This window comes from Amblyraja radiata, chromosome 12, assembly GCF_010909765.2.
Source record: "Amblyraja radiata isolate CabotCenter1 chromosome 12, sAmbRad1.1.pri, whole genome shotgun sequence".
Lineage (NCBI taxonomy): Eukaryota > Metazoa > Chordata > Chondrichthyes > Rajiformes > Rajidae > Amblyraja > Amblyraja radiata.
The window spans coordinates 55,562,600-55,671,856 of NC_045967.1; the positions used below are offsets into that span (position 1 = coordinate 55,562,600).

The 109,257-nt window shown below is 44.7% G+C and overlaps 1 protein-coding gene across 1 annotated transcript; it reads right to left on the bottom strand.

Moving 5' to 3' along the window:
* Positions 1–24,715: 24,715 nt before the first annotated feature.
* On the bottom strand, positions 24,716–107,961 carry LOC116979236 (ribosomal protein S6 kinase alpha-6). The gene is made up of 22 exons (XM_033030820.1): positions 107,787–107,961; positions 74,434–74,493; positions 61,950–62,066; positions 58,546–58,627; positions 57,261–57,341; positions 56,413–56,492; positions 54,977–55,083; positions 54,613–54,650; positions 50,910–51,052; positions 49,229–49,299; positions 44,926–45,014; positions 42,692–42,756; positions 42,159–42,261; positions 39,889–40,013; positions 39,009–39,131; positions 36,112–36,201; positions 34,233–34,391; positions 33,181–33,342; positions 32,349–32,425; positions 29,304–29,421; positions 26,748–26,888; positions 24,716–25,359 (listed from the first exon to the last, which is right to left on the bottom strand). The coding sequence occupies exons 1-22, from the start codon at positions 107,844–107,846 to the stop codon at positions 25,234–25,236; spliced, it is 2,217 nt and encodes a 738-aa protein (XP_032886711.1). The 5' UTR covers positions 107,847–107,961; the 3' UTR covers positions 24,716–25,233.
* Positions 107,962–109,257: the final 1,296 nt, after the last annotated feature.

Sequence of the window (109,257 nt, forward strand, 5' to 3'; positions counted from 1 at the left end):
ACTGCAGATACTGGCTTATACCAAACATAAACACAAAGTGCTGGAGTATCTCAGCGGGTCAGGCAGCATCTCTGGAGAAATTCCTGGAGAATGGGTGACATTTCAGGTCAGATCCTTCTTCAGAAGAAGGGTCCCAACCCAAAACGTCACCCATCCTTTTTCTCCAGAGATGCTGCCAGACCGGCTGAGTTACTCCAGCACTTTGTATCTATCTCTGAAGGTGGTATTTTGGAGACAGTATCTTCCCAGCTGTCATCAGGCAACTGGATCATCCTACCATAACCAGAGAGCAGTCCTGAACAACTACCTACCTCATTTGCTGGCTTTACCTTGCACTAAACGTTATTCCCTTATCATGTATCTGTACACTGTGAATGGATCGATTGTAATCATGTATTGTCTTTCTGCTGACTGGTTAGCACGCAACAAAAAAGCTTTTCACTGTACCTTGGTACACGTGACAATAAACTAAACTGTAACCTAAACTTTAGAATAGAATAGAATAGAGTAGAATAGAATATGTTTGTCATTGCACAAAACTGAGCAACGAAATTCCATTTGCTTCTCCTCCGTTAAAAGAAATACAACACAACAACCAATACACATATGTACAGTTAATAGTAAAATAATAGAAACATTTTTTAAAAAGTTTAAAAGAATTTAGCGGTATTCCTCGAAGTTACTTCTTGCTTCCCAGTGTTCACTGTTGGAGTTAAGCTCTTTTACCGCACATGGGTAGAAACTATTTTATAGTCTACCGGTGCGAGCCTGCAGAGACCTGAGTCGCCTCCCCGAGAGTAGCAGAGTAAAAAGGTGGTTGGCAGGGTGGGATGTGTCCTTCTTGATATTTATGGCCCTGCGCAAGCATCGGGCCTTGTATATGTCATCCAAGGTGGGCAGGTTAGCGTTTGTAATGCGCTGCGCAGTTTTTATAATTCCCTGCAGCGCCCTCCTCTCAGCCACAGTACAGCTGGCAAACCACACCAGGATTCCATAGGTGAGGATACTTTCCACGGCGCATCGATAGAAGGACAGCAGCAGCGGCTGTGAGACGTTAGCTCTCCGTAGAGACCTCAGGAAATACAGCCGCTGATAAGACTTCTTCACGAGAGTGACGGTGTTCATTTGCCACTTGAGGTCCTGGGAGATGTTTATTCCCAGGAACCTAAAGTCGTTGACTCTCTCCACCATGTCTCCTTTGATGTATAAGGGAGCAGGTTCCTCTCTCCTCTTCCTCCTGAAGTCAACGACAAGTTCTTTTGTCTTTGATGGGTTTAGTACCAGGTTGTTTTTGGTACACCATTCATTATTATAACGTGTACTGAGGTAAAGTGAAAAACTTTGTTTCTGCGTGCCATCCAAACAGATCAGTCAACACTATTGATAAATACAAGCAAATCAAACTCAAGTACTATAGGTGGAGCAAAGGGGAAGATACAGAGTGCAGACTATAGTTCTCAGCATTGTAGCGCATCAGTTCGGACAGAGGTGAATCGGACAGTACCCTAGCTCATGGAATGACCGTTCCGAAGCCTGATAACAGAGGGGAAGAAGCTGTTCCTGAGTCTGGTGGTGTGCACTTTCAAGCTTCTGTACCTCCTGCCGGACGGGAGCGGGAAGATGAAGGAATGGCCGGGGTGGGACATCTCTGATTATGTCGGTTGCTATTCCAAGGATGTGTAGTCTGCTCCATGTGATGGGCTGTAGATGTGACGAAGGGTCCTGACACGAAACTTCGCCTATCCATGTCCTCTAGAGATGCTGCCGGGCCCGCTGAGTCACTCCAGCACTCTCTGTTCTACACAAGATTCCAGCACCTGCAGTTCATCGTGGCCCATCTACAATTAGAGGGGACACTCTACCTGCCTCACCCCCCACATTCCTTGATAGCCAATTGTTTTAAGGGAAGATAGACACAAAATGCCGGAGTGACTCAGCGGGACAGGCAGCATCTCTGGAGGACATGGTCATCAGAGACGAAACGTCACCCATTCCTTTTCTCCAGAGATGTTGCCTGTCCCACTGAATTACTCCAGCATTTTGTGTCTATCTTTGGTGTAAACCAGCATCTGCAGTTCCTTCCTACACATTATGTTTTAAGGATCCTGATTCAAATCAGTCAGTGATTGGCCCAGGAAGGAACACAGTCGGGTTCGTGGGGGAACCAACTCATTTACAATGTGCTGAGTGACTTTCGCTCAAAGACAACAGTGAAAGTAACGTTCCACACAAACAGCAAGCATTCCTGTCTGCGCATCGTTTCGCTGGACACCTCCGCTCAGTCCGCCTGGGCCTACCTGACCTCCCGGTTGCCAAACACTTTGAAGAAGGGTTTCGGCCCGAAACGTTGCCTATTTCCTTCGCTCCATAGATGCTGCTGCACCCGCTGAGTTTCTCCAGCACTTTTGTCTAACTTTAATTCTCCTTCCCATTCCCACACCGACCTTTCTGTCCTGGGCCTCTTCCATTGTCAGAGTGAGGCCCAGCGCAAATTGGAGGAACAGCACCTCATATTTCGCTCGGGCAACTTACACCCCATCTACCAATGTCCTCGTTACTTTTTTGCGTACTGTACCTTTCATTCATTTGCTCAGTATATCTCTCTACATCACCATCTAGATCTCTCGTTTCCCTCTCCCCTGACTCTCAGTCTGAAGAAAGGTCTCGACCAGAAACGTCACCCATTCCTTCTCTCCAGAAATGCTGCCCGTCCCGCTGAGTTACTCCAGCACTTTGTGTCTATCTTCGGTGTAAACCAGCATCTGCAGTTCCTTCTTTCCTCCAGCTTTTTTGTGCCTATCTTGTGCATCACAAGGTGCACTGATTGAAGAGAAAAGCTTCATCAATTCTGTAAATTATGCTAGACTGTTTAAACAGAAATCCTGGCAATGATGAAGCCAGTCTGCAACTTTGTCACTCTGGAACAGAGATAGATAATACAATTTAATTAACAAAGGTATCACAATTTCTTCTCATTTAATTTAGTTTTCATATTAAACCCGTTGATAAGGATACAATTTAGGTAGCACCGTAAATGCTAAATGCCAAGCACATTCCTCTCACCTCATTCTGTCCTCTTCCTTAACCTGGTAATTAAAGTCACGGAGGGAGGCACTGGATGGAATATAATTGAGAATGTGATTGTACTTGCCAACTATAGTTGTTTGTGGTAAATAAAGTCAGAAAGTGATACAGCCCAACTTGCCCACCCCAGCCATCATGCCCCATCCACGCTAGCCCCACCTGCACGCATTTACATAGAAACATAGAAAATAGGTGCAGGAGGAGGCCATTCAGTCCTTGCACCGCCATTCATTGTGATCATGGCTGATCGTCCCCTATCAATAACCCATAGAAACATAGAAAATAGGTGCAGGAGGAGGCTATTCGGCCCTTCGAGCCAGCACCGCCATTCATTGTGATAATTGCTGATTTGGTCCATATCCCTCTAAACCCGTCCTATCCATGTACCTGTCCAATGTCTCTTAAATGCTGCAATAGTTTTTTTTAGTTTTATAGACACATCACGGAAACAGGCCCCTTTGCTTCCCCCTCCCCCCCCCCCCCCCCTCCCCCCTCCCCGAGTCCGCGCTGACCAGCGATCCCCGCACACCAAACTCCGTACAGACAGCACCCGTAGTCAGGATCGAACTCGGGTCTCCGGCGCTGCAAGCGCTGTAAGGAAGCAACTCTACCACTGCGCATCCATGCCTCCCCTAGTACAGCCTCAGCTACCTCCTCCAGCCACCTGTTCCATACACCCACCACCGGGCCGAAACGTTGCCTATTTCCTTCGCTCCATAGATGCTGCTGCACCCGCTGAGTTTCTCCAGCATTTTTGTCCACCTTCGATTTTCCAGCATCTGCAGTTCCTTCTTAAACAGTGTGTATACTCAATACTTGGACTGATGAAAGCAAATGGGCCAAAAGCCGTTTTGGCCACCCTATCTACCCATGACGTGACTTTCCATGAAACATGTCCCTGCACTCCTGTATTCCCTGGAGCCCCACTGTTCAACTTGTAGGTTCTGTCCTTGTTAGATGTTCCAAAATGCAACACCTCACATTTCTCTGCATTAAATTCCATCAACCATTCCTCAGCCCACCAGTCAAGATCCAGCTACAATTTTTGACAACCATCACTATCTGCAAAACCACCCACTTTTGTGTCATCTGCAAACCTCCTAATCATGGTCTATAGACAATAGACAATAGGCAATAGGTGCAGCAGTAGGCCATTCGACCCTTCGAACCAGCACCGCCATTCAATGTGATCATGGTCTATAATTTCTAACGATTGTACAGCTGCGGTCAGATCAGAAAATCAACGCCTCAAAATTCACCCCTGATTAGTAGAGTTGCTGCCTCACAGCGCCAGAGACCCGGGTTCGATCCTGACCACGGGTGCTGTCTGTACGGAGTTTGTACCCTTCTCCCTGTGACCGCGTGGGTTTTCTCCGGGTGACAACAGACAATAGACAATAGGTGCAGGAGTAGGCCATTCGGCCCTTCGAGCCAGTACCGCCATTCAATGTGATCATGGCTAATCATCCCCAATCAGTACCCCGTTCCTACCTTCTCCCCATATCCCCTGACTCCGCTATCTTTAAGAGCTCTATCTAGCTCTCTCTTGAAAGCATCCAGAGAACCCGGTGCTCCGGTTTCCTCCCACATCCCAAAGACGGCAGGTTTGTCGGTTGATTGTAAATTGTCCCTAGTGTGTGTGTAGGGTAGTGTTAGAGTGCGGGGATCGCTGGTCGGCACGGACTCAGTGGGCCGAATGGCCTGTTTCGGTGCTGTATCTCTAAATAAACTAAACTAAACACTGAGGGCAAAGCATGTCTAAAGTAAATCAATGAAACGTATTTAAAAGCAATATTGAAAGTCAAATTATTGAAAAGGCAATGGCATATTATCAGTGATATTTGGATATGCTGTAGATGTCTGTGTTGGTGAAAGAGCAGCACATGTTCTGAATAAATCTTCTTGTATCTCCTGGAGTTTATTTAACAGAAAACTCACCAGTTCTGCACTACACTCCCCACAGGCTACTTCCCAAACACACTGCAGATGGTGTTGGAAGTGATTATATTCGGAGTGGTGAAGAAACTGCAAGTTCGTAAAAGCGCTTTTCACCTGAAATATGAGTAAATCAGGCGTTAAGTTACCAGACATAGACACAGAGTGCAGGAGAAATCGTGGACGCATTGGTGATCATTCTCCAATGTTCTGTAGATTCAGGATCAGTTCCTGTGGATTGGAGGGGAGCGAATCCCACTTTTTAAAGAAAGGCGGGAGAGAGAAAACAGGGAATTATAGACCAGTTAGCCTGACATCGGTGGTGGGGAAGATGCTGGAGTCAATTATAAAAGATGAAATAGCCGCACATTTGGATAGCAGTAACAGGATCGGTCCGAGTCAGCATGGGTTTAGGAAGGGGAAATCATGCTTGACTAATCTTCTGGAATTTTTTGAGGATGTAACTAGGAAAATGGACAAGGGAGAGCCAGTGGATGTAGTGTACCTGGACTGTCAGAAAGCATTTGATAAGGTCCCACATAGGAGATTAGTGGGCAAAATTAGGGCACACAGTATTGAGGGTAGTGCTGACATGGATAGAAAATTAGTTGGCAGACAGGAAACAACGAGTAGGGATTAACGGGTCCCTTTCAGAATGGCAGGCAGTGACTAGTGGGGTACCGCAAGGCTCAGTGCTGGGACCGCAGCTATTTACAATATACATCAATGATTTAGATGAAAGGATTCAAAGTAACATTAGCAAATTTGCAGATGACACAAAGCTGGGTGGCAGTGTGAACTGTGAGGAGGATGCTATGAGAATGCAGGGTGACTTGGACAGGTTAGGGGAGATGGCAGATGCAGTTTAAGGTGGATAAATGTGAGGTTATCCACTTTGGTAGCAAAAACATGAAGGCAGATTATTATCTAAATGGTGTCAATTTGGGTAAAGGGGAAGTGCAATGGGATCTGGGGGTCCTTGTTCATGTCAATGAAAGTAAGCATGCAGGTACAGCAGGCAGTGAAGAAAGCTAATGGCATGTTGGCCTTCATAACAAGAGGAGTTGAGTATAGGAGCAAAGAGGTCCTTCTGCAGTTGTATAGGGCTCTAGTGAGACCACACCTGGAGTATTGTGTGCAGTTTTGGTCCCCTAATTTGAGGACGGTCATTCTTGCTATTGAGGGAGTGTAGCGTAGGTTCACACGGTTAATTTACCGGGTAGGGAGTTGTGGGTATTTGATTGAATCATCGTGAAGGAACAGAGACGATTATTCTGGATGAGTTGATCTGCTGCATGCAGTGAGTACTGTTCTCGAATATCCACACCCCCCCCCGAGTGTTGGATAAGGTTCTTCTTTCCTGTCCATCTTCCATGTTACAAATGTTGACCTCGCTCATCGTCCGTCCTGAAAAGGACGCAATCTTCCGGCGACAATCTGGAAGCCATCACTTGTTGCAATAGATGATGGTGGTAGCAGAATTAGCTAAAGGGCCTGTCCCACATGCAACTTTTGGGACAGTTTGGGGGAGTGGGCAGATGCATGGCAGATGCAGTTTAATGTAGATAAATGTGAGGTTATCCACTTTGGTAGCAAAAACTGGAAGACAGATTACTATCTAAATGGCGTCAAGTTGGGAAAAGGGGAAGTACAACAGGATCTGGGGTTCCTTGTACATCAGTCTATGAAAGTAAGCATGCAGGTACAGCAGGCAGTGAAGAAAGCAAATGGCATGTTGGCCTTCATAACAAGAGGAGTCGAGTATAAGAGCAAAGAGGTCCTTCTGCAGTTGTATGGGGCCCTAGTGAGACCACACCTTGAGTATTGTGTGTAGTTTTGGGCCCCTAATTTGAGGAAGGACATTCTTGCTATTGAGGGAGTGCAGCGTAGGTTTACAAGGTTAATTCCCATGTTGGCGGGACTGCCATATGCACAAGGGACAATTTACAATTATACTGAAGCCAATTAAGGAGTGCGGCAAGAACCCGGGTCACCTGGAGAAAACCCACTTGGTTAGAGGGAGAAGGTTCAAACTCCGTACAAACAGCACCCGTAGCCAGGATGGAACTCGGGTCTCTGGCGCTGTGAGGCAGCAACTCTACCGCTGCGCCAACATGCCCGCGTTTGGCCCTTATTCCTCTAAACCTCAGACTGACAGCGGTGTGAAGTGGTTGACAGGTTTGCTAGTTGGGAAGGTCTCAGGTGCAGGCGCTGCTGGACCGTGGCTGGGATGACCCGTTGCAACTGCTCGTCCGTTCCGATGTTCCACATACAGATCAAAGTCAGCGGCAACATCATCACAGCAGCTGCAGCACGACAGCAGGCACCTGAGCCCCTCAAAGTAAGATTGACACGGGCCGTGCGTGAGTACATTGCTCATGCCACTCACTGCCTGTCGATGCAGAATGTGTAACGCATCTACCTTCAGCAACGCAGCTCACAAAGGCAGTAACACAGGGGATAAACACAGCAAAGGTACATTACACAGCACGGTGGCGCAGCGGTAGAGTTGCTGCCTCACAGCGCCAGAGGTCCCAGTTCCAACCTGACTACGGGTGCTGTCTGTGCGGAGTCTGCACGTTCTCCCCTGCGTGGGTTTTTTCCGGGTGCTCCGGTTTCCTCCCACACTCCAAAGACGTGCAGGTTTGTAGGTTAATTGGCTTGGTGTAAATGTAAATTATCCCTCTTGTGGGGAAATAGACAATAGACAATAGGTGCAGGAGCAGGCCATTCGGCCCTTCGAGCCTGCACCGCCATTCAATATGATCATGGCTGATCATCCAACTCAGTATCCTGTACCTGCCTTCTCTCCATACCCCCTGATCCCTTTAGCCACAAGGGCCACATCTAACTCCCTCTTAAATATAGCCAATGAACTGGCCTCAACTACCTTCTGTGGCAGAGAATTCCAGAGATTCACCACTCTCTGTGTAAAAAAAGTCAACAATACACAATTCAAAGACACAATTCAAAGACACAATTCAAAGACACAATTCAAAGACAGAGCAGCGGCAGCTAACCGCGCCAGCGTTCACTCTCCCTTCCGGCAGCCATCTTGGAAACGGAACAAATTAAGAATCATTTAACATAGAAACATCCCGAGGTCATGTGTACCGAGGTACGTTCTCCCCCGTGACCCGTGTGGGTTTTCTCCAGGTGCTCCGGTTTCCTCCCACACTACAAAGACATGCAGGTTTGTTGGTTAATTGGCTTGGTGTAAATGTAAATTGTCCCTGGTGTGTGTAGGATAGTGTTAGTGTGCGGGGATCGCTGGTCGGTGCGGGCTCGGTGGGCCGAAGGGCCTGTTTCCACGCTGTATCTACAAACTGAATGACGGGGATGATACCTGGAGGGTATTAGTGTGGAAACAGCAGATGTTTGCATGGCCTTGGGCTGAGGGAGAGGAGAATAGGGAAATGCATTGTGATCTTAGCGTCTGGTTAGAAGGATGAGGTTTCCAGAGAGGCTGCGCTGAGACAGAGCCAGGTCCAGGCATCGTGCTCGGAGTAGAGATACAAGTCTTAGTGGTGGCACAGTTACGTGGGCACAAACTCATCTTGGGCATCAGATGTGGCACCAGGACTGTGAACAATCTGGCTCTGCTTTAGATAGTTGCCAGGAAGAAGGATGAAGTGGCTGGCTGGCTGGCGGAGTCTGGACAGGCATCTAATACAGTGGCTTTGGCCTTCCCCCGATGCTTAGCTGGAGAAGAGTTCCGCTCAGCCCACCATGCCAGGATGCTGGTCCAATATCCAGCTTGGCGTCGGTGGTGAAGGTGGTGGTGAGTTGGAGCTCAGCATTGGCAGAGGCGAGAGAGGGAGCTGGCAATGTGCTTTTGGATGGTGTCGTCGAGGTGGCGAGGGAGAGGAAGGCAGATGGTGAGGGGCCCACGTACGATGCCAGCTGAAGGAGCTTGGGTACAGGTGCCAACTCACTTCTGAATTCACCTCTTTCTTGCAGCGTGGAAACAAAACCTTTCGCCCAACTTGCCCACGCCGACCAACATGCCCCATCTACACTGGTCCCATATGTCTGCGCTTGGCCCAGATCCCTCCAAACCTGTCCTATCCATGTCCCTGTCCAAATGTCTTTTGAATGTTATAATCCCAGCCTCAACTACCTCCTCTGGCAGCACGCTCCACACATACTGTGTGGAAAATATTGTCCATCAGGTTCCTACTAAATATTTCCCTCTCACCTTAAACCCACGTGTACTGGCTGTTGATTCCCCTACTCTGGGTAAAAGGGATAGGAGTAGAATTAGGCCATTCGGCCCATCAAGTCTACTCCGCCATTCAATCATGGCTGATCTATCTCTCCCGCCCAACCCCATTCTTCTGCCTTCTCCCCATAACCCCTGACACCCGTACTAATCAAGAATCTATCTATCTCTGCCATTAAAATTATCCGCTGACTTGGCCTCCACAGCCTTCTGTGGCAAAGAATTCCACAGATTCACCACCCTCTGATGAAATAAAAATTGTCCTCATCTCCTTCCTAAAAGAATCAGCAGTGGTGAGATCTGGAGCCAAAATACCCCGGGCCTTACTGATGACTGAATGAATCCAAGTTAGTGTTTTTTTGAAGATAGACACAAAATTCTGGAGTAACTCAGCGGGTCAGGCAGCATCTCTGGAGAGAAGGAATGGGCGACGTTTCACGTTTAGACCCTTCTTCAGTCTCCTTTTTCAGAATTAAGTTTCTTTGCAGCAGAATGGCTCACTACTGCCATCTAGAACTCAAACCAAGACTACATTTTATGATTCAACAATGCAGTGAAAATGAGAACTGAATAATGTACAGTTACTTTTCACAAACTCCAGCTTCAACTAATTACCGCTTTGCAATCCATGTGGAAGCCGAGGTCAATAAAAATCAACATTATACCTTAATGAATCTCGTGTCTAAAGGGTCTATTTCCTTAAGACTGAAGCAGTTTCTCAGTAAACAAGCAATATACTGGATTGATTTGCTATAAGCGTATTCTCTTACACATTCATCCTGACTACGGGTGCTGTCTGTGTGGAGTTTGTACGTTCTCCCTGTGAGCATGTGGGTTTTCACCGGGTTTGCTCCGGTTTCCTTCCACATTCCAAAGACGTGCAGGTTTGTAGGTTAATTGGCTTGTGTAAATTGTCCCTAGTGTGTAGGGTAGTGCCAGTATGCGGGTGATCGCTGGTCGGCGCGGACTCGATGGGCAGAAGGGTCAGTGTCCACGCTGTATCTCTAAACTAAAGGGATGACAGGATCGGCCAAAGTCAGCATGGATTTATGAAGGGGAAATCATGCTCGACTAATCTTCTGGAGTTTTTTGAGGATGTAACAAGTAGAATGGATAAGGGAGAGCCAGTGGATGTGGTGTATCTGGACTTTCAAAAAGCCTTTGACAAGGTCCCACACAAGAGATTAGTGTGCAAAATTAGAGCACATGGTATTGAGGGTAGGGTATAGACACGGATAGAGAACTGTTTGGTAGACAGGAAGCAAAGAGTAGGAGTTAACGGGTCCTTTTCAGAATGGCAGGCAGTGACTAGTGGGCTGCCGCAAGGCTCGGTGCTGGGACCCCAGTTATTTACAATATATATTAACGATTTAGACGGGGGAATTAACTGTGACATCTTCAAGTTTGTGGATGACCCAAAGCTGGGTGACAATGTGAGCTGCGATGTGGATGTTATGAGGCTGCAGATTGACTTGGATAGGTTGGGTGATTGGCAGATGCATGGCAGATGCAGTATAATGAGGATAAATGTGAGGTTATCCACTTTGGTGGCAAGAACAGGAAGGCAGATTATTATCTGAATTGTGTCAGATTAGGAAAAGGGGAGGTGCAACAAGACCTGGTTGGGCTTGTACATCAACCACTGAAAGTAAGCATGCAAGCTAATTTAATTTAAGGAGGCCCTACTGCAGTTGTGGGCGGCGCGACTCTCGTCAGCAGCGGCCTCTGCAGTCCGTCTGTGTTTTATTATTTTTTTGTCTCGTTTTTATGTAGTTTTTGTTATTTTTTCTGTTGAGGTATGTGTGTGGGGGGGGGGGGGGGGGGGGGGGGGGAGGGGGTAACTTTAAAATCTTTCCCCTGCACGGGAGACCCGACCTTTTCTTTGTCGGGTCTCCGTTGTCGTTGGGACTGCAACGTGGAGCGGCCTCCAACAGGAACGACCTGGGGCTCCAGCTGCGGAGCTGCCGACTACTCACCGTCACGGGGCTGGCCGAGTCCGGAGCGGGTGGAGCTGTGGTGGAGCGCTGCTGCCACCCGACCCCCGGAGCTTCGGTGGCTGCAACTGCGGGTTTGGCGGACGGCGGCACCGGGAGCCCGCGGGTCCCTGCTGGGTGACCGCTTTTCGGGGCTTCCGCAACGGCGACTTCTCCCGCCCGAGTTGCGGGGTTCAAGATTACCTGAGCTGGGCCTTACAGCACCGCCCCGCGCGGCTTGGAGTGGCCGCGGGACTCTGCAAGCGCACGCCGGGGGCTCTAACACCGAGACCCGGTGCGCGACCTTGCATCACCCGGCGTGGCTTTAATGGCCGCGGGACAATCGCCATCGCCAGCCGGGGGCTTTGACTTTGACTCTGACATCGGGGGGGAGAGTGCAGTGGAGAGATAAGTTTTTTTTGCCTTCCATCACAACGATGTGATGGATGTTTGTGTAAACTGTGTTGTGTCTCGGGTCTTTATGTTTTGTAATGTATGGCTGCAGAAACGACATTTCGTTTGGACCTCAAGGGGTCCAAATGACAATAAATTGAATTGTATTGTATTGTACAGGGCCCTGGTGAGACCGCACCTGGTGTATTGTGTGCAATTTTGGTCTTCTAATTTGAGAAGGACATTCTTGCTATTGAGGGAGTGCAGCGTAGGTTCACCATGTTAATTCCCAGAATGGTGGGACTGACATATGATGAAAGAATGGGTCGACTGGGCTTGTATTCACTGGAATTTAGAAGGATGAGAGGGCATCTTATAGAAACATATCAAATTCTTAAAGGATTGGACAGGCTAGAGGCAGGAGAAATGTTCCCAATGTTGGGGGAGTCCACAACCAGGGGTCACAGTTTAAGCATAAGGGGTCGGCCATTTAGGACTGAGATGAGGAAAAACTTCTTCACCCAGAGAGTTGTGAATCTGTGGAATTCTCTACCATAGAAGGCAGTGGAGGCCAATTCTCTGGATGTTTTCAAGTGAGATTTAGTTCTTAGGGCTGAAGGAATCAGGGGATATGGGGGAAAAGCAGGAACAGGGTATTGATTTGAGATGATCAGCCATGATCATATTTAATGGTGGTGCTGGCTCGAGGGGCCGAATGGCCTACTCCTGCACATATTTTTCTATGTTTCTATATGTCTATGACATCATCATATTATTAACTGAAACATAATGACTTCATAACATTGAAGGTTAATTTTTGAAAATTAAACGTCTAAGACAAAGACCCACAATGAGGTCACTTATTATCATTGTCAATGCCTGTGATCACAGCTAATAATATTAAAGTCTTTCCACCTGGACAGTATCATTTACTTTCTAGTTAGTACACTACCAAATAAAGTGCAAATGTCTGGTACTTTATTGTTTGATACTTTATTGTCACATGTACTTGGTACAGCGACATTCGTTCTTTTTGCGTACAATACAGGTATGCAAAGAGGCACCACGGATAGGGCGCCGACCAAGTTACAATAAGTATTCATTATACTTCCTTCTTCAGTAGCCTGAAGACTGCAACGTCCAGGTTCAGAAATAGCCACTTCCCCACAGCCATCAAGCTATTAAACTCAACTGAAACAAATCTCTGAACACTAATAGACCAGTATCTGTTTATTTGCACATTATCTGCATATTTATTGATGTGTGTATATATTTATATAATGGTATATGGACACACTGATCTGTTCTGTATTCATGCCTACTATATTCCGTTGTGCTGAAGCAAAGCAAGAAATTCATTGTCCTATCTGGGACACATGACAATAAACTCTCGTGATAAACTCTTCTTCTTGCGTGTGGCGTGCACAGCCTAAAGTTGTAGGTCAACTTGTTCTATTTGATTGTGCACGTCGGGTTGAATGCATTTGTTGAAACAGGGCGGACCACGTGAAGGTTGCAATCTCCCACCCATTATTGTTCCAATGGACCCCAATCCATTTTGTGCCGCACCCCCATCCCGAGCCGCTCTTTGTTCTCGGCAGCCCCCACGCTGGGTTCATCTTTGTAAATCCAAGTCAAGAGTCAAGAGAGTTTTATTGTCATGTGTCCCAGATAGGACAATGAAATTCTTACTTGCTGCAGCACAACAGAATATGTAAACATAATACAGAACAGGAGATAAAAGTTCAGTGCGTCTATAGACCATACACCATAAATAAACATATGTAGTGCAATAATAATAATAATAATAATAATACTGTTATTGTTCAGAGCTTATTTGATGTAGTGTTTAATAGCCTGATGGCTGTGGGGAAGTAGCTGTTCCTGAACCTGGACATTCCAGATTTCAAGCTCCTGTACCTTCTTCCCGATGGCAACGGAGAGATGAGTGCGTGACCAGGATGGTGTGGGTCTTTGATGATGTTGGCTGCCTTTTTCTTAAAGACTAATGGTGTTTGAGAACACAAGAAAGTAGGAGTAGCTCCGTGGCCTGTGAAACGTCGTGGCCAGTCAATAACCATCTCTGACGTGCCAGTTATCCACAGCACTCAATCCCTTGATCTTTCAAAGATGTAGCTGCTTCTTTGAACTCACCTCCGCAAAGCTCCAGGGTGGAAAGTTCAGGAGATTCACCAAACCCATGGGGAGTCCTCACACATCTCATTTTCAAATCGGCAGCTCCCTTACCTTGTAACAGCATCTTCTCATTTGGGATTCCCCCACTGACGGAGATATGCATCAGCATCTACTCTGCCCTCTTACAGTCTTGTATTTATTAATAAAATCCCCGCTCATTCCTCTAAACTCAGGAAAAGATCGATGGTGCGGCACAGTGGCGCAGCGGTAGAGTTGCTGCCTCACAGCGCCAGAGACCCGGGTTCAATCCTGACTACGGGGCACTGTCTGTACGGAGTTTGTACGTTCTCCCCGTGACCAGCATGGGTTTTCTCCGGGTGCTCCGGTTTCCTCCCGCTCTCCAAAGACGTGTAGGTTTGTAGTTCAATTGGTTCCCGTAAAATTATTAATTATCCTAGTCATCGGACCAGAATTGGGCCATTCGGCCCATCAAGTCTACTCTGCCATTCAATCGTGGCTGATCTATCTATCTCTCCCTCTCAACCCCATTCTCCTGCCTTCTCCCTATAACCCCTGACACCCATACTAATCAAGAATCTATCAATCTTCACCTTAAAAATACTCAATGACTTGGCCTCCACAGCCGTCTGTGGCAATGTTTTTATTTCACAATAAAGTTTCCAATAAAGTTTCATTGAGGCATTATCAGATAGGTTTAAGGTTAATCACTGTGAAATTTTTTTTTTGCTGCCAATACATTTTTAGGAATGACTTTTGTTACTGCTCCAACTACATCTAAATGGCAACGTGGCATTTAATCAACTGTTCTTAATAAGTACTTTGCCTTTATATTTCTGGCGATTAGTTGCCGAGCCTTCCTTCAGCTAAAATATTCTTGCAAATTATGCTAATGATCATAACTTTGTTATTACAGTCGAAATAATCATGTCGTGCTTTAAGCCTGCAAGGGGTTTGTTAAATATTGCATCCTTAAAATGGGAGCATAATTTTCACCAAAAAATTCACATCAAACATCAGCAGAGCTATAACGTACTTGAATAATGAGGTGCTTGGAATTAAATGAATAACACTTAAAAAATGAGAGAGAGAGAGAGAAAAAAAACCAAGCTTATTTAGAACACACAATTCAAAATGATAATGCATCCCAGATTCTGTGTCGGAATATTCTGAGCCTCAATGTGGACAGGTCCAAAGATCCCAGAGCGGACGGAGGAGGTCTAGGATCTTTGGTCAGACCCACGAAGGTAATAGATGACAAATACTCCACCTAGTGGCCAAACCCTCCGAACATCCACTGCAGAACTTTGTTTTATGAAGGAACTGCAGATGCTGGAAAATCGAAGGTAGACAAAAATGCTGGAGAAACTCAGCGGGTGCAGCAGCATCTATGGAGCGAAGAAAATAGGCAACGTTTCGGGCCGAAACCCTTCTTCAGACACTGCAGAACTTTACTGTGGACTCTGTTTTACAGAAAGTGACTATTTCGTTTAGTTTTAGAGATACAGCACGGAAACAGGCCCTTCGGCCCACCGGGTCCACGCCGACAAGCGATCCCCGCACATTAACACTATCCTACACACACTAGGGACAATGTTTTACATTTATACCAAGCCAATTAACTAGAGGGCATAGGTTTAAGTTAAGGAGAGAAAGATTTAATAAGAATCTTAGGGATGAAATTTTCACACGATGGGTGGTATGTGTATGGAACGAGCTGCCAGAGGTAGTTGAGGCTGGGACCATTGTAAAATTTAAGAAACAATTAGACAGGTACATGGATAGGACAGGTTTAGAGGGATATGGACCAAACGCAGGCAGATGGGACTAGTGTAGATGGGACATGTTGGTTGGTGTGGTCAAGTTGGGCCGGAAGGCCTGTTTCCACACTGTAGGACTCTAAAGGAGGTGATTGAGCTGAAGGAACATGGATACAATAAAAGGGATAGAAAGTGCTGGAGTAACTCAATGGTCCAACGGTACTTGATTTGTCGCATGTACTGAGGTACAGTAACATTCATTGTACACAGTTGTGGCACCCCCTGGTGGTTAGTCACTCGTGGTGCGAACCCTCGGCTCTGGGGGTTGGGTCATGTGACTTGGTTTGGCGGGAAGAGCGGGTCATGGGTCTCCTCTGGGGTATATATACCACTGGTAACACCTTTGCCCCTTGTTGTGGTTCTGAGAGGTGTTCTGTGTTGACCTAACAAAGAACACTTTGTTTCACCACACATGTCTTGCTATATAGTTCAGTATAGATATCACTATACATAAGCACTTAGATACATCTTAGATAAGCATCTCAGATACAGTACAGGTGTATAGTGGTTCTATGCTGATAGTATACAGTCGCCGGAACCCCGGGTGTTGCAAGTGCAGGGTTCGTGACCTGACCATGAAGGTCCATTGTCACGGTGGCGTTGTACGGTTGGCCTGGCCAAGCATAGATGTGGCGTCCTCTACCACTCCGTGCCGCTGTAAGGCCACTAGAACTCAAGGGGTCAGGCAGCATCCCTGGAGAACATGGATAGCTGATCATTTTAGGGTTGGGACCCTATTTTCAGTCTGAAGGTCCCAACCTGAAACATCACTTATCCATTATGTTCCAAGAAGCATCTCTAAAGTCTAAAGTCACCTATCCATGTTCTCCAGCGATGCTGCCTGACCCGTTGAGTTACTCCAGCACTTTGTGTCTTTTATTGCTATAACTGCGATTGGATGTATTAAACCAAGAGTGCAAATGCACAATAGAACCTTCCTAGGTGGACACCTGGAAACTATTGTGAACTCACTGGTGAGATCACAAAGTTCCACTCAGTGTAAGAGTTTTGAATCATGAACTTCATTGTTTATCAAACGTGAAATGCGACTGCATTTCCTTCTTACAGTGTAGTGAAATTTGAGATTAAGGGTGAGATAAGTCTTCAAATGAGCAAATCCTTAGTAATATCCACTTCCTGAGAATTGTACTTATGCAGCTTTTTACCGGGACATTGCAGCTGCCTATTTGTGTTCATCGCATATTAATGCATGCTGTTGCATTATAAATCTGAAAATACGATACCTTCAAGATTCGGGTTGCGCAGCGGTAGAGTTGCTGCCTCGCAGCGGCAGAGACCCGGGTTCGATCCCAGACACGGGTGCTGCGTGTATGGAGTTTGAACGCTCTTCCCGGGACCGCGTGGGTTTTATCCGGGTGCACTGGTTTCTTCCCACACTCCAAAGGCATGCGGGTTTGTAGATTAATTGGCTTCGGTAAATTGTCCCTCGTATGTAGAACTAGTGGACGGGGATCGCTGGTCAGCGCAGACACGGCGGGCCTGTTTCCACGCTGTGTCTATAAACTAAACTACAGTATGTTGCTATCTGTGTATTTTCAATGATCTGCCAGAACATCGTACAACAGAGTGAACCAGGGAGTTGTTAGAAACCAACCAGGCAGATTAATTCCTGAATGTAATCGTTATTGATGAAGGTGCCAGATGAAAAACTTGCATAATAATATCTCCGTCTTATCTCGGTGCTAAATTGAAAGGAAAATCTCTGGTCTATTAATTCCCACCACATATTTGTTTTCTCTCTCCAGAGGTCATTTATTCCAGCAGGCACAGTGGACAAGAAACCTGAACCATTTCATCACAGAGATCACTTTATACAAATTACCATGGATGATGCCAAGGGTTCACTTCCCACTCCACACCCAAAGTGTAACGAAGCTGACAGCTATTTGGAAATCTCTTCTGGTCAAAAGACAATATTAGGTATGTATAGCAGGTTGTCTTCCAAAGTTTAGTTTAGTTTAGAGACACAGCGCGGAAACAGGCCTTTCTGCCCGACGAGTCCACGCCGACCAGCAATCCCCGCACACTAGCACTATTCCACACACACACACACACCAGGGACAATTTACAATTTTTACCTAAGCCGATTAACCTGCAACCCTGCACGTCTTTGGACTGTGTGAGGAAACCGGAGCACCCGGAGAAAACCCACGCGGTCACTGGGAGAAAAAACAAATTCCATACAGACAAGCACCCATAGTCAGGATCAAACTGGGCCTCTGGTGCTGGATTGTAATGGTGTATTGTCTTTTTGCTGACTGGCTAGCATGCAAGAAAATTTTTTTCACTATACCTCAGTAACTAAACTGGACTGTAAGGCAGCAACTCTACCGCTGCACCACCGTGCCACCCAAAGACTTGGGTAAATGTTATATCACTTTATTACAAGCGCTCAGCTCCAGGTCTATAGGGCAGCACAGTGGCACAGCAGTAGAGTTGCTGCCTGCCAACACAGCGACCTGGTTGGGACCTTCCTTGAATATTGCTACTTGAATATACTGTAGATGGCACCCCAAGGAAATTCAGGAAGCAAAAATTGACTGCAAAATCATCATTATTTTGGGGGATATTTTGCCTCAGTATAAATGTATTAGAAATTCCACTGTAAGTAATAAGAATTTCCACATTTTGTGTTTAAAAGTTAATAGATTTTTTTAAAGAAACAGAGAGTTTTTTTGTTTGCAACGTCCGAGTTAGGTTTACCAGGTGAAAAACAATTCTCATTCTCCATGACAGATCTCGATGCTATTTTCAACTCCGAACATTCGCAGCTTCGATCGAATCAATGCTTCGTACGGCCTCGATGCCCAAATAAAAAGCTGCCGTCAAAGCATCCAACACAGCTGCAGGAAATGGAAGTAGGTACCTTGATTACAGATGTAACTCGTGAGGACACGAGGAACTGCAGATGCTGCAACCTTGCACAAAGTACAAAGTGTTGGAGTAACCCAGTGGGTCAGGCAGCATCCGTGGAGGGAAGGGGATAGGCAATGTTTTTGGTTTTACTTACCCTGTCAATGAATAATTTGGGGTAGGAGATTGCAACTTTCACGTGCTCCACCCTGTTTTTCGACGAATGCAATCAACCTGGCGTGCACAGACAGAAGATCAAACAGAACAAGTTGTCCTACAACTTTAGGCTGTGCACGCCATACACAAGAAGAACAAATACATTTCCCATCAGAATCATCCATTAAGGGCCTGTCCCACTTGAAGCTTTTTTCGAAGACTGCCGGCATCATTGACCGACGTATCAGGTCACCGAGAAATCCACGGCGCGGTGATGTATTGACACGCGGTGTTTTTTCACGTGTCGCAACATTTTTCTTGTCACCGCTGGATTTTGAAACGTTCAAATGTTTTGGCGACACTGATATTACACCGACAGTCGCCGAAAGAAACCACCAAGTGGGACAGACCCTTTACTCACTTAACCTATTTGTAACCCTTTGAGGAAGTAAGGAACTGCAGATGCTGGTTTACACAAAAGCATATAATGTGCTGGAGTAAGTCAACGGGTCAGGCAGCATCTTTGGAGAACACATACAGGTGGTGTTTCAGGACCCGACCTTCAGATATTCCATGCCCTGACCAATGAAGACAGTCGTATCTCATGTCTTCTTCACCACTCTATCCAACTAATGTAGAACCAACATTATGGACAATATGGTACAATATTGTAGTTTCCCCAGATCCTTCTTCTTCCCGACAAGAAATGTCATGTTCTCTCCTTGTTCTCCAGAGATGCTGCCTGACCCGCTGAGTTATTCCAGTACTTTGTTTACCTTTGTTGCCACCTTAGGTCCTGTTCACAACTTTCCTCTCCATGTCATTGTATCGTCAGCAAAACAACCATATCTTCAGTCTGAAGAAGGGTGCCAATCCGAATTCCCTCCACAGATGCTGCCTGACCCGCTGAGGTCCGACAGCACTTTTTGCTCCAAAGTTTAAGCTGAACAAGAAATCCCGATGCATTACCGATGAGAAAATTATTTACCGATATTAGCAGGGAAGATAAATAATGTAACGTCCGACAAACCCAGAAAGCATCAGTTTTCGACCCAAAATGCCATCTAACCTTGTTCTCCAGAGATGCTGCCTGGCCTGCTGAGTCACTCCAGCACTTTGTGGCTTCATAAGTTAGAGGAACAGAATTAGGTCATTCGGACCAGAGGGCACAGCCTCAGAATAAAAGGACGTTCCTTTAGAAAAGAGATTTGGAAGAATTTCTTTAGTCACAGGGTGGTGAATCTGTGGAATTCACTACCACAGTAGGCTGTGGAGGCCAAGTCAATTGGGTATTTTTAAGCTGGGGATTGACAGGTACTTGATTAGTACGGGTGACAAGGGTTACGGGTAGAAGGCAGGAGAATGGGGTTGAGAGGGAAAGATAGATCATCCATGATTGAATGGTGGAGTGGACTCGATGGGCTGAATGGCCAGTTTCTGCTCCCATGACCTAAGAACTTGAGGGGAAACCCATTGCAGTATATTAAATTATGAGAGGCTTCGGCAGGGAAGACGTTCAGAACCTTTTCTTCCCACAAAGAGGAAATGTCAAAGGGTGTAGCTTTAAGATGAGAGGGGCAAATTCTCAAGGAGCAGGTTTTTGTAAAATATACAGAGGGTGGTGGGTGCCTGGAACGCGCTGCCAGGGGTGGTGGTGGTGGAGGCAGATATGATAGTGGTGTTTGAGGCTTTTGGATAGGCACGTGGATATGTGGAAATAGAGGAAAAAATAGGGGCCTGTACCTTATTCTTCCATGTTCCACCGCTTGCAGCAGTGAAAAAAAAAATGGATCCTGATAAATCTTTTTCAACATTCGAGAGGGTACAAAGATGTGATACAGTCTCGGGCATAATCTTAACCATACATTAATGACAAAAATATGATTCTGTTAATAAGTGAGCAGCACAGTGGCACAGCTGGTAGAGCTGCTGCCTCACAGCACCAAAGACCTGGGTTCAATCCTGAGCTCGGGTGCGGTCTGTGTGGAGTTTGCATGTTCTCCCTGTGACTGGGTGGGTTTCCTCCGGGTGCTCCAGTTTCCTCCCACATCACTAATACATGCGAGTTTGTTGGTTAAGTGTAAATTGTTCCTAGTGTGTAAGGAGTGGATGTGGAAAAGTGGGATAACACAAAATGCTGGAGAAACCCAACGGGACCGGCAGCGTCTCTGGAGAGAATGATGACGCAGTGGCACAGACAAAATGTGCAGGAAGGAACTACAGATGCAGGTTTAAATCGGAGATAGTCTGAGGAAGGGTCCCGACCCGAAACGTCACCCATTCCTTCTCTCCGGAGACGCTGCCTGTCCCGCTGAGTTACTCCAGTATTTTGTGCCTGTCTTAAACTAAACTAATCTTCTTTTTGTTTAAATCTGGAGGAAACTTTAACAGAAGAATTAGCACATGATGATGCGGAAAACTTCAAGCCAGAGTGTAGTGAAGTCAAAGAGTTCAAATCTGCCGAATCGGGATTTCGATATTTGAAGATTGGTGGGATGAGAGTCTTGCCTGTCCCTGTCTCTGGGCCAATGTTCTGGACTGACAGCAAATAAATTAACTGTGTATAATAACTTGAACAAAGTGGGACTGATTTTCATTAAGTATGAAACGGCGGGTGTAAGCAGTGCATGCCAGTCTTTAGTTACTGTAATTATCACGTCCTTCTGCAGTTGTACAGGGCCGTAGTGAGACCACACCTGGAGTATTGTGTGCAGTTTTGGTCCCCTAATTTGCGGAAGGACATTCGTGCTATCGAGGGAGTGCAGCGTAGGTTTACAAGGTTAATTCCCGGGATGGCGGGACTGTCATATGCTGAGAGAATGGAGCGGCTGGGCTTGTACACTCTGGAGTTTAGAAGGATGAGAGGGCGTCTTATTGAAACATAAAATTATTAAGGGTTTAGAGACGCTAGAGGCAGAAAACATGTTCCCGATGTTGGGGGTGGGGGGGGTGAGTCCAGAACCAGGGGCCACAGTTTAAGAATAAGGAGTAAGCAATTTAGAATGAAGACGAGGAAACACTTTTTCGCACAGAGAGTTGTGAGTCCGTGGAATTCTCTGCCTCAGAGGGCGGTGGAGGCCGGTTCTCTGGAAACCTTCAAGAGAGAGCTAGATAGGGCTCTTAAAGATAGCGGAGTCAGGGGATATGGGGAGAAGGCAGGTACGGGGTACTGACGAGTCAGGGGAAAGACAACACATGATTACATTCGAGCCTTTCACAGTGTACAGGTATAAGCTCATAATCACTGCTCGTAACGTCTCGATCAATACCTTCCAACTCACCTTATCCAACGACCCCATAGCAGAAGCGTCCATGTCACGGGACTGGAAACTGGAAGTATCCTGAAGGACCTGTTCCACTCACGGGACTTTTTCGGCGACTGCCGGCACCCATCATAGGTCGCCGAAAATGTTCAACATGTTGAAAATCCAGCGGTGACCAGAAAGACGCTACGACTCTTTGGGTGACTAAGAGACTACTCACGACCATACAGGCGACCCCCTGGCGATGTGTCGCGGGGTGAAGTCTGTATGGCCGTGAGTAGTCGCCCATAGAGTCGTACCTTGTTCTGGTCGCCGCTGGATTTTCAACATGTTGAACATTTTCGGCAACTTGTAACGACCTATGACGGGTGCCGGCAGTCGCCGAAAAAGTCGCATGTGGGACAGGCCCTTTAGCTAATTCTGCTACCACCATCATCTATTGCAACAAGTGATGGCTTCCACTGATTGTCGCCGGAAGCTTGCGTCCTTTTCAGGACGGACGATGAGCGAGGTCAACATTTGTAACATGGAAGATGGACAGGAAAGAAGAACCTTATCCAACACTCGGGGGGGGGGGGGTGGATATTCGAGAACAGTACTCACTGCATGCAGCAGATCAACTCATCCAGAATAATCATCTCTGTTCCTTCACGATGATTCAATCAAATACCCACAACTCCCAACCCGGTAAATTAACCTTGTAAACCTACGCTGCACTCCCTCAATAGCAAGAATAACCTTCCTCAAATTAGGGGACCAAAACTGCACACAATACTCCAGGTGTGGTCTCACTAGAGCTCTATACAACTGCAGAAGGACCTCTTTGCTCCTATACTCAACTCCTCTTGTTATGAAGGCCAACATGCCATTAGCTTTCTTCACTGCCTGCTGTACCTGCATGCTTACTTTCATTGACATGAACAAGGACCCCCAGATCCCGTTGCATTTCCCCTTTTCCCAAATTGACACCATTTAGATAATAATCTGCCTTCATGTTTTTGCTACCAAAGTGGATAACCTCACATTTATCCACCTTAAACTGCATCTGCCATCTCCCCTAACCTGTCCAAGTCACCCTGCATTCTCATAGCATCCTCCTCACAGTTCACACTGACACCCAGCTTTGTGTCATCTGCAAATTTGCTAATGTTACTTTGAATCCCTTCATCTAACTTGAAATGTCCCAGCATTTAAGAATCAGCAGGATAATCGATGATATAAGTACTACTGGATTTCTAGGGAAAGTTGCTTTCTATTTGAAAAACCATGAATTGATTGTGGTGGTGATGCCCTTAGATGTTAATCTCATTTTCAAAACTAAAGGCACGAGCATCAGCCGAGATTATCTTTGAATTTGATCACTCTGCCACTGGTTAAAAAAAAAAAGGTTGGGCAGACAAGGTTCCCACAAAAGATTACAAGGTTTGCAGATGCTGGTTTAAACAAAAGGACACAAAGTGCTGGAGTAACTCAGTGGGTCAGGCAACATCTCTGGAGAAGTGCATGGGTGATGTTTCAGGACAAAGTGTGGCAGGTAATAGACTGATACAGGTGAGGCAGGGGGTTTGATGGGCAGATAGATGGTTGGACAAAAGCCGGAGGTGAAAAGACACACAGTGTGAGGCAAAAGCATTGAAGAGTTGCAAGGTAGACAAAAGTGCAGGAGAAACTCAGCGGGTGCGGCAGCATCTATGGAGCGAAGGAAATAGGCAACGTTTCAGGCCGAAACCCTTCTTCAGACTGATGTAGGGTGGGAAGATGAAAGGAAGAGGAGGATCCAGAGGGCTGAGGGAGAGCTGAGAAGGGAAGGAGACAGCAAGGGCTACCGGATATTGGAGAAGTCAATGTTCAAGTCGCTGGGGTGCAGACTGCCCAAGCGGAATATGAGGTGCTGCTCCTCCAATTTCCAGTGGTGCTCACTCTGGCAATGGAGGAGGCCCAGGACAGAAAGGTCAGATTCGGAATGGGAGGGGGAGTTGAAGTGCTGAGCCACCGGGAGATCAGGTTGGTTAATTGGTTGAAGAGTTGCAAATTGTGAAGCCAAAGGATCGTTCCGAGCCAAAATGTCACCTAACCATGTTCTCAACAGATGCTGCCTGACCCGCTGAGTTACTCCAGCACTTTGTGTCTTTTTTTTTTTAGAAGCATCTGCATTCCTCGTTTCTGCAATTGAAATGTCTCATCTTTATTGAAGTTTCCCATTTTGCAAGAACTGAAAGTGTAATCCAGTCAAATACACAGGAGAGCCTCCTTGGACAATTTGCCCCCGCGGCTCTGGAACTCTGTCCTGGTCAGAGCCAGCAGATCCATTCCCATTGCTGACTTTGCGGGCCATTATCTTGCCTCCCCCTCCCCCTCATGTGACCTCTGTTGGCCCGACCAAACGGATAGAACAAGGCTCTGGAACCGAGGGTGCTGGAAAGTCAGGGGGGGACCTGTTCCTGATCCAAAAATCCTGGCAATATGAATACGGCAGAGTTGGGGAGAAGAAATGTTGCAGCTTTAATCCATCATATCAGTTACCCTTCAACTTCATAAAACACACAAAACAGAACCAATTAATGTTCTTGTCGGGCTTATGAAGATGAAGTGTTTGGACACTAAAGCACTGGCTTCCATTTGACCATTTAGAAATGATTTGAAGGACATCAGGTCCCACTGCCTTGGTGCCATTAACGTGTCTCCCGAAATATATTCAAGATGTCATTGTAATGTTCCTTCAGCAATGGCAACATTATTTACACGTTGGGAAGTCTTTACAGAAAATGGAAAACTAAATAAAGAACATTTGTTAAGGAATAATATTTAGGCTGTTGGACAACTGAATGCGACCCAGAGGACTGTTTGTGCAATATGACATTTTAATGACAATATATAAATTGACCTCAAAATAAAACTTTATCTGAAAGCACTGTATTTCTTGAAAGTGAAAGTAAATAAATAAAATAGAAAGTTTAATTAAACAATATCTTAGAACAAGATCACAAATGCAAAATAGCTCTGAATTTGTGCCACCAGTAACCCTCCATAATCTGCTGTTTGTTGTTATCCTGATTAAGATTTTTATGCCCTTTTCAAAACTGCATTATTAAAATTCAACTGCACGGTGCAAACCTGCGCCAATTGAGAATTAAACTCCACAACTCCTTCAGTCGTCGGTATTAGCTGATCATTGCATCTTCTGGTGTCGTTTGATCCCAGTCTTTTCCATCTCCTGCTTTGGTCTCCAATATTTCCCCCATCCTTAATGTAAAAAACAAAAGGAAAAGCAGAAACTCTGGCTTTTGTGAATCTTCCAGGAGCTCGCTGACATTCAAGTCATTTGAAAAAAAGCCATATATTAATGGTTCCTACATCATTCACAAGTCCGTTGAGGTAAGTTTTTTCATAACTCTGCGCTGAGCTAAACTGGAAGCTGCGACCGGTTCCAGCACTGGACGTAGGGTCTTGTGGTTGAGGGCGGAGTATGTAGCAGCCATGGCTCCCTGAGAATGAGCAAACATTTTCATCAGCAAACACAAAACACATTATTTACCTTAGAATAAGTTAAGTCGCTGGAACACAATTTTTCCGCATCCACTCCCTGCACACTAGAGGCAATTTTACAGAGGGCAATTAAACCTACAAATCTGCGTGTCTTTGGGATGTGGGAGGAAACCGGAGCACCAGGAGAAAATGCACTCAGTCACAGAGAGAACGTGCAAACTCCACATGGACAGTACCTGAGGTCAGGATCGAACCTGGGTCTCTGGCGCTGTGAGGCAGCAACCCTGCCACTGTGCCTTTTAACAATTATTGGGGAAGGGTATCGTGGAGACCCTTTGCCTGCTCTTCCCAGCGGAGGATCTACTATCATCTGATCTGATCATCTGATACCATTGCACTCGAGTATGACTTGAATGTATTTATGTACAGTATTATCGGATCTGTAGGGAAGAACTGCAGAAGCTGGTTTAAATCGAAGATAGACACAAAATGCTGGAGTAACTCAGTGGGGCAGGCAGCATGTCTGGAGAGAAGGAATGGGTGATGTTTCGGGTCGAGACCCTTCTTCAGACTGATGTCAGGGGAGTGGGCGGGACAGTTCTCCTACCAGCCTTACTGTCTCAAACTACATTATATCTGTACCAACCACTTCCCTGACATGATCTCATCTGATTGGATAGCATGCAAAACAAAGCTTTTCTCTGTACCTTTGTACGTGACTATACTAATCCTAAACCTAAACTATCTTTCTTTCAAGCTGGGCCTTTGGACTTTAGAGATATAGCGTGGAAAAGGGGGCCTTTGCCCCACCGATCACCCCTTACACTAGCGCTATCCTACACACCAAACAGAAGCCAATTCACCTACAATCCTGCACGCCTTTGGATCATGGGAGGAAACTGGCGAAAACCCACACGGTCACACGGAGAACGGACAAACTTAGAAACATAGAAAATAGGTGCAGGAGGCCATTCGGCCCTTCGAGCCAGCACCGCCATTCATTGTGATCATGGCTGATCGTCCCCAATCAATAACCTGTGCCTGCCTTCTCCCCGTATCCCTTGACTCCACTAGCCCCGAGAGCTCTATCTAACTCTCTCTTAAATCCATCCAGTGATTTGGCCTCCACTGCCCTCTGTGGCCGGGAATTTCACAAATTCACAACTCTCTGGGTGAAAAAGTTTTTTCTCACCTCAGTCTTAAATGACCTCCCCTTTATTCTGGACAGACAGCACCTGTAGTCAGGATGGAAGATAGATCTCTGGCGCTGTAAGGCAGCAACTCTACTGCTGCTGCACTGTGTCGTTCAAATGCCCGTTCACTTTGAAAACTCAGACAAATGCATGGCTACACGGGATGTGTGTTTTCACCCTGTGAACAGACTCACCTTCACTAGATGAGGGGCATCCTGGCGGTTTAATTGGAAATGCGGTAGCTGATCCCGGCAAGCGATCCAGGCATGTTTGAGCACCTGCTCGGCTGTGAATCTTTGATGGGGATCGACGTGAAGCATATTGGACAGCAAATCCTGCGTGTTCACATTGAACATTCATATTAGAGTAAAGAATTACAGGTTCACCACCGATTTTCCCGCATCTCCATTAACCCAGACAAAATCCCCTCTCAAGAAGCCTCCCCCGAAAATGTGGCTCCAAAAAAGCTTCACCAGCTGGTTGCAAAATTAATACACAAATTTTAAAATGATGATAGTCTAATTTATGTCAGGAAATAATAAAGTGGGATAAAACTTACTTTTACCTTTTGGGAAACATAGAAAATAGGTGCAGGAGTAGGCCATTCGGCCCTTCGAGCCTGCACCGCCATTCAATATGATCATGGCTGATCATCCAACTCAGTATCCCGTCCCTGCCTTCTCTCCATACCCCCTGATCCCTTTAGCCACAAGGGCCACATCTAACTCCCTCTTAAACATAGCCAATGAACTGGCCTCAACCACCTTTGGTGGCAGAGAATTCCACTCTCTGTGTAAAAAATGATTTTCTCATCTCGGTCCTAAAAGACTTCCCTCTTATCCTTAAACTGTGACCCCTAGTTCTGGACTTCCCCAACATCGGGAATAATCTTCCTGCATCTAGCCTGTCCAACCCCTTAAGAATTTTGTACGTTTCTATAAGATCCCCCCTCAATCTTCTAAATTCTAGCGTGTACAAACCGAGTCTATCCAGTCTTTCTTCATATGAACGTCCTGCCATCCCAGGAATCAGTCTGGTGAACCTTCTCTGCACTCCCTCTATGGCAAGAATGTCTTTCCTCAGATTAGGAGACCAAAACTGTACGCAATACTCCAGGTGTGGTCTCACCAAGACCCTGTACAACTGCAGTAGAACCTCCCTGCTCTTATACTCAAAGGTAGACAAAAATGCTGGAGAAACTCAGCGGGTGAGGCAGCATCTATGGAGCGAAGGAAACAGGCAACGTGTTGGGTCGCGTCTGAAGAAGGGTCTTGACCCGAAACGTCACCTATTCCTTCGCTCCATAGATGCTGCCTCACCCGCTGAGTTTCTCCAGCATTTTAACCTTTTGGGATATTAGTTTAAACTATGTCCAGGCTGAGAATGACTATTGTTTACTGAATGTATTGCAAGTGAGAACAGAATGGGGGAATGAAGTAGAATGTGTTTTAAATTGAATATTGTTCTACTATTAAGGCAATTTACTGAAATCTTCCTCATATTTGGTCTATTCAGCAAAATGTTCCAAGACTACTGGGAACCTGACCCTCTAGTGCACCAGGCAAAGACATTGTACAGAAAGCCACTGATCCTTTAGATAGTCACAAAGTGCTGGGGTAACTCAGTAGGTCGGGTAGCATCTATGAAGATAAAGGAGGGGTGACGTTTTGGGTCGGCACCCTTCTTCAGATTGAGTTACTCCAGTACTTGGTATAAACTAGCATCTACACACGAGCCATGTATCCTTTATCAGGTTGAAACATTTCTTCGGCTGGAGGGAATGGGCAACAGTTTTAATGGAGATGTGCTCACACCAAAATCTTCCTCATAATTTCACTCAACACCAACGCAAGCATCATTTTAAATAGACACAAAGTACTGGAACAACTCAATGGGACTGGCAGCATCTCTGGAAAACATGGATAGGTGATTTTTTTGGGTCGGCACTCTTCTTCCCGACCTGGAACGTCACCTATCCATGTTCTCCACAGATGCTGCCTGACCCGCTGAGTTACTCCAGCACTCTGTGAAACATCACTTATCCATGTTCCCCAGAGATACTGCCTGACCTGCTGAGTTACTCCAGCACTTTGTGATTCTTCCCGACCTGAAACGTCACCTATCCATGTTCTCCACAGATGCTGCCTGACCCGCTGAGTTACTCCAGCACTCTGTGATTATTTTTGTAAGCCAGCCTGTGCAGTTATTATTTTTGTCCTTGTACTACTATTGTCTATTTATTTGTTTGTTATTTATATATATATATATATATATACTGATTTTTTTTGTATTGTTTATTAAGGGTTTTATAGAGTAATATGTTGACATAACTGTTGTGCTGCTGTGAGTATGAATTTCATTCTAGTTCTAGTTTCGGAACATTTAACAAATCTCTCTTGACAGTTTCTTGTTTCGACAAGAATAATCTAATAACTGGTGACAGATTTGTACCATAAATAATAAACCATACAATACTCAACTCTGCAAGTGTAATTGTGGCTAAAATGATTTATTTCTCCACTTCTATACAATTTTTGTTTCAGAATGTATCCCTGGATGCTGGCTCTTTGGTCATAATCAGTGCAAGACTTACTCAAGGAGATGGCTGTTGTTGAGATGTGTTCCATTAAGTGATCAGCATCAGGAAGACTATATGTTGCCGAGCTTCAATTTCATTAAAGTTGCCCTATATTGTCCAAACCATGCTTCAGAAATGTAAACGCTACCGTCAGTGCATACGTTTATTTTACCTTTGCAGCGTCTGAAACCGTATCCCAGTTGCCTCCAGTCAGTGAGAATTTCCCACTTCCTATTCGCAACAAGATTTCTTCCGCAGTATCATTTGGTCCATTGGCAAAAGGAGTATAACTGGTGCGTAAGATAGACATGAAAAGGTGCATCAGTGTACTGAGTAACATTTTCCGATCATATCATTCCCATTTTCCAATTTCCTCCCCAAGGGCACACTGGAGTAACTCAGCGGGTCAGGCAGCATCTGTGGAGACCATCGAATGGTGATGTCTAGGGTTGAGACCCTTCGTCACCCACCCTTTTTCTCCGGAGATGCTGCCTGACCCACTGCGTTACTCCAGCACTCTGTGTCTATCTTTGGTATAGACAACAGACAATAGACAATAGGTGCAGGAGTAGGCCATTCGGCCCTTCGAGCCAGCACCGCCATTCACTGTGATCACGGCTGATCATCCCCAATCAGTACTCCCTTCTTCCCATATCCCTTGACTCCGTTAGCTTCATGAGCTCTATCTAACTCTCTCTTGAAAGCATCCAGAGAATTGGCCTCCACTGCCTCCAAGGCAGAGAATTCCACAGATTCACAACATCTCTGGGTGAAAAAGTTTTTCCTCATCTCTGCTCTAAATGATGTACTCCTTATTTTTAAACTGTGGCCCCTGGTTCTGGACTCCCCCAACATCGGGAACATATTTCCTGCCTTTAGCGTGTCCAAACCCTTAATAATCTTATATGTTTCAATAAGATACCCTCTCATCCTTCTAAATTCCAGAGTGTACAAGCCCAGCCGCTCCATTCTATCAACATATGACAGTCCCGCCATCCCGGGAATTAACCTCATGAACCTTAACCTGCACTCCCTCAATAGCAAGAATGTCCTTCCTCAAATTTGGAGACCAAAACTGCACACAATACTCCAGGTGTGGTCTCACTGGGGCCCTGTACAACTGCAGAAGGACCCCTTTGCTCCTATACTCAACTCCTCTTGTCATGAACCTGTACCTGCAGTCCCTTGCTTCTGCTTCCCACCTATGCCTTATCGATTATAGCACTCAACCAGATACTTGTATGTTGTGAGAGTACCTGGGCAGTGCGTTCCAGATTCCAACCATCTCCTGACTGAAAAAAGCTCTTGCTCAAACCCATCCAAACGTCATATTCCTCACTCATTTTACCAAATGAGCCACAATGACCACCCTCCTCACTATCAACAACACCTCCTGTTTTTGTGTCATCTGCTAACTTACTAATCATACCTCCAATGTGGGAATAAAGCCCGCTACAGACATAAATGCATGTTATTTCTGATATTATTCACTGCGTTAAAATGCAGTTGATTCATCCAAACCACCAAATTTCACGAAAGTTCACGCCAGATTTAGAGTTTCATTTATTAAGTTCTTTTTCTGTCAGCCAAAAAATACAGAAGCTTGAAAGCCCGCACCACCAGACTCAGGAGCGGCTTCTTCCCCTCTGTTATCAGGCTTCGGAACGGTCATTCCATGAGCTAGGGTACTGTCCGATTCACCACCACCCAATGCAGAAATTGGACTTTGTCTATGGAACTGGTGCACTACAATGCTGAGAACTATATTCTGCACTCTGTATCTTCCCCTTTGCTCTACCTATTGTACTGGAGTTTGGCTTGATTTATGGATTTATGTATAGTATCATCTGAGCTATTTGGATAGCATACAAAACAAAGCCTTTCATAGAAACATAGAAAATAGGTGCAGGAGGAGGCCATTCGGCCCTTCGAGCCTGCACCGCCATTCAATATGATCATGGCTGATCATCCCCTATCAATAACCCGTGCCTGCTTTCTCCCCATATCCCTTGATTCCACTAGCCCCTAGAGCTCTATGTAACTCTCTCTTAAATCCATCCAGTGATTAGGCCTCCACTGCCCTCTGTGGCAGGGAATTCCACAAATTCACAACTCTCTGGGTGAAAAAGTTTTTTCTCACCTCAGTCTTAAATGGCCTCCCCTTTATTCTAAGACTGTGGTCCCTGGTTCTGGACTCGCCCAACATTGGGAACATTTTTTCCTGCATCTAGCTTGTCCAATCCTTTTATAATTTTAGGTACACAAAATTGCTGGAGAAACTCAGCGAATGCAGCAGCATCTATGGTGCGAAGGAATTAGTCAAGGGTGCCTATTCCCTTCGCTCCATAGATGCTGCTGCACCCGCTGAGTTTCGCCAGCATTTTTGTGTACCTTCGATTTTCCAGCATCTGCAGTTCCTTCGTAAACACTTTTATAATTGTATATGTTTCTATAAGATTCCCCCTCATCCTTCTAAACTCCAGTGAATACAAGCCTAGTCTTTTCAATCTTTCTTCATATGACAGTCCCGTCATCCCAGGGATCAATTTTGTGAACCTATGCTGCATTGCCTCAATCACAAGGATGTCCTTCCTCAAATTAGGAGACCAAAACTGTACGCAATACTCCAGATGTGGTCTTACCAGAGCCCTGTACAACTGCAGAAGAAGCTCTTTACTCCTATACTGAAATCCTCTTGTTATGAAGGCCAACATTCCATTAGCTTTCTTCACTGCCTGCTGTACCTGCAAGCCAACTTTCAGTGACCGGTGTACAAGGACGCCCAGGTCTCGCTGCACCTCCCCCTTACCTAACCTAACCCCATTGAGATAATAATCTGCCCCCTTGTTTTTGCCACCAAAGTGGATAACCTCGCATTTTTCTATATTATACTGCATCTGCCACGCATCTGCCCACTCACTCAACTTGTCCAGGTCAATCTGCAACCTCTTCACAGTTCACACTGCCACCCAGCTTTGTGTCATCCGCAAACTTGCTGGTGTTGCTCCTAATTCCCTCTTACAAATCATTAATATATATGGTAAACAGTTGCGGCCCCAACACCGAGCCTTGCGGCACTCCACTCGCCACTGCCTGCCATTCTGAAAAGGACCCGTTCACTCCTACTCTTTACTGCACTTGCACCTAAAGGCGCAAGTTTATCTGTTTTAGCAATAGTGTGAAACAACGCTGCACGTTGTTATACAGAGACGCATACCCAGCCAGCATCGTGTACAGGAGGACTCCAAGGCTCCAGATATCACACGCAGCATCATAACCGCCCCGCATGAGGACCTGCAAACAAGCGGCAAGAGAGGCACGGCTGACGAGTTTCAGTCACAAAGAAATCAGCCTTAGCACAGAAGGTAGACATAAATGCTGGAGAAACTCAGCGGGTGAGGCAGCATCTATGGAGCGAAGGGATAGGTGACATTTCGGGTCGAGAGTTCAGTGTTCACAGCGTTGGGCTGTAAGCTGTCCATTAAGTTTGAGTTTGGCCTCTAGCAATGCAGGTGGTCGGCACGGTGGCGCAGCGGTAGAGTTGCTGCCTCACAGCGCCAGAGACCCGGGTTCGATCCCGACCACGGGTGCTGTCTGTACGGAATTTGTACGTTCTCCCCGTGACTTGCGTGGGTTTTCCCCGGGTGCTCCGGTTTCCTCCCACATTCAAAAGACATACAGGTTTATGTTAATTGGTTTCGGTAAAAAAATTGTAAAGTGTCCCTAGTGTGGGATAGTGTTCGTGTACGGGGATCGCTGGTCGGCATGGATTCCGGTGGGCTGAAGGGCCTGTTTCCGCGCTGTATCTCTAAAGTCTAAAGTCTTTAAGAATGGGAAGGGGAGTTAAAATGTTTAGCAACCAGGAGATCGAGTGGTGTTTCACAAATACTGCCCAGACAAGGGGTTAGCGGGGAGATACATTAGCGGAGTAGACTTGATGGGTCAAATGGCCTAATCCTGCCATTATGAGACACCATCTAAAGAGACTGAGTGCTTTTAAGATAAATATTTAGTGCCCTTTTCTCTGGTGAAGGACAATAGGCGATTACCTCAGGAGCCACGAAGTTGGCAGTGTAACACGGAGTCATTAGCAGGCCATTCTCACCGCGCAGCTGTTTAGCAAACCCAAAGTCACAGATGCGAATGGATTCCGGGTCCCCCGATTCATTCATGTACAGAATGTTACTTGGTTTTAAATCTCTGTGCACGACCTGCGGAAAAACAAGACACAAAGCTTATATTCAAAGGTTTCATCCTTCTCATATTCAGTTTAGTTTAGTGATACAGCATGGAAACAGGCCCGACGGCCCACCGAGTACAACTGACACAGGTTAGAAGGGATTTAGTTTAGACAATAGGTGCAGGAGTAGGCCATTCGGCCCTTCGAGCCAGCACCGCCATTCAATGTGATCATGACTGATCATCCCCAATCAGTACCCTGTTCCTGCCATCTCCCCATATCCCCTGACTCCACTAACTTTAAGAGCCCTATCTAGCTCTCTCTAGCTCTATCCAGAGAGCCTGCCTCCACCGCCCTCTGAGGCAGAGAATTCCACCGACTCACAACTCTCTGTGTGAAAAGGTGTTTCCTCGTCTCCGTTCTAAAGGGCTTACCCCTTGTCCTCAGCCTGAAGAAGGGTCTCGAACCGAAACATCACCTATTCCTTCGTCCCATAGATGCTCCTCACCCGCTGAGTTTCTCCAGCATTTTTGTCCACCTTCGATTTTTCCAGCATCTGCAGTTCTTTCTTAAACACAGTAATTCAGCGTCTCAGGCAGCATCTCTGGAGAACATGGATCGGTGACATTTTAGGTTGGAACCTTCTTCAGGCCCTGACCTGAAATATCACCTATACATCAGTCTGAAGAAGGGTTTTGGGCCATAACGTTGCCCATTTCCTTCACTCCATAGATGCTGCTGCACCCGCTAAGTTTCTCCAGCACTTTTGTCTACCCTGTCACCTATACATGTTCTCCAGAGATGTTGCCTGACCCGCTGAGATACTCCAGCATTTGTTTTAGTAAACCAGCATCTTACATTTCCTTGTGCCTCAATGTTGGTCATATTGAATTAAAACCTGGGATAGATTGAAGAACTTACCCCTTGGCAGTGAAGATATTCCACGGTTTTTGTTATAGTGAACAGCACAGCGCTGGCTTCTCGCTCTGAAAAGAACTTCTGTCGAAGGAGTCTGTCGAGTAGCTCGCCTCCTTTCAATAGTTCGGTGACAAGGTACACATATCGGCCGTCATCATATACCTGAATAAGCAAAAAGCCGCCCATCATTTACAGCCAAATGTTTCGTTCAGTTTAGAGATACAGCGCGGAAGCAGGCCCTCCGGCCCAGCACCGACCAGCGATCCCCGCACACTAAAAGCCCTGTCCCACTGTACGAGTTCATTCAAGAGCTCTCCCGAGTTTAAAAAAAAAATCATACTCGTGGAAGCACGTAGAATGTACGTAGTGGGTACGTCGGAGCTCGGGGACGTCTCTTAGTGGCTCGTAACGCTAACGGCAAGTACTCGGGAAACGCGGTAAGCTCGGGAAGACCTGTGAAGATTTTTCAACATGTTGAAAAATGTCCACGAGAGCCCCGAGTACCGACGAGCGGCCATTACCGTAAATCTCCGAGTTCGAATCAGGGCAAACTCGGGAGAACTCTTGAATGAACTCGTACAGTGGGACAGGGCTTTAACGCTACCCTACACACACGAGGGACAATTTACACTTACACCAAGTCAATTAACCTACAGACCTGTACGTTCTTGGAGTGTGGGAGGAAACCGAAGGTCCCGGAGAAAAACCCACGCGGTCACGGGGAGAACGTACAAACTCCGTGCAGACGGCACCCATAGCTGGGATCGAACCCGGGTCTCTGGCGCTGCAAGCGCTGTAAGGCAGCAACTCTATCGATGCGCCACCATGCCTTAACACGGCTAAAATGTCTTAACAACACCCTTACAGTATAAATGTCGAATTTTACAGCAGGTATGTAGTTCTGTTCAAAGCATTTGAAATGCAAGATAATTAAATCAAAGAACATAGTTCAGTACAGCGCAAGAACAAGCCCGTCGACCCACAATGTCTGTGTCGAACAGGATGCCGACCATCTCTTATCTATCAGCATTTAATCCAAATCCCTCTATTCCCAGCACATCCATATGCCTATCCAAAAGCCCGCTCAATGCTTAAATCCAGCTTTAGTGAACTCCAGTATCACACGCCACATAAGTTGACATTTATCTTTATCTCTGAAGCTGAGTAACTACAATCTAGTTGCACAGACAGTACAATTGCGCAAATGTTTAAAAGTACACGTGCAAACCAATCACGTATATAGAAAAGGAATTTTTCAACAAACAATATCGCACCTGAAGTGGGGAATCTCATTGAAGCCGACTGGATAATGAAAGGCCAAGATAGAGTGGACTTGGAGAGGATGTTTCCAGGAGTGGGAGAGTCTAGTCAGAGGGCACAGCCTCAGAATTAAAGGATGAACCTTTTGAATGGAGATGATGAGAAATGTATTCAGCCAGAGGGTGGTGAATCTGTGGAATTCATTGCCACAGATGGCTGTGGAGGCCAGGTCAATGGATATTTTTACAGCAGAGATGGATTGAATCTTGATTAGTACGGGTGTCAGGGGTTATGGGCAGAAGGCAGGAGAATGGGGTTGAGAAGGGAAGATAGATCAGCCATGATTGAATGGCGGAGTAGACTTGATGGGCCAAATGGCCCAATTCTGCTCCTATCACATATGAACGTATGAGTTCCACAAAGACAGCAGGAAGGTAACTGGGCAATTCCAGGGCTGTGACAAGGCAAACACTGAGCTGGAGCATGGTCCAGGTCAGACTGGTATCTATCTCGATCGCGGAGGCTATTCTAATAGTAAGTTCACAGATGATATTGCATGGAACACTAATGCCAGATATCGCTGTGGAAATATGTGGAAGCATGATTCAGACAATGAACGTACATCTTTCAAAGTAATGATGTTTGGGTGCTGTCCATAGCGCATCAGGATCTCAATCTCCTCCGAAGGATCTCGTTTGCTCTTATCAATTATCTGCAAATTTAAAACAGTAAAATTAACAAAAGGCCATGACTAGAAAGCGGCTTAACTCGAGGCGGTTGGAAGCCAGTTCGACAGAGCCATACAGCATGGAAACAGGCCCTTCCACCCACCATGCCCATGCCGGCCAAGATGCCCCAACTACTCTTGATCCACCAACCCACATTTAGCCCATATCCCTCTAAACCTTCCCATCCATGTACCTGTCCAAGTGTCTTTTAAACATGACATTACCTGCCTCAATCAACCACCTGGTACACAAAAATGCTGGAGAAACTCAGCGGGTGCAGCAGCAGCATCTATCAACCACCTCCTCTGGCAGCTCATTGCATTTCCCCACCATCCTCTGTATGAAAAAATTGTCCCTCAGGTTCCGACTAAATCTTTCCCCTCTCACCTTAAACCAATGTCCCCTTCTTCTTGATTCCCCTACCCTGAATAAAGGACTGTGCGTCTCCCCTATCTATCCCTCTCGTGATCTTATATACCTCTATAAGATCACCCTATATCCTCCTGCTCATCCTGGCCTGCTGAACCTCTCCCTATAGCTCAGGCCCTCAAGTCCCGACAACATCCACGTAAATCTTATCTGCCCTGTTGCCAGCTTACAAAACACAAGTACTATTTAACCACAAGTTCAACAAGCAGTAGTTCAGCAAAAGAGTAAAAATGTGACCAATACAACTATTTAATTCACTGTGCTGCCAAGGAATTTAAGTTGTTTTCACACATTTTTCATCAAATGTCTCCCGAAAGTTAAAATCTATTCTGCAAGCAGTTTCGATTCAATGATGCAAGCGCTTCTGTACTGCCCTCTTGTGGTTTTATGGACAATTGCAACAACACAAGTGTTTAAGAAGGAACTGCAGATGCTGGAAAATCGAAGGTACACAAAAATGCTGGAGAAACTCAGCGGGTGCAGCAGCATCTATGGAGCGAAGAAACTCAGCGGGTGCAGCAGCATCTATGGAGCGAAGGAAATAGGCAACGTTTCGGGCCGAAACCCTAAAGGGTTTCGGCACGAAACGTTGCCTATTTCCTTCTCTCCATAGATGCTGCTGCACCCGCTGAGTTTCTCCAGCATTTTTATGTACCTGCAACACAAGGATTGTGTTGAAATGTTGCATAGAACACACAGTGATGGAGTACTTCAGTGGGCCAGGCAGCACATCTGAAGCAGCATCTACCCAACAATCCTGACCCAAAACGTCACCCATCCATGTCCACCACAGATGCTGCCTGATCAGCTGAGTTACTCCAGCAATTTGTTTTCAAAGCCACAACACAAATGTTCAAACACTCTTGGGCTCTTGTCAAAGTTGCAGGGAAAAACGCTGGGTATGTGAGTAGAAAAGGAATAGAGCGATAAGAGCCAAATCAAAGTCAAAGTCAAAGTAGCCTTTATTGTCATTCAGACCTTGCGGTCTGAATGAAATTTAGTTGCCTTGCAGTCATACATATAATAAAAATGACAAAAACACACAATAAACACAAATTTAACATCCACCAGTGAGTTCACCAGGCACCTCCTCACTGTGATGGAGGCAAAAGTCTTAAAGTCTTTGTCTCTTCCCTCCTTATTCTCTCTCTGCGTCGAGGCGATCCAGGCTTCGGATGTTGTGACCCCACCGGGCGATGGTAGGTAATGCCAGTCCCACGGCTGAATCCGAGCTCCGCGAACGGGCCGGTTCAACTCCGCGGCCCGGGGTGGTCGAAGCAGCCGAAGCTGCGGCCCTCCAATCCAGCGGACACAGCTGTTGTCGCGGGAGCTCCGGAAAACAGGTCACCAACCTGTGACCTGCGAGCTCCCGACAATGTCGGGACGCAGTTCAGTTCAGTTCAGTTGTCACGCGTACCGAGGTACCGGGAAAAGCTTTTGTTGCGTGCCAACCAGTCAGCGGAAAGACAATCCGTGATTACAATCGAGCCGTCCACAGTGTACAGATACATGATAAAGGGGATAACGTGAATGATGTTTAGTGCAAGATAAAGCCAGTAAAGCAGTCTGAGGAAATGGGATTAGCGTGGATAGGCATCTCGGGAACATAGATAAATTGGGCTGAAGTGCCCGCTTCCATGCGATAAGACAATGACGACATCTAAAATGCACAGTTGGTTATGATGTTTTGTTAATTTCTTTTGTATTTGCACTTAGACTTTTATTTATACTTTCAGGATTATTAGATTTAGGATTAGATTTAGGATATTAGATCGGGATTATTGAATTTGCTTTGTTTATTCTTTGCATTCCAGCTCACAGAACTACCCAGCAAGGTCGAAAACTGACAGAAGCTTCAAATGCAATCTGGTCATCTTGAAAGCATTGGTTTTCATCGCAAGAGCCCAGCAAAGCTGACAACACGGTGGTTGAAAAGAGAAGCACACAGCATCCCGTATGCTGAAGTCCTAACCAAAAGACATGGGAGCAGGATTAGGCCATTCAGCCCATCCGGTTTACGCCGCCATTCAATCATGGCTGATCTATCTTTCCCTCTCAACCCCTTTCTCCTGCCTTCTCACCCTAACTTTCGACACCGTTCATAATCAAGAACCTATCAATCTCTGCCTCCACTGTCATCCGTGGCAATGAATTCCACGGATTCACCACCCTCTGGCTAAAGAAATTCCTCCTTATCTCCTTTCTAAAGGTACGTTCTTTGATTCTGAGGCTACGGCCTCTGGTCCAAGACCCCCATTACCTGGAGCATCCTTTCCATGTCCACTCTGACCTTACGGCCATCACAACCTTACAGCATACATAGACTTTCACTGAAGATGCAATGCACATTTTACTTATTTACCTTGACAGCAAACTCCATGTTGGTAACTCGATGTATGCAGCGCTTGCAGATTGAGTAGGAGCCAATCCCAATATCTTCTTTCAGCTCATATCCATCATTAAACTGAATACTGTTGCCATGCAGCTGTTTCAACCAGATAGAAAATTGTTTAATCTTCAGATGTTACATTCTCTCTGGCATTCCATTACATAAAGACATTAACATAAACGTAAGCATACATATTCATATACACACATATATACACGCACACATATATATGCTTGTACATATGTGTAAATAAATAATATAGGCTGTGTGTGTGTTTTTGTATATAACCTACTGTGTGTGTGTGTGTGTGTGTGTAACATAGGTTGTGTGTGAGCGTGTATATAATGCAGGCTGCATGTGTGTGTGAGTGTGCATGGGAATATCATAGGTTGTGTACATATAACATAGGTTGTGTGTGCACATATATATAACATGTTGTGTGCAGATATAACGTAGCTTGTGTGTGTGTGTGTAAAACGTAGTTTGTATGTGTGTATAACATAGGTTGTATGTGTACGTATGTAACATAGGTTGTATCTGTGCATATATAACATCGGTTGTATGTGTGTATAAATAGAGCATAGGTTGTGTGTGTATATATAAAAAAGGGTGGGTGTAATGGGGTGTGTGTGTACATAATTGTGTGTGCGCGCGCGCATGTGTGTACGTACGAGTGTATGTATGTGTGTGTAATGGTGTGTGTGTGTGAGTGTATATATAATGGAGTGTGTGTGTGTGTGTATAATGGTGTGTATATAATGGTGTGTGTGTACGCGTGTATGTGTGTACGCGTGTGTATATAATGAAAGGTGCGTGTGATCATTAAACACATATTTCTCATTGTGCATCATACCTGTACTATAGGGTGGACGACTGTGAGGGATGCACTTTGCATGACTTCCAATGAATTGGTTGCCACAAAACTAAACCCTCTGAACAACTGGTGTGCATTAGCACTTGGTGGAATACCCGGTGAATCTAAATCAAGGGAAAACATTTAATTCCTAATTATTTACTTGCAAGCTAAAAGTTACCAGCATTACAAATCCAGATCTACAGTGCTCATAGACCTACAGTGAATGTACAGTAAATAAATCCAAAATAGACACAAAATGCTGAGTAACCCAGCGGAACAGGCAGCATCTCTGGAGAGAAGGAGTGGGTGATGTTTCAGGTCGAGACCCTTCGTCAGACTGACGTCAGTCTGAAGTAAGGTCTCGACCCGAAACATCACTCATTCAGAGATGCTGTCTGTCCCGCTGAGTTACTCCAACATTTTACGTCCATCTTCGGTTTAAACCAGCATCTGCAGTTCCTTCTTACACAGAAAATAAATCCAGTCTTGCTGTGATGTTCATTGGGAACTTTATAACAGCAATTTCCAGTTAATGCTCCTTAAATTTAGTTGCACTCAGACATACTTTATACATTTCTGACCACATATTACAAACAATGGAATAATACGATCTCCTGTTCATGTCCTCACATGGTTTCAATCGTAAATATCATTTGAGTCACACATTGCCAGATCCATAAAGGATCATCACAACCAGAACCATTAGAACATTCTAACAACAATAATCTTAACAATGAGCTGATCACCATCATTGACCACTGTTTCTGCCTTTGAGTTAATGTGGAAAAATTAACATGTAACAAATTTAATCTGAATAGATAAAAGGGATTATAAGTGTTTTAATGGAGGAATTAAATAATGAGTGTTTTATTGGTCACAGCCCAATAGGCAGAACAATGTAATGCAAACATAGCGAGGGTTTGTACACAGGTAACTTTAATGTGGGATCTTTAACTGGTGATCTTGTAGATCCGTAAAGTCAATACTCAGCGTGGGACGTGCCTGCTTTACATGGGTCCTGCTGGATTTTCTTTAATTGGGCAGCACTGTGGCTGGTAGAGCTGCTCCAGTGACCAGGTTCTTTGAATAGATTGGGTTCTTTCAACACACAAGGGAGACTCCACTCTTCCCTAAGACTGGTCCACCACTGATTTTCCCATCAATTGTGGCCCGGCATCTCCTTTAATCCGGTCAAATTAACAAGAGCACCCGGAAAATGTGGCCCCTAGGCCGGGTGAGGAGGCCGATGTCGACCTCATCGAGACTCCGTCCGTCCGTCTGTCTGTCTGTTTGACTGCCTGTCATGAATGGAAATGAGGGTACCTACCGAATAATGAAAGGCCGAGACAAAGTGGATGTGGAGAGGATGTTTCTAGTTGTGGGAGAGTCTAGGATCAGAGTTCAACAAGAATAAAAGGACGTGCCTTTAAAATGGAGACGAGGAGGAATATCTTTAGCCTGAGGGTGGTGAATCTGTGGAATTCATTGCTATCGAAGTCTGTGGAGGCCAAGTCATTGGATACTTTTAAAGCAGAGATTGATAGGTTCTTGATTCAGTTCTGTTTATTGTCACGTGTACTGAGGTACAGTGAAAAGCTTTTGTTGCCTGCTACCCACTCAGCAGAAAGACAATACATGATTACAAATGAGCAATGATTAGTAAGGGCATCGAAGGTACAGGGAGAAGGCAGGAGAATGGGGTTGAGAGGGAACAATAGATCAGCCATGAACGAATGGCGGTGCAGACAGGATGGGCCGAATGGCCTAATTCTGCTCCTATGCCTTAATGCCATCCCAAATACTGCTCCCCCTGCGTTTTAAGCATTCCTGGGCTGGGTATTCACATATTTTTAAGGCAATTTTGAAGATATATTTGAATTTTTTTTTACCCTGTCCACATAATGGTTCTCAAATAAAACATCTGTTTGAAGCTGCATTTCTGAATGACACGTCTGTCGGAGCTGAACAAATTTAATTCGGGGCTCTGTGCTGGATGTTGACCTGGGAGTAGACACAGGCATTGATTTGCAATGGATAGGGAGGATTTTGCAGAGCCACCAATGGTAGTACCACCCAGTGCTTTGAGATGCCTGCGATTAGTACTCCGGATCTCACATGCATTACTGTAACACAGGCATCACTTCCAACAATATTCATTCATGCCATGAACGGGAAACAAAATGACAGATTAAACCTTCAATAAGCGGGAAAGTGCAGAGTTACATTTTGACACAATCCACAACGCGGAGGGAAGCTATCAGCTGTACCTTTTGGTGTTTTAGCTGTAAATTCTGGATCAAAGCAGAAAGTGTCTTCTGGTTTACCAGAAGCAGGTTTAAATGGAGGATGGATTTCCTTTCTGACCAATTTCTAAGAAATAGGGAAAGTTTGGTTTTTATATGCATCAATCATCACATTTTGAATTACAGTATGCAGTGTTTAAAAATATGTGCTTTGAACTGATTTTTCAGACTAATTAAAACATAATCCAGATTTATTTAATGGCTAGACTATTTTCATAATTTATACATAAAAAAAGGTGCAAAAGGCATAGAAGATTAAACTCTGATTGTATTAAGCGTTACAAACTATAATTCAAATAATTCCAGAACATTGTACTCTCAGCCCAGAATATGTATAATATAAACATAAATGTTTTAATAACAATAGAGGAGGAATTCCTTAAACGGATTAAAGCCATGAAAATTTAGATTTTAACTTTGTTTTTTCAGGAGTAAAAAACATTACATTTAACAGCTTTGTGACCTTGATCTTGCTTGTTGGAATGGGAAACACCTACATTCCAGTCAATGGTGGCAAAGAATGGATGCCTTTTGATCTCTTCAACTCCATCAGGGCCAGCGCCTACAAGAATTAAGATTGCGGGATGTTTATTTGTAGTCATGGCTGCAAGAGGGCAGAGGCCAAACTCCAGCCCAGCACGATCAACTGTCCTTGAAAGTACTGTGCACTGGAGAATTTGAAAACCCATAACCGAGTAACACAACATTAAATAAAGAAATACGAGAAGTCAGACCGCACAGCCCTCAAACCTGTGCTGCCAGTGACAGACATTGTGACAATCTTCCCCCACCACTGCTCTACCCCATCCCCATTGTCTCTGGATTCCAAGAACTAAAGGGCCTGTCCCACGTGGCGATCTTTTCGGCGACTGCCGGCATCATTGACTGACGTATCAGGTCTGCGGCGTGATGCGGTGGTCACGTGGCGTGATCACGTATTGACGCGCGGTGTTTTTTATTCGAGTGTCGCAACATTTTTTTTGTCTCCGCTGGATTTTGAAATGTTCAAAATCTTTTGGCGACACTGGATAAAAATCGCCAAGTGGGACAGGCCCTTAACCAACCCTGACGAACCATTCGCATCTCTCTGGAGGAGAGGTTCATGACCCCCTAAGTGAAGAATTTTTAAAATCCCAGTCCAAAATGTCCCGTACGTATATTACGAGCACTTAATATACGTACATCTTTTATCGTACTTTCACAAAAGTAAAACCAAATTTTTTTTTACATTTAGCATTGTTCGCAATGTCCTAAAAAAAAAACTACGTTTGTCAAATAATTTCCTTTTGACAGAATCTTATTAACTTTATCTCATCGTGTCACACTTGATTGTATTGACACAGAGATGCTGCAATGTAACTGAAGTAGCTCACTCAATGTTGTAAAGGCAGTGTGAGTGAGGCTGTGGGTTGATTTTGTCTTGATCTCTAAACTAAACCTTGTTATACACAGGAACACCGGAAATTAATTAACTTCAACAACGGCATTTCAGGTAATTTTATCTTTAAAAATATTCAACAGCGAACATTACTTTTCACCCAACGCACCAAGACTATAGCTGCATAAGTATCGCAGCTTACAAACAGTGAACTTACTGAGAAAATAGCTTGTTATTCTCTCTCTACCTAAAAAGGTTCTCCCAAAGCTTTTTAACATTTGGTGAAAAATACTCTAAGAAAACAAATTATTTTGAAATTGGATTCAAGTCTTTAAAAAATAAAGGACATTTGACTGTATTAACTCCATGTCAAATGTCGCAAAAAAATTCAGGTGGCCAATGAAAAAAGAAAACCTTTGATTTTGTGTGACTATTATACAAATCTACAAGAAGTTCAACATAGCCAGGGTGTACTATAGATTATCGGCATAATATAACTTAGATTTAGATATGGATTTTAATTTAGTTTTGTTTAGAGATACAACACAGAAACAGGCCCTTCAGCCCACCGAGTCTGTGCTAACCAGCGACCCCATACACTAACACTATCCTACACACTAGGGACAATTACATTTTATTTTACCAAAACCAATTAACCATCTTTGGCGCATGGGAGGAAACTGGAGCACACAGAGAAACCCACGTGGTCATGGGGAGAACGTGCAAACTCTGCACCAACAGCCCCCGTAGGCAGGATCAAACCCGAGTCTCTGGTGCTTTAAGGCAGCAACTCTACCGCTGCACCACCACCCATACGAGTGGCTTCATACAGGTCGGTAAATATGTTGTACAAGGTAGAGAATAAATAACCTGTGGAAGAAGTGGGTGGATATTCAGTGAAGGATGAATGAGTCGCAAAACCAGAAGGATGTTGGGTGGGGCTGCTCGACTATGGCTGGCTGCCTCTTTTAGTGCTCTCTCTCTCTCTCTCTCTCTGTGACACATTAAATTGTTTGGAAACTTTGAGGTAAGGAAGGGAGGGGGGGGGGGGGGGGGGGGGGGAGGGGTTCAAAGAAATGTATTTGTCATAAAGACACCACAGGTGCCTGAAAACCTTCAACCTACATATTCTCTGAATGTTTTGAAAATTGAATCTATAAAATAGTTTAAAACTAATAAACAAAACAGCTGCTTTCACCATACAGTACTGACAACTTAAACATGCACACAATTATGTATCTGAATATTTTACTCAAATGTCAACACAACATTAACAGTCATTAAATCTGCAACACTAACTGGAAACAAAGTTTAGCACAAAGAAGGAGAATGAGAAAAGTGGCGAGGTAGTACCTAGTCGGTTCCCAGGGTTGCGCTTGAATAATGTTCTGAGTAGACCTTGAGCTTCCGTACTAAGAAATTGAGGCATTCCTAATTTAGCTCTTAGAAAAAACAAAATGGACATTAATTATATGAATGAAACACAGTGTTACATACAAATAGATTTATATTGCTCAATTAATAGCATTTAAGTATTTTTGCTATCACGATAATTCTTATCCGCTGTAATGAAGGACTTGCTAAATTAATAACAGGCTCGGGTATTCTATACCCTGCAAGTGAAAGTTTTGCCATCAAAGATCCACTGCGTCATAGATAAATCACCGTAGGAAGTATATTTCATCATTATTTCTATCCGATTGTGATTAATTTTAAGAATGTCGTCACAGTGTTAATCATAGTGAATGCATAATACAAATTTGCAGCTGATCTGGAAATGGCTGCAACTCTTGACAACCTTCTTTGTCTACAATACCGACAATTTTAATGTCACCTGCAAACCTCCTAATCTCATCCAAATTGTTGATATAGATGACAAAGAACAATAGGCCCAGCGCCGACTCCTGATGCTCACCGCTAGTCGCAGGCCTGACCATGGAAAAACAACCTTCCCCACCATCATCTACTTCCTTCCATCAAGCCTATTGTGTGTCCAGTTGGCAACCTCTCCCTTGAGCCCATGCAATCTAACCTTCTAGAGCAGGCAACCATGCAGAACCTTAAAGGCATAACTGAAACCACTACAGATGACATCTCCTGCACTGTCCATCTTAATTACTTTGGCCAAAAAATTGATCAAATTCATGAGACGTTTTTGTATCTCCCACAAACCTGTACTAACTGTCCATAACCAATCTGTCTTTCCAAATGTATATCCACTCCCAGAATTCCTTCCAGTATCTTACATACCACAGGTGTAATAGACAATAGACAATAGGTGCAGGAGTAGGCCATTCGGCCCTTCGAGCCAGCACCGCCATTCAATTTGATCATGGCTGATCATCCCCAATCAGTACCCCGTTTCTGCATTCTCCCCATTTCCCCTGACTCCGCTATTTTTAAGACCCCTATCTAGCTCACTCTTGAGAGCATCCAGAGAACCTGCCCTCTGAGGCAGAGAATTCCACAGACACACCACTCTCTGTGAGAAAAAGTGTTTCCTCGTCTCCGTTCTAAATGGCTTACTCCTTATTCTTAAACTGTGGCCCCTGGTTCTGGACTCCCCCAACATGTTCCCTGCCTCTAGCGTGTCCAAGCCCTTAACAATCTTATATGTTTCAATGAGATTCACTCTCATCCTTCGAAACTCCAGAGTGCACAAGCCCATTCTCTCAGCATATGAGTCCCGCCATCCCGGGAATTAACCTTGTAAACCTACGCTGTACTCCCTCAATAGCAAGAATGTCCTTCCTCAAATTAGGGGACCAAAACTGCACATAATACTCCAGGTGTGGTCTCACTAGGGCTCTGTACAACTGCAGAAGGACCTCTTTGCTCATATACTCGACTCGTCTTGTTATAAATATATGTATGTAAGGCTCACTCATCTAGTTCTCAGGTTTTGAATTGTAACCCTTCTTAAAGAAAGGCACAACATTGGCCAGTTATTAGAGATGTATCCACCTTCATAGACATCCACCACCTAACTTTATCAGGCTTCTGAATGGTCCTTCCACAATCTAGGGTGGTGTCCGATTCCCTCGTTTATTATAATGTTGACCAACCTCAAAACAACCCCATTAGCTTTCCAGAGTTCCCTCATCTTCACCCATTTCTCCACAGGAAAACAGAAGAGAAATATTAAATATGAGGACATAATATTCATTGAGGGCATCAAGTGCAAAATCAATCTAAATCAGCAGTGTGGATGTGCATAGAAATTCAAATTGGCAGCTGCTGCCTGAACAATATCGACAAACAAAACTTTATAAAGAGCCGGCTGCAGTGACTGATTTTGAAATTTCATCCACATTGTGTGGTTTGACATAAATATGTAATTTGCTGCTATTTAAGTTTGTTTATAGCACAAGCTGTAATTTTGATCTAGTGTAGCCAGTTTCCCTCCATATGAATTACTCATGACAAATGAACGTGTGAGGCAAAAGGATACAGGGTAAGCGGGGGATGGTGGGGAAATAGCGCAGTCACGATCTGAAACCTCACTGCTTTTAGTTTAGATACAGCGTGGAAACAGGTCCTTCGCCCCACCGAGTCTCCACCAACCAGTGATCACTGGTACACAATTTCCTCCTGATTAAATGTCACTTTGTATGCTTCGTTGTCACCTTCCCCAGCTAACAACGATCGATTCTACTTCTTTCCCTTTGGTGTCTCATTCTCACGCCTTACCCTTCCATATCTGTGTTTCCCTCTCCCCTGATTCAGTCTGAAGCAGGGTCTCGACCCGAAACGTCGCCCATTCCTTCTCTCCAGAGATGCAGCCTGTCCTGCTGAGTTACTCCAGCATTTTGTGTCTATCTTCGGTGTAAACCAGCATCTGCAGCTCCTTTCTACACAATCTATGAACCTGTACGTCTTTGGAATGTGGGTGGAAACAGGAGCACCCGGAGAGAACCCACGTGGTCACAGGGAGAATGTATAAACTCTGTAGTCGGGATCAAACCCGGGTCTCTGGCGCTGTAAGGCAGCAACTTTACTGCAGCACCACTGTTTTCAAGACTAGAATAAAGGGCCTGTCGCACTTAGCGATTTTTTCAGCGACTGTCGGCATCATTAACTGACGTATCAGGTCACCAGCGCCGTCGCAGGAGCTGCCAGAGCGAGGTTGTAGACAACGACGAACTGCCTTAGGGGCTCCGGATTTTCTTGCGGTTTACTCCTGGAGCCTTTTCCATGATTGGATATGGCCACAAGGCAGTGGAGGTTTTAAATCAGAGTTTTCCCTCTCCTGCCTTGCGGCCATATCCAGTCATGGAAAATGCTCCTGGAGTAAACCTCAAGGAAATTGTCTCCGCTGGATTTTGAAAAGTTCAAAATCTTTCGGCGACCCTGACACGTCAGTCAATGACGCCGGCCGTCGCCGAAAACAATCACCAAGTGGGACAGGCCCTTAATGCATTTTGCACAGACCTTCCATTTAGGATTACAAACTTGTAAACTATCAGTAAAACATTCAGAATTGATTAAAGGAATAATTACTCACGGTCAAAGCCAATCTGTACGAACTGCTCATTAAAACCCACATCCTAGACTTGCATTTTAATCTCTCCGTTCTTGTTAAGTGAATTTGGATTGACTTTATTCCGTTACCCAAAACTAGCAAGATCCTGCTCAACGAGCTGCAGCACCACGACAGGCTCCACATTTCCGACAAACTTAATTACCAGCTTTTATTTTAATTGCACCAGGAGCTAATGCCAATATACCAATACATTATTTCCAAAAAGGTTAGGAAGGGAAAATGTCCATTCTATAATTTACTTAACCGAGTTCATAAGACAAAGCAACAGAATTAGGCCATTCGGCCCATCGAGTTTGCACCGCCATTCGATCATGGCTGATCTATTTTTCCCTTTCAACCCCATTCTCCTGCCGTCTCCCTGTAATTCTCTATTGTGAAGGACTGAATGAATGGTTATTTAGGGTGGCACGGAGATGCAGTTAATAGAGATGCTGCCTCACAAATCTAGTCGCCTGGCTTCAATCCAGAGATTTCAGTGTGGAGTTTGCACGTTCAGTGTGACCCAATGGGTCTCCACCATATGCTCTCGATTCCCCCCACATCTCAAGGGTGTGCAGGATGGTCGGTTGTTTGGCTGCTGTAAATTTATGTTAAGTTTTCTTGAGGGGTGGAATGAGGGGAGAATAAAATGGGAATAGTGTCAAAGGATGCTCAGCGGTCAGCATGTATTAAGTGGACTGAATGGCCTGCTTCTGTACCTAATGACTCAAACTACGTACGTCTGCATGCCTGCATGTGTAACATGTTTATGACATACTTAAAACATATTCCAATGTAATCTTTTACATCTTTTAAATTGCAGGACACAGTCGGCACAGTGGCACAAACGGGTGGAGCTGCTGCCTCACGGCGCCAGAGACCCAGGTTTGATCCTGACCTCGGGCGCTGTACGTGCGGAGTTTGCACGTGCTGTCTGTGACTGCGTGGGTCTCGTCCAGGTGCAATGATGTAATTATGTAACTAATGTAAATAGACGATCGATGCTCAGCGCGGACTCGGTGGGCCTGTTTCCATGCTGTATCTCAAAACTAAACAACGCTTAGCAAAGTTAACCGGCATGAAACTCCCGACCCATGAAGCCATTACACACGAAGGTAGAACCAACAAACTTACTTGAGTATCATGTTCATAGTTTCATTTCGATCTTTACCTTGGAATGGTAATGTGCCTGTCAGCATCTCAAACTAAAGAGTAAAAGCAAAGTAATTACATTGGCGCCAAAGTTTTACAGAGCTTTGATATTTATAGTGTATATAATTGTTTGATCAGTAATTGTATAATAACCTCCGCTTAAATATTGAATATTGATCACCAGCATGGCATGGATAGATATATATATATACACATGAATTTGTTAAATTGCAAATACATGGACAAAGAACGGTAGACACATTAAAAATAAGACACACTTCATTGGCAGCCTCAAGGTTCTAGCCGTATAAAAATGGGATATGATTCACATCATTTTATTCTCCAAAATTTAGCAAAGCTCTGAAACAGCTTTGACTTTGCCAGAGTGTAACAGTTGGTTTATTAGAGTCTGTTGCCCAAGCAATCAGGGAAAGCAGGTCACGGGGACCACAGTCAACCAGGAGTTCTACAGCTGAGGTGCAAACCCTTCATCTCAGCATTAACAATTCCCACGAGTCTAAGTTTATATCCAAAAATTCCATAGAAGTTTAGCCTTCCAAACTTCCAGCAAAACGTGTGCCAGGACACTTATGCCCCTGTCCCACTTAGGAAATCTGAACGGAAACCTCTGGAGACTTTGCGCCCCACCCAAGGTTTCCGTGCGGTTCCCAGAGGTTGCAGGTAGTGGAAGCAGGTAGGGAGACTGACAAAAACCTCCAGGAACCGCACGGAAACCTTGGGCGGGGCGCAAAATCTCCAGGGGTTTCCGTTCAGGTTTCCTAAGTGGGACAGGGGCTTTATATAGAACAAACAACATATTATTATTGTTTGTTTTTTAGCACTATTATGGTTTGTCACTTTTGTGCGTGCGTGCGTGCATATATAAAGTTCACACACAGAACTTTTTTTCTTGTTTATTATATTGTTTACAGTGTACTATGTTCACATATTCTGTTGTGCTGCTGCAAGTAAGAATTTCATTGTTCTATCTGGGACATACCGACCATAAAACACTCTTGACATATAAATGGAGTTATTCGGAGTACGTATAGTCATTTTCACTAAGTTCAGCGGCCCCATAGCAGAAGCGTCCACGTCACGGGGCTGGAAACTGGAAGTATCCTGAGCTAATTCTGTAACCACCATCATCTATTGTGACAAGTGATGGCTTCCACTGATTGTCGTTGGAAGCTTGCGTCCTTTTCAGGACGGACGATGACAGCGATGTCAACATTTGAAACATGGAAGATGACACGAAAGAAGACTAATGGGCCTGTCCCACTTACGCGACTTTTTCGGCAACTGCCGGCACCTGTCATAGGTCGTTGCAGGTCGCTGAAAATGTTCAACATGTTGAAAATTCAGCGGCGACCAGAAAGATGCTACGACTCTTTGGGCGACTGAGGAGACGACTCACGGCCATACAGGCGTCACCCTGGCGACATGTCGCGGGGTGAAGCCTGTATGGTTGTGAGTGGTCGCCTAAAGAGTCGTACCTTGTTCTGGTCGCTGCTGGATATTGAACATGTTGAAAATTTGCGGCGACCTGCTGCGACTATGATGGGTGACGGCAGTCGCCGAAAAAAATTGTGTAAGTGGGACAGGCCCTTAAGTTCAGCAGCAGGCAGAACAATACTAAAGTGAAGCAAAATTGCACACATACCATGAGCACGCCAAATGACCACCAATCTGCACTCTGTGTGTGACCTCTCCTGTTCACTACTTCTGGTGCCATATACTCCACCGTACCACAAAATGAGTATGCCTTCTTTTCTTGGTCAACTGATTCTTTACTTAGCCCAAAATCTATAAACAGAATAATGTCAAAAATATGAATACGTAAAAATGTTCACTTCTTTAAATGTCACAAATGACTAAACATTAAGTTGTCCACTCTGCATTAGAGAAGTTGATGCTACTTACATTGATTATGATGTGGATGTGGTAATGATGTCTGTCAGGGAAACGCTATACATATTTACTTGTCATTTACTAAAAAAAGACTATTACACTTTAACAAGAAAAACATTGCAAGTCACATTGTATCAAGCGCCATTTGGTGAGCAGAGATTAAACAAAAACACAGGACAACAATACAAAGTACACGGAAGTTTAATTCCATTACATCTTAACCAAAACAATCATTTCTAAATTCAATTTAGTTTATTGTCACGTGCACCTAGGTACAGTGAAAAGCTTTTGTCAACGTGCTAACCAGTCAGCAGAAAGACAATACATGATTGCAGTTGAGCCATTGTGAGTGTATAGATACATGATAAATGTTGCTGCAGGAGTCGAGATTTGAGAGTGTGGAGTGATTGTAATCTGCTTCCGTTGCCAGCATGGACACCATCTTGGGAACCATCAGCTCTATTACACGATCACCATTCACCAGATCTGATTCATGGTGGAGTCTTAGGATTGCTATCCGAGTGTAACACAGCAGGTGTGTTTCACAAGGCAGCACTTCCATTAAGTACTGGTGAAGGGTCTTTGACCTGAGACACTAACTCCGTTTCTAAATTGATTGCTAGTTTTATTTTAGATTTTGAGCATCTGCTGTTTTCTGATCAATGCTCATGCTTGGATCTGGTTTACGCAGATGCCGTAGTTAGTGCTCTGCTAACACAATGTGCACCAAGGGACAGGTTAATAATACCACGCTGTTGCAAGCGGGGCATGGTGGTGGCAAGTGTAAGGAACAAAACTGTGCACATTTGTTCTTTAACGAGGTGGTAGAGAGCACTACTCCAACAAACACAATCAACGACATATCAGTGAATGTCATTCACTCCTGGAAGGAGGTTTCAGGGGATTCAAGAGTGACACTGAAACAAATGTGGATACAAAGTGTTGGAGTAACTCAGCGGGTTAGGCAGCATCTCTGGAGGACATCGACAGGTGATGTTATATATGTTATGCTTATCATTCTTTCCTTTCAAATACTGCATCTGCAAACTTCTTGAGTTGAAGGAAAGAGCCTCATTGATTTCACAAGCATATACATCCATTTTCAGACTTCTATTTTTACTAGCTTTCGGTATATGGTATCATTGTAGCCCAGAAAGCGGGACGGGTGAGTTGGCAAGTCTGAGAAAGTTCCTAGTTCCTGCTGTTTAACTAGCAATCCAACCAACCAATTTGCAATGCTTAATGTTTAAGCAAGCTAACCTTTTCAAGAACCCACAACAGCCCTAATGATTTAACGTTGATGGTAGTTATACCTCCAGTGTCTATCGGGAGAGCGAGGAAGCCTTGCAGTTCTGAGGAGCAGCAAAATTACTGATATAACAGTAAGCCCCTGTCCCACTTAGGAAACCTGAACGGAAACCTCTGGAGACTTTGCGCCCCACCCAAGGTTTCCGTGCGGTTCCCGGAGGTTGCAGGTAGTGGAAGCAGGTAGGGAGACTGACAAAAACCTCCGGGAACCGCACGGAAACCTTGGGTGGGGCGCAAAGTCTCCAGAGGTTTCCTAAGTGGGACAGGGGCATAAGTGGGACAGGGCAAGCAGTATTGGGGCTGGGTCAATGGATGTCACAGCCACTGGGATGGAGCTGGTCACTCGTGGTGTGCAGGATCTCTCCTTCAGAGGAACTCTGTCGAGACCCAAGAAGAAATGATGGACTCCAAACAGAAATGTTCAGCAGCTCACTTGTCTTCAACAGCTCTGCCACAACATGCACCCACGATCAGAACTGTTCCCGTCCTAACAAGTGTTTTCCAATAGAAAGAACGCGTTCACGTATCCGCGCTGAATGTATTCAATGTGGACACTGGCCAATTCAAAGGCTGACCACGCTTATTACAGTTGGAGCCAACATCAATTCTGGCAAAGAGCTCACAGAGACCTCATGATACATATTATTGGCAATTACTTGCCTGGTTATTGTTTCATCAAGCAGATGTTTGAGCACTGTTGCCTCCAAGGCTCGTTAACCATCACGTTTTTTGTCAGCTTATTCTGAGAAATTGATTGCTTTGAGCAATTGCAGGCAGCTGTGGAGGTTTGCCCATTACCACAGGTGCATTGGGTGCAACTGATAAGCTGCATTGGACTTTTATTGCAATAATGTCATATGTTCAAAGTTATCCTAGCAAAGCCAGAAAGTGTCGGGTAGCATAAACAAAATGCAAGTGGACCAAAAATAAATGGCATGCACAATTTAAAAGATTAACCTAGAACAAGCAACTTGCAAAATATCGTTTTCTGCTTCCTTAAGCCATAACACAATGATTTGACACAGTTTTGACCATCTAATATACTAATACCGTGATCTTTTCCAAAAATTAATTTTAACTCGGTTCTTCAGTTTTAAAAATCAATATGATCAGGGAGGGAGGGATTCACTATAAAAAATTGTTGCAACTCTATTCTTTCCTGCTGCTAATTTATGCACTGGAAATTAAAAAAATCTTCCTTGCCATCTAAATGGATTGAAAATGAGAGTTTATCCAATATTTCTTGAGCAGGAGGAAAGCAATTAAAAAAAAAAGGCGATTTTTTAATAATGTATTTTTTTTTTTTTTAATCAGATGTTTGGCCTGTTGCCGTCATTTGTTGACAAGTTTGTTAACAGTGTTTCTCCCATTATTTATAGAAAATGGGGCCTGGATTCAAACGACCTTACCTGAGGAGCACCTTCAGTAACAGACTGGTTCCACCAAGGTGCAGAACAGATCGCCACAGGAGGTCCTTCCCTGTGGCTATCAAACTGTACAACTCCTCCCCCTTCTGTCGTGGGTTAGACTCCCCCCCCCCCCAATCTTTGCACATCCCCCAATCCTTTCCACTCGTCACTTTAATTTCATGTTTCATGTATCTTGTGTTTTTATGACTGTTGGCAGATTAATTTCCCTCCTGGGATAAAGAAAGTTCTATTGTGTCGTAACAAATAGAATGCAAATACCTCTAACAATAGGACTAAGCAAAAAAACACGGGCGGTTCTTCAACAACATATTTAAAACAACTGGTCACCTTTCAGCTTGTTCATTTAGAGAAACAATTATCTATGTAAATGAAGGTGGACAAAAATACTGGAGAAACTCAGCGGGTCAGGCAGTATCTATTGAGCGAAGGAATAGGCAACGTTTCGGGTCAATCTACGTTGAACGTCAAACAATCTTTGGTATGTCGAACAACCTTTGTTCGAGGCGTACCAGGGCCCTATCCCCAAACTCTACCTCCGCTACATCCGAGTCTGAAGAAGGGTCTCGACCTGAAACGTCGCCTATTTCCTTCGCTCCATAGATGCTGCCTCACCCGCTGAGTTTCTCCAGCATTTTTGTCTACCTTTGATTTTCCAGCATCTGCAGTTCCTTCTTAAACATCTATATAACTGATGCATCGGGTGATGAATGTACCTACCAGTTAACTTGATATGTCCTCCTTCATCAAGTAAAATGCTGAAAGTAAAATTCACAATCTCCAATACATGTACACACATTTGAATAAATACCTAAAACAAATCAGTCTACTCATAATTGTATTTGTAAATAGTTATGAGCTATTGCTCTTAAGGAATATGCAGCAATCTACATTAATATTACTTCAATAAATACAATTAAAATTGCAAACCATAAAATGTTACTATGTAATGGTATGTAATGGTACTATGTAATGGTATTTAATCATGTAATTATTAAATATGCAGCTTTACTGTTTAACTGTGCACAAAGAACATTTATGAAAATGATATTTGCAATATAATTTAAAAAATAATTGGATTTACTTTTCAGGCTTTAGATCTCGGTACACTATTCCCAAGCTGTGTAGGTGATCCAAAGCAAGTGCCAATTCTGCCAGGTAGAATTTGACATCTTCCTCAGTAAACATGACCTAAATGAGAATCTGTATTGTTTTTATCAGTTTCTACCACATTACAACATTAAACTGCGCTTCAATTAACACAAGAGCAATAGTTTCAACTAAGAATGGATTTGTTTCCCCCCCCCCCCCCCCACACACACACACTATATATTTCTGCAAATTCATAATGTGATTGGCGATAGCAACAGCACAAATATTTGCAGCCTCCACAACTAAGGGAGGATGGAAATGAAAGTAGAAATAGGACTTTTACAAGGATGTTTAATTTAGTTTTGTGATACAGCGTAGAAACAGTCCTTCGGTCCACGTCGACCAGCGATCCCCGCACACTAACACTATCCTACACCCACTAGGGACAATTTGTTACATTTACCAAGCCAATTAACATACAAAGCTGCACGTCTTTGGAGTGTGGGAGGAAACCGAAGATCTCGGAAAAAACCCACGCAGATTACGGGGAGGACGTGCAAACTCCGTACAGGCAGCACCAGTAGTCAGGATCGAACCCGGGATTCCAGCGCTGCATTCGCTGTAATGCAGCAACACTACCGTCGCCCCACCGTGACCGTCCCGTTGCTGGGACTTGAGGGACTGAGCTGTAGGGAGAGGTTGAGCAGGCGAGGACCTTATTCCTTGGAGTACAGGAGGATGAAAGGGTGACCGTATAGGTATGTACGATCATGAGGGGAATAGACAGGGTGAATGCATAGAGCCTTTTACCTAGAGTAGTGGAATCAAGAACCAGAGGACAGGCGTTTACGGTGAGAGTGAAAGATTTAATAGGAACCCGAGGGGCAGGTTTTTCACACGGAGGACGGTGGGTACATGGAATGTACTGCCAGGGGAAGGAGTTGAGGAAGGTACGATAACAAACATTTGGAGAGGTAGATGGATCTGAAAGGTTTCGAGGGAAATTGTAATAAAATGGAGCTGCAGGTGCTGGTTTATACCAAAGATAGACACAAAATGCTGGAGTAACTCAGCAGTGTCACCCGTTTTGAGGTGAAACTTTCTTTAGATTCAAGAAGTCTGTAGAAGGATCTCTACCCAAAACATCACCTATCCATGTTCTCCAGAGATGCTGCCCAACCCACTGAGTTACTTCAGTATTTTGTGTCTATGCAAGGTTTGGAGGGATATGGACCAAACGCGAGCAGGTGGGATTAGAGTAGAGTGCATATCTACTCTAGTCTACTCTACTAAATTGGCATGGGCAACTTGGGCCAAAGGGCCTGCTTCCATGCTGTAGGACTCTTAAGACAAACGAAAACATTATATTTTTCACTGGCACAAAAAGAAAAAAAACATTCTTAGCAGGAAAGAATTCTGAAATCTCACCTCTTTGGACAAACGTGTAAATACATCTCCTCCTCTGAGGAAATCTAAAATCAGATAAAGTTTCCCTTCAGTCTGAAAGGCTGAAATAAAAATGAGTAATTTGAGTGAGATTAAAAAGCCAGGTTTATTTTAGAGATACAGCACGGGAGCCTCTTGTTCACTGTGTGGAAAATACTTTTGCATGGCCCACACACCATATTTTGCTACAGTTTTCAAAGAAAGAGTCCAAAATCGGGTCCATATGCTGGAACTACTGTATGCCCCCGATCCAGCTGAGGTACATGGATAGGGCACGTTTGGAGGAAGATGGACCAAACAGATAGGTGGCACTAGTGTAGCTGGGACATGTTGGCTTATACAATTCTTTCAACTGAAAACATTGATTAACGGGTTCTCTGGATACTTTCACGAGAGAGCTAGATAGGGCTCTTAAAAATAGCGGAGCCAGGGGATATGGGGAGAAGGCAGGAATGGGGGGGGTACTGATTGTGGATGATCAGCCATGATCGCATTGAATGGTGGTGCTGGCTCAAAGGGCCGAATGGCCTACTCCTTCACCCATCGTGTATTGTCTATTATTGTGTAGGAAGAAACTGCAGATGCTGATTTTCACCAAAGATAGACATAATATGCTGGAGTAACTTAGCGATCAGGCAGTATCTCTGGATAGAAGGAATGGGTGATTTTTCGGGTCGAGACCCTTCAGACCGGGTCTGAAACGCAAATTATTACTGATGGCAGCAAAATCTCAGCCAGGTTGGTGTTATGTCCAAAATACAACAAACACCAAAGTAAAATTATTTAACTGAAAGCAAGATATAAAGGTAGAACATTAATTTGATACTTGCCATAGTGTAATTTAACTATAAATGGATGATTTACTTCCACGAGAATATCCCGTTCCATTTTAGTTCTGACACGGTCCCGAACTGAAAATGAATAATATAAATTTGATTGTCAATGACGGCACGTATTCATTAAGTAGCAAAAACACTTGACAAATAGTGAACATTTGACTTTTTTGAACTGCAGTGCCTTCAGTGCCTGGTGTAAAGGGCTCTGCAATATGCCAAAGTCCCAACTCTATGTTGAACTAAAATTGTCAGAGATGCGTTAGGAAAAAATAGCCAAGTTGTGTTGATTAATTCTTATTATCTTCTCCGTGGATTGTCACCTTGTCGTGGTGGGGAAGTTTGTGTGGTCCTGAGATCCTGAGAGCGATGTCGTCTGGAGCTATGCTCCTGGTAGGGCCACCCATGGCTGTAAGGTCGAGGGGGAGGTCTCTGACAAAGAGCAATCCAACCAAGACCTCAATGGTGGAATAGGCAGAGGACATGGCTGACCTTAGTGGAGCGTCACAACGGCTGGGAAGGCGGATGAAGGCTGCAGCAGAAAAGGGTCTCCGGTCGTCTTGGACTCCATGCAACTGGATCCTGACCCAGATCTGTCAAGGACCGTGGGGTGGCTGTCTGTGCACCAGTCTCCCCACGTTAAACAAAGTCACGCACAGGCGTCCTCCATGAGAGGACAGTCTTACTCGTTTCGAGTGACCGCCGATGATGATGAATTCTTATTATTGAATGACTGGTGCCTCACCACCTTGGTTCTACACTTCAAGCTGCCTCAGAAATTCAACAACTTGTCCCACCCCAGTCATTCCTTCTTCTCCCGCTCCCATCGGGGAAAAGGTACAGAAAACTGAAAACGCGCACCTCCAGACTCAGAAACAGCTTCTTCCCTTATTGTTGGACTTCTGCACAGTCTATCCATAAGCTCGGGTACTGTTTGATTCACCTCTATCCCATTGCAGACACTGGACTTTGTCTGCAGAACTGTTGTGCTCAAATACTGACTACTGCATGTCATCATTTTATGATAAGTAGCTAAACCTAGTGAGGGAGAAAAAGCATCTGGAAATGTTAAACTATTCGCAGCAAGGAATATGTCTGAAATTGGTGTTTTTCACAGAAATAAATTATGCTGCAATAGATAAAAATGTTAATATATTTATAATTATAAATTAAATATCAACTTGAACATTGCAAACATGGTGATCTGCTGCTCTTTGCAATCTTAATCCATCTACAAAATAGGCAAGCAATTAACTGAGAAAAGGAAAGAATGGCGACTTGCCTTTCAGAGTGGCTTTCTTCAGCACTTTCATTGCGTACAGTTGTTCAGCATCAGGACCAATCATCTTTCTAACCAAAAAGACCTCATTATAAAGAAATAGTACAGACAATATGTTAGAATTCAGCTGAAATTAAATATTCAAAACACAGCAGGCAAAATGACCAGAAGTGGGTGGATTAGTTAAAATAGGAATTACTGTAATCACTAACACAATGCACGAGTTAGTCACCAAATTCTTCACCTGTTTTTAGTTTAGAGATAAAGGACGGAAACGGGCCCTTCGGCCCACCGAGTCCGCGCCGACCAGTGATCACCGCACCGCACCGACCAGTGATCACCGCACCGCACCGACCAGTGATCACTGCACCGCACCGACCAGTGATCACCGCACCACACCGACCGGTGATCACTCCACCGCACCGACCAGTGATCACTGCACCGCACCGACCAGTGATCACCGCACCGCACCGACCGGTGATCACCGCACCACACCGACCAGTGATCACTGCACCGCACCGACCAGTGATCACTGCACCGCACCGACCAGTGATCACCGCACCGCACCGACCAGTGATCACCGCACCGCACCGACCAGTGATCACCGCACCGCACTGACCAGTGATCACTGCACCGCACCGACCAGTGATCACCGCACCGCACCGACCAGTGATCACCGCACCGCACCGACCAGTGATCACCGCACCGCACCGACCAGTGATCACCGCACCGACCAGTGATCACCGCACCGCACCGACCAGTGATCACCGCACCGACCAGTGATCACCGCACCGACCAGTGATCACTGCACCGCACCGACCAGTGATCACCGCACCGCACCGACCAGTGATCACCGCACCGCACCGACCAGTGATCACTGCACCGCACCGACCAGTGATCACCGCACCGCACCGACCAGTGATCACTGCACCAGTGATCACCGCACTGACCAGTGATCACTGCACCACACCGACCAGTGATCACCACACCGCACCGACCAGTGATCACTGCACCGCACCGACCAGTGATCACCGCACCGACCAGTGATCACCGCACCGCACCGACCAGTGATCACCGCACCGACCCGTGATCACCGCACCGCACCGACCAGTGATCACCGCACCGACCAGTGATCACCACACCGACCAGTGATCACTGCACCGCACCGACCAGTGATCACCGCACCGCACCGACCAGTGATCACCGCACCGCACCGACCAGTGATCACCGCACCACACCGACCAGTGATCACCGCACCGCACCGACCAGTGATCACCGCACCGCACCGACCAGTGATCACCGCACCGCACCGACCAGTGATCACCACACCGCACCGACCAGTGATCACTGCACCGCACCGACCAGTGATCACCGCACCGCACCGACCAGTGATCACTGCACCGCACCGACCAGTGATCACCGCACCGCACCGACCAGTGATCACTGCACCGCACCGACCAGTGATCACCGCACCGCACCGACCAGTGATCACCACACCGCACCGACCAGTGATCACTGCACCGCACCGACCAGTGATCACCGCACCGACCAGTGATCACTGCACCGACCAGTGATCACCGCACCGCACCGACCAGTGATCACTGCACCGACCAGTGATCACTGCACCGCACCGACCAGTGATCACCGCACCGCACCGACCAGTGATCACTGCACCGCACCGACCAGTGATCACCGCACCGCACCGACCAGTGATCACCGCACCGCACCGACCAGTGATCACCGCACCGCACCGACCAGTGATCACTGCACCGCACCGACCAGTGATCACTGCACCGCACCGACCAGTGATCACTGCACCGCACCGACCAGTGATCACCGCACCGCACCGACCAGTGATCACCGCACCGAACCGACCAGTGATAACACCATCCAACACTAGGGACAATTTTTACATTTATTCAATTCAATTCAATTCAATTCAACTTTATTGTCATTGCACAGATACAAGTATGGGTACAACGAAATGCAGTTTAGCGTCAGTCCGTAGTAATAGTGCAATATAGAAATAAAAAATACAGAATAAGCAAACAATGTGGACGGAGAGACTGGAGAAATCTATCGGCGGGACTCCGAGTTCAGCAATGTGATAGTGTTGTTGTAGAAGCTGTAGAAGCTTAAGTAGGCCAATTAACCTACCTGCACGTCTTTGGAGTGTGGGAGGAAATTAGAAGTTCTCGGAGCAAACCCACATAGGTCACGGAGAGAACATGCAAACTCCGTACAGATAGCACCCATGGTCAGGATCGAACCCGGGACTGTCACTGTTACCTCTGTAAGACGGCAACTCTACCACTATGCCACCGTGCCGCCCAATGCTTAACTTTCTTAAAGCCTTTTAACCCTTCATTTCCCTTGAATTTTATCTACATATTTCTAGCACACACAGTCTTAAAAGTTTCTACTGAACCACCAGCATGAATAATTTTCTTGTATGCTTCTAGTTTGCAACAGTAGGGGAGTGGATAGGTTTTGCTTTCTAAGCTTATGAGATGGTACCACATAATACAGCCCCTGACAAAGGTCAATACAGGTGGAGTTTGGGAACAAATTGCACAATAGATTGCAAATAGAGTAACTCAGCCGGTCAGACAGCATCTCTGGAGAAAAGGGAATAGATGGCGTTTCAGGTCGAGACTCCCTCTTCGGAAGAGTCTCACCCCGAAACAACACCTATTATTTTTCTCCAGAGATGCTGTCTAACCCGCTGAGTTACTTCAGCTTTTTGGGTCCATCTACAGTTCCTTCTGACACAATGGATCGCAATCTGGCGACAAGTTCTTGCTACACATTAGGTATATAACAATAAGTATACAATGAATCATCACTTATCCTAAATAAACCAAGTCAAGTCAAGTCAAGTCACTTACACATAAAGTGCAGTGAAATGAATTTGCCAGCAACGGTACTTTAAAAAAAAAGAACACACAATACACCATAAAAGATTTAACACAAACATCCACCACAACATTCATCACTGTGGTGGAAGGCACAAAGTTTGGTCAGACCAAACCAGACCATGGCAATGCCAAAGACAAAGTACATAGGACAACCACAGTAGTGTAAAGCCCGCCGGGTTCGCCATGCAGAAGTAGGTTATGCAGGATGGTTGAAGAAGCCGATGATTGATGGAGAATTGATCCTCAAACTGGAAGTAGCAACAACACAGTACCGATGCAACAACACTATTAAGGAGCACATTAAAATAGGCTTATACATTTAAAACATTTTAGTATTTCTTTAAGCTTCCTCTCATTTGTTCCACAATCGTAAAGAGTAAACGTTAATAGAAATGACTAAAATGGGCAAGTAATTTAAATTTTTATTTAACAAATGGAGTGGACTTTCTGTTATCGATCCAATGCTCCTAAATCAACACCAACACTAACCTTTCCAAAAGATCCCTGACCAAGGACCTTCAACAATTCAAACTGTGTGGGATCAGCTCTCTCACATCCTTCCTTCACATGGTGTGTGATTGCAATCTCCTTGAATCTTCCTTCCTCCTGAAGAAACAAAGTTTGGAACAACATTGAACATAGGAAGAGGCAGGAACTATATTTGCACAAAATATCTTGCAAAATCAAGAGGTGGAATATGTTATTTTGTTCATGTAAAGAACGCGTTGAAAGGCCAGTACATTTTATTCAGGAACAAAACAAGTTTAGTTTAGATATTCAGCCTGGAAATGGGCCCTTACAATACAATTGTAAGCCCACCGAGTCCAGAACCACCCACAGGCCCTATGCTAGCCCACTCTCTCCTCCACTCCATACACACCAGGAACAATCTACAGAGACCAATCAACCTACAAACCTGCATATCTTTGGGATGTGGGTAGAAACCAGAGCACCCAGAGGATACCAACGTTATCACAGGAGAACGTGCAAACTCCGTACAGACAGCACCCGAGGTCGCCATCAATTCCAGGTGTCTGGCGCTGTGAGACAGCAACTCTACCCGTTGCGCCATAGTCCTGATAAACACCTCAGCTGGCAAGAAACATATTTTCACAAAAAAATCCTAACCCTAATGCAAACTCAAGAGATGGAATGCTATTTGTTAGTATAAGTTTCCGTGGATTGTCTCCTTGTCGCGGTGGAGAAGCTTGTGTGCTCCTGAGAGCGATGCCGTCTGGAGCTATGCTCCTGGTGGGGCCACCCATGGCGGTAAGGTCGAGGGGGAGGTCTCTGACAAAGAGCAATCCAACCAAGACCTCAACGGTGGAACAGGCGGAGGACGATGGCTGACCTTAGTGGAGCGTCACAACGGCTGGGAAGGCGGATGAAGGCTGCAGCAGAAAAGGGTCTCCGGTCGTCTTGGACTCCATGCCACTGGATCCTGACCCAGATTTGTCAAGGACCGTGGGGTGGCTGTCTGTGCACCAGTCTCCCCACGTTAAACAAAGTCACGCACAGGCGTCCTCCATGAGAGGACAGTCTTACTCGTTTCGAGTGACCACCGATGATGAATATTTAAAGGCATGAACATTTCAGCAAGTTCATAAGAATGAATCAAAAAATTGCTGCTCTTGATCGGTCTCCATCAGCACCTAATTCCAATGTCCCCAGTCACTAATTATGAAACTAATTGTTCAAGACCTATACGGTAGTTGTTCCCCTCCATAACACATATACCGTTTTGGATACAGTTAGTGGGGCGGATGAGAACAACAGCAGCCATGTACGTGGCACTACAACTGGATCTGATGCATAGCAGGGAAAAGAGCTACTGAGATAAGAGACTCAATAGTTAGAGGGGAAGACGGGAGCTAGAATGGCTGCAAATGAGATACGAGGATAGTGCGTTGCCTCCCAGGATGTCTGTCAGTGAATGCAGGAAATTCTCCAAATGGGAGGGTGAGCAGCCAGATGTCATTGTACACATTGGTATTAATGACACCGATAGAAAAAGACAGTGTGAATATAGAGAGTTGGACTGGACATTAAAACGCAGGGCCACAAGGGGAGTAATCGACCCATGATTTCAGGCTTCACATGTTAATCGAATGCTGGAATCTTGAACAAAAAAAAACAATCTGCTGGAGGACCTCACCGGGTCAGGCAGCATCTGTGGTGGGAGAAGACTACTTTTTTCTTTGTGACTTCTTCAGACCGACGAAGAAGAGACCCAACTTGAAGTGTTGTCTATCCATTCCCTCCACAGATGCTGCTGCTCGAGTTCCTCCAGCAGTTTTGTTTTTTGCTCAGAATGTAAAGACTGTTATCTTTGACACCGAGGTCCCTCTGTGAAGAAGAGTACATTGTGCATAGACAATCAGAAGTAACTGCGTGAAAAGCCAGGGACTGGCAGTAAGAAATAGAGTGTCATGCACAATTTGTTCTTGTGTTCCTATGGCTCACTTTTGGCAACGCAATTCAATTTTAACCAAAACAATGCTAATGTACCCCATTGAAATTGATCAACTTGACATTGTGAAAGACAGCAAGACCAATGACACTCTAACGATTAATGACATGATTAATGACATGATGGGAATATATTTTTCTTATCATTTGGATCAATACCCTAGCATTAACTAACCAGATTTAGTTGACATCCACCGCAAGACTTCTACAATATTAGAGATGCATTTATTTGGATGAGGGCCAATCTGTTCCTTTAAGTGGCAGATTTCATGAAGAGAAATAGGACTTATCAATCCTCTGTATCCTGCCCAACATTTATCCTTCAATTCTTTGAGATGTTGTGAAAGGAATACAGAGGCCACTGTTTAACTATAAATCTTTTTTTGCTACAATCAACTAATTTCAAATACATTTCCTGGAGCAGACTGAAGGGCACCACAGTGGTAGAGCTGCTGCCTCACAGCGCCAGAGACCCGGGTTCCATCCTGACCATGGGTGCTGTCAGTACGGTGTTTGTATGTTCTCCCCGTGACCATGTGGGTTTTCTCCGGGTGCTCTGGTTTCCTCCCACACTCCAAAGACATACAGGTTTGTCGGTTAATTAAAACTGTAAATTGTCCCTAGTGTGTAGGGCAGTGCTAGTGTACGAGGTGACGGTCTGATTATATATTAACCAATTTAAAACATTTTGGTGACTTAACTGATGTACCGTTATTTGTAGACACAAGGAATTCCAGATGCTGGTTTACAAACAAAAACACAAAGTGCTGGAGTAACTCAGCGGGTCAGGCAGAATCTCTGGAGGACATGGAGAGGTACAAAAATGCTGGATTAACTCAGCGGATCAGGCAGCATCTCTGGAGGATATGGATGGGTGATGAGTTACTCCAGCACTTTGTTATTTGTACTTTTGCCTTTTGTTAGAATAAACTCTACGGTGGGCCCCGGTGCTTTTCCAAGCAAAGTATCAGTTACTCAGAATGTGAATGCAGAACCTAACAGAAACAAATGTGCATGCCAGATCCACAAAGAAAATGTGGTCTCGACCAGAAATATCGCCAATTCCTTTTCTCCATAGATGCTGCCTCACCCGCTGAGTTACTGCAGCATTTTGTGTCTACCTGTGGTTATATAATGGTATACACTATGCACTATGCCGACTACTAAATAAATCAGATGGAACAAATAGAGACGTCCAGAAATGGATTCATGACTCAAGGCTGGAAATAAAAGCACAAATGCCCACATTACAGCCCACTGCAAGATTGAATCATACATGCACAGTTAATAACAGACTATTTCTGTCACAAGGAAACAATACTTTCAGGATATTTTTCTCATGGATATAATGGAAGCAACCAGAATTTGAAATGTCTTTTTTCTCAATGACCCCAGGGGTGACTAACGCTACCAAGATAGAATCTCAAATAAATAAAAAACATTCAGCGCAATTGATCTGTGTTGGTGCTTGTGCTCCGTTCAAGCTTTCAGCCACCTCACTTAATATAAGCCTATGATGCAACCATTCCAACACCACCGACATCTAGGGACCTAATTAGGTTGATTGTTGTCACGTGTACCAAGGTACAGCGAAAAGCTTTGCTTTGCATGCTATCCAAAACAGATCCGATAATGCTATACATCAAGCCAAACCCATGACAATAGGTAGAGCATTGGGGAAGATGCAGAATATTGTTCCCAGCAATGTAGTACATCAGCAGCCGTTCTGAGTTTGGCAGAGATTCACGTGCACCTCCTCCAACCTCTGCTATATTTGGTGCTCCTGAACTGGCCTCCTCTAGAATAGGAGAGGTCAGGCACAGATGATGCAACCACTTTGCCCAACACCTGCGCTCTGTCCGCCTTGGCCATCTTCAGCTTGCAAACCATTTTAATACGCCATCCCATTCCCACGCTGATCTATTAGTCCATGGCTCATCCACTGCCAGGGTGAGGCCACACACAAACCAGAGTAGCAACACCTCGTATTCTATCCGGCTGGTTTACAACCATTTGGCATGAATATTGAATTCTCCAATTTTCAGTAACCTGCTTTAACTAACTAAGGGGGACCTGGCAGGGGGTGGACGTAGAAGGGATGTGTATTTGTTGTTACTTTGTGGCCATGTCCTCTCATACACACCCTTTTTCTGACCCCACCACCCAGGCTCATCACCCATTTTCCCCTTTCCCACATACTCTTCCCCCCCACACACTCCTCCCATTAGATATCCTATCCCCTCTATTTCCATCAGCCCTCCCTATATGGTTCCACTCTTGTTGTAGATTCCACAATCTGCAGCCCTTTGTGGTCTCCACTTATCACCTGACCTGTTGCTTCTAAACTCCAGCGAGTACAGGCCCAGTGCTGTCAAACGCACATCACATGTTAACCCACTCATTCCTGGGATCATTCACATAAACCTCCTCTGGACCCTCTCCAGAGCCAGCACATCCTTCCTCAGATATGGGGCCCAAAACTGCTCACAGTATTCCAAATGTGGTCTGACCAGTACCGTATAAAGCCTCAGCATGCTATTCCCGATTTTGTATTCTAGCCCTCTCGAAATAAATGCTAGCATTGCATTTGCCTTACTTACCACCGGTTTGACTTGCAAATTAACTTTGTGGGAATCCTGTTACCAGCCAACATTTTGTGTGTTTTTTCCCCCTCGAGGAAATAACTTGCGCAAAGCAGAAGAGATGCTGGGAACATAAATGCCTCATTTCTTGGTCTTCTTTGTGCATAATTGAAACTGACCACCCAATACCATCTGATTACGCAGCTAACGTCCAATACCATCCAAGTAAAATATGATCAAAGTCCATCCACCACTAAAGGTGAGAAACTGAAACTGTCCAGCTCACAAATGTACGCACTGTGTGTCAGCTTTGATGTTAATGTAAAATGCCAAAACTATTCATCTTCCAGACAAAAGCAGGCAACAATATTGTCACAAAATTGGAACTTGGCCGTTTGAATATTATTATCAATATTAGCATTCGACGAAGACATTTGTGCAAACGAACAAGGACCTGCATTGATCTGGTGCATTGCATGACCTTTGCATATCAAAAAGCTCTTTATTCATCAAAATATTTTCTGAACTATTGTTAATGCTATTATCTAGGGAGACAACTAATTCAAATGCACCAATGTGCCACAAACAGCAATGATAATTAGAGGGTTTTCTCTTGATTTTGTTTGTCCCTAAGCATCATTTTTGACTGACTGCAGCAGAGAGGCCATTGGAAAAGTGTCAATAATAATGTGTTCTGTAGATTCTGGTTCTGTGTGACACCCACACAATGTCAAATTATAATGCACAGCCATTACCTTGGGCATAAATTATAACAAACTTACATTCATTAGCCTTAACCTTGATTTTATGCCTTGATTTTAAATGCCTCCATTTCACAAAGAACAAGTTGCTACAATTATCACACAGACAATTGTGGCAATCAGCTTTGGGTACTGGTTGAAGAAGCCATGAAAGCTCTTTTCTCCTCAACTAATGTTAATAAATTACTATTCAGTAGCAATTTCAGTGTGAAAATAGAAACCGCAGTGAAGTCTACTTAGAACAGAAAATGGCACTTCTGCGTAATTATTCAGTTTTTGTATATTAGAAGGGCTTTCTGGTGTGAAGGAAGCCACGGGTTGTCAATGCTAGCAAACATATTGTTCACTGCCACTGACTGACAAACATTCCCTCATCAATCGCGGTAAAACCATACATAGAATGAAACGTCCTATTTTACCCAAAACATAGAGTGTCGGAGTGACTCAGCAGGTCAGGCAGCATCTCTGGTGAACATGGATAGGTGACATTCCGGGTTGATGTTTCGACAGTAGGGCTGCTGTTTTACTCAATGTACCCGAGAAAAAACTTTTTATGTTCTTTGTCTTTACTCGAGCGATGTGGAGGTTTAGTTAATATAGTCAAGATGATGGCATAGATTTTGAGGGCATCACGGAAATGGGGAATTTAGTGTGGGGAACGTGGGTGTGAAATAAAAAGATCAGCCTTGACCTTGAGAAACGGTGGAGCCAGCACAAGGGACCGAGTGACCCGACGCATGTTTCTATTTTTATGTGGCTTTATAATCTAAATTCAAGGCTGCACAGACGCAGTGGTAGAGTTGCTGCCTTAGAGACTCAGACTCGATCACTGACTACGGGTGCTGTCAGTACGGAGTTCGTACATTCTCTCCGTGGCCACGTGGGTTTTCTCCAGGTGCTCCGGTTTCCCCCCACACTTCAAAGACGTACAGGTTTGTAGGTCAATTCGCTTTGATAAAAAATGTAAATGATCCCTAATGCGTGGGATAGGGTTGTGTTAGTGCGCAGGGTGATTGCTGACTCAGCGCAGACTCAGTGGGCAGAAGTGCCTGTTTCCAAACTAAACTAATCTGTGGGATACTTCCTGTAACTGAGACTCCCAAGCATAGATGCTTGAGATATAACTTGGCAATATCAAACATACCAAATGCAGCTCTGCTATGTCTGAATTCAAAGACTAGGTCGATTCCGGCCGATCCACCTGATATCATGCTCATTGTTTTCTTATACTGGCTATAAATTAAAATTAATGACTTCCTGGGTCATTTAAGAAGGAAGTGTCAACCACTTTCCTGTTCATATAAATAGATCACATAAATGTCACAAATAGGCCCAACCTAGGAAGGATGGTGGGTTTCCTCCCACGAGGCACTTTACTGAATCACTAATATGTTTCAATCGGCAAACAGAAATGGATTGCTTTTTGTGACAGTCTGTTACTAACAAGGTTCAATCACCAAGACGTTTTTCCCCACAATTTCTGGAAATGTTTAGTTCAATTAATTTACTTAAAATCCACAAGGACCAAGGTGACTTGAAGGAAGACAAAAATGCTGGAGAAACTCAGCGGGTGAGGCAGCATCTATGGAGCGAAGGAATAGAGTTGACGTTTCGGGTCGAGACCCTACTTCAGACTGATGTGGGGATAGGGGGGCGAGAAGAAGAAAGGAAGCAGAGACGGAGGGGTGTGGGATAGCTGGGAAGGGGTAAGAGGGAGAAAACAAGGACTATCTGAAATTGGAGAAGTCAATGTTCATACCGCTGGGGTGTAAACTACCCAAGCGAAATATGAGGTGCTGCTCCTCTAATTTGCGGTGGGACTCACTCCGGCCATGGAGGAGGCCCAGGACAGAAAGGTCGGATTCGGAATGGGAGGGGGAGTTGAAGTGCTGAGCCACCGGGAGATCAGGTTGGTTATTGCGAACCGAGTGGAGGTGTTGGGCGAAGCGATCGGCAAGCCTACGCTTGGTCTCACCAATGAAGAGCAGCTGACACCTAGAGCAGCAGATGCAATAGATGAGGTTGGAGGAGGTGCAGGTGAACCTCTGCCACACCTGGAACGACTGCTTGAGTCCTTGGATGGAGTCAAGGGGGGAGGTAAAGCGACATGTGTAGCATTTCCTGCGGTTGCAAGGGAAAGTGCCAGGAGAGGGGGTGGTTTGGGTGGGAAGGGACGAATTGACCAGGGAATTACGGTCTCTGCGGAAAGCCGAAAGGGGAGGAGATGGGAAGATGTGGTCGGTGGTCAAGTCAGGTTTATTCGTCACATACACATACGAGATGTGCAGTGAAATGAAAAGTGGCAATGCTCGCGGACTTTGTGCAAAAAACAAACTAACAAACAACCAAACAAACTACAAACAGAATCACATATTCTTTTACATATTATGTAAAATATATTGTGATCCCAACGGATCCCGTTGGAGGAGGCGAAAATGACGGAGGATTACTGAATCACTAATATGTTTCAATGGCCTTCCAGAAATGGATTGCCTTTTATGACAGTCTATTACTAACAAGGTTCAAAGTTCAGTTAAATTAATTCTCTTAAAATCCACAAGGACCAAGGTGATTTGAACTGTGTCTTTAGATTGTTCAATCAAGCTTTTGAATTAAATCAACCACTGCACCATTGGTCTGAAGAAGAGTTTGTCAAACGTCACCCATCTTTTTTCTCAAAAGATGCTGCCTGATCCGCTGAGTTACTCCAGCACTCTGTCTACCTTCGGTATAAACCAGCAGCTGCTGTTCCTTCCTACACTGCACCACCATACTTCAGTTATGATATTAATGCAGGAAAAACAATTGATCATATTTACATCATCATGGAAACGATAGCAAAATAGTTGTGAACCGATTTTTTAAATGGATTATATCTAAAAAACATCTAGTCGACCTGCCTAGTACAGCAGACTGGTCAGATAATGGTGGCAAGAAAAAGTTATGTGGGTTTGCAAAGTTTCCAAGCGCTGATGGCAACAACGAGATGGTTAAGTTAGCTAATTATGACAACAATGCATCTTCAATTTATACAAATGTACAGAAATATCCGAAAGAGGAAATACGATCAAACTAAATGCGTTTAAATATTCCATATAACCATATAACAATTACAGCACGGAAACAGGCCATCTCGACCCTTCTAGTCCGTGCCGAACACGTATTCTCCCCTAGTCCCATATACCTGCGCTCAGACCATAACCCTCCATTCCTTTCCCGTCCATATAACTATCCAATTTATTTTTAAATGATAAAAACGAACCTGCCTCCACCGCCTTTACTGGAAGCTCATTCCAAACAGCCACCACTCTCTGAGTAAAGAAGTTCCCCCTCATGTTACCCCTAAACTTCTGTCCCTTAATTCTCAAATCATGTCCCCTTGTTTGAATTTTCCCTACTCTCAGTGGGAAAAGCTTATCCACGTCAACTCTGTCTATCCCTCGCATCATTTTAAAGACCTCTATCAAGTCCCCCCTTAACCTTCTGCGCTCCAAAGAATAAAGCCCTAACTTATTCAACCTTTCTCTGTAACTTAGTTGCTGAAACCCAGGCAACATTCTAGTAAATCTCCTCTGTACTCTCTCTATTTTGTTGACATCCTTCCTATAATTAGGCGACCAAAATTGTACACCATACTCCAGAATTGGCCTCACCAATGCCTTGTACAATTTTAACATTACATCCCAACTTCTATACTCAATGCTCTAATTTATAAAGGCCAGCACACCAAAAGCTTTCTTTACCACCCTATCTACATGAGATTCCACTTTCAGGGAACTGTGCACAGTTATTCCCAGATCCCTCTGTTCACCTGCATTCTTCAATTCCCTACCATTTACCATGTACGTCCTATTTTGATTTGTCCTGCCAAGATGTAGCACCTCACACTTATCAGCATTAAACTCCATCTGCCATCTTTCAGCCCACTCTTCCAACTGGCATAAATCTCTCTGTAGACTTTGAAAATCTACTTCATTATCCACAACCCCACCTATCTTAGTATCATCTGCATACTTACTAATCCAATTTACCACACCATCATCCAGATCATTGATGTACATAACAAACAACAGTGGACCCAACACAGATCCCTGTGGCACCCCACTCGTCACTGGCCTCCAACCTGACAAACAACCATCCACCATTACTCTCTGGCATCTCCCATTCAGCCACTGTTGAATCCATCTTGCTACTCCACCATTAATACCCAACAATTGAACCTTCTTAACCAACCTTCCGTGAGGAACCTTGTCAAAGGGCTTACTGAAGTCCATATATACAACATCCATTGCTTTACCCTCATCAATTTCCCGAGTTACCTCTTCAAAAAATTCAAGAAGATTAGTCAAACATGACCTTCCAGGCACAAATCCATGTTGACTGTTCCTAATCAGACCCTGTTTATCCAGATGCTTATATATATTATCTCTAAGTATCCTTTCCATTAATTTGCCCACCACTGACGTCAAACTAACAGGTCTATAATTGCTAGGTTTACTCTTAGACCCCTTTTTAAACAATGGAACAACATGCGCAGTACGCTAATCCTCCGGCACTATTCCCGTTTCTAATGACATTTAAAATATTTCTGTCATAGCCCCTGCTATTTCTACACTAACTTCCCTCAATGTCCTAGGGAATATCCTGTCCGGACCTGGAGACTTATCCACTTTTATATTTCTCAAAAGTGTCAGTACTTCCTCTTCTTTGAATCTCATAGTTTCCATAGCTACACTACTTGTTTCCCTTACCTCACATAATTCAATATCCTTCTCCTTGGTGAATACCGAAGAAAATAAATTGTTCACTATCTCCCCCATCTCTTTTGGCTCTGCAGATAGCTGTCCACTCTGACTCTCTAATGGACCAATTTTATCCCTCGTTATCCTTTTGCTATTAATATAGCTGTAGAAACCCTTTGGATTTACTTTCACCTTACTTGCCAAAGCAACCTCATATCTTCTTTTAGCTTTTCTAATTTATTTCTTAAGATTCTTTTTACATTCTTTATACTCCTCAAGCACCTCATTTACTCCATGCTGCCTATAATTATTGTAGATCTCTCTCTTTTTCTGAACCGTGTCCAATTTCCCTTGAAAACCATGGCTATTTCCAATTTTTACTATTTCCTTTCAACCGAACAGGGACATAAAGATTCTGTACTCTTAAAATTTCACCTTTAAATGTCCTCCATTTCTCTTCCACATCTTTCCCATAAAACAAACTGTCCCAATTTACTCCTTTTAAATCCTTTCGCATCTCCTCAAAGTTAGCCTTTTTCCAATCAAAAATCTCAACCCTAGGTCCAGTTCTGACCCTCTCCATAATTATATTGAAACTAATGGTATTGCGATCACTGGACCGAACTGTTCCCCAACGCATACCTCTGCCACCTGACCCGTCTCATTTCCTAACAGGAGGTCCAGCACCGCCCCTTCTCTAGTAGGTACTTCTATGTATTGCTGCAAAAAACTATCCTGCACATTCAAGGGCACAATAATAGGAATAAGTCCTTCAAATCCATTCCACCAGGCAATTACACTGTCGCCGCTCAGAACTTCAACTCTGCTTCATAACAGGACAAGTTAACAGAAAATGTTGCTCAGAAACTTGACATATTCAAGATAGCTTGTACTCGCTAGTATTTAGAAGATTGAGGGGGGATCTTATAGAAACTTACAAAATTCTTAAGGGGTTGTACAGGCTAGATGCAGGAAGATTGTTCCCAATGTTGGGGAAGTCCAGAACAAGGGGTCACAGTTTAAGGGTAAGGGGGAAATCTTTTAGGACCGAGATGAGGAAAACATTTTTCGCACAGAGAGTGGTGAATCTCTGGAATTCTCTGCCACATAAGGTAGTTGAGGCCAGTTCATTGGCTATATTTGAGAGGGAGTTATATGTGGCCTTTGTGGCTAAAGGGATCAGGGGGTATGGAGAGAAGGCAGGTACAGGATACTGAGTTGGATGATCAGCCATGATCAAATTGAATAGCGGTGCAGGCTCGAAGGGCCGAATGGCCTACTCCTGCACCTATTTTCTATAAAGATGAATAGATATAATTGTTATTGTCATATAGCATGGAAACAGGCCCTTCAGCCCAACTTGCCCACGCCTACCAACATGCCCCCACTACATTAGTCCCACTGCCCGCATTTGGCTCATCTCCCTCAAAACCTTTCCTATCCATGTACCTGTCCAAATGTCTTTGAATGCTATTATAGTACCTGTCTCAACTACCTCCTGTGGCATCTCATTTGATATACCCACCACCCTCTGCATGGAAACGTTGCCCCTCAGGTTCTTATTGAATCTTTCCCGTCACCTTAACCTATGTCACCCGGCTCTTGCTTCCCCCACTCTTAGTAAAAAAATTCCGTGCATCTACCCAATCTATTCCCCTCGTGATCTTATACACCACGATAAGATCACCCTTCGCTCTCTTGCGCTCCAGGGAATAAAGTCTTGGCCTGCTCAATCTCTCCCTCAAGGTCAGGCCCCCCAGTCCTGGCAATAGCCTCGTAAATCTTCTCTGCTCCCTCTCCAGCTTAACAACATCCTTCCTAGAACAGGGTGATCAAAACTGAACACAATGCTTCAAAGGTTGACAAAAATGCTGGAGAAACTCAGCGGGTGTGGCAGCATCTATGGAGCGAAGGAATAGGTGACATTTCGGGTCGAGACCCTAATCCAAATGTGGCCTCACCAACAACTTGCACAACTAAGCCGTTCTTTTGGGTTGGTGGGCTGGGGCGCGTAGAAAAGACAAATTAATTTCAAAAGGAATTAAGAAAGTGAAGTTTCAATACTGCAGCCATTTGCACTACATTGTCTTAAAGACAATACACAATAGGTGCAGGAGTGGGCCATTTGGCCCTTCGAGTCAGCACCGCCATTCAATGTGATCATGGCTGATCATCCCCAATCAGTACCCCGTTCCTGCCTTCTCCCCATATGCCCTGACTCTGCTATTTTTAAGAGCCCTATGTAGCTCTCTCTTGAAAGCATCCAGAGAACCGGCCTCCACCGCCCTCTGAGGCGGAGAATTCCACAGACTTTTGCCCAATATACTTCTGAAGCTACATTACGGACAACAGAGCATAATTACAATAAATTATTAAGCATAAACTGCAAAATAGATAACCGTAACTGCACCATACTTACACAATGGGAATAGGTTTCATCTGCTAACATGGGTTCATCCACCATCTGATGGCCATTAACCTGGAAAAGGAGAAAATAACAGGATTTATTTGCAGTGCTCAAAAGGGTACAGTTCTACATATGCAGTTTCTGCCATTTTCTACACTGCGCATTTCTAAATAATATGACACATGTAAGGTTTAATTTAACTTAAAAATAAACCAGAGGAGAGATGAAAGGCAATTATATTTGCTGCAAACTATCAGGAATAAATGGCCTGAGAGGCATTTAAGAGACTACTATTAGATGGGCACGCAGATATTCAGGGAATGGAAGGATATGGATTACGTGCAGGCAGATAAGCATTGGTGTTGGCATCATGATTGGAACAAACTCTGCAGGCCGGAGTTCTGTGCAAGCCCGTTCTTGTGCTTCACTGCTCCATGTTCTAACGCTGGGAATAGGTCATACACCCCTCGTTACTGCTCTGACACCTTTCAGGTTCGATCATTGACCATTACTCCACATTCCAGCTCAGTGCTCTTGTAGACAAAATCTACTTCAGCCATGAATATACTTCATAATTCAGCATTCGCAGAGCTTCAAAGTACAGGGTTCCAATGGTTCAACAATAACTTGAAAAGAGAATACCATATCTGTTTAGAAAGGAAAATGGACACAGCTACAGGAAGAGGTAAAAGGAGGTTCTCCAGATTCAGGGATCGCTTCTTCCCAGCTATTATCTGCCAACTGAGTCTGTGGAATTCTCTGCCTCTAAGGGCAGTGGAGGCAGGTTCTCTGGATACTTTCAAGAGAGAGCTAGATAGGGCTCTTGAAGATAGCAGAGTCAGGGGATATGGGGAGAAGGCAGGAACGGGGTACTGATTGTGGGTGATCAGTCATGATCACATTGAATGGCGGTGCTGGCTTGAAGGGCCGAATGGCCTACTCCTGCGGTCTATTGTCCAACTGAATATTCTTACCACAACTAGAGAGCAGCCCTGAACTACTATCTACCTCATTGGAGATCCTCAGACTATCTTTGATTGGACACTACTGGTCTTTATCTTGCACTAAACGTTATTCCCTTTATCATGCATCTATACACTGTAAATGGCTCGATTGTAATCATGTATTGTCTTTCCGCTGACTGGGTAGCACGTAACAAAAGCTTTTCACGGACCTCGGTACACGTGACAACAAACTAAACTAAATAGTTTGCAAGCTCTTTCGGAGGTGAAAGTTTGCCCTAATAATTCCCATGGGCCAGGGAGATTGCATTGTCATTTCATTTAAGGATAATGTTATTAGGAATGATAGTTGAATTTAAAGAATTTAAAATTTAGGTGCATTTTATAAAAAATAATCTTTCACCTAGCTAGCCAAAGGCATCCAAGCCAATGATAAAAGTCTTTCTGAAACCTCAACTGTTGGCTGCAGAGGTTTTGCAGGGCAATCGCTCTACAAAGCCTTGAGTGCACTGGGCATCAACGGAGTGGCAAGGAGAAGGGCCATCAAGAACACCACAGAGGCAGCGGAGAAGGCATCAAGATGGCTCTGGATCAGGAGAGGAGGTCCATGGGGAGGAGCGAATGCCACCTGAACACAAGTCGTGGTCTGATCAACCACGGCTGGGTCGCCTGGGTGAGGGTGTCTGATGTTGAAAGACCCGAAACACCCAATGACCCTAGGTTACATCACTGATGATGTGTTCAGGAGCATCTATCGATGTATTTGTATCAATCACCTAGCTAGCCAAAGGCATCCAAGCCAATGATAAAAGTCTTTCTGAAACCTCAATTGAAAGGCTGGATTGTTGACCAATCTGCAGAAATGTACTGTATGGTTTTGCTAAAGACTATGCTCTGAAGCCAACCTTAATTGCCTGTGTATCCAGGTAGAAATTCTGGAAAATAATCATCAGTGAATTAATTTGCAAACTTAACAGTAATTTTGACTTGCTGTATTTTAAGATGGAAACACAATTGTGCTGACGCCAGATGGGGCTGAGGAAGCTGGATGAGTTACTGAGTTTTTAAGAAGGAATTGCAGATGCTGGAAAATCGAAGGTACACAAAAATGCTGGAGAAACTCAGCGGGTGCAGCAGCATCTATGGAGCGAAGGAAATAGGCAACTTTTCGGGATGAAACCCTTCTTCAGAGATGAGTTACTGACTTCATTTAAGAACATGAAGACAAGGCATTGAAGATTAATTTGACAGTTGTAACCAAATGCACAAAGCTTCAATAAATGGATTTGTTTAGTTTAGTTTGGTTAAGAAATATGGCGCAGAAACAGGCCCTCTAGCCCACCGAGACTGTGCTAACTAACAATCCCCGTACACTAGCACTATCCTACACACTAGGGACAATTTACAACTTTACCAAAGTAAATTAACCGACAGGCCTGTACCGGAGCACCCAGAGTAAACCCACGCGGTCACAGTGAGGACATACACAGTACGGACAGCACCCGTGGTCAGGATCGAACCCGGGTCTCTGGCCCTCCAAGGCAGCAACTCTACCGCTGTGCCACCCTCCATTCATCAGGTAATTTACTAAAATGCCACCTCTGAAAACTTGTAGACATTAGTTCATACCCAGTTATATTTTGAAGAGTTTCCCTAGAACATAAACGTATGGTGAAGTTTCTGAAAGGCACCTCACCAAGGTTAAAACACTTTAAAGCACGCAGTCACGTGCTCGTCTGAAGGTGCATGTTACAAGCTGCTTCTGGAGCCCGCTGCTCATCCCCTGTTCTGCTTATCTCTCAAAAAGTTGTAACTTCTCAGATCTGACTTTCATTCAATTCTTTAAACATTGAACCTGCAAAGTTGTAAATTATATCTCAATTGTTGTGATTTCCTCAGAAGTTTTCAATGAGCAACTTTGGATTTCAAATTGCTCCACTCATCTTTTCATTAAGGGTTAAGCTGGACGAACATCCGAGATCAGTATCACACTTCAGCTGCTCAATCACGTGAACTTTTAAGTATTTTAAATTCATAGAGTGTAGAAATGTACAGCGCAGGAACAGTCCCTACCGACAGTATTGGTTCACTATTGTCAGGCCTCCAAGATACATGGGGGGGGGGGGGGAGTGGAGGCAGTGGAGTACGGGGAGTGCTAGTGTACGGGGATTGTTAGTATGTTTTCCAGGAAAATCATACCATAATGTGTTCATCAGGTAGTGTAAAAGAGAAAGGAAACAGAGTGCCGGAAATAGTGTTACAGCAACAGAGAGGAAAAAGTGCAAGGGCAGCAACAAGGTGGATTGGAAGATGGAAAATTCAATCCTACCATATGAGGGGTCCATTCAAGTCTGATAACAGCAGGGAAGCAGATGTTCTTGAATAGAGTGGTACATGTCTTCTGCACAATGAGGGAAGGGGTGAGTGACCGGGCTGAAGGTTGACCTTTTCTACGTTGGCTGCTTTCCAGATGCCGATTGAAGTATAGATGCTGTCAGTGGGTTTGGGCGGGGAGAGGGAAGGTGGTTTGTGTGATGCAATGGACTGCGTTCACAACTCTATACAATTCTTGCAATCTTGGGCGGAGCAGTTGCCAATCCAAGGTCCGATGCATCTGGCTAGGGGGCTTTCTATGGTGCATCTGCAGAAACTGGTATCATTGGACACACGGCAAATTTCCTTAGCCTTCTGAGGATGTAGAGAGGTTGGTGAGCATTCTTGGCTGTAGCATCAATGTGGTTGGTCTAGGGCAAACTGGTATTTCACCCCACTAGTACCCCACCCCACTTCCTGTGGTCACTGACCAGCCTCATCCTGCTGCCACTGAGGGTGAGATTATTGTCTTCACACCATGCTACTAAGTTCTCTATTTCCTTTCCAAACTCTGTCTTATCATTGTCAGAGATCTGTCCCACTGCGGTGGCATCATCTGCAAACCTATAAATAGAGTTTACAACTAATGACGTCTGTGCCGAACATGATGCCACGATAACTTAATCTCATCATGCTGCATATGGTCAATATCCTTCTGTTTTTCACCAGTTCACAAATCCTCTTAAATGTTGCTACCGAATCTGCTTTCAGCACCTCCACTGGCAGCAGAATCCAGGCATCTACCGCTCCTGCTGTAAATAAAAACTTGTCTTGTAATCTCGCCTCCAGATGCCACAAAATCCTGCCTTGGACACATACGGCGAAAGACGTCTGACCATATTGATGCGATAGCCAAGAATCGATATCACAACCTGAGGAGAGTGAGTAAATTCCACATGTCTCGAATGACTCTTCCAAACTTCCACAGATGCACCACTGAAAGCGCACTGTCGAGTTGCGTCACAACTTGGTTTGGGAACAGTTCTGCCCGAGACCGCAAGAAATTACAGAGTACTAAATGTGGCTCTGTACATCTCACAGACCAACCTTCATCTACACTTCACGTTACCTTGGTAAAGCAGCCAATTGTCAGAGACCAGCTCATTCTTCCTTCCCCCCTCCCGTCCAGCAGAAGAGAGAGAAGCTTGAAAGCGCGCACCACCAGACTCATGAACAGCGTCTTCCCCTCTGTAATCAGGCTTCTGAACGGTCCCTCCATAAGCTAGGGTACTGTCCAATTCACCAGAACCCCATTGCGGACATTGGCCTTTGTGTACTGAACTGATATGCCACAATGCTACATTCTGTATGCTATAATCTCCTTTGCTCTACCTATGGTACTTCAGTTTGACTTGATTGCATTTCATGTATAGTATTATCTGATCTTTTTGGATAGCATGCAAAGCAAAGCCTTTCATTGTACCTCGGTACACATGACAATAAACAACACCTTTCTGTCACTGGTCAAAATTCTAAACTCCCAATGGCATTGCAATGAATGCCCACACCACAGGAACAGCCACTATCAAGGTCAACTTGCAGATGGCTATTAAACATTGAACTTGCCATTGGTGACCCTTGGACTATCCTTGATCAGACTTTGCTGGCTTTACCATGCACCAAATGTTATTCCCATACACTGTAATTGTAATCATGTATTGTCTTTCTGCTGAATGGATAGCATGCAACAAAAGCTTTCAGCTGTGTCTCGGTACACGAACAATAAACTAAACTGAGCTGAAACGGAACTGTAGCCCATAAACGTCAAAAGAAGACTTCAGATGAGACTGTAATTCGTGAACAAGAACACGCACAATGATTGTTCCTCCACATTCTCATCTGATTTTTCATTCTTGGATCCAAAATAACTGATGTCATTTTTCTCCACATTGAATCCATTGGATACAGCCTTGCCCACTCACTACATCCGAGTCCCTTTGCAAATTCCACCCACACGTTATTTTTTTTTCAGGAAACAGTGGGAAGCTGGGAGTCTGAACACATGAATTTGCTGGTATTTGTGACTTCATTATGCAGATTTGAAAATAGAAGAGTTTTGGACAGCCCTATAAATTCCTGAACATGTTTTTATTTGAAACTGAGATTAGTATTGTGAGGTTTTGGTAGCAAAATAAGATTGCAAATATCAAGGAACAATGCATATAACATTCCAGTTCAGGAACAGGCCCTTTTCGGCCCACAATGTCGGTGATGAACATGATGCCAAGGTAGACTAATCTGCTTTGCCTGTACATGATCCAGTTCCCTCCGTTTCCTGCATATCCACATGCCTATCTGAAAGCCACTGTGGCATCTGCCACCCTACCCCCCCCCCCTCCCCCACCCCCACTGCTGGCATCTACTGCTTAATCAGTTGTGATAGTGTGGAAACAGGCCCTTCGGCCCAACTTGCCCATACCGGCCAACATGTCCCAGCTATACTAGTCCCACCCACCTGTGTGTGGTCCATATCCCTCCAAACTTGTCCTATCCATATCCCTGTTTGTTTCTTAAATGTTAGGATAGTACCTGCCTCAACTATCTCCTCTGGCAGCTTGTTCCATACACCCACCACCCTTTGTGTTAAAAAGTTACCCCTCAGATTCCTATTAAATCTTTTCCCCTTCACCTTGAACCTATGTCCTTGGGTCCTCAATTTCCCTATTCAGGCAAGAGATTCTGTGCATCTATCCGATTTATTCCTCTTATCATTTTACACATCTCTATAAGATCACCCCTCATCCTTCTACGCTCCAAGGAATAGAGACCAGGCACGTGCCTTCAGGGTAGGCAAGGTAGGCACGTGCCTTCAGGGTAGGCAAGGTAGGCAGTGCCTACCCTGATTAAAATAATAAAATGGTCATTATTAAATATAAAGATTAAAGGCACGGTAGAATTATGCTTACCTAAGAGATCGCTCTCTTAGGTAGGTATAATTCTCCCGTGCCTTTCATCCACGGTACATTTAACACGCGGAAGTATGTGCAGCTTACGTGCCGTCAACGATGCTTCAAGCCATCGGTGGCAATGGTCTATAAAGGCAGCTGAAATTCTGCCTTTACACCGTGGACTGCGTGCATGTGCTGCACAGCGCACGTGCACCAGCCTACAGCGCATGCGCAGCGCAAGTTACTTGGATTTGCTTTGAGTTTGAAGTCCATCTGGTTGGTGCTGCCTTTGGAATGCGTTTCTGCACTATTTCATCAAGAAATTGCGTTTGTTTTGTCGAATTACTAAAAAATGATGCAAGAGCATCAATGGTCTTGAAAAGGCCCGTACATTCAGGTATGAATTTAGCTGACTGAGACAGAGCAAGATTCAACTTATGAGCATAGCAGTGGGTAAATAAAGCCGATGGTGCCTTTTCTCTTACTTTAGCTTGAACACCATTTAAGTTCGATGCCATTACCATTGCTCCATTGTATGTCTGTGCTACAAGTTTCTCAGCACAAGTATATTTGTGTAAGTTATTGAATATGCATTCTGTTACACTAGTAGCAGTTCTGTCCTTAAGTTTGTCAAAGCATATGAATGCTTCTTTAATTTCAGAGTCCGTAAAATACCGTAATATTGTAGAGCACTGAGCTGTATTTGAAATATCTGTGGATTCATCCACTTCTATGGCAATGAATGGGGCTTTTGCAATCTCTTCTTTAATATTTTTATCTAGGACTGTGCCTACTGCTTCAGTCAAGTCATTTTGTATCTTGTTAGAAATGCCAGAAAAATTTTTTCATCAAGTTTTGCTGTATATTTCAGTAACTCAATAGTTTCCACAATTTAGCGATTCTTTGTTTTCATTATCACTGCGAAAAGCAAGGTCTCGGCTGATCAAAAAGCAAGTAGTACATTAACTTTTTTAGTATCTCTCTGTTCTCCTTAACTTTTTCATTGTAAATATCGATGCTAAGTTGCTTCTGCTTATCTATGAGCAAGTCGATCCGTGTAGACCCGAATGTCTTCAATGCTATTTGGCATTCATAATGCACAGCAGATCTCTCGTGCTTGTTTAAAGCATTAGGCAAATTATTTAAATCATTGTATCCACCTGCTACCCATACAGTTCAACTAGATACAGAAAATAACAGGCACAGGAAACAAAACAGTCTATTTGTTGAAATACAACCGCATAGCCACTCTTTCCTGTTGTACCAAGCTGTTTTAAATGGTCTGATTATTTTTATTCCTTTGCGCTGTTGAATTCTTTAAGTTCCGGCGTTGGTCTGCCATTTTTAATTATTTTGGTCTTTTCCTCATAAGTTTGCTGCAAGAAACTCTTCAGATAATCACTATCCATCCATCCTTGAAAAACCAAGAAGCAAGATACAGCGATTCTAGTACCTGAAAATCAGTATTTTGCTGAGGAAATCAGTATTTTTCGCGGTGCCATTTTGCTGAAAAAGGTGTTCTTTTTATGTGCGGTCATACCCACGTAAGAGTACAAGAATGCGTAACTTTGCTACCAATTGACATGTCTTCTATGCATCTTACTTGACAGTGCATTCATTGCCATCTCTTTGTATACTTCTGTTTGAACGGCTGCTTCCTGCTTTTAGCATCAGATGATGATGTAGAAGCCATTTTGGAAGCCTCTCTCTCCCTCCCTCCCATTTCCTCCCCTCCCTCCCTAACTCCTTCCGTTTTTCCACCCTCCCTGCCTTCTCCCTCTCTCCCTCCTTCCCTCACCTAACAGTCCGTGACCCATAGAGCTGTGGCCATAGCGTTATGTGTAAAGGTAATGACGCTCCAGCTGGGAACACTATTTTTAGAACCCATAGCGCTGTTCGTTTCAATTCCCATGCGTTAAACTGACAGCGCTCTGTTTAAACCTGGAGGATAGGCAGATCAAAGCTTACAAAAATAATCATCCAGATCTTGAAATTGAAAATACCAATAGATTTAATCTGCTATAATTTTTTGAGTTACAGTATGACATTTTATATCCTTGCATTTTTTAAGCAGCAAGATGAAACAGGAAGTCGGGCTGATTTAAAAATAAAATCCGTATTCTACAAAGCAAATCCGTACATCCATATTCTGATCGCATTTCCGTACAAAATACCGAAAATCCGTACTACTTGGCAGCTCTGCCAACATCTTATACAACTGCAACATGACCTTCCAACTTCCATACTCAATACTCTGACTGATGAAGGACAATGTGCCAAAAGCCTTTTTGGCCTGCGACTCGACCTTCTTCAAGGAACCATGCACCTGCACTCATAGATCCCTCTGCACTACAACACTTCCCAGAGGCCTACCATTCACTGTGTAGGTCCTGCCCTTGGTAGACGTCCCAAAATGCAACAACATGCAAGAATAAGGGGTAAGCCATTTAGAACGGAGATGAGGAAAAATATTTTCAAACAGAGAGTTGGAGTCTATGGAATTCTATGGCTCAGAAGGTGGTGGAGGACGGCTCTCTGGATGCTTTGAAGAGAGCTAGACAGAGCTCTTAAAGATAGCAGAGTCAGGGGATATGGGGAGAAGGCAAGAACGGGGTACTGATTGTGGATGATCAGCCATGATCACATTGAATGGCGGTGCTGGCTCGAAGGGCCGAATGTCCTATTGTCTATCTCACATTTCTCTGTATTAAATTCCATTAACCATTCCACAGCCCATCTGGCCAATCGATCCAGATCCTGCTGCAATTGTTCACAACCATCTTCACTCTATGCATAACCACCCACTTTTGTATCATCAGCAAACTTGCTAATCTTGCCATGTATGTTCTCATCCAAATCATTGATGTAGATGACAAACAGTAACGGGCCCAGCACCGAATCCTGAGGCACACCACTAGTCACAGGCCTCCAGTCCGAGAAGCAACCTTCCACCATCACCCTCTGCTTCCTTCCATGTGAAGCCAATTTGCTATCCATTCAGCTATCTCTCCTTGGATCCCATGTGGCCTAACCTTCCAGAGCAGCCTACCATGCGGAACCTTGTCGAATGCCTTACTCAAATCCATGTACACAACATCTACAGCTCTGCCCACATCACGTCTTCAAAATACTCAAGATTTGTGAGACACGCCCCCCCCCCCCCGCATAAAACCATGCTGACTGTCCCTAATCAGCCCTTGCCCAACCAAATGCCTGTATAACCTATCCATTGCTGGTGATAGGTTTCTGCAAATTTACAGATTTCTAGTCAAATTCAGAGAACATTTATCTGTCCCCTACGAGACAGACACAAATATGGTAGATCAGATAAGGTCAGATTTCCTGTCCGAAAGTGCACAAGCTAACCATTGAGTTTTTACAGAAATGTAAAAACATGGCCAATTTTATTGGCAGATTCCTGCGGTTAAATAGCCTTTGATTGCTTTGCAGATTCTCAGTTGCCCGCAGTTTCCTGATACATGGAGGCAGGAAGGACAAAGTTGTAAAGGGCCAGACTGATTAAAGAAAGGGGAAAAGCCGGCAGATGGATTTGTACAACAATTACAATGTAATGCTGACCTACCTGCCTGCCAAACAGTTTAAGGATAAGGGGCACGCCATTTAGAACAGAGATGAGGAAATACTTTTTTCACACAGAGAGTTGCGAGTCTGTGGAAGTCTCTGCCTGTGAAGGCGGTGGAGGCCGGTTGTCTGGATACTTTCAAGAGTTCTTAAAGATAGCGGAGTCAAGGGATATGGGGAGAAGGCAGGAACGGGGTACTGATTGTGGATGATCAGCCATGATCACATTGAATGGCGGTGCTGGCTCGAAGGGCCAAATGGCCTACACCTGCACCTATAGTCTAAGACGAAAACAAGAGCCATTATTTACTTCTGAATACATTTCACCGATCATCTCTCCTCGACTATTAAAGCGCAGAACTAGAGGTGCTGCCGTACAGCACCAGAAACCTGGGTTCGATCCTGACTACGGGTGCTGTCTATGTGGAGTTTTGTACGTTCTCCCCGTGACCTGCGTGGGTATCCTCCGGGATCTCCGGTTTCTTCCCACACTCCAAAGACGCACAGGTTTGTCGGTTAATTTGTGTGGTATAATCGTAATTTGTCCCTCGTGTGTTTATATTAGTGTTAGTGTGCGGGGATCGCTGATCGGCGGACTCGGTGAGCCGAAAGTCCCCTTTCTGCACTGGATCTCTAAACTAAACTACCTAGTGGCCAAAGGAAAGCTTTCAGTGTGAATTAAGATGAATCCAGAGGCTATTAAAATGCAAATGAAATGTCCAATTTCAGGCAACATGATGAGGGGATCATTATTTGAGTGTGTTCCATTTCCAGCACATTACCATACAACATTAGACAATACATTTTAGAAATGTCCCTGCAGTATTCATTGCCAATTTTATCCACATTCCCTGCAAACGCAGGGCGTCACAACGTGGATTACTAACTCATTCACACAAATAATCTTTATAGGATCGAGATGTGCATAAAATGGAAGCTCTGTTTAATGTAAGAGTGATCCACTGCTCAAAAATGTAATTGCATGTGATGTAATTTGTCTTCTTCCCTCTGACTATCATATGCTCCTTTCATGTGGCATTAGAAAAAGCTAAACTTTTATATAACTCCTGCATCGTTGCAATGTTAAAGCCATGTAACGATCCAACATTACTGTGATCACAAGATGCACTTGATTTGCAATCAACCACCAATTAGTTCTCCATTCTCATAACACAGCATTTTAAAACAATTGCCATTACCAAAATGTTCAGCCAGACAGAGACGCTAACAATATAGTTATTCAACCTTCAGCAGGTTGCAACCCAATCTTATTAGCACTTACCAAGCTAAACGTGACCACACACACACACACACACGAGTTGAATGTCAGTCTGAAGAAGGGTCTCGTCCCGAAATGTCACCTATTCCTTTTCTCCAGAGATGCTGCCCGACCTGCTGAGTTACTCCAGCTTTTTGTGGCTATCTTCGGTCACAAAGTCGATGTTCTTTCACTTCCACAAATAATCTTTCTCCATTCTTAATTTAACAACCAATTCCAAAATCCAGGTGTGTACTATCAACTTGAGTCTTGATGCCTCTCACCATTCTCTTAACCAACAGCCCCACATTTAACAAGATACCAACTTTGAGTGTGAAGAAGGAGCATCAGCTATCCGTGATCTCCAGAGAAGCTGCCCGACCCACTCTAGAATTTTGTGTCTTTCTTTTCCACAAACCAGCAGTTCTTTGTTATCGCATTGCAAGTCCCACCCGATATTGTCACTCGTTAAAAGTGCCAGTGTCCACCTGCTTTACTGCATAAGGTGCGGAAGTTGTTCCGGATCTCATACAAGTACAGAAAGCCCCAGATAACCCAAATGGGAATTAAGAAAAATAAAACGCTGTATGCAAATAAAATGCACAAAGTCGCCACATTTCAGTAATCCCTTGTTGCACGCATCCATTCTGTGCTTTGAGACCCTGACCTTCAACCACCTGCGCCACAGCGATCAATGTAGCTTGAACATTCTTTGCAGTAACTTCATCTGGTCAAGACATCATGGAAATGCAAGCTAGTGCTGTTTTCACTGCTTTATCATCTCTCCCATCCTCACAACAGGGTGGTACAGTGGCTCGCCAGGAGAGTTGTGCCTAACAAAGCCCTGGTTTCCATCCTGACTACGGGTGCTGTCTGGACGAAGTTTGTACGTTCTCCCTGTGACTGCATGGGTTTTCTCCAGGTGCTCTAGTTTCCTATCACACTCCAAAGGGGTATTGGGTGTGTAGGTTAATTGGCTTTGGTCAAAATGATAAATTGTCCCTCGTGTGTAGGATAGTGATCCCTGGTCAGCACGGACCTTGGTGGGCCGAAGGGTCTGTTTCCATGCTGTCTCTCCAAAGTCTGAAGTCTGAAAAAACCCACATTCCCAAGACAAACATGCCACCATAGAGGAAATAATTGAAACTTTAAACCTTCCCCAACACATGAGATTCACAGCTTTGAAAAGGAACAAAACATGCTCTTCTGGGAAGAATTTTTGAACTGAGATTTGTTTAACCATTCTATAAAATCAACATTTTCCAGTGAGGCCATCTGCGTGAAAATGCTTTCATTTCTGAAACCAAAGAGCTTAGTCAGAAAACGTTGTCATTGAAATAATATTGATCATGAATGAGAAGAACGGACGTGACTAACACAGTGCTGGAGAAGGATATTAGAGAACAGAAGCCAGGCATTGAGGAAGGTTGCATTCGCTGTGAAATGGCACCAAGGTACTGCAAAATAAATATTATTCTAGATGAACAATCAAAAGTGAAATCAGAGCAAGGTTACAGTGTGACAGAGAGATAGAATAACCTTAACAAAAATAGACACAAAATGCTGGAGTCATTCAGCGGCTCTGGCAGCATCTCTTAGAGAAAAAAGATATGTGACATTTCGGTTCATCAGTTTGACTCCAAACGTCGCCTATATATTTTCGCCAGAGATGCTGCCTAAACTGCTATTACTCCAGCATGTTTCGTGTCAATCTTTGATATAGACCAGCATCTGCAGTTCCTTTTTATTATACCTTAACAGAGACATCTTAAAGAGCAATTATTCCATGGAGTTTTTCCTAGATCTAGATTTCAAAATGGATTTAAAATACTTTGTTGAAAAATTAGAGGTAAGATAATTTCATTGCGAGGAAGGCAGTGGTCTGGAAATCATTGCTTGAAAGGATAGTAGAAGTAACCACTCTCGTCACATTTAAATACTTTTGGGATGAAGAGTAAAAAAGTCTAGAGCTCTGGATCTAGTGTGTGAACGTGGGATTTAACTGGGATCTCTTTTTTGACTCTTTTGTTGCTCGGATGGCCAAGAATCTATTCTGATTGTATTATCCAATGAACATTACCATTGGGTATAATATATTATATTCGGAGTATCTTTGATTGGACGTCACTGGCTTTACCTTGCACTAAACGTTATTCCCTTTAATCATGCATCTGTACACTGTGAATGGCTCAATTGTAATCACGTATCGTCTTTTCGCTGACTGGGTAGCACGCAACAAAAGCTCGGTACACGTGACAATAAACTAAAAGAACTGAAAGTAGCATCGATGGAGCAAAGTAATAGGTGACGTTTCGGGTCGAGACCCTTCTTCAGTCTCGACCCGAAACGTCACCTATTCCTTCGCTCCACAGATGCTGCCTCACCCGCTGTGTTTCTCCAGCATTTTTGTCTACCTTCGATTTTTCCAGCATCTGCAGTTCTTTCTTAAACAAAAAAACTGGAAGTTATCAGTTCTAAGTATTCGCACAAAACTCCACTAAATTAAAGCGATACAAAATGTTTACAGGGTCTAATGTCAACTCTAAACGCGATTTCATTCGAACTGAATTCATAATTAGGTGTTTTGAACATCAACGGTTTAAAATTAAGAGTTGACTACATAATATACACAACAGACACCAAGATAATTTCATGGGTGCAGTCGTTCCCCTGGGTTTGGATACTGATTCAACATTCAAGGAAGGGATAATTATAAAATCATTCAATATACATAGACAGTGCTTTCTAGTTTTTAATCTTCCAGTTTTCACCGTTGTAACTATTCACTCAGCAGAATATTATGAGGCAGATGCTGACAAACAAAAGACAAATTCTAAATTCCTCTTCCCAGCTCTCCCACAGCCCACTGTCTCCGCCTCTTCCTTTCTTCTTCCCGCCCCATCAGTCTGAAAAAGGTTCTCGACCCGAAACGCCGCCTATTCTTCCGCTCCATAGATGCTGCCTCACCCGCTGAGTTTCTCCAGCATTTTTGTTTACCTCTGTCAATTTCTAAAGAAGTCTAAAGGCTATAAATTTGTAGCCAAAAGGTTTGGAAGGATGGCTAACCATGGAATCTGTAAATAAATATTGCGTTTATTAATGACAATTGTGCACTCAGTGCCAGAATGACCCCAAAACTACATTACCATTCAATAATTCACAACCATGACCTTGGATGAACTTTGAGATCCGCACTCTCCTGAAGTCCAGACACAGGGCATTCACCTCCGATGATACAGTGGCCTACATGAAGACCAGATACGACCTTGGTAAGGCCATCAGAAAGGCCAAAAGGGACTTCTGCTCCAAACTGGAGGACGAGACAGATGTTCGGCAGCTGTGGCAGGGTCTGAATGCAATCACCTCCTACAAGGCAAAACCAGGAGGCAGCTCGAATGCCGGTGTAACATCACTCCCTGACGAGCTCAATGCATTTTACGCACGCTTTGACAGGGAGAATACTGATGTGCCTGCCCGATCCCCCATTCGCTGCGATGGCATTTCAGTCTCAGTCACAGAGGCCGATGTCAGGAAATCCTTCAGAGGGGTGAACCCCCGAAAAGCACCTGGTCCTGATGGTATACCCGGCCGTGTTCTAAAAACCTGTGCGGACCAACTGGCGGGAGTTTTTACGGACATTTTCAATCTCTCACTTCTGAGGTCTGAGGTCCCCACCTGCTTTAAAAGGGCATCAATTATACCGGTGCCCAAGAAGAGTAAGGTGACATGCCTCAATGACTATCGACCAGTGGCACTAACGCCGGTGGTGATGAAGTGCTTTGAGAGGTTGATCATGGAGCAAATCAACTCCTACATCGACAAAAACCTGGACCCACTGCAGTTCGCATACCGCCACAACAGATCAACGGTGGATGCGATCTCGCTGGCCCTCCACTCCGCACTGGACCACTTGGACAACAAAAACTCATATGTCAGGCTGTTATTCATTGATTACAGCTCGGCATTTAACACAATCATCCCCTCCAAACTGGTTACCAAACTCGCAGAACTGGGTCTCTGCGCATCCCTCTGCAACTGGATCCTCGACTTCCTCGTCCACAGACCACAGTCTGTTCGTATTGGTGGAAATGTGTCAGCCTCAATAACAATCAGCACGGGAGCACCTCAAGGCTGCGTGCTCAGCCCCCTGCTGTACTCACTCTATACCCATGACTGCGTAGCGAACCACAGTGCGAACTCCATCATCAAGTTCGCTGACGACACCACTATTGTGGGGCGTATCACTGATGGGGATGAGTCAGAGTACAGAAGAGAGATCGAGCAACTGTCCATATGGTGCCAGCGCAATAACCTGGCCCTCAACACCAGCAAAACCAAGGAACTGATTGTGGACTTTGGAAGGAGTAGGAGGGGGACCCACAGCCCCATTTATATCAACGGGTCGATGGTTGAAAGGGTCAAGAGCTTCAAATTCCTGGGCGTGCACATCTCTGAAGATCTTTCCTGGTCCGAGAACACTAATGCAATCATCAAAAAAGCACATCAGCGCCTCTACTTCCTGAGAAGATTACGGAGAGTCGGATTGTCAAGGAAGACTCTCTCTAACTTCTACAGGTGCACAGTGGAGAGCATGCTGACCGGTTGCATCGTGGCTTGGTTCGGCAATTTGAGCGCCCTGGAAAGGAAAAGACTACAAAAAGTAGTAAACACTGCCCAGTCCATCATCGGCTCTGACCTTCCTTCCATCGAGGGGATCTATCGCAGTCGCTGCCTCAAAAAGGCTGGCAGTATCATGAAAGACCCACACCATCCTGGCCACACACTCATCTCCCTGCTACCTTCAGGTAGAAGGTACAGGAGCCTGAAGACTGCAACAACCAGGTTCAGGAATAGTTACTTCCCCTCAGCCATCAGGCTATTAAACCTGGCTCGGACAAAACTCTGATTATTACCAACCACTTTCTGTTATTTGCACTATCAGTTTATTTATTCATGTGTGTATATATTTATATCATGGTATATGGACACATTTATCTGTTTTGTAGTAAATGCCTACTATTTTCTGTGTGCTTAAGCAAAGCAAGAATTTCATTGTCCTATACAGGGACACATGACAATAAACTAACTTGAACTTGAACTTGAGTAAAAAAAACTGAAATAAAGAAAATTGGTCAAAATGAATCCCAGAGATAATGATGAACAATGCAGAATCAATTTACTTAATCATGGATCGGTTTTTCATTGATTAAGATGCAGTAAATATGATTCCAGCAAAAGAAGGAACCGTCTTATTTATAACTCAGTTTATTTATTCATTTATTTATTTTTTATCATATATTTTTAATAAAAGCATATGTACAAATAGTAATAAACGACAAACTAGCTACAGAGTTCTTACATAGCTTCAATTTTTAATGTTTTTTTTTAAAGAAAAGAAATAAGGAAAGAAAGAGATAAGATAAACTATAAACAAATAGAAAGCAAGAAAGATTACAAATATAAAGATTGTGGAGATAGATCCGGGAGATGTTGAGTATAGTTGTTCATCCAACCCTAAACGCAAGTTTTGACTTTAATTTTGTGTTAAACCAGTTTACTTTTTAAAAAATTCAATAAATGGAGACCATATTTTAAAAAATAGTTCTGGTTTGTCAATTAAGCCAAATCTTATTTTTTCCAAATGAAGGTCTCGGTCATTTCCGTAATCCACATTTTAATTGTGGGGGTTGCTGTTTTTTTCTAAAATGTAAGAAATAATTATTTTGCAGTTATTAGGCTGTAATCAAGAAAGTGTCTCTGGCTGATCGTAAAGTTTGTGGTATGTTCTGATAATCCTAATATTATTAATTTTGGATCTGAGTCCAGTTGATTATCGATAACTTTAGAAATAATTTTAAAATGTCCGTCCAAAAATGTTGCGTTTTTATACAAGTTACAAAAGTGTGCGTTAAATTGGCTTCTTGAAATTGACATTTATCACAGTTTAGTTTATTGTCTTGTGTCAGGCACAGTGAAAATCTTTTTATTGCTTCAGCAGAAAGATTATACGTGATTACAATTGAGCCACCCACAGTGCACAGAAACATGATAAAGGGAATAACGTTTAGAGCAATCTAAAGTCCAGTCAGGTCTGATTAGAGGTAGTCCAAGGGTTAAACTTCTTCACCACCTTTGATTGGACTTTACTGGCTTTATCTTGCACTAAACATTATTCTCATATCTATTGTGTTGCCATTTTCAGTAAGCCATGGACAAACCTCAATGTCCCTCTGTTTTTCAACATTCCTCACCAAGCTTCAATACCCTTCCCCCATTTCACTTACCAAAATGATCTCAGGCACCCAATCAGAAAAGCATCCCTCCATACCAATGTCTGACTGAGCCAATTTTCCTTGGTTCAATTGGCCTTGTGGGACCTTATCAAATGCGTTACTAAACTCCACAAAGACGTCTCCCTTCACCAACCTCCCTAGTTACCTCCTGACAAAACTCATTCAAATTTTAAGAGACAGGATTCCCTCCGCACATGCTAATTATCATTGTGTTTAAGAAGGAACTGCAGATGCTGGAAAATCGAAGGTAGACAAAAGTGCTGGAGAAACTCAGCGGGTGAGGCAGCATGTGTGGAGCGAAGGAATAGGTGATGTTTCGGCCCGAAACGTTGCCTATTTCCTTTGCTCCATAGATGCTGCTGCACCCGCTGAGTTTCTCCAGCACTTTTGTCTACTAACCATCAGTGTATTTGCTTTTCCAAATCTACACAAATTCTATCCTTCGGGATTTTCTCCCGATCTTTCCCTACCTTTCATGCAAGGCTCTCTGGCCTATAATTACCTGATTTATCTCTATGGTCCTTCGACAAAGGAATAACATTAGATCTCCTCCGGCAATTCATCCATGGCTGACAAAGATGCTAAACGTCCGAGCCTAACTACCTCCACCCTTACTTCTCAAAACAACCCCGGATACGTCATCCATCCAGCCCTGGGGATCGAAGAACACAGGACTTACCATAACATTGAACACATCCTCCTTCCTCGACACCGACCAGCTCCAGATTATCCATGCACCCCTCACCATCTTCCACAACGCTTGGCTCCACACATTTTTGGGCACACTGTTTCCATGGTAAATATCTTGGGAATCTCCTCAATCTTACTTGCCATGGATATAAAGGGTTTTTAGTCTCCTATTTTCTTTCAAATTCTCTTCCATACACTCTGTAATGCTCCAGCGACTGATCAATCTGAGCCGCCTATACCATAGTATGTTTTATTTCTCCTTGATCTAACCTGTAATATCCTCTGTCATCCAAGACTCCCTATCCCTTCCAAATGTGAAACTACCCGTGTCACCAGAAAGAGGAATCCAGGCGAAACATCTTACAATATACTTGGTGCCACCCTTGAAGAATCCAAAGAAACCAAGTATCTTGGCATCAAATTACAGAATGATCTGCGTTGGAATGGTCAGACTCATCATGCAACGGTGAAAGCAACAGGTGTCCTAAACTTTCTGAGGCGCAACTTTCATCATTGTTCAACTTCTGTCAAGGAGAAGCTATACTTCACCCTCGTTAGACCTCATTTGGACTACGCAGTTGCAGCATGGGACCCATACACAAATAAAAAAAATTCTTCCATCGAACGTGTCCAAAGACAGGCAGTTCGATTTGTTACTAACACCTATGAGAGAGAAGCGAGTGTCACCAAACTTTTGAATTCTCTGGGGTGGAACCCTCTCCAAGACAGACGTGAAGCTCACCGTTTGACCTGTTTTTATAAAATGTTAAATGGTCAGCTCGACATAGACTACAAGACCTACACCAAACCAATTAGGAGCAGACGAGGGCATTCGATCCAATTTGTGATCCCAGCTACAAAGATGTATACAGCAGATCAGTCAGCATGTATACAGCAGGTCAGTCAGTCATCAGTCAATTATTATTATTATTATTAATTAATTGATTTTTAAATATGGTAGAAGTGTTGGGGAAAAGGGGTGAGATTTAATAAGTTATTCTTCTTCTCACTCCTTTTCGAGCTTGTACAGACACATTGGATCTTTGCTTTTGTTCTTTTCTTTGCTTTGTAAATATTGATTGTAATGTCCGATTGTTTGATAATTTCGATTTTGTTACTATTAATGTCTTTAATGTCTTTACTTGTTCGGAATAAATAAATAAATAAATAAATAAATAAATAAGATGAATACGGCAATTCGTTCTTCCCCCGCACAATTAAAGCATGGAATAATCTCCACCCAACCAGATGCAACTAAATTTAAAGTAGCTCTTTCTTCCCAATAACCCTTTCTGGCTTAAGCCCTCCCTTCACCACCTCCAGTTTAAATTCCATTTGGAATATTTTGGAGGACCAAGAAACCAAGAACCAAGGTGACGTTTCGGGTTGAGACTCTTATTCAGACTGAGACTAAGCTGCCCAAGCGAAATATGAGGTGCTGTTCCAGCATGCAACCCAGCGATATGAATATTGATTTCTCTAACTTCAAGTTACCCTTGCATCCCCTCCTCCTCCATTCCCCTCCACCCAAGTAGGTGTACTAGTTTCAAAGTCGTCTTGTTGAGTCTCATTGTCTGTAACTGGTTCTCACCCAGCCCACAGCTAACAATGGCCTGTTTCCTTTATCATCGTTACTTTTGTGCATATCTTTCATTCATTTGTTCAGTATCTCTCTACATCACCATCTATATCTCTCCTTTCCATTTCCCCTGACTCTCAGTATGAAGAAGGGTCTCGATCCGAAACGTCACCTATTCCTTCTCTCCAGAGATGCTGACTGATCTGCTGAGTTACTCCAGCCTTTAGTGTCTATCCTCACTTCATAACTGTTTACAAATGCACAGCGAGGCACATACGATTCAACCATTTCTCCCTTTTGCCAACTTAAGGGCTTGTCCCACTGTACTAGCTAATTCAAGAGCTCTCCCGAGTTTAAAAAAAAAATCTAACTCGTGGTAAGCACGTAGAATGTATGTAGCGGGTACGTCGGAGCTCGGGACGTCTCTTAGCGGCTCGTAACGCTAACAGCAGGTACTCGGGAAACGCGGTAAGCTCGTGAAGTTTTTCAACATGTTGAAATATGTCCCTGAGTACCTACGAGCGGCTATTACCGTAATTCCCCGAGTTCGAATCAGGGGAAACTCGGGAGAACTCTTGAATTAGCTCGTACAGTGGGACAGCCCCTTCATTCTGTAAATTCAGAAGAGTCAGCAATATCCGACACCAGATGCGTGCATTCAATACAGCAGAAGGAAATCTTTCTCACAAGACACTCAAACAGTCCTGAGCTGCCTCATTGAAGACTCTCGGCCTATCTTTGATCAGACTTTACCTTGCACAAAACGTTATTCACATTATTCCCTTTATCAAATGACGGACAAGATGCACAAGTTTTTTGAAAATATAATCATTTTCAAATACAACCCAAATCTTCCAAGACATTCAAATTTCTAAAGTTTTACCTGACCCACAGATGTAAAATGATCATAAAGCAAGTACGAGAAGCATGTATTTCTTAATACGCTACTTATTTCATTTGATGCTAACCGTCAAGACAATAACAATGCTCCAAAACCAAGTTAGTCTACAGCAGTGAAATACTTCAATCTGCAGGCACAAAAAACAAGTTAGGTTCCTTTTTAATTAACTTCAAGAGATCCTTCTGCGGAATTTGACTTAATTGACTTCAGATCCTTTAATTACAACACCAAGACTAAAACCGAACAGTCAAGCAAACTTGTACACGATGACATCAGAATGATACACAGTCTTTAATTTAGAAAATATCTCCAGATGCAATGAGACAAATCAAAGGTCATACAGTTTGTAAGAGGGCAATTCCAACAATAGCCAGAGTCAAGAAACAACTCAGAGAGGAGGTGATGGAGGGTGAGGAAGTGGAAGAGGAGGGAGACTGAAACAAAACAAATGGACTGGAGCAAGTGGGGAGGGGAAGGAAGACAGCACATGGAGTGGGGGGGGGGGGTGTGAAGTGGTGACCACGCGGTGGAGGGGGTGAAGGGAGGCCGACCAAGGACTGGAGGTGGATACTGATCGAGGGATGGGTGGGAAATCCTAGACTGAACGTCAACAAATGACAGAGGATGCAACTTCTACAGATGCACCTTGGAATGCGTTTTATCGGGATGCATCTCAGCATGGGTTGGGAACAGCTCCATCCAAGACTGCACAAAATCGCAAAGATTTGTGGACACAGCCCAGACCATCACGCAAACCAGCCTCCCTTCCATTGTTTAAGACCTCGTCTTTTCCCTTTGATCCACGTGTGGATTTATCACACTGATCCTTAAGGTGATCTGCCCTCTTCTTGGCTACCGTCTTACTTTGTCCTTGAGACTCTTGAAAGGCGCCCATAATATAAATTATTATTACTAGTATTCTTACAGAATCTTCTGGGATTCTCCTTCAGCGTATCTGCTTGGAGCCTCACCAAAGAGCCTGACAGTTCTCAAAATGATAGACAAAGGTTTGACCAAGGATGTATTCTGTGGCAGAATGGCCGTGACTGCACTGGCGACAAAAGGGCCAAGGGAGCGAGGGATCTACCTTGATCCACTAACTGAACAGTTAGGCCACTAGTAATATACAGCAGCCAATGTACAAGCATTGAGGGAGTGCAGCGTACGTTCACAAGGCTGATTCCCGGGATGGCGGGATTGTCATATGTTGATAGAAAGAAGAGGCTGTGCTTTTATACTCTGGAATGTAGAAGGATGAGAGGGCATCTTATTGAAACATATTAGATTATTAAGGGATTGGACACGCTAGAGGCAGGAAACATGTTCCCGATGTTGGGGGAGTCCAGAACCAGGGGCCACAGTTTAAGAATAAGGGGTAAGCCATTTAGAACGGAGATGAGGAAAAACTTTTTCAACCAGAGAGTTGTGAATCTGTAGAATTCTCTGCCTCAGAAGGCGGTGGAGGCCGAGTCTCTGGATGCTTTCAAGAGAGAGTTAGATAGAGCTGTTAAAGATAGCGGAGTCAAGGGATATGGGGAGAAGGCAGGAACGGGGTACTGATTGTGGATGATCACCCATGATCACATTGAATGGCGGTGCTGGCTCGAAGGGCCGAATGGCTTACTGCATCGATTGTCCATGTATCTATGAGTGAGGGATCTACCTTGATCCACTAATTGAACAGTTAGACCACGAGGAATATACAGCAGCCAATGTATAAGCAATGATATATGCTAGTCTGCAAAGTGCTGGATCGGGTAACTCCTCTGTAGCAATGGTCAAGCACTTTGGCTTTGTGGACTCCATTAAAGCACCCCCTCCCCGGGCACTTTCCCTTGCAACCGCAGGAAATGCTACTCTTGTCGCTTTACCTCCCCCCTCGACTCCATCCAAGGACCCAAGCAGTCTTTCCAGGTGAGGCAGAGGTTCACCTGCACCTCCTCCAACCTCATCTATTGTATCCGCTGCTCTAGGTGTCAACTGCTCTACATCGGTGAGACCAAGCGTAGGCTTGGCGATCGCTTCGCCCAACACCTCCGCACAGTTCGCAATAACCAACCTGATCTCCCGGTGGCTCAGCACTTCAACTCCCCCTCCCATTCCGAATCCGACCTTTCTGTCCTGGGCCTCCTCCATGGCCAGAGTGAGTCCCACCGCAAATTGGAGGAGCAGCACCTCATATTTCACTTGGGTAGTTTACACCCCAGCGGTATGAACATTGACTTCTCCAATTTCAGGTAGTCCTTGCTTTCTCCATCCTTCCCCTCCTCCTTCCCAGCTCTCCCACAGCCCACTGTCTCCGCCTCTTCCTTTCTTCTTCACCCCCCCCCCCCCCCCCACCCCCACATCAGTCTGAAGAAGGGTCTCGACCCGAAACATCACCTATTCCTTCGCTCCACAGATGCTGCCTCACCCGCTGAGTTTCTCCAGCATTTTTGTCTACCTTCAAGTTGCTGACGTTACTAATTCACGTCTGCCTTGGCCAGCAACAACGACACTTTTTATTAGATTTGATTGCCCACTTGATCAAGAATAAAAAAGGGTTCCAAGTGGCCCTTATTTGGATAACCCGGCAAACAAATTGAAGCAGAACACCCTTGGCCTCTGTTAGCTGTGTTCATTCAAAAGTGATTGTCTGTATCTTTGGATTATCCAGTAAACGACACTCATGGAGACTCCCCTAACTTGTATGACACCAAGTCGTATGGCTGTACAACCTTAGGGGGTAAATAGATTTTAGTGTACAGATATAGGATGGAAACAGGCCCTTTGGCCCACCGAGTCCACACCGCCCATCGATCACCCATGCACAGTAGTTCTTCTTCTTGGTTACTTGGTCCTATGTTAACCTACTTTCTCATCCAATCCCAACATGCCATGGGGCAACTTATAGAGGCCAATTAACCTGCATGTCTTTGGGACCTGGGAGGAAACAGGAGGAAACCTGCGTGGTCACAGGGGGGACGAGCAAACTCCACACAGACAGCAGCCGAGGTCTGGATTGACCCCGGGTCTCTGGCGCTGTGAGGCAGCAGCTCAAATATTTGCCTCTTTTGCTAATTAAACTGGCTATTTGCCATTTTCAATTGCGGCAGCGTTATTTATACGAATGCTATTTGGATTAAAAAACTTAGATGGTCAAACTACTGCGGTGTTTGTCTCATTAAACGCCCCTCGTCTGCGCGGAAGCTAAAAATCTAATCCTGTGCAACATTCGTTTTATCAGTGAAAAATGGCAAAACTTAATTCCTGATGAGACATGAATGCAGAGGAATATATTCAGACAAGAGTATGGCAAGGAATATAAATTGTACTTCAAGACGTTGACAACCAATGCAAGCAGTTCTTTGTTACTTCACCCACGCATTTCAGCAATCCTGCGTCACAATTCCTCATCACACTCACCAAGATCAACTGACTGATCTTCTATTACATCGGCTCGGCACACCTCCACAATAACCCAGGACAATAAAACCATTCACTTCTAGCATTGGACAAAATCTGCCATATTCCACAAACAGCACAGTATTTCTTATAAATGAGACGGAAAGCGTGCAGTTAGTGTGTGGAGGACAATTTAGAGTTGCAAATAGATTAGTTTAGATGCAATTAATTCACAATCAATTACACCGCCATTCATTGCCAATCAGGAATATACTGATTACTTAAGAATAGTGGCAAGAAAAGCACATACCGATCTGGTGACACATTTTGGATGCTTCAAAAATCATAGATTTGCCTAAAAAACAATATATTTTGAAACCTTTGGAATGAATGCTGCAGAACGATTTGTTTGGTATTTAGAAAGGTCCTTAACAAATTATAGTGCTGATGGGAGCTATTTATCTCAATATGTCTGGCAGGCTAATTCAAAATTATAACAATAACAAAATGCTGGAAGCACTCAGCATGCCAGGAAATCTCTGGGAAGAGAGAAACTGTGGATGATTCAAGTCCAAGACTGTGCAGAGCTGGAAACAGACAGATATACATGAAGTTACAGCAGTGTGCTTCCATTTACTTGTTTTTTTCTGTTTCTGCCTGTTTATGGAAGTAACTGATACCTTGGTCTCCACCCTACCACGGACATTCCACCAAGTCACCAAGCCAAGAGTGTTTTATTGCCACAAAACGGAACAAAATTCTTTCTTGCAGAAGCACAACAGGTTTGCCAGCACAGTACTCGCTAAATAATATAACAAACAAACAAAAATAAAGTTCAAGAAGGAACCCAATATAGTGCAAAACAAAGTCCCTCATGCAACCAAGGTATTTTGTAGTTCTGAGTGTGGTCGGTTCATGGTGTTCAACAGCCTGGTGGGGTCAAGGAAAGAGCGTTCACGTCACGGCCCTGTTTCCACCAATCTTTCCACCACCACGCACAAGAAGCGACAAGACAGACACAACTTCTAATCTTGTGTGTGGACTCGATAAGAAGAATGGCCAGATGGTTGTTGGGAAGAAGCTGTTCCCGATTCCGTTAGTTTTCAGGCTCCTGTACCTTCCTGCTGGCGGCAGGAGTGAAATGGGAGCATGGTCAGGGTGGTGTGGGTCTCTGATGATGCTGGCTGCCTTTTTGAGGCAGCGACTCCTGTAGATCCCTTCGATGGTGGGGAGGTCAGTACCCGTGACGGACCGGGCAATGTACACAGCTTTTTGTCATCTCCTTCGTTCCTGGACGTTTTGAGTTGTTGAACCAGGTCGTGATGTAACCAGCTCTCTACTGCACACTAGTACAAGCTCAAATTAGTAATCATCGACGTACCAATTTTCTAAGGAGGTAGAGGCGTTGATGGGCTTTGTTTATGATTGTATCAATGTGCTGAGCGAGTCCAGGACAGATCTTCATAGATATGTGTGCCCTGGAACTTGACGTTCTTGACTCTCTCCACCACCGTCCCATCAATGAAGAAAGCTTCGAGGATCCTTGGACTTCCTCTCCCAAAGTCAGCAATCAGTTACCTGGCTTTACAAATGTTGAGAACAAAGTGAAGTGAAGTAAGTTTATTGGCCAAGTGTTCACATACAAGGAATTTGCCTTGGTGCTCCGCCCACAAGTAACAAGATGACATACGGTGACCGCTGTTGTTCCAGCACCATTTAATCTGATGATCAACCCCCCCTCCTATACTCTGAGTCATCCAACAAGCTGTTGTCAGCAAATGTAGTGAATTACAACAGACTGGCTGTACATTATGGGGATAGAATGAGGAGAGCAGAGGGGCTAACACACACACACACACACGTGTGTGTTTTTATTGTCCGAGTGTCAAGTGCAGAGTGGAGAGAAAGCAAGATCACTTCCTGCAGTGATCTATCGTGGCGGTCGTCACCTTGAAGCGGGTCCAGGTCTCCAGGTGCCATTTGTGGTCTGGGTGCTTTTTTTGTTATGGAGGGTAGTCTGAAGAAGGGTCCTGACCTAAAACATCACCTGTCCAAGTTCGCCAGAGATGCTGTCTGACCCTCTTAGTTACTCCAGCACTTCTTGTCCTTTTTCCTAGTTAAATTGAGGGTGCTGGAAACCAGGGTGAAGAGAGCAAACAGCATTGCCCCAGCGCAGAAAATGCAGTGAGGAAAGCAACCTGGAACACCAGAGGCAAAATATATGTCACGGTTATTTCTGGGATCTACTTTCCCTGGCTTTTATTTACTATGACATATCTTACCAACTTTCCCTAAGTGGATTTCTTTTGGATGAAGTGAGCACATCCCTCCCCAATATTTGCAGACTGTGCCATATTAATATAAAAAATACATTTTCCATGTCCTCAGCACAAGAGCCCAGCCTGGAAACCAAGACAATCTTAATATTTTATCCACACATTGAGCCAAATAACATTAATCCCTTAACAGTCTAAATACAAAGCAAATCCAATTTAATGTAGTAAAACATATATTTGGTCCTAAAATAACACAGAGAAAAGAAAGATCAGATAGGTTTGTTTAAATTAAATGAATATTTCCTACTTGCTTTTCAATTCTCTTCATCTCTTCATGACTTCTCCTTTGCTAAAGCCTTTTGTTGAGATATTTTCACCACCTGTACCAAGTTTCCCACCTAAACCGTTCTCACTTGAGAGAAGTGACGGCAAGGTGGCGCAGCGGTAGAGTTGCTGCCTCACGGCGCCAGAGACCCGGGTTCCATCCTGACCATGGGTGCTGTCTGTAGAGTTAGTACGTTCTCCCCGTGACCTGCGTGGGGTTCCTCCCATACTCCAAGGGCATACAGGTTTGCAGGTTAATTGGCTTGGTAGAATTGTAAATTGCCCCGAGTGTGTGTGGAGTGGTGTTACAGTGTGTGTGGGGATCACTGGTCGGCATGGATTCAGTGGGCCGAAGGGCCTGTTTCCGCACTGTATCTCTAAACTAAACTAAAAAAAAAACGTCTGACACTTCTTCTCTCAGTAAAGGCTCCAAAACTTCCAGACAAACCTCCAGGTCCATAGTTTGTCTTGTCTCTTCCAATTACTCACTGAAACGGAAAAATAACCAAGGTTGCGACTGGGAGCTTGGTCCACTGCCTATTGAGCACAAAGCTGCCATCCACTCAGCGCCTGGACATGTGGGCTGAACCAAGGGAGAGCTCCCACAAGCTGCCAGCCAGTCTTTGCTAAGAATTAAAAGTTTCCCTTCGCTAAGAAAACTATAATTTTCGTATCTAACTAAAGCGAGACTTCATTGTCAACTAATAAACATAGACCACAAGACAAACATTTCTGGTCTTGACCCAGAAAATGTCCATTCGGCCCATCAGGCCCGTGCTGGTTCTCAGGTGAGTAATCCTGTTAATCCTTCCTTTGCTGTACCTCTGCAAGCCATTCCTTCTCCTACACATGGCCTGGGACATTTTCTTTAACAACATAGAGGCCACATAACCTGCCACGTCTTTTGAGGCGTGGATAAAATCCAACGTGCCTGGAGGACGACCAAGCAGTCATGGGGAGAACTGCAGATGCTGGTAAAATCAAAGGTAGACACAAAATGCTGGAGAAACTCAGCGGGCTAGGCAGCATCGACGGAGACCCGGAAGGGCCTCGACCCAAAACGTCACCAATTCCTTCTCTCCATAGATGCTGCCTCACCCGCTGAGTTTCTCCAGCATTTTGTGTCTACAGTCACGGGGAGAATATGCAGACAGCACTCGGGGTCAGGACTGAATGAAGCCAGATGCCTGGCAGTAGTGCCAGCTGCTCCACCACAGTGCCACCTCTAATCGCTGCCAATGTCAGCAGAACATTTCCAATTATGTGGCATTTGTAATATTAAAAAAATTAAATGGCTAAATACATGCATAGGTAATTCCATAACGAGCATGTATTATCTACGAGCTTCCAACTGCCAAGAAAGACTTTGTAAGAGAGCAGGACAAAAAATCTTCTGACCCTGTTCTTCCATACTCTCAAATCCCTGTTTTTTAAAAACATTAAAACATTTTTTTTGTACATTATTCCTTTTATCATCTCTCTGTACACCGTGGAAGGCTCGATTGTAATCATGCACTGTCTCTCCACCCACTGGTTAGCACGCAACTAAAAGCTTTTCACTGTACCTCGGTACACATGACCAAACTAAACCAAATAAACCAAAACTAAAACCAAACTAAACCAAACATGACAAAAGTTCTCAAGCTCTGAACATTGAATTCTCCAATTTTAGATAATAATATGCCCCCATTTTAAATAATTTAATTACGTTTATTGGCCAAGTATTCACATACAAGGAATTTGCCTTGGTGCTCCGCCCACAAGTAACAACATGATATACAATGACAGTTATGAATGACTCAGAAAACACTAAACATTAATAATAATAAAACATTCATGATAAAACACCATTGATCAAGCATGTGAACCAACAAAATACCAGATCAAAGGGAGGCTACAGATTTGTGGCTGTTGAGTAGAGCAACTACTCGTGGATAAAAACTGTTTTTATGTCTGGCTGTGGCAGCTTTGACCGTCCGGAGTCGCCTTCCAGAGGGAAGTGATTCAAAGAGTTTGTGGCCAGGGTGAGAGGGGGCTTTCCTTTCCTGTGGCCACTCCCAGTGCCTATACATACTTCCCATTAACTCCCCCTGCACCGTTTCATCTATATCCCTCCCTCTGGTTTTACATCTCACTCCCCTTCTCTCCTTATCCGACACCCTTTTCATCTCCAGCCTTTGTCCGCCCATCTGCCATCTCATCTGTATCCACATTTTATTTGCCAGCAAGAACAAAAAGTCACAAAGTGCTGTTGCACCTCAGCGGGTCAGGCAGCATACCTGGAGAACATAACATGGATAGGTGACATTTTGGATCGGGACACTTCTTCTGACCGATAGGTGGCGTTTTGGGTTGAGACCCTTCTTCACCCGCCGGCCTTTGGCCTGCACACACCTAACCCCCCCTCTTCCCCCTCTTCCCCCCCCCCCCCCCCCCCCCCCCCGCTACAATCAATTGGAAAAAAGGTCCTCACCCAAAACATGTTCTCCAGAAATGCCACCTGACCTGCTGAGTTACTCCAGCAATTTGTGTTCCATGCAAGATTCCAACTTCTGCAGTTCCTTGTGTCCACAAAAAAAGCTCGAAGATGCTCGAAAAACATTGTGGAATAGTGGCCGATTTATACACAACACGTCTTTCACATCTTGCCCAACTAACTTTCCTGAGAATGTGAACTAAAACGAGGACTTCATACAGCAGACAAAGAATTTGCACACTGCATCAAAAACTAGATCTAACCATTCTAGAGGTTTCTATTGTCAAGCATGCCCAACTGCACTGGCCACCACAGGTTACAATTCTTTTTTTCCTTCCAATTTTATATCAAAACCTACATTCTTCCATAAAAACATGTTTTTAGATTATGCCTTCATAAACCTTTTAGCCCATCCCAAGTACTTTACAGCTGATATAACCTTTGAAATTGCAGACACTGCCGGGCTGTAGGCCACAGAACAGCCAATTTGAACAAAGGAGGACTCCCATGTGATCACAACTAGATATCCAACTTTGTGCAGGAAAGAGCTGTGGATGCTGGTTTAAATTGAAGATAGACACAAAATGCTGGAATAACTCAGCGGGACCGGCAGCATCTCTGGAGAAGGGTCTCGAGCCGAAACGTCACCCATTCCTTCTCAACAGAGATGCTGCCTGTCCTGCTGAGCTACTCCAACATTTGTCTATTTTACTTTAAGGACGTGAGAAATAATGATCTTATTCTTCTTCAAAAAAAGAAGAGAGGAGCTCGCTTTTTATCCCTCATCCAAACAAAACACCGTTGAGGGTGCAGCTCGGTATTGCATTGCAGATTGAGCCCGGGTTTCTGTGATCAAGCCTTTTCTAACGAAACTTAACCCCTCAAGATGCTCCATCATCTCAGTTTCCCTGCCTTGTTCTGCGGCAAGTGTCAGTGGAAGGGCACGTTGATGCGTGCCAGGCATCAGGTTCGTCTCCAGCGTCAACACAAGGAGCTACAAAAGCTAGAATACTGAGCAAATGTGACAGTGTTGGAGGAATTCAGCAGGTTCTGTGGAGGGAATGGACGGACAACATTTCGTTTCAACACTGCCAACTTTATTAGCCAGGTTCCTCAAATTATTGATCCGAGTAAATCATCAATTTCTCTGATCAATAATCACAAGAATACACAATTTGATAACAGCCTTTCCTACTAGCTCGTGCTGATGCAAACAGACTTAAGTATAAGCTACCAAAGGTAGACAAAAATACGGGAGAATCTCAGCGGGTGAAGCAGCGTCTATGGAGCGAAGGAATAGGTCTGAAGGAGGGCCTTGACCCGAAACATCGCCTATTCCTTCGCTCCACAGATGCTGCCTCACCCGCTGAGTTTCTCCAGCATTTTTGTCTACCTTGATTTTTCCAGCATCTGCAGTTCCTTCTTAAACATTAAGTGTGAGCTACCAGTTAGTGCAGTTATCTTCTGTTACATCGGCCCCAGGCTGAATCGGCACTCGTCCACTCCCTTTCACAGATGTTGCCCGCCCCACCGAGTGTCTCCAGAACTTTGCCTTTTCTCACCCACGATGAGTAAACGGTTCAGGGCTCAGCTGGGGAAGCCCGGCGTCCTACAGCACCTTGGTGACCAGACTCAAGCTTGTTCCCGCGGTCATCAAACACTGAACGGACCTCTCACATAGCTGGTCGAGCTGCTGCCTCACAGCAGCAGAGACCGAGGTTCAATCCTGACCTCAGGTGTTGTCTCTGTGGTTTGCATCTTCTCCCTGTGACTGACTGAGTGGTTTTCCTCCAGGTTTAGATTAGTTTAGAGATATGGAGCAGTAACAGGCCTGCTGGACGTGCTCTGGATTCCTCCCACAATCCCAAAGCTGTGCGGGTTTGTAGGTTAACTGGCCTCTGTAAATTACCCCTAGTGTGTAAGGCGTAGATGAGAAGGTGGGATAACATAGAACTGGTGTGTTCAAGAAGGAACTGCAGATGCTGGAAAATCGAAGGTAGACAAAAATGCTGGAGAAACTCAGAAGGGTTTTGGCCTGAAATGTTGCCTATTTCCTTCCCTCCATAGATGCTGCCTCACCCACTGAGTTTCTCCAGCATTTTTGTCTACCATAGAACATACCACTAGAAGTGTGAACGGCTACCTTCAGGTAGAAGGTACAGGAGCCTGAAGACTGCAACGTCCAGGTTCAGCAATAGCTGCTTCCCCACAGCCATCAGGCTATTGAACTCAACTCAAACAAAACTCTGAACATTAATAGCCCATTATCAGTTTATTTGCACTTTATCTGTTTTATTTATTCATGTGTGTATATATTTATACAATGGTATATGGACACACTGATCTGTTCTGTATTCATGCCTTCTATATTCTGTTGTGGTGAAGCAAAGCAAGAATGTCATTGTCCTATCTGGGACACATGACAATAAACTCTCTTGACTTGATCAATGACTTGGTCGTCGATGACTCTTTTAAACCACAGAGATACAGCGCGGAAACAGGCCCTTCGGCCCACAAGGTCGACATCGACCAGCGATCCCCGCACACGATTATCCCACACACACTCTGGACAATTTCCAATTTTACCAAACCAATTAACCTACAAACCTGTACATCTTTGGAGTGTGGGAGGAAACCGGAGCACCTGGAGAAAACCCACGCGGGTCACGGGAAGAACGTAAAACTCCGTACAGACAGCACTCGTAGTTGGGATTGAACCAGGGACTCTGGCGTTGTGAGGCAGCGACTCTACCGGTCTCCGGCGCTGTTTGATCCATTCCTTCTCCCCAGATGCTGCCCGACCCGCGGAGTTATTCCAGAACTTCGTGCTTGTCTAAGACAGCGGGTCGGGCGGCGTCTGTGAAGGAGCGAGTGGGTGGGTGAGGCTTCGTGCGGAGACCCTTCCTCAGACTGTGGCCGTGGCGTTTGCCTTCTGAACCTTCTGAATCTGTAGTCGGCAAGGCAGTACTCTGCATATCGTCAACTTATATTTCAATTAAATTCCTGTTCTTCATTTGTTCACAAGTTACAGTAGGTATGTTGCAAAGCCTACCTGAAGCGTCGTTGAAGATCTGCTGCTGCGGGTGTGCGCGATTTTGGCGCCGTTTAGAGGGGGCGGGTTTAAAACGCGATTTTCTCTAAGCTGTTCCAATCGAAAATGTTCAGCCTAGTTAATTATTAACGAAAAATCGCTGGAAGACCCCGTCGCAAAAGCTATTATTAGGTTTAAAGGCCTTGAATAATAGTTATAGTAGTTTAAAAATCAATCTCTAAACCCGCGACCGCCAGCAACCGCAGGGTCTCATAAAGCAAATAGCAGAAGTTAGGTTGTATATTTTTACATTAAAAAGGGCTTCTAAAGATCCCTTTATACAAAGTTTAATATTGCGAGTAGCTCAATTTGGGCCCATTATATCCCGCAGTATTTTTCTCGGCATTTGGGGCACAAATCTACCGCAATGTGAACGTTCTAAACCAGCGCGTTCCACAGGGACCCACTGGAAAGCTGATTTAAATGGGCATTTATTTACAGCAATTAAACACTAAATTCCTTCCATTTGGCCTATAAATTAATGTAAATGAGATTTAAAAATCATGTTTTATTGTGAATTATTTGTGAATATTATTTGGACATTTAGGCTATTTAAAAATGTTAATCATTTATTAAGAAATGGATAGATGTTTAGATCTAGTAATTGAAGTCTGAAATTAGCTACAATTAGGTAACTAACTAATTATATGCTTTAATTTCAGGTCATCCAAGTAAGATTATTTTATATTTGTTTCAGAATGCTTCAATCTATGATAACTGAAAATTTCATTCAGTTCTCTTAATTTTTAAGAAAGTTATGGGCTTTTGACTGTTCACGATCACAGCTTTTTTGTTATGTCCATAGAAAATCAATAGGGAACAAGATGCTCATTTCCCAGTATGAAAATGGCCATAACTTTTTAAATACTTGAGATATGAAAGTGAATTAGGTGTCAAATTAAACTTATTTTTATGCTTTATCTGATGGGATAAATTACAGACTTGATTTTTAAAATCTCAAAATTTTGTAACATTGCTAGTTACAGGAGCTGAATGGGGCCATTCGGCCCATCGTGTGTATTCCGCCATTCAGTCCCGACTGATCCACGTCTCCCCCCCCCCATTACCCGGCCACCCGCACTGATCCTCCAGCCCACCCCGCTGCCGGCCCTGCACTTTCCCAGCCCGCACTTCCCCAGCCCGCGCCCTCACGCCATCATCATCTGCGCTCTTTGCTGGGTCCCGCCGCGGGCGGGCGGACATCACCGCGGCCCCGGGCCTGTGGCGGGGACAGGCCGGGGACAGACCAGGTACAGGCCGCTCCCTCTACCCGGCCCAAACCCCTCACCTCACTCACGCTCGACACCTCCATCTCCTGCCACGGTTTGTCCAGCTGCACGAACGGCATCCTAACGCCGCTGCCACCGCCGCCGCCGGGCGCCTCGGCCGCCGCTCATGTTGCAGCCGCAGCTCCAGCAGCAGCAGCAGCGGGCGGGACAGACGGCTCGGCTTCCTCCTCCTCCCCCCCCCCGGCACCGCCCACAGCCTGCCCCACACAACATGGCGGCCCACAGCCTGCCCCACACAACATGGCGGCCCACAGCCTGCCCCACACAACATGGCCGCCCACAGCCTGCCCCACACAACATGTCGGCCCACAGCCTGCCCCACACAACATGGCCGACCACAGTCTGCCCCACACAACATGGCAGCCCACAGCCTGCCCCACACAACATGGCGGCCCACAGCCTGCCCCACACAACATGGTCGCCCACAGCCTGCCCCACACAACATGGCGGCCCACAGCCTGCCCCACACAACATGGTCGCCCACAGCCTGCCCCACACAACATGGCCGCCCACAGTCTGAAGGATCTCGACACGAAACGTCATCTCTCCCGAGATGCCGCCCGTCACGCTGACTTACTCCCGCATTTTGTGTCTACCTGCCCCACACAACATGGCCGCCCACTGTCTCCCCTTCAAGGCTTGGCCGCTGACAAGCGTTCATAGCATGGAGCTTCATACCATGGCCGCCACCTATTCGTAGACACAAGGAACTGCAGATATTTGGTTTTCAACACAGAAGATCCAAAGTACTGGAGAGCGGATCGAGGGCGGCGTCTGGAAAGTACTGGAGAAGGTGACGGTCGAGGTCAAGAATCTTCTTTCAGCCGCCTGACCCTCACAACATGGCCGCCGTGAGTCCGGTCCCTCACAACATGGCCGCCGTGAGTCCGGTCCCTCACAACATGGCCGCCGTGAGTCCGGTCCCTCACAACATGGCCGCCGTGAGTCCGGTCCCTCACAACATGGCCGCCGTGAGTCCGGTCCCTCACAACATGGCCGCCGTGAGTCCGGTCCGTCACAACATGGCCGCCGTGAGTCCGGTCCCTCACAACATGGCCGCCGTGAGTCCGGTCCCTCACAACATGGCCGCCGTGAGTCCGGTCCCTCACAACATGGCCGCCGTGAGTCCGGTCCCTCACAACATGGCCGCCGTGAGTCCGGTCCCTCACAACATGGCCGCCGTGAGTCCGGTCCCTCACAACATGGCCGCCGTGAGTCCGGTCCCTCACAACATGGCCGCCGTGAGTCCGGTCCCTCACAACATGGCCGCCGTGAGTCCGGTCCCTCACAACATGGCCGCCGTGAGTCCTCCGGTCCCTCACAACATGGCCGCCATGAGCCCGGTCCCTCACAACATGGCCGCCGTGAGCCCGGTCCCTCACAACATGGCCGCCGTGAGCCCGGTCCCTCACAACATGGCCGCCGTGAGTCCGGTCCCTCACAACATGGCCGCCGTGAGTCCCGTCCCTC

What these genes read in the sequence shown, in the direction of transcription:
- LOC116979236 (XM_033030820.1), bottom strand. Translation starts at nt 107,846, where the DNA reads ATGCCGTTCGTGCAGCTGGACAAACCGTGGCAGGAGATGGAGGTGTCG. An exon ending in CAACCCTGGGAACCGACTAG is followed by an intron (nt 42,757 to 44,925) that starts GTACTACCTCGC and finishes TAATTCTTGTAG; the next exon opens with GCGCTGGCCCTGATGGAGTT. An exon ending in AATATCTTCACTGCCAAGGG is followed by an intron (nt 33,343 to 34,232) that starts GTAAGTTCTTCA and finishes GTTTTTCCGCAG; the next exon opens with GTCGTGCACAGAGATTTAAA.